Source organism: Haliotis cracherodii, unplaced genomic scaffold (assembly GCF_022045235.1).
Source record: "Haliotis cracherodii isolate W230 unplaced genomic scaffold, xgHalCrac1.p SCAF_9, whole genome shotgun sequence".
NCBI classification, from domain to species: Eukaryota; Metazoa; Mollusca; class Gastropoda; order Lepetellida; family Haliotidae; genus Haliotis; species Haliotis cracherodii.
Window position 1 is genome coordinate 49,326,964 of NW_027266343.1, and position 130,456 is coordinate 49,457,419.

A 130,456-nucleotide genomic window follows, 5' to 3' on the forward strand; every position below is an offset into this window, starting at 1 on the left:
GTACACCATATTCTAATGGCTTCTGCAACAGAGGAAATCAACTCGTTTACATGGTAGAAACACGCATTCCTCGAGGAGAGAGACAGGCAGACGCTACTCAGTTCTGCATGGATTCCCTACTCACGGGTGGCGCCCAACAAGGGGTTCAATTAGCTGCAGCCTCAACAATCGTAATGAACAGTGAATGTAGGCCTTCTCTAAGACTGACGTTAATTTACATTCGTGTCTTGATATGAAAAGAAATCCTCATGTATAAAGTTGCTTATGAATTAATTGGAGCGGCGGGGTAGCCTTGAGGTTTAAGCGTTCGCTCGACACACCGAAGGCCCGGGTTCGATTTCCCACATGGGTACAATGTGTGAAGCCCCTTTATGGTGTCCCCCGTCGTGATATTGCTGGAATATTGCTAAAAGCGGCATAAAACCATACTCACTCACTTATGAATTAATTATTTCTTCTGAACAAAGTAGCGGTTTATGCAGTAATATCCATCAGCAGAGGTAACGAATATACGCTGCCAGCTAAAAAAAACCCTGGGTCAAGCTTAGGTTGCAAACTGTTCAGTCTGCGCACGTCATTATTAATAAAATCGACGGTTGCAGTTCTTTCCCCCGTCAGTATATGTGTGTTTTCGTTCAACAAGCTTATTGTTGCATCACTATCACGGTATACATACCTGAAACAGGCCTGACGTGTATCTGATGTTTGACTTCAAGAACTGACTCGCTGCCAAGCCACAGTTGGCACCCACCACGGGTTATATGTATAGAAGTCCCTCTTTGACATACACCCCGGGCGTGTTCAGACCCAATCAAAGGGAAATAGTTGTGGGGGTTATATTCCTCGTGAATATCAGGGAATACCCAGCAATGGTGAAGCACTGGAACCCAAACCCAAACGTTGGAATACCAGTTACCTTGACAACGTGTATGTTATGTAGTACCGCATTGCCACCTTATAGTTGTTGTATCCCAGATGTTGGAAATTAAGCCAGGTTTTTTGTATAGTGCATATCGTCATCATCATAGTTTAAGGGACTTGTAATACAAAAAATAGCAGCTTCAATATATATGGTCAGACCCAGTGTCAGTATACTTTTATACAGTACTGGTCTAGACTAACGCTTAGTCTCTGAAAATATTTAATTTTGATAGAATCAAAAACACACTCCATTAAAATTGAAAAGGAGACCCAGTAAGATGGGAGATTCAGAGCCTGAGGAAAATCTAGACTTGCTTCATTTAGGGCTTTTGCATTACAGCTTGGTGGGAGAGAAACTGATACGGTTCAGGGACCGTGAGACAGGCTAAGAATGGTGAATGGTTCATACAGCAGTAGAAGAGATGAGTTGAGGTTAGGTGAGGTGAAATGGGGTTTAAGCGTATTGCACTTATATACAGCGAAGTGCAATCGCCCGCGAATGTGTGTCTGTGTGGCTGCTTGTACTAGTCCGGACCAATAGCCGATAATAAAGTGCTAGCCCACTGAGATACCATGTCGCAGTTTAATATGAATACCCACTCAGACTCAGTATTCTGACTACGAGTCGACCAGTCCTTGTTTCAGTCCCTGAATGCCGAGCGCCAGGCAGGGTAACAACAAGTACCATCTTTTAACGTCTTTTGGTATGACACGGCCGGGGATTGAACCCCCGACCTTCCGCTCTCTGGGCAGACGCTCTAGGCGTGTCCAGTGCTATTGAGGAAAAATGCATGAAAGGCAATAAAGTGTCTGAAGAACAGACATCCTCACAAGATGTTTACTTTATTTCAGACTGGTGAATAAATAACTGGCTGTGAATAGGGGACCAAACTTACACGTTCATCGTGATGGTCATGGCGCTATCAAGGGTGCCACCCCTACCTGAACCCCAAATACTCTCTAACTTTCCACTTTGGGTCTCATTCTCTCAGTCATGCCGAGTCTCATTTGGTGATCCCTGAATCACGAATACTACTTTATACAAATCTCAAAGACTCGTGTCATAATTCACTAAAACAAAGTCAGAATGTCACACGGTCATAAAAAGAAGCAATTTAAAGTTAACAGAAAATATAGAAAGGATATAGTATGTTATTTATGTCCCGCGCACCACACTGATGATTCCCGAATACCTTCTTAATAGACCCCGAAATCTAAACGAGGATTGGCAGCCTCACAATCGACATGCCACCAGTGAAGATCCGGGTTGGAACAGGTCTTCAGCAACCCATGCTTGCTGAGTACGGCGTTAAACAACAAACAAACAAACACTATCGACATGCAGTAGGTCTTAGGTTGTATCTGCGTCAAATTGATGTCACAGTACACCGCGATATACACCATGTTTTACTTGACATACTGCAGTTACAATTCAATGATAATACATGCAGAAGTTACAGTGACAGGGCAAAAATGACACCATATCAGTGCTCATCCCATCTTCACGGGGCAAGCGTGTGCGGCGACCAGAAGTGGGATACGACCATATATACCTGGAATAAAACAGCGCGCCCATGTCCACTCGCCTATATAGGTCGGTGCCTATATTAATGTCCAGGTACCACCGTCCATCCAAAGTGTCATCTTCTTGGAGCTTTGTGGTTTCAGATGAAATGTAGAAAAGTAAGATAGTGACAACGCTCCACGAAATAAGCTCACTTGTCTAAAATTGGTATTAAAATATAAACAATCTCATCAAAATCAAATCTTCACGGAGAGAGGTATGGAGTGAGTTCGTGTTTGGGTTCGTTTGTGCAAACATCTAAATGGACAGGCATGAAACATTTGAATTAAGTATATGAAGGTAAAAATGTAAGTTTAATGATTAAATATATGATTTGAGACTGATTGCTACCACCCCCTACACACACACACACACACGCACGCGCGCGCGCACACACACACACACACACACACAGGGTTTAAAATGCTATATATAGTATATATTCTGCTATAGCTTCAAAAACAGATCAACCTTGATCAAGGTTCAGACATGTGTCGGTGATTATGACGTAAATGTTTTGTTGTTGATTCCGCACAACCCACGTGCACACCCACGCGATAATACAAAAGGTATTTCTCGTTTCTTCCAACAGTGTTGTCGGTCTGCAGCAGGATGAGGGTGCCAACCCCGCTCCCCTGAATCCCGAATACTATCTAATTTTTCACTCTGAAACATATATTACTATAAAGTATATTAACATATAGTCTATAAATTTTTTTATTACAAAATACATTTCACTTTATAATTAAAACAAATCATTTTCCTGATGATCATTTGTGGAATAGATCAGGTTGTAGCTGGTTTTAGCTGGCTAGACTTGCTTTTGTATGTAGGTCTGGATTAGTTTTGTTTTCATGAATAGAAATACATTCCACAGTCATAGTGCAGACTATGCTCACGACGGAATCCTCAATACTACTTAACACAAATCTCAAAATATATTGAGAAAAGGGCACGATTTGAAGTTAAATTACTGACAAAATATCGGAAAAATAAATAAAATGAACGAATTTTTATATATATTATTTTTGTTCAAATGTTGAATCTGCCTACCAAATACGATTTTATATTCGTCCCGCGTATCACACTGCTGTATCCACAGAATACCGTCCAAATAGACCCGGGGGGGGGGGGGGGGGGGGGGGGGGGTAGCCTTGTGGTTAAAGCGTTAAAGCGAAGACCCGGGTTCGTATCCCGACTTGGGTACAATGTGTAAAACCTATTTCTGGTGTCCCCCGCCGTGATATTGCTGGAATATTGCTAAAAGCGGCGTAAAACCAAACACACTCACTCACTCCAAATAGACCCCGACTCTCGGGTCCACAAAAGGGGGTTGAAATATAAGTAAATGGATGTGAAGTAAATCTATCTGTATTTTATTATGGATTGTTGCATTGTTATGTGTTATTCCCCTCCAAACAAATAAGAAAAATATTTCATAGGCCTATACATTTGTTTTTAAATTAAAATGGGATAATAAACACTATGTTAAATTCATTATCTACAAACGTGTAGGGCAGATGTACTTGATAATACTGTACAATGGTATTCTGTGTGTATATAAATGCATGATGCAAAGACGTATATATAGATATATCTTACGTCTTTGCATGATGTTAATGAGTACCTCCTTATTGCTGTTGTAAACATCACATTCTTGAGATAATACGACTAATATTCAGCCTGTATAAGAAAAAACGAACTGATCAATTGACTCATTATTGCGTCATTGGGATATTTTTGGGACGTTTCTCATTTTCTATTACATAAGACAGTGATCCATTATAACATTGGGCCAAACAGGCGTGCAGTAATTATATGTGTATTTGGCACTTGTCCAGAAAATAATCCCTTGTTTATAATTAGTCATAAGCTAATCGTGTGCTTGTGAATCTGAGTTGTGTGCCGACATCCACGTATTTCTCGGGAAATCTGGAAGAAAATTTGACTTTGACCTTGGTTTGTAGAAGGTCACGGCGACTGAGTAAACAATATTGAAAGGAGTCGTCCGAATGGTAGTATCTCCTCAATGACCGACTGACCTTGACAAAACGAAGGCGGCAAAAAGAATGTCTGAGTCGCGACCCGATAGACGTTCATCTCGAAGGAGAGATCCATTTATTGAACCTGTAGACAAATCGGCTGTAAGTAAACTATTCTTTATTATCAATATCTGGCACGATTTCACTCACTGTCAGTCACGAGCCGCCAATGTTTTCATGTTTCACGCAAATATTTGCACCCTGCGACCTCGCACATGCAGCGGAAGTGGGTTTATTTTGACTGTTGGTTGGAATCGGTGTGATAATCTAACTTCTATCAGACAATATCTGTATCAGATATCAAGATTAAATAACATATAGCCAGTGTGTTTCGATACATTACTATACATCTCGTCACTGTCGGGTCTAATTTCTTCCTGTTGATTGCTCCTCATAAATTTTAGATGCAACCGGTCATAGTGTATTCAGTAAAACTGATTATACAATTTATAGTTTAAGTGATGTCTATCATGTCTATTGGTTTGAAGAGTAAAATTTAAGAATTTTTAACATTTTAACAGTAAACATCTCTTGTAATTGAAGTTTCATGACATAGTATTTTAATGAGAAAACACCACTGAGCTTGTTTTCAGTTTTTATTGCAAGAAAGATGAATATAGCATCCATTGAGGCCTCTATGGAGTATTGTCAGTCTCTGTACATTGAGTATTAGAGCTTAGTATCGCCTAATATCTTGCGATACGGTTCGTTTCATTAAACGGACCGACAATACCACTTGTATCACGCTACACCAGGGTTAGAAACTAACAGTTTTTGTCCACTAGTCCTCATAATGATAGCATATAGCAAAACCCTAAAATGGGCCAATTTCTACTAGTCCTTAGGGTACCTTTACTATTGGGCAATTTGGTAAGGACTATAAGACAAGTGCCAATTTCTAACGCACATCAAATAGTAAGTAATGATGAGATCACCGAAACACAGCACTAAAACCTCTTTCTTCATACATTTATTTAGTGTTATCTCAGGCAAAAGGAACCATTAGAACAAAACATGAAGGGATGGTTATTAAATGTAACAGTTAGTAATCAGCTACCACATCCCTGTGTTCTTCCATGCCTACAGGTGGCGCTGTGCCACTTCTGCCATTATGGGAGGTAACTCTTAGTTCCTGTTCTATTAATAGCATATCGTGATCTCACAAACTGACGGTTCAAGTATCGTGTGTACCTTAGTATCCATGATATAGTAGGTATTGCTGAATGGTTACAGCCCTGTTGTGTGTACACTGTATTGTGAAATTTTTATACCACTGACCCACAGAAACATTGTATTGCCTCAGAACAAATCTGATCTCACAAATGACAAATTGTGCTTGGAAGTATAATTGATCATGGTTATATAACATGTTCAATAAATGCTGATTCTTGTGTTTTTCTGTATGCCATTTTCCCTGTCAAGCCTAAGGGTGCTATAAAATATGGACATATTCTTTCTATTTTGTCCCAAAAAAATATCAAAGCTAAGCATGAAGGTCAGTGTGGATCTCTAGCCAGATCCCAATTTGCCAAAATTATTATTAAGATTTAGGGGGTCTATTTAAGCATTTACCCCACCCACCCAAAAATGGGTTGTAGAAAGAACTTATATCATATGACGTCGCCTTCCAGAGAAAACATTTGTACCAGTTTTTTATGCAGTTTAAAAAAAATATATATTGTGTCCCCAACAAAACTTATTTGTATTCATGATGTAAATATTCAATTAAAATTTGTATGGATACCTCCATGATATTCTCCACATGATTAGATGCCATCATGAGATATACACGTGCCGACAATGGACACATGAGACACTGTGTAATCAACTGATGTCATTCCATGTCCAGCTGACATGCTGTCATGTCCTGATTTGCTTACTCATTCATTAAATTATTCATGTCAGATGTTGATGCCATATTACATGCTGAAACCACCTGTTTCCCTTGTGTATAAAATCTGGTTTGTAATCATAAAATATATACATGATCTGGTTTGTCAGGGACATATCTTGATATTCGGCCCCAAGTCTGCAGCAAATGTCAGTAATAACTCCCAATTTAGAATTAAACATTTCTCAATTCATGTTTAAACTATGTATAATTGTATTAATATCTATAACTACAGGGATAATTCTAGGGTAGGGCCCCTTAATTTGAAAAGGCCCACATTTTCGAAAACAATGGGGCAATTTAACATTTTGCAGTGTTGACAAGTGTAGGTGTACCTCTGGAATATTGGAAATTTTCACAAAAAGGGCCCATGTCAGAAAATTCCTAGAGTGAACCCTATAACTAATTTTATGCAGAGCTCCAGATAAGCTTTTGGTGTTGTGGGTATTTTAAAATCATATCAGTAATTCTATCTGGGTATTCAAATTTCTGTTAGAGTCTACCCACTAGTTTTTACACATGTGGGTATTTAAGTTAAATATTTAAGAACACTATTCATCTAGTCCCTGCAAACTGGTGTCGTGTGGGTTCGAGAGCTTTATAGGACTCAAAAATACCACGATACTTCCACAAGAAAGTGTGATGGCAAGTGATCATGATGTAACTGTCATTGTGGAGCTTGGCAAGGTTGACGGAATGCCCGTTTATAATTTCAAAATAAGTTGCTGATTTGCTAATCGAATACGCAGGGTAACTTCACAATATTTTGATGATACACACAAGTTTTATTTTTGTAGCGTATCTGTAATGTTCGTTGCTTATTTGATACACTTGGATTTTATTTGACTGCGTATTTCTGCATTTCTGATGCGTATTTTACGCAGATACGCAGCTAATCTGGAGCTCTGTTTATGGCTTCATAGAAACCTGTATTCATTTATAACAACCAATAAATAGAAACAGGTTTTAATGCTTTGTTATATAATTACATTGAACACAATCTCAAAATACTCCTGAATTTAAGAAAATGTGAACTTTTAAAAATTCCCAATTTCAAACATATTAACAATTTTTCCCAATTTGCCTGCCAGGGACTCTTGGTAAGGAATCTCAGATAAATCCTTGTTTGTATTAATTGTAATCATAAATGTCTAAATGTCATAAACGGAGATAGTAAATATTAGGGCCTTTACGATTAACTCATGTATTCAGTGAATCGAACCGTATCCCTTCATGCATTAAACTCGTTATTCAAGGACACACAAATCGAATATTTGCAAAAGATATACAGTGAGATTTTTACCTAAAAATATCTATGAGAACTAATTATATGCATATGTAGATTTCTTAAAAGGCCGCCTTCTTATATATTTAATTTGACAGTTATGTGGTCACTGGTCATTGTCGTATTTTAGCAGATACCGGTACCTGGATAAGTGCAGTATATTGATGTATAATATTATACTAATCATTAACACTGTCAATGTCGACATGGTCAAACCATGTTCAAAAAATTATTTTGTTATTGTTTCACTGAATATAATAGATAATACATCTACTGATGACCTGTTACTGTATTCATGAATAAATATTCATATTCATTTCCATATATTAGTGATAAGTATCTTATTCGCCTCTATCGCATATTTGTTGCAGCCCTAGTAAATATCACTTTGGTTTTGTTAGTTTTCCATGTATACAAAAGCTTCCGTGCTTGAATATTATCCTGATATCAAACAGCACGTTCTCAGTCCACATAAATCTGAAGACAAAGTCTGGTTTCCTCCAAAGGTCGAGATGACAAATTCGGTCAGTGCTTTAAAGATATCCTGCAGATATTTCTGCATTTGTTTGGACATGCTTTGTTGTCATTTTTTAAGCAGCATTTCTGCGACCTGTCAAATGTTTGCGTAAGATTCACGTCACTTTTGGGTAATCCTGTCAAATCCTTTCCGCTCATGTCTGTCAATGTGGCACGTCTGGTAGCATGGTTTTGTTAGAGCTATCTAAAAAAACACCTCGTCTAGGTCAGTGTTATGACAGAAGCTAGCTGTGTGTCAGTTTTAGATGAATGAGGTCGCCCCTAGCTTCATTGTGAAGGGTTGATGAGAAATTGTTTTCAGTTACCAAGGTCAGCAGAGACATTTGGGGAATCAGGTTTGAATTATGACACATCCAGTTAGCAAGCTTTCGCTTATCAGATACCAGAACTAATCACTCGTTTCATAAAATCGGTATTACATGGGAGGTCGTTTAGTATTCTATATGAAGCATCATAATCAAGAGTTCCTTTTAGTGCAATAATCTGGACGTTAAACCCCATTTCACCTCCCCTGTGATCATGGTAATGTAGACTCTGATAGCAGATTTGTTTTAACATGGTTGTCTAAAGCTTGTCTTGTTCTGTCCTGTTTGCCTCCACCTTGTGACAGAAATTCAAGAAGAGAGAATAGCACTGTTTCCGTGATTTTTGTGAGTTCAAACATGATTTTGATCTGGCCCTGCTCAGACAGTTGGTTGGTTGGCTTGTTGTTTACGCCGCACTCAGCAATATTCCAGCTATATGACGGCAGTCTGTAAATAATCAAGTCTGGACCAGACAACCCAGTGATTAATATCATGAGCATCGATCCACGCAATTGGGATCGATGACATGCATCAACCAAGTCAGCGGCGAGCCTGACCACCTGATCCCGTTAGTGGCCTTTTACGACAACCATAGTCACCCTTTACTGCAAGCATGGATTGCTGAAGACCTATTCTACCCCGGAATCTTCACGGGTCTGCTCATACAGCCTGTAGTCTGTAGCAAATGACAGTAAAAACTTTTTACAGAAATTTTACAGAATTTATTTTTGTGTTAAATTATCTTAAAACGTGATAAAAAAGGACCCACAGACTGTCTTGATTTTCTGAAAATGCAGTAATCTAGACTTGCCCACTATTATAGATTTGCATAGGCTGTGTTGGATATATTTGTTTCAGGGTCTGTATGACAGACTTACACTTAGTTTGGAATCCTAGATAAATTCCTGTCTAACAAGAAATATTTGGTCCACCCATTCAAAGATTTTCTATTCTATTCATCAACATAGTTTTAATCCAATGCTGAACACCCACAGGGGTTGAAAAATCAAGCAAGAGTTACCTGACCCTGGATCAAAAGCTGAGAAACTCCACTGGTCCCCTATGTTTTCAGTAGTGTACAATTATTGTAACTTCATCAAGTTTACGTTTTCCTTCTCCCAAACCAAAAGAAAACCATGTGCTAGCCATATTTGTCTGCTTTTGGTTTTCTGTGATGTGGTGATCGGGTACAGTACTTTTGATGGTGTTGATATTTTCATTCATATGACCTTGTGGACATTATTTGAACCTCTTGATAACAAACTCTGAGTGTTTGTAATGATGGTTTTCATTGGATGTTCTATTCCTAACCATCATCTCTGTGCAGCGTTGCGTACCTTGGGCACGCCAGAAGCGTATGATTGTGGGTTCGAATCCCGCTTCGCCCCGATCTAGGTTTGTCAGCACCATACCTGTGCTCGTGGGTTTCAATGAAGTAAACGTCTGAAACCTGCATCACTTCTGGCTTTCCCCCCACATTAAGCTGACACGCCGTGATATAACTGGAATACTGTTAAGAGGGCGTTAAACCCAACTCACTCACTCACTCCCTCCTAACCATCAATTTGTGAATCAAGGAGGGAAGATGTTAGTAAACAGGTAAGGTCGATTAATATCTTCATATGATTATGTTAAATATTTCAGATGAAAATATATATAAATCAATGATTGTTTTGTAAATAATTTGAATTGACTTAAAATGCATTGGTCCAACTGACATAAATCTTTGACCCACATAAAATGCATCTGACCTCGAATCTGCCAAGTTTGCAATACCTGAATCATAGTGAGGGGTTATGACCTGAATTGCAATGAAGTTATTGCAATAATGTTGTATGTACTGCGATATGTACCACAATACATGTGTGTTGCCTGTGTTCTTTCATCTGTAATTGGTTCTGAGCCTAATGAAAAAACCTTTTCTCTCACACACACATTATTGACAACTTCGTATTTTGTTGGATGTTGCTTTGGTCACAATGGATAAAGTAATAGATATGTTATCAGGGCTTTTTCTGGAATTTTTGACGAGAGAAAATCTGGTTTCTTGGTCCGATAACAATAAGATTTTTTGGTGTGTGATGAGATTTTGCTATTCACGGAGATATTTTGTCTTCAAACAGTGGAAACTATTTGATTTTCGGTATTTGTGACTCGAACTATGTTGCAATTAATGTTACTAAATTATAAAGATATATCCTCGCATATCCTATTTTTTCAAACATGAATTATTCCATTGAGAATATTTCAAAATATGTGTATATTACTGGATTATGTGCATTGTCTACTGAAATAAAATACCAATTACATTATAATTTATGTATTTCTGTTCATTGCTGACTTTAGGAGGAATTATGCACGAGTACAATTATAGATCTTTTGACAGACAATTTCACATGTTTACCACGATCAGCTGTTCCTTTCATTGGCATGCGGGAGATAACAAATCTGCAGTTATCAAATTTCTAGGTCTTCCACAAAGTGTGTTCCGATCGTAATTTAATGTATTAGCGATTATATTATAACAGATATATTATTTACATTCCATGATGGCGTTACCTCCCTCCAGTTTCATTTCATGCTCATGGTTTGTTTGTAGTATCCTTAAGTTTGTTACATTCCGTGTTGTGTACATGTATAGATTCTTTGATTTATGATACAATTGTGTGAAGTAGTGGGGCAGTTAGTTTTGGGTGGTGATGGAGAGAAAGATGTGATGGCGTGTTTAGGAAGGGTGAACCGATCGTGTGTCTGTGTTCTAGTGTCAGCTGGGTTCGTTGATTGCACTGCAGACCTATAGCTGTCAGAATGTACACATTGTTTCATCCTGTGTTCCTGCTGTAATTTCTACAATACGTATGATTTTGAAAAACGCAATATACCGGTATTTTTCAAACATATTGTGATGAAGATACGTATTCATTAGTGTTTCAAATTGTGGTATACCAGTAATACTGCCCACCTGTACTGTCCTGCCTTCAGGTATTGATGGGTGCAACTGAACGTGATCTCACTGGCTTGTCTAGCATGGACTGGGGAGTTGCGGGACTGAGTTGCAGCATTGTTACAGAAACATGATAGACTTGTTGGGAGTGTTGCTGAAAAATTGTACAGTATTCGGGAAGGTCTTTGGACTATTTTATGTCATCTGAACATTGTTAGTCTCACAACATTCTTTTAAAAAACAAAGGAATGAGGGCCATGACTTTGAACAACATGTCACCTTGTGGGAAGGAACTGAATGTGAATCAGATTGCTTGTCAGTTTAGTTAATCCAACAAGCAATGTTATGGTGATAAACCAAGGTTCTTAATTGGAAAGAATCTAGCTTCTGATCCTATCACATCAAAGGGGCACTACTCAGCATTGTAAATTGCAGGTCCGTAGATCACTGCATGAGGAAAATGGAAACATTGGTGAGGGTCATCCTGAAGAAATTATGGATCATATTAATATTTTTGTCCTCCTTGGAGGATTCTGGACAGAGCAGGTGGTTACAATGTGTACCCTGACTGATTGTGTGTGGATGTACATTTATGGCATGGCATGACTCGTTTCTCGTGCCATCAGTCACTGGGGGTTGCCAAGCCTAGCCTTTGTTGATGGTGAAGTAAAATAACTTTCATTCTCTAACCTTTCAAACTTAAAGGTTGTTAAACCTATTTCTACAGGACACTGGTTAGAAAAGCGTTGCATCGATGCATATTTTGTTACAATACCAGTAACACCAGAAACAATACTTGATGATGTGGGCTTATGGTTTGATGGTATGTCCGCGCAGACTGTATTAAGGTGATAGTTCTGGCACCATGTTCATGCCATGCTACTTACGAATCATGCTGATCTAACTAGGGCTGGCTAAAATAATCTCTAATCAGAATTATTATCAACATGATCAAAGGGAAGAAATATTAACGCTTATCGAAATGAAAATTGTGTCATTGATAATATGTTACATTAACTATTGCGATGAAATTAATAGATTATTTACCGAAGTGAGATTTGCTATATTGTCCGTTGCTGAAGACGGAAAGCAATGTTTTGTTTGTTATGTCTTTAATGTCCACAAAGTGATCCATGCATAGCTGTCACCACTCACCAGTGACGTGAACTACAGGTGTGTTGTTTTCTTTCAGAGCTTTTGGTATATTTGCTCAAATTGATCAAAGTTATTTCTCCAATATTTATTGGGCCCGTGAAGATTCCGGGGTAGAATAGGTCTTCAGCAACCCATGCTTGCCGTAAAAGGCAACTGGATCGGGTGTTCAGGGTTGCTGACTTGGTTAATGCATGTCATCGATCCCAATTGCGTAGATCGATGCTCATGATATTAATCACTGGATTGTCTGGTCCAGACTTGATTATATTAGCTGGAATATTGCTGAGTGCGGCATTAAACAACAAACCAACCAATCAATATTTATTGATAATTGATCGATATTTAGTTACTGATTATCGGTCTCTACGATCAATATCGATATCCAGCACTAGATCTAACACGTGTGCATCATGAAGAGGAAACTAAATTAAGTTGTTTCAAAATGCGATCTAATTAGCAGAGAGGGTTGACATTCATGGAATATATACCAGTCAAAATGTCAGTAAACAGTAGAATCTACCAGCCAAATTTGAAGACCACTCCTCCAATGGGTGAAGCGTTACATGCAATTTACAATCATTAGCTTGCCTAGTGGATAGAGCGTCTGTTCAGAGAGCGGAAGATCGGTTGTTCTATCCTCTGGTCGTGTTATACCAAAAGATGTAAAAGATGGTACTTGTAGTTACCATGGCTGACACTCGGCTTGAAGGGGCTAAAACAAGGACTAGTTGGCTCAGAGTCAGTACACTGTGTTAAACTGTGGCATGGTGTCTCAATGGGCTGGCACTATGAAACTGGCATTAGTTGAGACTAGTACAAGTACATGCATGTACATCTCTGTGTAAGTGCAATAATCTTGAACGCGACATTGAAGCCTAATTTCAATTCACCCGTTCTTTCACCGCCTCCGTGGTCTAGTGGTAGAGCATCCACCCGTAGAGCGGAAGGTCTGGGGTTTGATACCCGGCCGCGTCATACCAAAAGACATTAAAAGATGGTACTTGTTGTTACCCTGTCTGGCGCTCAGCATTAAGGGGCTAAAACAAGGACTGGGCGGCTCGGAGTGAGTATACTGTGTCTGAGTGGGATATTCATGTAAACTGAGGCATGGTATCTCAGTGAGCTAGCACTATAAATCGGCATCAGTCCGGACTAGTGCACGCACGCACGCACACACACACACACACACGTGCATGCACATCACTATATAAGTGCAATAATCTTGGACGCGACGTTAAACCCCATTTCACCTCACCTCATCCATTCTTAATGTATTTATCAAGTTAATCATCAGTCATACATAGATATGTTTAACAGAACATATTTCAATTTTGAAAAGAAATGAAAGTCACTAGTCTACATTATATATAACACTCAACTGTTGTCACTCATGAGTAGTAATTGACTGGTTGACAATTTTTTTCAGCCCATAATCTTGCTAAAATATTTATAAAGGTAGTTTCCAGGTCAGATGATCGTCCCCATTGACCACTCATCTTGGCCAGCAGAAATAGGATGGTAGTGGTCAAGTTGACTGGTGTATTTGTCGAGCCGTAACAGATTATTTTTTTGTTCCATTCATTACATCCAAAGTATTGGATGTGATTACCAGAATATATATATTCCATCCCTAGTCAGTATGGGATGTGACTCCCCACATGGGTATGGTGTGTGAAGCTCACTACCGGTGTCCAAGCAGTCGGGTAGCCCAGTGGTTAAAGCGTTTGCTCATCACGCCGATGATCCGGGTTTGATTCCAAACATACAAGCCCATTTCTGGTGTTCCCCGCCGTGATATTGCTGGAATATTACTAAAAGCGGCATAAAACCATACTCACTACTGGTGTCCCTGCTGTAATATTTCTGTAATGTTGCCAAAATCGGTGTCGAACCAAACTCACTCACTGTCACTACTCTTAAAAGTACAAGTTGTTTATTTTCATATATCTGAATAAACACAACCTTGCTGTGACACTTCTGTGTCATGTTTACTGTATGTTCCATACACACAACAGCTGTCAACATCTTGACAATGGTATTGTTGGACATACATACACATTAATGTATTGAATTTCTACCGTTTGTAGGATGTAGGACATTTCAGATGGTTCTGTTTGTCAGACTAGCCCTTCACATGATTTTGCCCATATATCAAAACATGGTTTTAACATACGGGTAAAAAACTGTCAATATTTTTAGTTCTGCTTGTCTAGTTCAGAACAAACAGACCCTGTGTTAACCCCCACTGTTAGGTGACAGGGATGTGTAGAAAATATACATCAATCCTCCTGTGTCACATGGTAGTGTCCCTGCCTCCAGTTGGTGTAGAGACTACTCTTTGATCCTAAACCCGCCCCCTATTGGAGATACACTCTCCACGCTCCATCTCCCCAACTCTCTTCTCTCTGGCTCTCACATTGTTAACTTGACAGTCTGCAGTTTCTATTTTTTTATCAATTTAACTACTATTCAAAAGCTTTTTGTTGGTTGAAATACATGTGTTTTTGATGAATCATCAACTTTATTGATCACTGTGATCTTATTTGACTGGAGTTAAGGTCCATGAGATTTGTCAGTGTTGGACCACCTGTGACAGCTGTGTATAAACTGACGTCTGTCAACCCTCTGACGTCTGTCTACCTTGCATAACTGGTGCCCACTTTGTAGACCGTGCTGGTAGGTTAGAGTCATGGTGGTTCTCTCTGCACGGAAACAACTGTCGAAGACGAGACTTGTCGTTGATGAGTTGGTGAAGCCAGCGGTCAGTGTCATTGTCCAGTATGTGGCTCGCATTGTCCCGGAGCCGGTGTTCGCTGTCCTAGTGCAGCTGGTGGAGTTCCTGGCCCTTCTTCTCTGGCCGATCCTGGCACTCATGCCTCAGACTCAAGACGAGAAGGTAGGACTGTTGTCAGAACTTGGGCTGGGAGGGGTAGGATTTATCAGCGTTAGAAATTATATATTTTTAAAGACTAATCCGAAGGACTAGGGGATACTGAATTTCACAAGTCCTCTGAGTTTGTAACATGTCCTGTTTAACCAAGACAACACTGTTTACTATGTTTACATTTTCTGTTAGTTTTATTCAGTTCCAATTTGTAGCATGATTGAAACATTAACTGGTTCAGAGTTGTAGCTCTCAAAAAGTACTATTTAATGAGGACGACTTGTTCTCAGGCTTAGGGACAAGCAGTTTGGAAAGCTGTACTTGTCAGTGTTAGCAGAATTCACAATTCCTTGTATTAAAGTGCTAGTGGTTAAATTCATTATGGCACAGTTAAATTTAGTACCTGGTGCCTTTAAGGGACACTTAGAAACCTTGTGACGATTGATATTATGTGAAACCAGGGATAAATGTAAGTTGCACAAGTAAAGTGGACAACCTGAGGGTTAATAAACATACTTATGAACAGAATTTCAAATAAACTATTTTGTTTATTGTGAAAGTATTCTGGTTGGCACGCTAGAAGAGCACACTTAGTCATCTTCATCAGGCTCTGTACAGGGTTGTGTTCCCTAGTGGAACCAGAATTACATGGTCCTGAGTTCAAATCTAAGATTCTTGGTTTGTCAGCTTGACCTTACTTTACTTGCCTGTGAAGATCCGGGGTAGAATTGGTCTTCAGCAACCCATGCTTGCCGTAAAAGGTGACTATGCTTGTCGTAAAAGGCGACTAACGGGATCGTGTGGTCAGGCTCGCTGACTTGGTTGATGCATGTCATCGATCCCAATTGCGTGGATCGATGCTCATGATATCAATCATTGGATTGTCTGGTCCAGGCTTGATTATTTGAAAGTGAGAGTCAGAATGTGATTTCTAATCATGCAACCTCGAAAACTTTAACATGGGGTATTCCGAATGATAGTTACGAGTTCAACGACTGAATCCATACAATGTAGACCATCTATTACCGTATATCGCTGTGTATAAGGCGAGTTTTTCGTACCTAAAATGAGGGGGCTAAGAAGGGGAGTCGTCTTATACACGGAGTCGAAGATCTCACATTTTTTTCCACTGGCGATGTCAACCGGCGTCCGATAGCCAGCCCAGCATTTGACAATAAAACTTCGCATTTCGTCCTAAATAACTGTTCTAATAACTATTTCCATACATAAACATGATTTGTATCTCTTTTCCTACACGGAGTATAGGATTTTGGGTTGATTTTTAAGGCGTGTACAGGGGGGTCGTCTTATACGTGGGGTCGCCTTATACACAGCGATATACGGTAGTCTTCCAGGGTGTTCTTTTGTTCAGGTTTCAAATTTGTAATCGAGAATTTGTCAAAATATGTTTCGAAGCGTAGTCGTCAATTTGAAATTAGTGCCATAAAGCACAAGAAAGCTGTCTTCTGATTGGTCATTCCATTGGTCGCTCAAAGTTCGCAAGGTCAGTCTGACGTGACCTGTAATGGGATGTCCACTAAGAAGTGTATATGTATATGAGGACATTTTAGAATTCTGAAATGTTCCGACTTTTACACATGATTTATCTATGAAGTCAGAGTTTCAGATGGCCGTCTGTCATAAACCGATAAAATTTCAATTTGACAGATGGTTTGTGTGATTAAAAAGTAAATAGTAAGGATTAATCCGTCTTGCAGTATTGATTTTATATAACAATGCACAGCCATCAATTCTGAGCAGCTTGTGTCTTTCTATGTCAGGGAAACGCTGCCAGGAGCTATAGTGACATAGAACAGAGCTTTTCTTGTTGTGACATTCACTGGCCAGATCGTATATATTCATCGAATCACAAATGGTATTGCATTGATTTTTTTATGGTTTGTCTGCCATTTTCTTGTGATTTGACTTATTGACTTTAGCCCCTGACTTATTACACTTCTTGGGTTGAAGTCCTTGACCTATATACAGCTTTTTGTGTCAAAATCACTGCTGACAGATGTCACAACTTAAAAAACAATTTTAGCCCATGAAATGTGACTTCTACTATGACTTTCTGTATCAGTGATGGTATAGAGAGGATTCTGTTTGACAAGGGGCTGTGGGGTAGCCTAGTGGTTTAAGCGTTCGCTTGTCACGCCGAAGACCCGGGTTCGATTCCCCACATGGGTACAATGTGTGAAGCCCATTTCTGGTGTCGCCCGCCGTGATATTGCTGGAATATTGCTAAAAGCTGCGTAAAACCAAACTCACTCACTCACTTACTCACTGTTTGACAGGCATTTAGGGTAGCCCAGTTGTTTTATGGTGCAATTTACTGTGCAGAGTTATGCCCCTTAGTCATGCCAGGATTGTGTAGTCAACAGCCAACTTTGTGGGTTTCATCAAGGTGGCAAACATCTTTGTCACCCTTTTCTTTGTACCTGCCTAACTTTGAGATATCCTCCCACATCAAGCTGACATGTCAGTGTTAACTGAAATTGTGTTTAGAGCTTTGTAAAACTCCACTTTTTGTCATCTCCACCAAACTGCATCCACTTACGTATGTGTTCATGACAATTTAAGTAGCTGTCTTGTACTTGTTTGTCCTGAAGCTTGTCGCTATATCAAAATGATGTGTGTGGAAAATGTACCCTGTGCACCAATCCTTTTCAAAGGGGAGTTTTCCAGCTGGTGATATGCTTGAAAACACCCTTGGCATATTCAATATGTTGAATGCTTTTAGTAGGCAAGTAGAGTCCTTTGAGCACAGTAAATGCCTAGAGTCCTATGTTGGATATATTTTGAGGTTAGTAACCTCCGCCTAAACACTACAGGTTCACCTCGTACCTGTGTGTCCTTGTCCACCCCAACACCCTAGGTTGATTCACAATGTGTCGAGGGAGGTGGGTTTGGGTTACGTCCCCTGTCCAATGATGACATGTTACATATATTAATAACAGTTTATAAAATTAAGCATCCAAACATCAAAGGGTTTTGACCTAAATCTTAATGTTTTGAAGATTTAGGGCATCCCTAGATTCAAATATCCCTGCTTAAGAAACATTCAGAGTTTTCTCTCTAATCACATGAACAACCGTAAAACATCTCATTTACTTTTAAAAGACAACTTTCTCTAAGACAAGATATCATCTGAGTATTTATAATGTCTGTGTGATGCTACACCCCGTGTTATTGCACCAGTTATTGTGACAAACATGGCCACCTGTAAACGTATGATGTCCGAAAACCTCATCTTCCCGAAGCAAGGGCGTTAACTGACTATAAAAGTACAGTATCCATCCTTGACCATGTTGACAAACTAGGCTGGAATTTCCTGTCTCGATTGCAGAGCCACCAGTGTCTGTTATGAGTTATGTCCCTTCCATGTCCCTCCTATTGACGTTAAACCCCATTTCACCTCAACTCACCTGAGCACCAATCTCATTAATATCAGATCTTAGTTCTCGCTACCGCTAAACAAAGATCTGAGGACATCCCATTACGTGTCACGTCAGACTGACATTTCGTGAACTTTGAGCGACCAATGGAATGACTGACAAGAAGTCGACATTAGCCAATCAGAAGGCAGCTTTCTCGTGCTTTACGGCACTAATTTCTAATTGGTGACTACGCTTCGAAACATATTTTTACAAATTTTCGATTACGAATTTGAAATCTGAACAAAACATTCTGGAATGGCTAATATATGGTCTAGATTGTATGGATTCAGTCGTTGAGCCCGTAACTATCTTTCGGAATACCCCATGTTAAAGTTTTCGAGGTTGCATGATTAGCATTCCGGCAGTCACTTTCATGATCTGGTAAGTGATGCTCTGATTGGTTGGATGAAAGGTCGTTCTGAAGTGAGCCCTTATGGGATGTCCTAAGATCTTTGTTTAGTGGTAGCGAGAACTAAGATCTGATTTTAATGAGATTGCCTGTGCATAGATAATTTAAGATCTGTAAAGCGTCTGTTTTTATGTGTGTATTTCTTAAAACTCAAAATCATAATCTTCATTCAGTCATTTTCATTTATCAATATTTATTCATACAGATATCATCAGATATGAAACATTAATTTTTTATAATTATCTTAATAATCATCCTTGCATCACAATTCTTAAAAGTTGAACAATAACATATATAGTTTCTCTTGTCACGCTTGTCGCTGGGCATTTCGGATGTGAGAGAGACGTGAAACAAAACAACAATAATTTATGCATGAACTGAAGTAAGCATTATTTAATTTGAAATAGAATTTCTAACATGTCTCAGGGACAAAGCAGAAAACATCACCCTTCAGTATTTTTGTTCCAGTGTTTATTTCCATGATTATAATATCCTATATTGATCCTGTAATAAAGACTAGAATGCAGTTGGAAAGGTATTGAAGACAACAACCAATAGCCATCATTATGTCTATATGTTCCCTTTTTTATCAGTATACATACATGGTATGTATCATGTATATTGACAAAGCATAAGAAACCCCAACACTTCAATATATCTTTGTATATATATTTCCATGATTATAATATCCTATATTGACCCAGTAATAAAGGCTAGAACTCATATTGTCCAATGAGGATGTACGTTGTTGGTGACAGCTGCAGGTCCCGATGACGTTTGTCTGATATTCTATGAGCACTGTGCTTGCACCTGTTGTTGAAATAACAAAACCACATGTTGTGAAGTGCTTCCTCAAAGTGGCCTACTTTCCCCCGATGTTCCCAAAACATATCTGTTTTCCCTGCTCCGTTCATTACCGTAGTTATTTTGTGCCCTATGGAATGTGAGGTCGTCAAAATAGAGCTCCAAGGTCATGTTGTACTGTGTAGTTCATATGTGATTGACAGTTTATGCCTTGTGAAATAATTAGGCTTGTTAAAAGCTTTATTATTTTGCTTATCAAAAATATATTAAGGGCATTGTTGAAAATGTCTATCAATACCTAGTGGGAATGGGAAAGTTTCAATATGTTTGATAGGTTTGTTGGTTTGTTGTTTAATGCTGCGCTCAGCAATATTCCAGCTATATAACAGCGGTCTGTCAATTATCGCGTCTGGACCAGACAATCCAGTGATTGATATCATGAGCATCGATCCACGCAATTGGGATCGATGACATGCATCAACCAAGTCAGCGAGTCTGATGACCCTATCTCATTAGTTGCCTCTTGCGACAAGCATAATCGCCTTTTACAGCAAGCATGGGTTGCTGAAGACCTATTCTACCCCAGATCTTCACGGGTCATGTTGTTTGATAGAATAGTATCTACATGGAGCGGTTATTTCTTTTCGTACCATAATGATTTTATCATGGTAAGAAGATTGAACAATGTCTTTTAATGGTAGCATGGACTTTTCCTACTCACTTGTTATGAATTTGTGAGCAGATAACATGTTTAGATCCATGTAAAGAGCATTGCTAGTCCGCCACACTGACCCTGAAACAATATATATCAAAAACAGCCCATGCAAGTCTATATTATTTGGCAAGTCAACATTACAGCAGTATCTGAAATTTAAGAAAGTCTCCCGGCTCTTTTTTGTTTGTTATCTTTTATGTTTTAGTTCATTTCAGAGACTAGATGCTAGTCTAGAACATTGCCAGTGCAACTTATTCCTTTTTATGGTGTCTCTTGTACATGTATTTGTGTAGATATTTTCAAAGATGTAAATATAACACCAGATTGAGCTTATAGAGGTCATACGCAGTACAAATCCCATTGATTTGAAATTACAATTGGCCTTTGTATTGGGTGGTGAGTGTGGCTTTCATAATGAACAATTTCAAGTTTCTGGATTGGTTTGATAAGCTCATAGCTGGACGTGTTACTGCCATGATGTTTAACTTTAATTACTGCATGTCAAACGCAGTTGATTAATACATGTAGGTAATAAGTGTTCTTTGTATAATTTTGTTTTCAATGTGTATTTCATAAGACAGATGGTTTTACTTGTTATTGTATATAAACTTAATTATTCACAGAAAAACTAGTGTGGCGTTAAACAACAAGCAAACAAACAAACAAACACAAAACTTTTAGATTGATATTTTCTGTTGAAATGGGTTGATAGCTTCAAATTATATTTGTTATTGACATCCAATTTGTCATGTTTATCACCGTTTTGTTTTGTGTTTTTCATTAAAACTTTGAATATATGATGGGGAAAGAAATTTATTTCAACACTGTTCAAGGAAAGTCAGACAACATTTTATTGTATAATATATTCTACCTCCGGCCTCGTGATATTGACTGAAAATATGTAACAGGAGAAAATATATTGGCCTAGCCTAATTAATATGTCTATCAATTTATTTATTATTACAAACCACGATGTATAAATAACAGTCAGAGAACATATACAAAAATTCGAACCATGACGTGAAGGACATGAATATTCACTTTGGGACATGAAGTGTATCAGTGTGATCAGTTGGCTGTGGTGGTAATGAATGCTGATTCACGGTATGACCTCTGCTTGTCCTACACTTACAAACACATGCCGACATTGTGCTGTACAACTGGATTGTCTTGTTTTTCACTGAACAAACATGACATCATGACTGCCAGCCATTATTTGCTTTACGAAACAAACCAGCTATCATTTACCCCATAACATTGATGACCAGGAATCGAGAGGTGTCCACATTACAACAGCAGGTTAGCTATTGAGCTAAAAATAGCAGGCTGAATGAATGAATGACGACAACTCATTGAGTGTAAGACGCTACCTTGTTTATAAGTAGCTCTTCAGTGTTGCCCGACTGATCCGGTGAAAGGGTTTGGAATATTTCCTCTATCGAGGTCGACATATCATTGTGTTCTGTGGAGTTTATCAAGGAATATTTACAAGTGATTAGTGATACCAATGGAGAAGAACAAGCACCGCCATGTTCAACGTAACCATGCTGTTCAAAGAAGTGCTAAATACGATGCTAAGACCAGAATTAAAATGGTATGTAGTACTATGTACCCATATTCAATGTGTTTCGTTCAACTCAGGAAGGGAAATTGATGGGGATATTGACTCAAATCAAATTATGCCTTCCATGTGTGTCATCTTTATTAGACATGTATCGATGTGAGGTGGGAAAGGAAGATCGGACAGCATGATTGGTGATATGAAGTCTGTGTGTCTCACAAGCATGGCTTCTTGACTGGCTTGATTTGATCAATGGGTTGTCGTGTTGTGTTACGTCGTGTCACAGACTCATTTGGCTTTCCAAAGCAAATAGTTAAACGTGAATTAATTATAACATTTTCATGTGCTATTCACATATATTTAGACTTTACCTTTTAAAATGATGTTTTTTCTCCTAATTAAATGTTATCTAGTGGATAATGTTGATTTTAATTCAGAACTTTGTATGAAGATATATATAATGCGAGCAGGAATCCTGTAATGGCTTTCACAGGAATTAATCAGTATTTCTTGATGGTGAGTCAAAAAGGGAGAGTATGATATTATGTATTCTGACATTTGTAAAATAATAATCATCAGCTTTAACTAAAGACGTCCATGACCTTTGAGGTTGATCATGGTGATAGAAACATTTGGATTATGCCATTGCTCTCTCGACTGCTGTTGACATCTCAGCATTAGAAATTGGCACTAGCCCTAATAGTCCGTGCCAAACTGACAAATAGTTAAGGCATCAAAAGGACTACTAGAAATGTGTCACTTTTAAGGGGTTTGCTATAGATTATCATGATAAGGACTAGTAGACTGAAACTGTTTCTATTGCTGCATTTTGAATTCCGGACTCTATTCATGATAACAAATGACAACAAAATCACAAGGTGGCTATCAGTAGACAGTTTGACTGGTGAATGGGGGCGTCAGACATCTATGGTAGAAGGGGAAGTGTGTGGCAATATTCTTGTGATGATTTTCCTGCTATGTGTGTGGTTATGTTGGTCATCTATACTTAATGTAAGACATATTGATCAGTAGAACATCAGTACATTTCATCAGAGATTGTGCCAGGAGTCTCTTTCTCCACCTTGTTAATACACCCTCCCTGTCTCCCCTCTTTCCTCCCACTCTCTCCCCCACCCCCCACACGCACACTTTCACCTCCCCCTCCCCTAGGGTAAGGTGTGCCAACACAGCCGCTCCCTCTGCAGCTGTTGAATAGAGAACCATATCCAGGTCAAGCACATGTCCTCCATGACATCCCCACTGAGCTTGCATCATTCATCAGGGACCAGGCAGTGTTCAGGTTAATCCGACCTCTCTATGTTTACCAGTAATACCTCTCTATGTTTACCAGTAATACCTCTCTATGTTTACCAGTAATACCACTCTATGTTTACCAGTAATACCTCTCTATGTTTACCAGTAATACCTCTCTATGTTTACCTGTTATACCTCTATGTTTACCAGTAATACCTCTCTATGTTTACCAGTAATACCTCTCTATGTTTACCAGTAATACCTCTCTATGTTTACCAGTAATACCTCTCTATGTTTACCAGTAATACCTCTCTATGTTTACCAGTAATACCTGTTTACCAGTAATACCTCTCTATGTTTACCAGTAATACCTCTCTATGTTTACCAGTTATACCTCTATGTTTACCAGTAATACCTCTATGTTTACCAGTAATACCACTCTATGTTTACCAGTAATACCACTCTATGTTTACCAGTAATACCTCTCTATGTTTACCAGTAATACCTCTCTATGTTTACCAGTAGTACAACTCTATGTTTACCAGTAATACCACTCTTTGTTTACCAGTAATACCTCTCTATGTTTACCAGTAATGTCTCTCTATGTTTACCAGTAATACCTCTCTATGTTTACCAGTAATACCACTCTATGTTTACCAGTAATACCTCTCTATGTTTACAAGTAATACCAAGGCACGGAATAGTGGCTTGGTTATTCCTGTCACATGACAGTCTTAGTTAACAGAGTACGTGAGATGGAAAAGCAATATATGTGCCTTTTTAGCATAAACTTGGTCAGAAGAATAACGATGAGAATAAATAAATAGCATCTGAATATGTTGTTAGCAGTGTTCAGAATTAAGCAAGAGAATGGTCATTTGTTATCGGAGTGTCTGAAATAGCTGCCTGCTACCCACTATTCCGTGGCTGGCAACGTTTCTGTCGGGAGAGGTGAAATTTATTCCCACCAGCCCAACGTCTAGTGGAAAATTTCAATGCTAACCTGACAGTGACAATTTTCTACGAGACATCAGTATTTGACTCACTAACGTTGGATCAAGAGCTGCCTTTGTGATTATGAAGCTGTAAGCATGGTAAGAATTGAAGAAGTATACATTATTTGAGAAAAATAATAATGGTTACCTACACTAGCATATAGTTATATATGGGGCCCTGTTACTTACCAGGCAGGATGTAACACTAATGATTCATCTGTCCGCCCTGCTTGTTGGGAGTAAACATTATTTTGGGATGCCTGTCACTGCCCTCATGATCAAAGTTACCGTATTCGACATAATAAGTGCCCCTCTCTAATAAGCGCCCACGGCTATATTGCTAATATATTGGCTAGTGAACAATCCCAATTAACACCCCTTCCGATTGATCAATGTACAAAAGACTTATTTATTACGCACTCGTGTGTTATATGCACCCTTAATTATGGGCAATTAAATTCTGGAAAAATATATCCGTCGTATATAAACATTTCAGGCTGTCAGCATAAACCACGAAACTTATCTTTCAACTCTTTTTTTTCACCAAAATAATATTCTAATAAAATCCCCCTTTTTCTAATTTTGAAAGCGCCCTGGGCGCTTATTACGTCGAATACGGTAACCATTTAGAGATTCCCTATATTTAAATTCTACAGAGCAAACCACAAGGACCCCTTAATTTCGAACAATGCTTATTAATTCAACAGTTCTCTCTTATTTTGTAAGACTTGATTCTTCTGGGCCCAGTACAGCAATACAAGCTACTCAACAGAGGGGTTCGGAGGATTGCAGAAGAGCTTTGAACTGACTGGCTAATGTTATAGGTATTCTGTGGTGGCATTTCGCAAGCAGCAACACCTGTAAATCTGACGTAAGGACTAGCCTTTGCACAGCTCTAGGCCCGAGTTGTGTGCCATGGTGTTGGTTAATGTTGTTGATGTACACCAAAAATGTAGTACTTTTTAAGTCACGGGTCTATGGGTAGACTTGCACAAGTCGCTAAGGCAATGATTATTTCTAGATTATGTAAATAATATGATCAAGTTGTCCCTATAAGAGCCTGGAAGCCTTAGACTGTCCACATATCTACACTTGCCTTTTAGGAGGATAGAATTACTTAACATCCATGGACTTTTCTCTTAGTACAGCTTTGGAGCAAGGCTTGTCTTTTGTGATGGTTTATTTGACTCCTGTCTGTGGAATGACTTTGTGGAATTTGACTCTTGTCGCTTGGCTGCTGTATTGTGTGTGGGGAGTGTAATGAAAGTCCTTTCTGTAGCAGTTCAGGGATCACAGTGCTGGTACACGATCTCACCTGACTTTAGCAATACACAAATATGTGAATTATTTTAGTCATTTCTTGTGATTATGTGTAAAAGGTAACATGTTCTTTAATCCCAATCACTAATATTTTAATGGAGTATCTCGGATTGCCTTTTAAATACCGATATCCGGGGTAGAATAGCTCTTCAGCAACCCATGCTTGCCGTAAAAGCCGAATATGCTTGTCGTAAGAGGCAAAGAACACGATCAGGTGGTCAAGGCTTGCTGACTTGGTTGAAGCACGTCATCGATCCCAATTGCGTGGATCGATGCTCATGATATTATTTACAGACCCCGTCATACAATATTGCTGAGTGCGGCGTAAAACAACAAACAATCAATCAACTATTTCATGATAAACATTGTTCTTTCATGATGTCATTTCTGGACATTCGAACATGCACTTGTGACTTGATGGAGTCGGAAATCGGACGTTACTTTTGAGAGGGAACTGTACAGTGCCCCTCATGGTTTATTCTCCCTGCAGTGGTTTTTTTAGTACGTTAAACAACTCTCTCTTGTCTTTATTTCTCAAATATGTACGAAAATGTTAGAGCATGATTTAGGACAGTTTGTAAAGTCATTAGAATGCAATATCCCTGTCGGTTATTCTTTCATAATTCTATAGTTAATCTGTCATGGCATGACAATCACAACATCACAATCTTTGTATCTAGTGTGTGTGTGCGTGTGTGTTGCGCTAAGAGATAGGCAACAGTTAGGTAGATAGGCAACAGTTAGGCAGATAGGCAACAGTTAGGCAGATAGGCAACAGTTAGGCAGATAGGCAACAGTAGGCAGTTAGGCAGATAGGCAACAGTTAGGCAGATAGGCAACAGTTAGGCAGATAGGCAACAGTTAGGCAGTAAGGCAGATAGGCAACAGTTAGGCAGATAGGCAACAGTTAGGCCACTACTGTCAGTGTTATAGTGTGTTCAGACTGGCATGTGGCTCTTCAATACATGTCCATGTGCTATCTTGATCAAAGTTGGATAAGATGCCATGCATGACTGATCCTGTTCAGCTACAAAGGGGATGGCTTTGTGTGTGCAAGAGCCTAGCTTGTGCACTGTCCTACTGATTGTGTAACAAAGTGTGACTGAACAAGGAGTAACCAGGATTGAGTTATAAAGTATTTGAGTTTCAACAAACTGGTTACAATATATTGAGCACTTATATTCCTGTATGTCACATGTACTTTGTCAAGTTTAGTGACTCAGTGATTTTACACAGCTTTTAATAGTCTGTCTAACAGACCCTAGAGAATAAATTGAAAAATAAATTCAACCTAGGTCTAGAATGATTTGGCAAGTCTGTATTGCCCAAAGATAAATAACAAAGTCCTAAACAAAGATCAAATATATAATTGTTTGAACAAATAAAACTATAATTTTTTCATGGCCACTCCTTTATTGTTGTGATTAATTTTGGCAACCCCACCTCTTTTGCTGTGTTTTTTCATGACCCATGAAAATCCGGGGTAGAATAGGTCTTCAGCAACCTATGCTGGGTGTAAAAGGCGACTATGCTTGTCGTAAGAGGCGACTAACGGGATCGGGAGGTCAGGCTCACTGACTTGGTTGATGCATGTCATCGTATCCCAATTGCGTGGTTGGAAGCTCATGTTATTAATCACTGGATTGTCTGGTCCCGACGTAATTATTTACAGATCGCTATCATACAGCTTCTCTGATTGGACTATCGATATATGCACATTTTTATTGGGTATCCACAAGTTTAAGAGGGTATTCACATTTTGTTTACCCACCTGTTTCTTGACATTTGGGTATTTATCTTAAAACCTGCTTCGTACCTATCCCTGTAAATCATTTCAAACTATGTGAATAGTAGTCTGGGGGAAGCCATTTTTGGTTTGCAAAACCTAGCATTGTAAGAAAGGCTCTATCATCATAATTACAATGTACTAATCAGCAACTAACTAAGGTACCAAATGTACATTAACTAGGCTCGATGTGCTTTTCAATTGGCATCTATCAGTATGTTTGTCACAGAAGCTTTTTCGAATGTTACTGTTGGTAAGGGACCTTGGCGATCGGCTGATACCCAATCGTTTTATCTAATAGTTATAATATATGCATTAATTATATTTCAATAACATATTTTTGTTTACATAAGTTTTGTTTCGTATTTGATTCGCTAGGATTTGATGCTCCATCTCTGAAAACACAAATCCATCTTGTGTATGGTTTTAATAAACACACCTTTGTCTATTTTCACAGTGCCCAGGGTGCATATTTTACAGCAAATATGGTATATCAACCTGTTTTGATCACACTTTGCTGCAAGGGCGTGATTATCAAGGACCACATTGATCATGTACAAGGTGACGCCATGCATGATACCATCTTGCACTGGGCTTTGTTGGGAGTGGGAGGTTTGTTTTTTAACCCAAATTCGATCAATTTTCATGATGTCAATCATTCAAGCTGTCATCGGAGGTTACATGCAAATAATTCTTGCGAATACCTTACCTCTATTACATCATAGCCTTAAATTCCTGTTTATACTGAGAACCACACCACACAATTTTTATACATTTTCAACTGAAGTGCTCTTCACTGCCAACATATCTAATAGTTGTGAGGGAAACACTATCCCTCGCAGAAAACACAACTGCGCATGCACAGGGCGGGAACACCTCACATCATATCCCATCGGTCTTCAGCAACCAATGCTTGCTGTAAAAGGCGACTAGGCTTTTGGTAAGAGGTGACTTACGAGATTCGGGGGTCAGGCTTGCTGACTTGGTTGATGCATGTCATCAATCGCAATTGCGTGGATTGATGCTCATGATATCAATCACTGGTTTGTCTGGTCCTTAATTGTTTATTTAGAGACCGCCGTCATATGGCTGGAATATTGCTGAGTGCGGCGTTAAACAAAAGACAAACAAACAACAACATTGCTGCCATAATATGGACAGTACCTATGAAAGGACACCAATATGCCCACATCCATTCATCTGGTGCCTGTTAACATGAAAACATCAAACAAAGAAGTTTTTGAGCCTTTTTTTTATAGTTAAGTTTATTATCATTATATTATTCTTTGGTATCAGCAGATTTTTGTGCTGGGTTAAATTCGTACCATGAACTTGACAATGACAAATAAAAACTTCCAGAGAATCTGTCAGTTTGGTGTTAGACAATGCCTGGAATGTAGGGGTGGGGGGGGGGGCCATGGTGTGAGCAAGTACCAGGACCAGGACAGACTCACTGTAGTCCTCAGCCAATCAAAAGTAAGGACAGTGACACACCTTTGATATTATCCCCATTGAGGCTGTAATTCTGGCTGCTTGCCAGCAGAGTCTGGCAGTTTGCCCAAACCACATATCGATTATCAGGTTGGCTGTGTGAGGGATTGCATCAGCCAATGAGACTTGATGTTCCTGACCACACCTCCAGGTCAGTGTGACTGTCTGGACTGTGGTGGCCGGATTATGTCAAATGACGCGTCACTGCAAGAAATGTGTAGATCTGAAGACCCCACGGATGAAATTTGTTGTATTTAGATTCACTATTGTGTTTGGATTCAATGTCAACAATTACTGAAATAAACGTACACAAATTATGATTAGGACATTTTAAATTTCATTTTTGTTCTTTAAGATGTTATTCGATTAGGTTACCATGCGTGCAGTGTTTATAAAATCAATTGCTCTTGGGAACGTGACAGTTTGAAATATCACGAACTGATTACTAGGTACTTGTCTTGCTGAAACTAATTAACTGTTTTCATGATTTCAAAATAATTTTGCACAGATTTTAACCGGATGTCTGAGTAAATGTGATGTTCCATGTTGTCACACTGCACCACATCAAATAGGAAGAAATGATGAAATTGCTGAAATACAGCTCTAAAACCTCTTTCTTCATACATTATTAATTATGATTGTAGGTATCAGTGAATACTTTCAGACCTATTTATATAGCGTTATATGGTTTGACAGGAAATATTTGTAATTGTTATCATGACTGATATTTTGGGTACACAAAAGTCAAATCAATTTGTAATAATGTAACTGATTTCTTGGTCAATATGCTATCAGGCAGGAAAATTGAAATAAAGGGGAGTTAATATCATAAACACGCCAAACACATGCTCAAAAGACTAAAAAAAAGTCTATTTTGATTGTTATTTTCAATTTATTTTATAAATTTGTTCTTTTTGTAAAAGAAGAAAGCCAATGTGTCTAGCCTTCTGATAGAAGTCTTCCTGTGTCAGGTTGACATGGAGTCTTAGGCCGGGACAGACTGCTAGTGAGCCGTGTGAAACTGAAATTACGTGAATATATTTCTGACTTAACTGTCTGTGACAGATATGCAGTTGGTGAGATGAGTTGAAGCATGAGATAGAAAATCCTTTAAGACATATTATGTAAGATTAAGAATTAGCACGAATATTTCATGTGATTTATGACATATTTATTGTAAGGTTGACAGTACAAAGTGGAGTTGGCCAATGAGTCACTGTCAGGTGACCACACCTCCATGTCAGGGTGACTGTGTCAACCGCCTCATGTCAATGAGAGTCAATGAAATACAGGGAATGTGTAGAATAGCAGGTCCTCAAGCTTAGTGTTTGGGGGGCAGTCGGGTAGCCTAGTGGTTGAAGCGTTTGCTCCTCACTCTGAATACCTGGGTTCAATTCCGACATGGGTACAATGTGTGAAGCCCATTTCTGGTGTACCCCCACCTTGATATTGCTGGAATATTGCTAAAAGCGGCGTAAAACCAAACTCACTCACTTACTCAGTGTTTTGGCCTAGTTGGGGCTTGTTATCAATTATCTTGTGCTTATGTGTGTGACAAGGCCCTTGGTAGATGCTGAGGAGACTGTGCCATTAGGTGAAGCACTTACTGACTTAGGCTGTCAAAGGTTCAGTGGTGACAATCTGGCATGAATATATTTTAATCAAACTATTTTTCTGTATGTTTACTATTACAGAGAATGGTTTATCTGTTATGATTACCGTAAATAACTTTTGTAAGTCAAGGTAAAACCCTGTTTATGAGTGAACTGATTGACAGTCCTTACAAGGTATGGACTACCGTATTCGACGTAATGAGCGCTCAGGGTGCTCTCAAAATTAGAAATAGGGGGCTCTTTTGGAATAGTATTTTGGTGGAAAAAAACTGAATTGAAAGATCGTAAATTTCATAGTTAATGCTGACAGCCTGAAATGTTTATATATGACAGATATTTTTTTCCAGAATTTAATTGCCCATAATTAAGGGTGCATATAACACACGAGTGCGTATTATAAGCGAATAAATAAGTCTTGTGTACATTGATCAATCCGGAAGGGGTGCTAATTAGGATTGTTCACTAGCCAATATATTAGCAAATTAGAGTGGCGTGCTAATTACGTCGAATACGGTATAATTTTTTTTATGTCTGATTTACCCAGGCAATTGGAATTTGATATAATCTGTATAAATATACCATTTATACCATCCCTAGAAATTAACTTTTTGTGGAGAGAAGCAACATTGTTGCCTAGTGTTTTTTTATATGAAGTCGATTTTTTATTTTATCTTCATGGCAGCATGACCCAAACATGCGTATGTGACATTCATATATTGAATTACTTGACACGTTGCAGTCATATGTCATAGTCTATTATTTCACAGCAGGAAAAGTTAGCCCAAATATTTGACAAGCCCAAATAGTGAAATCCACACCCTAATGCATGCTCAAAGTACAACATTATTACCCCGGTCAGTGAATTAGTGTGCATTTCATTCTCAGCTCCCTGGGTAGTATACGAAAAACATGTACTTCTAATAGTCCCCAGGAAATAATAGGTTGACAGCAAATTCTAATGAATAAAACAATCTGCAGCAGATGCTTCCTTATATTTATTAGCTAACAAAACAGATTTGTATGTGACACATATTACCAGCTGTACTTATGTAATACGACTCAATCAGTTTCTGTACATTCAGTAGCTCGGGTGTAAAAGGGGCTCCAAAATATCTGTACATAAAATCAACCATGCTATTAACATGACAATTAGACATATGAAATTAAATGAGCAATATTAAATGTCGAGTTCATACTACATGTACGTGCATTGTTAATGTTCTAATAGACACCGAGCATCTGCTCCTCATGACACTCCAAGGCCTCTCTTGAATCAATATGTCCCACCTGTGAATGAAACCTCTTTGTGCTTTTCTCTACATCCTATTTCCGTTATATATGATTCTTATGTGGACAACATCCTAATAGAGCGGGATATGTGTTGATACATCAGCCGTCTGTGGTATACGTGTCGCATCCCCCCACCCCCACCCCCACCCCTGAGATCCTGTATGACATCATTGAGTCAGGTTACCACACAGGTAAGGTTAACAAGGACACCAGTCAGGCAAAGCATCATGGGAAACTGATGTCAAATAAAACAAGAGTTTCGTCAAAGCTGTATTGATTTTTGGTTTGACAAGCGCATTCAGCAGACGTGAACATCCATAGCAGACGTGAAGACGTGGAACTCGTGTGTGGGAAGGAAAGTGTAATATCTCCAGATTTTCTGGCCTACTATACGATATATTAGCTGACTTGAATTCTGTGTAAGGGTCTGTGGATTGTAAGAAAATCTAACCAATGGGAGGATGTCAGAGTACCGATTCATTAAAGCTTCGAGCCAAGAAATGGAAATACACTGTGTCGGACAAAGCTGGTGTGAAGAAGGCAAGTATTGGAATTTCCACAGAATACTATTACATGTAACATGCTTGCGTTGCTAGAAATAGACGAGATCAATACTGTCCATTTTACGTGACTAACCATCTGTTGCTGGACGGCTTTGTCTTGCTTCAGTTTCTAATGAATTAGAAAAACACCTTTTAGCTGTGTTGCCTGTGTTTGGTGATGCAATCAGCTATTGATGTACTAGACTGATATTATGTCCCAGAAATACATGTCTTATCTTAAAATACATATCTACACAATACGAAAAATAAAATCCAAATGGAGCCCAGAACAATCCTGAATATCAGGAGCCGTATTCAGTCTAGACTTGCCAAATCAGAGTTAGATATTGGCACTAGTCCTGTAGTCCTTGCCAAACTGCCCAATAGTTAAGGTATCCTAAGGACTAGTAGAAATGTGCTCCTTTTAAGGGGGTTTGCTATATGTTATCATTATAAGAACTAGTGTGCTAAGGCTGTTAGTTTCTATCCCTGGTAATTTATTTAACCCTTTCTAATACTGTAATGCTGGAACAAGGTTGCATGGTTTTGGATTTTGTTTCCATGACAATAGCACCTATTACAGTATTGAGCAAGAAAATTGAGGGGTCCTGGTCATAACAAGTGAAAAGTTAACAATTTATGGGGTCCCTGGATTCAAGACCTCAGGGACCCCAGAACCTCTTAATTTCAAACACTAATAATCATATTTGAATCTAATAAATACTGATAATTCCCAGTTTAAGGGATGAATGGACTCTATTATAAAAAGCTGGGAATGCCAGTGAACAGTGTTACAATGTTCATGATGATGATCATGATGATAGTTGAATACAAGATGTGTACTGTTGTGCAACCAATGATATGTACTGATCCACTGGTTACCGAGTCAACAGCACATTTTGCTGCATGTATGAATCCGCTGTGGATTGTTTTATCAGTGAATGCTGGGACAGGGGTCACCCGGTGGCCTTAGCTACACAAAGAGCCACAATTGTGTCCCTTTGAGGGTGTCAGGATCCTAGATTTATGGGTTTTAATCTCACCTTGATTATGATCCTTGGAATGTCAGTGTCGTACTCATATTTCGGCTTGTGGCCTAGTGGTTAAAATGTTCGCTCATCATGCCAAAGGCCCTGGTTCGATTCCCAACATGGGTACAATGTGTGAATGGGTGTCACACCGCTGTGATATTGCTGGAATATTGCTTAAGGCAGCGTAAAAGCATACTCACTCACTCACTCACTCACTCACTCACTCAACACCAAAGAGATAAATTTGCATCTGTTGCCTCCCACATTAAGCTAACATGTCGTGATAAAATCTTCAAAAGCAGCATTAAACTGACTCCATACAAGTAAATGCATTCTGATGTAATTAACATTGTGGAATTCAAGGGTAATATTTCCAGACTTCAGCTCTGTAATATGATGCAAGAGCGTTTCCTGCTGTTTGACACTGTTACCAAATCTAGCTATTTCATTTCTGTTCAGATTATTTCTGACAAGTGGTTTATGTGAAATAGCTAGATTGTATTAGAAAACAACAAGTCTTACTGGATTTTCATTCTTCTTGGGTTTACAGACAGTTGACCGAGTCTATCCCTGGAATCTCCTCACACAATTTTGTGTTGACGTTTCTGTTGAAGCAATTACAATATTTTTTAGAAAAGATGGTTCTAGCAAACAACAAGCAGAAAGGTCTTTTTTCATAGTTTACAAGGATCACATAGGCTTGGCAGTCTGGCTATGAATAGGCCTTTAATCATGTTAATTTGATGTGACTTGAAAAGGCCTAAACTTCAATAAAAGGCATTGAAAAGGTCCTAAATTTAGCAAACATAGCGAACACTAAAAATATTACAATTACATATTCTCAAATAATGTATGATGATGTGTAGCAAAAGATTGGTAATTAATTTGATCAATTAATAAATAAGTGATTCCATGGCATTTGGCAAGAAAAGGCTCCAAGATGTGTGCCTTTGTTACTTTACAGATCTTCTAGACTAACCAGAAAATATAGTTATCTTATTTAAAAATATAAATCTACAAAATATAAAATCCAATCCAAACAAAGCCCAGAAAAATGGTTAATTTCAGGCTAGAGCTGAGGCAATCTAGACTTGCTAAATAGTTCCAGACTTGATTTGGATTCCTTAAGTTCATTCTCTGGGGTCTGGGAGATGTACTAATCTTCATCAGGCATCAGATGTGTATGAATTCTGCTGCAGTGAATAATGCACAATTTCTCACTGCAAACAGCTTTTTTAGCAAAATGATTTCCCAAAATGGTTATTATTGTTTAAAATACCCTGACTGGATAAAAGTGAGCAAAGATATATTGAATACCCACAGAAAACTATCAACACCCATTGTGAAGGATAACATGAGAGTAAATACTCAATGTAAAATTATCTGGCACCCTGACACGAAACATACCGAGAACACTGTTGAAGGCTAAAATTAACATTTATTTCAGTCAAAACACTGCTTGCTGTCATGTGTCCATGACCTCCTCTTGACAAGAGGAGATAATCATTTGAGACTGAGACTCAGGTTTCCATTTTATTATGTCGACACACAATATAATAGAGCAGGCACATTGTCGAATGACGAAGTAGACAAAAGTTTATCGATAACGACTTCTTTATACTGTCAACTTCTAAGAAATGTGGCAATCAACACCACCAACGCCAACCTTCAGTATAAGAAGAAGTTCTTACCCATAAACTTCTACTTTGTCATCCGTCAGCTTTAAAGAAATACCTACCAAACAATTCGCCTTGTCAAATATTTATCACTGGAAGGCAAACTGTTTCAGTTACCGTATATCGCTGTGTATAAGGCGACCCCACGTATAAGACGACCCCCCTGTACACGCCTTAAAAATCAACCCAAAATCCTATACTCCGTGTATAAGGCGACCTGGAATGAAACACATGACAAGTCTGACTGATATACCGGTAGAAGATTTAACGTGCTCTTGCCGACTGTAGCGTATTTCGCACACGGACATCACAAATTAGTTAGTTAGTTACTTTGGAGATTTAATGTGCGCTTTCCGACTGATGCGTATTTCGCACACATCACAAGTGCGCACACAAACCTTATATATGCAATAAAAATATGTTTATCTTGCGTTGTTGTTTTTCTACAATGATAGGTCGCGTGTGTAACTCCGGCACACGTCGCCATTTTGTGTTTACACGGTACGACACCAAATTGGTGCCCGTAAAATAAAATTCATTTATGAAGTAACAACATATAAGAGACAATAGTGAGTAATTTAATCGCCAATTAACTATGTTGTAACTAACTAGGCTTATGTTTGCTTCACATTCAGCGTGTTTATTCCACAATCACTTGTACACACCGTCTCCAACACTTGTTAATACAACTGTAAAAACAGCGGGAATTGATTTCAGCTTCACCGGTTATCACATGTTAGGTCACATGTGCAATATGCAAATGATTACCGGTACTTCCGGCTCTCTACTCACGGATGTTGATTGTTTTACCGCGTCAGCTGGTTTGACAATCTGCATCGAGGAGAGGGTCATTTCAACTTTATTTGCAGAAATTATTAAACTTTATTCAAGGAAAAGAGATACAAATCATGTTTATGTATGGAAATAGTTATTTGAACAGTTATTTAGGACGAAATGCGAAGTTTTATTGTCAAATGCTGGGCTGGCTATCGGACGCCGGTTGACATCGCCATTGGAAAAAAATGTGAGATCTTCGACTCCGTGTATAAGACGACCCCCCTTCTTAGCCCCCTCATTTTAGGTACGAAAAACTCGCCTTATACACAGCGATATACGGTATTTGAACTTAAAAAATACAGTTTGCATGTGTCAGTAATTGGCAATATTTCCAGGGCTGCATTTGTGTTTTCTGTATTGATATTGAAATTTCTCCACTTTCGACCTTGAATGCAATCATCAGAACCGTTCAATATGTCGCCTGCTGTTTACAAGGACAGTCAGTGCTATACCTGCACAGTAGTTACTGTACTGTACTAGGACAATCAGTGCTATACATGCACAATAGCTACTGTACTAGGACAATCAGTGCTATACATGCACAATAGTTACTGTACTAGGACAATCAGTGCTATACATGCACAATAGTTACTGTACTAGGACAATCAGTGCTATACATGCACAATAGTTACTGTACTAGGACAATCAGTGCTATACATGCACAATAGCTACTGTACTAGGACAATCAGTGTTATACATGCACAATAGCTACTGTACTGTACTAGGACAATCAGTGTTATACATGCACAATAGCTACTGTACTGTACTAGGACAATCAGTGCTATACATGCACAATAGCTACTGTACTAGGACAATCAGTGCTATACATGCACAATAGCTACTGTACTAGGACAATCAGTGCTATACATGCACAATAGCTACTATACTAGGACAATCAGTGTTATACATGCACAATAGCTACTGTACTAGGACAATCAGTGCTATACATGCACAATAGCTACTGTACTGTACTAGGACAATCAGTGCTATACATGCACAATAGCTACTGTACTAGGACAATCAGTGCTATACATGCACAATAGCTACTGTACTAGGACAATCAGTGTTATACATGCACAATAGCTACTGTACTGTACTAGGACAATCAGTGCTATACATGCACAATAGCTACTGTACTCGGACAATCAGTGCTATACATGCACAATAGCTACTGTACTAGGACAATCAGTGCTATACATGCACAATAGCTACTATACTAGGACAATCAGTGCTATACCTGCACAATAGTTACTGTACTAGGACAATCAGTGCTATACATGCACAATAGCTACTGTACTAGGACAATCAGTGCTATACATGCACAATAGCTACTGTACTAGGACAATCAGTGCTATACATGCACAATAGCTACTGTACTAGGACAATCAGTGCTATACATGCACAATAGCTACTGTACTAGGACAATCAGTGCTATACATGCACAATAGCTACTGTACTAGGACAATCAGTGCTATACATGCACAATAGCTACTGTACTAGGACAATCAGTGCTATACATGCACAATAGCTACTGTACTAGGACAATCAGTGCTATACATGCACAATAGCTACTGTACTAGGACAATCAGTGCTATACATGCACAATAGTTACTGTACTAGGACAATCAGTGCTATACATGCACAATAGTTACTGTACTAGGACAATCAGTGCTATACATGCACAATAGCTACTGTACTAGGACAATCAGTGCTATACATGCACAATAGCTACTGTACTAGGACAATCAGTGCTATACATGCACAATAGCTACTGTACTAGGACAATCAGTGCTATACCTGCACAATAGTTACTGTACTAGGACAATCAGTGCTATACATGCACAATAGCTACTGTACTAGGACAATCAGTGCTATACATGCACAATAGCTACTGTACTAGGACAATCAGTGCTATACATGCACAATAGCTACTGTACTAGGACAATCAGTGCTATACATGCACAATAGCTACTGTACTAGGACAATCAGTGCTATACATGCACAATAGCTACTGTACTAGGACAATCAGTGCTATACATGCACAATAGCTACTGTACTAGGACAATCAGTGCTATACATGCACAATAGCTACTGTACTAGGACAATCAGTGCTATACATGCACAATAGTTACTGTACTAGGACAATCAGTGCTATACATGCACAATAGTTACTGTACTAGGACAATCAGTGCTATACATGCACAATAGCTACTGTACTAGGACAATCAGTGTTATACATGCACAATAGTTACTGTACTGTACTAGGACAATCAGTGTTATACATGCACAATAGCTACTGTACTGTACTAGGACAATCAGTGTTATACATGCACAATAGCTACTGTACTGTACTAGGACAATCAGTGCTATACATGCACAATAGCTACTGTACTAGGACAATCAGTGTTATACATGCACAATAGCTACTGTACTGTACTAGGACAATCAGTGCTATACATGCACAATAGCTACTGTACTGTACTAGGACAATCAGTGCTATACATGCACAATAGCTACTGTTGCTGGGATGCAACAACCTGAAGAGTGATGACATATAAGGGCACCCCTAAAAACTCTTTTAGTTCTGGGATACCCTTAACATTAGACAGGTAACCAAAGACTCAAGTTTGCAGGCTAGTGCCAATTAGCACCCAGGATTTTAGCAAACTGTCAGTATGTCTTGGTAATGATTTTCTATGGTAGAATGTAATCTGACTGCTGAAAAGACTAGGGATAACATCTTGAGGAAGGGGTAATGGTCAGATGACCAATACAACTTTGCATTTCTTGGCAGTTAGTTCTTCTGGTTTATATTTCTATGGTTGAAAATAACCTGAAAAATTTACTACCCTGAATACTGAAGGGTACACAATTGTGTCCCTTTGAGTGTGTCAGGATCCTAGATTTATGGGTTTGAATCTCACCCTGATTATGATCCTTGGAATGTCAGTGTCGTACTCATATTTCGACTTGTGGCCTAGTGGTTAAAATGGCCCTGGTTCGATTCCCCACATGGGTACAATGTGTGAATGGCTGTCACACTGCTGTGATATTGCTGGAATATTGCTTAAGGCAGCGTAAAAGCATACTCACTCACTCACTCACTCACACACTCACTCGCTGACTCAACACCAAGAGATAAATGTGCATCTGTTGCCTCCCACATTAAGCTAACATGTCGTGATAAAATCTTCAAAAGCAGCATTAAACTGACTCCATACAAGTAAATGCATTCTGATGTAATTAACATTGTGAAATTCAAGGGTAATATTTCCAGACTTCAGCTCTGTAATATGATGCAAGAGCGTTTCCTGCTGTTTGACACTGTTGGCCAAATCTAGCTATTTCATTTCTGTTCAGATTATTTCTGACAAGTGGTTTCTGTGAAATAGCTAGATTGTATTAGAAAACAACAAGTCTTACTGGATTTTCATTATTCTTGGGTTTACAGACAGTTGACCAAGTCTATCCCTGGAATCTCCTCACACAATTTTGTGTTGACGTTTCTGTTGAAGCAATTACAATATTTTTTAGAAAAGATGGTTCTAGCAAACAACAAGCAGAAAGGTCTTTTTTCATAGTTTACAAGGATCACATAGGCTTGGCAGTCTGGCTATGAATAGGCCTTTAATCATGTTAATTTGATATGACTTGAAAAGGCCTAAACTTCAATAAAAGGCATTGAAAAGGTCCTAAATTTAGCAAACATAGCGAACACTAAAAATATTACAATTACATATTCTCAAATAATGTATGATGATGTGTAGCAAAAGATTGGTAATTAATTTGATCAATAAATAAATAAGTGATTCCATGGCATTTGGCAAGAAAAGGCTCCAAGATGTGTGCCTTTGTTACTTTACAGATCTTCTAGACTAACCAGAAAATATAGTTATCTTATTTAAAAATATAAATCTACAAAATATAAAATCCAATCCAAACAAAGCCCAGAACAATGGTTAATTTCAGGCTAGAGCTGAGGCAATCTAGACTTGCTAAATAGTTCCAGACTTGATTTGGATTCCTTAAGTTCATTCTCTGGGGTCTGGGAGATGGACTAATCTTCATCAGGCATCAGATGTGTATGAATTCGGCTGCAGTGAATAATGCACAATTTCTCACTGGAAACAGCTTTTTAAGCAAAATGATTTCCCAAATTGGTTATTATTGGTTTAAAATACCCTGACTGGATAAAAGTGAGCAAAGATATATTGAATACCCACAGAAAACTATCAACACCCTTTGTGAAGGATAACATGAGAGTAAATACTCAATGTAAAATTATCTGGCACCCTGACACGAAACATACTGTGAACACTGTTGAAGGCTTTTAACATTTATTTCAGTCAAAACACTGCTTGCTGTCATGTGTCCATGACCTCCTCTTGACAAGAGGAGATAATCATTGGAGACTGAGACTGAGGTTTCCATTTTATTATGTCGGCACACAATATAATAGAGCAGGCACATTGTCGAATGACGAAGTAGACAAAAGTTTATCGATAACGACTTCTTTATACTGTCAACTTCTAAGAAATGTGGCAATCAACACCACCAACGCCAACCTTTACAGTATAAAAAGAAGTTCTTACCCATAAACTTCTACTTTGTTATCTGTCAGCTTTAAAGAAATACCTACCAAACAATTCGCCTTGTCAAATATTTATCACTAGAAGGCAAACTGTTTCAGTTATTTTAACTTAAAAAATACAGGTTGCATGTGTCAGTAATTGGCAATATTTCCAGGGCTGCGTTTGTGTTTTCTGTATTGATATTGAAATTTCTCCACTTTCGACCTTGAATGCAATCATCAGAACCGTTCAATATGTCGCCTGCTGTTTACAAGGACAGTCAGTGCTATACCTGCACAGTAGTTACTGTACTGTACTAGGATATCAGTACTATACATGCACAATAGTTACTGTAATAGGACAATCAGTGCTATACATGCACAATAGCTACTGTACTAGGACAATCAGTGCTATACATGCACAATAGCTACTATACTAGGACAATCAGTGCTATACATGCACAATAGTTACTGTACTAGGACAATCAGTGCTATACATGCACAATAGCTACTATACTAGGACAATCAGTACTATACATGCACAATAGCTACTGTACTAGGACAATCAGTGCTATACATGCACAATAGCTACTGTACTAGGACAATCAGTACTATACATGCACAATAGCTACTATACTAGGACAATCAGTGCTATACATGCACAATAGCTACTATACTAGGACAATCAGTGCTATACATGCACAATAGTTACTGTACTAGGACAATCAGTGCTATACATGCACAATAGCTACTGTACTAGGACAATCAGTGCTATACATGCACAATAGCTACTGTACTAGGACAATCAGTGCTATACATGCACAATAGTTACTGTACTTGGACAATCAGTGTTATACATGCACAATAGCTACTGTACTAGGACAATCAGTACTATACATGCACAATAGCTACTGTACTAGGACAATCAGTATTATACATGCACAATAGCTACTATACTAGGACAATCAGTGCTATACATGCACAATAGTTACTATACTAGGACAATCAGTACTATACATGCACAATAGCTACTGTACTAGGACAATTAGTGTTATACATGCACAATAGCTACTGTACTAGGACAATCAGTGTTATACATGCACAATAGCTACTATACTAGGACAATCAGTGTTATACATGCACAATAGCTACTGTACTAGGACAATCAATGTTATACATGCACAATAGCTACTGTACTAGGACAATCAGTGCTATACATGCACAATAGCTACTATACTAGGACAATCAGTGTTATACATGCACAATAGCTACTATACTAGGACAATCAGTGTTATACATGCACAATAGCTACTGTACTAGGACAATCAATGTTATACATGCACAATAGCTACTGTACTAGGACAATCAGTGCTATACATGCACAATAGCTACTATACTAGGACAATCAGTGTTATACATGCACAATAGTTACTGTACTAGGACAATCAGTGCTATACATGCACAATAGCTACTATACTAGGACAGTCAGTGCTATACATGCACAATAGCTACTGTACTAGGACAATCAGTACTATACATGCACAATAGCTACTGTACTAGGACAATCAGTGTTATACATGCACAATAGTTACTGTACTAGGACAATCAGTACTATACATGCACAATAGCTACTGTACTAGGACAATCAGTGCTATACATGCACAATAGCTACTATACTAGGACAATCAGTGCTATACATGCACAATAGTTACTGTACTAGGACAATCAGTACTATACATGCACAATAGCTACTGTACTAGGACAATCAGTGCTATACATGCACAATAGCTACTATACTAGGACAATCAGTGTTATACATGCACAATAGTTACTGTACTAGGACAATCAGTACTATACATGCACAATAGCTACTATACTAGGACAATCAGTGTTATACATGCACAATAGTTACTGTACTAGGACAATCAGTACTATACATGCACAATAGCTACTGTACTAGGACAATCAGTGCTATACATGCACAATAGCTACTGTACTAGGACAATCAGTACTATACATGCACAATAGCTACTATACTAGGACAATCAGTGTTATACATGCACAATAGTTACTGTACTAGGACAATCAGTACTATACATGCACAATAGCTACTATACTAGGACAATCAGTGTTATACATGCACAATAGTTACTGTACTAGGACAATCAGTACTATACATGCACAATAGCTACTATACTAGGACAATCAGTGCTATACATGCACAATAGTTACTGTACTAGGACAATCAGTGTTATACATGCACAATAGCTACTGTACTAAAGTACTCACGGAAATGAAAAAAAACTTTTTCTCAATTTAAAAATCGACACAAAGTGTTACGTAGCTGTAAATACGAAATAACAAAACAACTCGAAAAGTACTAGTCTGGATTTGCTAGTTTGATCTCAGTGAACAATACAAAATGTACTTTACAGGAGGCAATTTGTCGGCACTTTCAACATTCAAAAATAAAACTGTACTGTACTAGGATAATTAGTGCTATACATGCACAGTAGTTACTGTACTGTACTAGGACAATCAGTGCTATACATGCACAATAGCTACTGTACTAGGACAATTAGTGCTATACATGCACAATAGCTACTGTACTGTACTAGGACAATCAGTGCTATACATGCACAATAGCTACTGTACTGTACTAGGACAAGCAGTGCTATACATGCACAGTAGTTACTTACTGTACTAGGACAAGCAGTGCTATACATGCACAATAGCTACTGTACTGTACTAGGACAATTAGTGCTATACATGCACAGTAGTTACTGTACTGTACTAGGACAATTAGTGCTATACATGCACAATAGTTACTGTACAGTACTAGGACAAGCAGTGCTATACATGCACAATAGCTACTGTTGCTGGGATGCAACAACCTGAAGAGTGATGACATATAAGGGCACCCCTAAAAACTCTTTTAGTTCTGGGATACCCTTAACATTAGACAGGTAACCAAAGACTCAAGTTTGCGGGCTAGTGCCAATTAGCACCCAGGATTTTAGCAAACTGTCAGTATGTCTTGGTAATGATTTTCTATGGTAGAATGTAATCTGACTGCTGAAAAGACTAGGGATAACATCTTGAGGAAGGGGTAATGGTCAGATGACCGATAAAACTTTGCATTTCTTGGCAGTTAGTTCTTCTGGTTTATATTTCTATGGTTGAAAATAACCTGAAAAATTTACTACCCTGAATACTGAATCTTCTAGCCATCAGCATACCTTTAAGACTTAGACAAACTGACTGAGATTAATGAAATGTGAATTCTTGTCAAAATGGTAATTTACTGTAATGTGTGTCATGCTGTCATTCGGATTTCTAGTTTGACACTGGTGACAGAAACCTGTTTGATACTGACACAGATGGAAGTTCAAACATTTTTAAGTCTTGAAATAGTCTGTCTTACAGACCCTGATACAAATATATATCAAATACAGCCCATGCAAGTCTATAATGTTTGGCAAGTCTAGATCACTGCAGTATCTGAAAATGAAGAGAGTCACTGGGCTCCTTTTTATTATATTTTTATTAAGATAACTGAACAACTGTTTTTTTATGTACGATATGTTCATTTCAGAGACTATATGTTAGTCTAGCCTTGAAATAATCTTTCTTTTTCTGCTACTAGATTTCACCTTATATTTGGTAGTGGACCAGTGAAGTTCCAAGGTGGAATAGATCTTCAGCAACCCATACTTGCCATAAGAGGCGACTGACGGCATCGGGTGGTCTGGCTCTCTGACTTGGTTGCTGCATGTCATCATATCCCAATTGCGTTGATCGATACTCTTGATGTCAGTCACTAGACTCGATTATTTACACACCGCTGTCATAAACAACAACAAATAAGCAATACAAACAAAATTTGGTACTGAAAGTATAGTGCTTGCTCAAATCTAAATTTGGCTAGTAAAATATTATCTAGCTAGCCAGCTGGCTTGTAATGTGAAATCATTGTTGCACACACTGCTTCTGTGGTATTTGAATCTTGGCACTCCTAATCATGAACCCATAAAATCATGAACCCTTGACTTTCATGGTGATGAACTTCGAACCCTGAGGCTGATGGGCATATCTCTGTATGTTTAGAATTGCTACTGATGTTGGCCTATTTCAAGTCACTTAAATTTGATGATACATCACCATGTAATAAAATAATGACAGACTATTTTTAATTATATATAAGACACTCCAAGGCTATTGATCAGTTGACTGATATATAGTGCTGACATTGTTCGCGCAGTATCACATGGTTCATAACAGGATAGGTAAATATCTCTGAACGCTTGCTCGCTCACATGTTGATGGGGGACGGTAACTCTTTATTAATACAAGAAAGGTTGCTGTGCCTTTGATGTTGTGCTAGATTGATATCTGGCTTTGGGTTGAAGCCAATGGTGGAAATAATGACAACTCCCTTTGTGGTATTTAACACTTCATGTCAGCAGTTATATCAGAACTGTGGGACTTTTGTAAAATGTAAGTCAGTGAAACAAGATGTCTGCTGCCCTACCATTTCACAAGGTATGTTACTGTAGCTGCCATAGACTTGCACAAGTCTCTAAGGCAATAATTATTAGTTTAAATCATAATTTCCAGATTATGAAAATTATAAGAACAAGTTGTCCCTATTAGAGACTGGAGTCCTTAGGAGTACTGTCCACATATCTAGACTTGCCTATTAGGAGGATAGAATTACTACACATCCATGGACTTTTCTTGCAGTACAGCCTTGGAGCAAGGCTTTAGCTTCTACTGTCAGTTGTGTAGAGGAATATTCTAGTAGTGACAGTTTACATCTATGGAGACAAAGACACTATGCAGCAGTAGAAATCAACCCCAAATACTATGTTCTGAATAGTGATCCCCTGAAAACCTGCAAGTCTACTAGCCCTCAGAATGCCCTTTAATATCGTAAAACTAGTCAACTGGTCCACGTCCCATTGTCCCGGACTCAGGGTTACAATTGGTTCCCAGCATCCTATGTTGGTCGTAAGGGCTGACCAGATGGATCGGCGGCCAGGATTGTTGATACACATGTCCTCGTACACGATGACGTGATCGTTGCTCACAAAATCACCGGACTCGATTAATTACAGGCCGTCACCTATAGCTGGAATATTGCTGAGAACAAACAAAACACACACCACACCACACATTGTTCAGTGTTCCTTTTGGATTTACACCCGTGAAGATCTGGCTTTAAATAGGTCCTCAGCAACCCATGTTTGCCGTAAAAGGCGACTATGCTTGTCTTGAGGCGACTAACGGGATTGTGTGGTCAGGCTCGCTGACTTGGTTGATGCATGTCATGGTATCCCAATTACATAGATCGATGCTTATGATGTCAATCACTGGATTGTCTGGTCCAGACTCTATTATTTACAGACCGCCATTATATCACGTGAATATTGCTGAGTGTGACGTTAAAAAACAAACATAAAACATCCATTTGGATTTATTCTTGGGCCATTACAAGGTTGTAATCAGTCATTATGGATGAATTAACCTACCTAAGTTTTTTTCAGACATATATATAAATATATGAAATTACAGTACTTTAACAAGATTTTTGTTTGTGTCAGCATATTTTCACTTTTACCAAGACCTCAGTTCTGTGGTGTTGATTGCTATTATATGTCTTTCACATATCCATAAAACACATGTTAACATTATAGTTTTCAAAATCATGACACTAATCGGTTGATATGAGAGTGTGAAAACATAGTGCATTAACACACAGTGGTTAATATTTTCACTTAACACACAGTGGTTAATATTTTCACCTAACACACAGTGGTTAATATTTTCACTTAACACACGGTGGTTAATATTTTCACTCATAAACTGGCATTAAAAGCAGGAATATGTAAGGTTAAAATCTCTGAGATCATTATAGATTCTTTTTTACATTGATAAACACAAGCTATTAATATGATTCATAGGCAACTTGGTTTATGAGTGAAGCTGACATATTTCATTTTAGTTAGTTTGTTTGTCTGTATTTTGGCCTTGGGAACATTTTTTCCCCAACCTTTTGCTGAATTTGCTGTGTGATTCTAGACCAATCCGGAGGACTAGGGTAAACTTTCTTTCACTGGTTTTTAGCTAGTCCTTCTTGAACAAGACAAAAATGTTTACTATTTTTAAGTTTTGTTTAATGGACGTAAACAGTTGGTTTCTACCATTCATGTCTGTCAAAGACGATATTTTGTCCTGCAGGTTTTTGAGGTAGCATGTTACGAGTCAGCAGTCTTCTGTTATCATCTGAATTAGGAGTATTCCCGTGTGTTACTACGGCAACTGGACCCAGTGAGTACATGCCATGTCGCAGGTCAGTGGATCAGGCCCACTTCCTGTATGGCAGATTGTGTGCGTGGTGCAATAGCTGACAACCAGGAAGTAGATGGGTGGGACAGGCATTGTGGTCAGATGAAATATTTTAGCTGTATGTCATAATAACATTGCAGTGTTGGAAATACATGACAACATGAGGAAATATATGGTTTCCTGGGTCTCAAGTCAAGAGGCCATTTTAGCCGTCCAATACTGTCATAGCCACTCAAAACAGAGACTGTTTATAGCACGAAGTGTTCTAAAGTGTCAGTAGCCAAATTGCCTTACCAGATTTGATGTAATAAGCGCCCCTCTCTAAAAAGCGCCCACAGCTATATTTGCTAATATATTGGCAAGTGAACATTCTCAATTTGCACCCCTTTCAATTGATCCATGTACACAAGACTTATTTATTCGCATATATAATGCGCACTCGTGTGTTATGCTGACATGCCGTGATATAACTGGAGTACTGTTAAAAGCCACGTAAAACCCAACTCACTCACTCACCCTAATGTTATTGATATGTTCACTGAAAGTCACTGGTGTTCGTTCGTTCAACGGGGTCCTGCCATATTCTCGAAGTATTTTTGTGTTTTTACATTAAGGGCCAGATGTGTTTTTGTTGATTCATTCTTATATCCAGTTTTTGGTATTGACATGGCAATTTTGTTTCTTTAAACTCATAACCTGATCAATGAAACATAATGGAACAGCTGCGAAGTCTCTTTATGTAAGCATTAGCGCCATGTTTGCATGAAGTGCGCATGTAGATATTGACAGTATCGATGTTTTACTGCCAGGGGAGTTAGTGGTATATATATATAAAGTGGTATATCTGCAGGGTTAGAAATTGAACCTAGTCCCATTGTCCTTGCCACACTGCCCAATAGTTAAGGTATCCTAAGGTCTAGTAGCCCTTTTTTGCAATATGTTATTATAAAGACATGGGGGCTATAACTGTTAGTTTCTACCGCTGATATATACACTTCGCAACTTTTACGTGCTGAGATATTTCATACCTGATCTCTTGGAGTTAGTAGTATAGATACTTTAACATTTGATAGAGTTGGAAAGAGTTTTTTATTTTCTAGGGTCTAGAAGACAGACCACTGTCATCCCTGCAGTCTTGCCCCTATGGGAATTCTGGGTTAGAATAGGTCACCAACAACCTATGCAGGTTGTAAGAGTCGTGAATAAGTGGATCGGGTGGTCAGGCTTTGTGACTTGGGTGATGGCGTGTAAACAAGTGGTAGAAACTAACACTTTTAGTCTACTAGTCCTTATAATGATAACATATGGTAAGACCCTTAAAAAGGGCAAATTTCTACTAGTCCTTATGATACCTTAACTATTGGGCAGTTTGCAAGGACTACAGGACTAGTGCCAATTTCTAACGCTGGAAACTGACCTGATGGTGTGAATCGTTGCCTATAACTTCCTGCCGTGTCATGTTAAGTCTTGTCTTATTGTCAGCATGTCTCATTAGCATGAGTACATTTATACAGGATTGAAAATGGCCACTGTCTCATATTTCCCTCAGACTGAAAATCTTTAGATTCAGATGTTACATTTGGAGATATGTTTACAAGTTATTTCCAGTTATTTCTGATCAAATATCTTTACTTTAATCATTACAAAAGCCACTGGTACGTCATCTGAAGGCTAGTAATCTCGCCTGCAGGGTAGTACAGTGCTACAAGCAAGCCTGATCAGGTTATTCCCATATTAGTGAATAGTTATAATTGTCAAACTCAATTCAGGTAGGTCTAGATTTTAGAATATCTTGAATTTTGCAAATTAGAGTACTGAGTAACAGTAGTATGTTTTTGTATATCCTTCCCAGGGAGCTGAGAATGAGAATGAGTGCACACTGATCCATTGACCTCGGTAATAATAATCACGTAGTACCATGAAGATTCACTAGGTGAATGGAATTTGGTGCATTATAAATGGACATTATTGTTATTATTATTATTATTATTATTATTATTGTTATTATTATTATTATTATTATTATTATTATTATTATTACCGTATTCGACGTAATAAGCGCCCTGCTCTAGTAAGCGCCCATGGCGATATTTGCCAATATATTGGCTCGTGAACAAGCCCAATTAGCACCCTTTCCAATTGTACACAATGCTTATTTATTCGCGTATAATACGCATTCGTGTGTTATATGCACCCTTAATTATGGGCAATTAGATTCTGGAAAAATATATCTGTCGTACATAAACATTTCAGGCTGTCAGTTTAAACCACGGAAACTCTGGGGTTTTTTTTCGACAAAATAATATTCTAATAAGAGCCCCCTATTTCAAATTCTGAGAGCGCCCTGGGCGCTTATTACGTCGAATACGGAATTATTGGCACATCAAGTGGTTGAAGTTTTATTTAGTAAACTTTCAGCAGTGTTAGTAATTAAGAGAAGTCCTAAAAGGTTGATGCTTTGGTTGTTGAATCTATGTAGCCCCTAAGTTCACGAGACTCTCACCTCACCTCACAAGATCACATTTCACCCCGGTAAGGACAAGAACTTCATGACTTTAGTAATTTATTGAAATATTGTTTGGTAGCTCTGAATCTGACCTGCTGAGTCATGATGATACCATGAGACTTCTATGACTGTTTACGGTTTTTGTCAGCAGACGCAGTGTTTGTCATGTGGTGTGGGTGTGAGTTGTGAATGAACATAGCCTATCTAGACAAGTGTTTACACGGACCACGTCACTGGGGACAATCTCACAGTGTTTATGTCCATTTCCTATGTGTAGGCCACTATAAAATATCTATTTATTTCAACTCGTGCCTCCCGGGGGGGGACAGTGTCATGTTGTTTTTGTTCATATCCATTTGACAGACATGTTTGCAAATACTCATAAGGACTAGCAGACATTTGCCGTTTATAAGGGGTTTGCTATATGTTATCATCATAAGGACCAGTGGACTGAAACTGTTAGTTTCTACTGCTGGCAAATGTTTTGTGGTCGAGCTCAGTCCTCTGTGGAACCAGAATTTGCTCTGAAGAGTTGCATCCCTTGGTTGTGCCAGAATCCTAAGATCATGACTTTGAATCCCATTTTCTCGCTGGTTATGATTGTTAGTTGATCCACTGTGTTACCATGGTTACCGAAGTGGTTATCATCACTGATTCACTTTCAGACCACTGAGTTACATCTGAAATACTGTTGGAAGTGGTCTTAAAACCAACTCATTATTGCAAGGAGCAGTGATAGAAATAAGCACCAGTCCTATAGTTCTTGCCAAACATAAGGACTTGCAGAAATTTGCTCTTTAAAAGGTTTTTGTTATATGTTATAAGGACTAGTAGATTGAAACTGTTAGTTTCTATCACTGAAGGAGTTGCATACTTATCCTTAAGACTATAGAAAAATTTAATTTTAACAAAATTAACTTTTCTATTTCTTGATTCACTAAAATGTCAGCTTACAAATTTTATTTTGGAAGTGGAAAAATACTAAATATACTTACAAGATTTTTGTTGCAAGTTGTGATACTTCCCCCATCATAGCCCCATTGCTAATCTCACTCTCTGTAAGTGGGGCAATCAAGTATGACAACCTCTGACCCCTGATAACCCTGTAAAGTCGGACAGAAAGAAGGAAGGTGGAGGGATGGTAGTACCTGGTAGTAACAATAACAGGACGCGCTACTCTTCACGCATACGCACTGGGTCAAAGGTCATGACGACACTGCGACTTGTGCGCTGCTCGCAAGAATGTTATTTGTCTGTGATGTAGGGTGCGGGAGCTCCGCGAGTGTTTGAATTACCCAGGTAAAACTCACTTCATGCTGTTTGCCGGGAAGCGTTTGAACATGCCTGTTGAAAGTATCAGAGAGAAGGTTACTTATGAAAGAATGTTTGTAAACACGAAGGTAGTGTGTGTTTGTGATGAAAGATTCATGAGATTTCCATTAATTCCATCATTAATCAGCATGAAAAACATCAATGTTTAATATCGTTGTGTGAAAACCAGCTATGTGTCAGACATTGTGGCAGTTGTTGTTATTTGTAATAGTTTATATTTCTTGTAGAAACTATTCATGGTATAAAGAAACGTTTCACAAAAAACCCTTGAAATTTAGTTTTTGTCTGTCATGTGACCCAGGAAATTAAGTTGATCTGAGTATAAGTTAAAATACATTAATATTAAGTAATAACATTTAATCTGATAAGAAATATGAATATGCTTAATGTAATCTCACACTTGCAGTGAGGTTATTGTTGATGGTTAGAATGGTATATATGATATAATTACTATTTAGAATGTTATATATGGTATAATTACAGGTTAGAATGTTAAATACATGATAATGATCACTGGTTAGAATGTTAAATATGATATATGATATAATTACAGGTTAGAATGTTATATATGATATAATCACTTGTTAGAATGTTAAATAAGATATATGGTATAATTACAGGTTAGAATGTTATAATTTCTGTTTAGAATGTTATATATGATATATGGTATAATTATAGGTCAGAATGTTATATATGATATAATTTCTGTTTAGAATGTTGTATATGATATAATTACTATTTAGAATGTTATATAGTTTAAGAGACATCACTATGTATCCATGATTCATTAGTCTGGATATTTCATAGTCGGGATAATCTCACAGGAAACTTTATTAAGCAAAAACAGTAAAAATGATGAACCACAATTAGACACGATTGTTTCGGTGTAGGTTTTAACACCGTTGACAAGGCAAGTGTGACATGTTCATCCATATATCTTATCCTTATTGTACTCCAACTTCTAAATGCCTCTTAAAGAAGGACCAGTGAAGATCCGGGGTGGAATAGGTCTTCAGCAACGAATTCTTTCCGTAAAAAGTGACAATGCTTGTCGTAAGAAGCGACTAACGGGATCGGGTGGTCAGGCTCGCTGACTTGGTTAATGCATGTCATCGTATCCAAACTGCATGGATTAATGCTTATGATGTCATTCACTGGATTGTCTGGTCCAGACTCGATTATTTACAGACCGCCATCATATAGCTGGATTATTGCTGAGTGTGGCATTAAACAACAAACAAACAAACAAACAAACAAACAAACAAACCCTCAAAGAAGGAAGCTTTATTGTCAGGATTAGGAAGGTTTTAGTGTATTCTATTTATTACAGATGGGATTATTTCAATTTTGTTGACCATTATAATCATCCTTTAGAATTCCAAGTTAAAAGACAGCAGTAAAAGTTTGTTTTACACATTCCACAATCCAGTAACCATGGTAACAGGTATTTCCATAAGCATATTTAACACAAAATTCTAATTTCTGGGTAATTCAAATGAATCATGATACAGGATCTGTACCAAGAAAAGTGGAGATTCAGGACACAGGGGAAGGTTAGAGGATCTACCAGTCATCCCTAGTCCGGGACGTGCACAAATACAGCTCATGTTTAGGAACAGGCAAATATAGATCTGAGTAGTCATATAAGTAGGCTTTCACCTTGCTGAGTTTATTACTGACGTGACAGATTAACCTGGGGTACTGTTCATGACACAAGGAATGTTTCTGGGACCCTTCTCTGAGGTTTGAGTTTATGGGAGTGACAGAAAAATTGGGTCTTAAACCTGGAGTTTTTCTGCTATGCCCATAATAGTATGCTTATCTAGGATATACTTCATCTTTTTTTAACATAAAATTATGTGAACAAAACTTGATTATTCCCTATTTTCGTCTTGAAAATGATTTATTGGAAACATGAATTTTTCATTGCTAAAGAAATCTACTAAGTAGTTCTTTCCATGTTTGATTATTTTGAAAATGTTATTTACAGAACAATGTTGACATTTAAAAGTTGATTTCTCACATCGGATGTACCGGTATTCTGTTCAATTGTAGAACTGTGTGCTGTTGATGTTGATGTTGATACAGGTTCAATCCTTACAGGTATTCTCAGAGCTAGTGGCACTTCAGTCACTTTTTCTGGGATTTGTAATATGTTCTAAAGTGGTACATGTAGACTTTCCACCTCCATCTTGTATCCATGATAATGATGTTCTAATGTAGCAGGGGGCACGGGTGGCCCAGTCTAAGGCGCCGTGATTCGCTGTGCAGAGTTGCATCCCTTGGGTACGCCAGAAACCTATGATTGTGGGTTCGCCCCGATTATGTTTCTAGGTTTGTCAGCACCATACCCGTGCTCGTGGGTTTCACCTAAGTGGTAAACATCTGAGACCTGTATCACTTTGGGCTTTCCTCCACATTAAGCTGACACGCCGTGATATAACTGGAATACTGTTAAAAGCGGCGTTAAACCCAACTCACTCACTCACTCTAATGTAGCGGGTTACACCATACGCCTGCTGTTGCTGTTGCTGCTGCTGTTGCTGCTGCTTCTGTCTGATGTCTGTTACTGTCAGTCATCAGTTTGAATCCCTCGTCTGTTCTCACACTGTCTTGTGTTGCAGGTTGAGGCTCTGTCAGTCATCAGTTTGAATCCCTCGTCTGTTATCACACTGTCTTGTGTTGCAGGTTGAGGCTCTGTCAGTCATCAGTTTGAATCCCTCGTCTGTTATCACAGTGTCTTGTGTTGCAGGTTGAGGCTCTGTCAGTCATCAGTTTGAATCCCTGGTCTGTTCTCACACTGTCTTGTGTTGCAGGTTGAGGCTCTGTCAGTCATCAGTTTGAATCCCTCGTCTGTTCTCACAGTGTCTTGTGTTGCAGGTTGAGGCTCTGTCAGTCATCAGTTTGAATCCCTCGTCTGTTATCACAGTGTCTTGTGTTGCAGGTTGAGGCTCTGTCAGTCATCAGTTTGAATCCCTCGTCTGTTCTCACACTGTCTTGTGTTGCAGGTTGAGGCTCTGTCAGTCATCAGTTTGAATCCCTGGTCTGTTCTCACACTGTCTTGTGTTGCAGGTTGAGGCTCTGTCAGTCATCAGTTTGAATCCCTCGTCTGTTATCACAGTGTCTTGTGTTGCAGGTTGAGGCTCTGTCAGTCATCAGTTTGAATCCCTCGTCTGTTATCACAGTGTCTTGTGTTGCAGGTTGAGGCTCTGTCAGTCATCAGTTTGAATCCCTCGTCTGTTCTCACACTGTCTTGTGTTGCAGGTTGAGGCTCTGTCAGTCATCAGTTTGAATCCCTCGTCTGTTATCACAGTGTCTTGTGTTGCAGGTTGAGGCTCTGTCAGTCTTCAGTTTGAATCCCTCGTCTGTTATCACAGTGTCTTGTGTTGCAGGTTGAGGCTCTGTCAGTCATCAGTTTGAATCCCTCGTCTGTTATCACAGTGTCTTGTGTTGCAGGTTGAGGCTCTGTCAGTCTTCAGTTTGAATCCCTCGTCTGTTATCACAGTGTCTTGTGTTGCAGGTTGAGGCTCTGTCAGTCATCAGTTTGAATCCCTCGTCTGTTCTCACGGTTTCTGAATCCCTGGTCTGTTATCACAGTGTCTTGTGTTGCAGGTTGAGGCTGTTGTGCGCCCACTGATCCTGAAAGATGAAGACTACGAGACAGTCATGGACAAAATGTTGCACAGCTTCAACCAAGGCCTGGGCAAGGACACCAATGCTGATGCCAAGGTCAAGATGTTCCAGACCTATGTTCGATCAGTGCCTGACGGAACAGGTCAGTTGAATTATGCAGAGGCAGTAAGATAGAGCAAGACTTTTTTGGGGAAATTGGTTTATGAATTCCATCTGCCCTGAAAGAAATTATAAGTGGAAAATAATGTGAAAACACTTATTATTTTGAATCCTTTAATAATTAAAACTTCATTCAAGAAATATATTCAAATAGATCAATAATTACATATATAAGTATTCGAAATTGGAGGTATCATTAAATGTTATAACAATATATCAACATGTCACATTAATAATAGAATTGATTACTCTATGTGTGTATATATATAAATGACCTGCATTTAATCTATTTAATGACAAATATATACAAGAATGATCCTTTAAATGATTAAGATTGAAATTTCTGCCTTCTCATCGTCCAAAGTACCGTTATTCATAAATTTGCATTGATACAACTCCACCAGTAATATTTGTTATCGCCACATCGATATCACGATATATGAAGATGACCCCATCTAAAATGTTTTTTCTTTTCTTTTCATTTTTACATATCTACTGACCCAAATTTTTCTGATAAAAGTCAGTAAAACCAATAGTAAAACACCTAGAGAGTGTAATAAACACCCACAGCTGTAGAATATGACAGTGATTGATTCATGATGTGATTATGTATTATATAATGCAAAGATTTCCACCATATTCATTGACTGAGAAGTGGTCACATGTCATTGACTGAAACGCATATTGCCTCTACGTCAGAGCAGGCATTGACCTGAGTAACTGACAGTGGTGTTCTCCAAACTTGAGCCAGTCAAGTGTCTCTGTTTGAACTTTTGTGTCTATGTTATATAATAAAACAGTTATTGACTTGATATGGGACCTGTCTTTATGGAACCGAAAAAACCAAGAGCGTCCTCTTGCAATAGTATTGCGATAGTATAAAACCCTAATAATTATGTTAATCATTGTAATAGAAATGATTAAGTATTGCTGACAATGTCAAAGTTGCCCATTTTCCTCCCTGCTGCTACTCAAAACAAGGGGAAGTAACTCTAATCTGAAGTTGTCGCAGTCGTTATACTCAAAACCCAGCAGGTTTGAAATTTGTAAAAACGTAAAAAAAAGAAGTTTTCTGACACATAAAAATTATGTTTCATTTATAATTAATTATGTCTACTGAAACTATCAATTGTTATACATAGTATTGACAAGACCGTCGGTGATTTTAAATTCCTGTCGGAATAGTACAATCATAGGGCAAACATTTGGAGCAAATCGACATTTGGATGTATGATTACACGCCTAATAATAATGTTGTCTACAGAGCAGGGTGAGTTCCTGGCACTGGACCTGGGAGGCACCAACTTCCGGGTGCTGCTCATCTCCCTGAAGGGGCAGGAAGTGAACATGGAGAGCAAGATCTACCTGATCCCCCAGCAGATCATGCTCGGGACTGGCACACAGGTGGGTCACACGCTCCAGGCGTACTGCAGATATATACTCAGCGCCACAAGAAGTGTGAACAATAGAAACATACATAGAAGTACAGTAAACTATGTTTATAATGAACACGCTTATAACAAACTGGAGGCAGTCAGGTAGCCCAGTCGTTAAAGCGTTCGCTTGTCACGTCGAAGACCCGGGTTCGATTACCGACATGGGTGCAATGTGTGAAGCCCATTTCTGGTGTTCCCGCCGTGATATTGCTGGAATAATATCACCCTGTGTATCCTATACCCCTTCAGTGGTCAGCACTGTAAGTTGATATACCTTGTACAATCCCCCAGAAGCACTGTACGAGTGTATATTAATATACCTGGTATCACCCTGTATCACCCTGTGTATCCTATACCCCTTCTGTTTCAGCTGTTTGACCATATAGCTGACTGCATCTTCAAGTTCATGAAGGAGCACCAGCTCCTGAACAAGCCCCTCCCCCTGGGGTTCACCTTCTCCTTCCCCTGCCGCCAGGTGGGCCTGGCCCACGCCATTCTCACCACCTGGACCAAGGGCTTCAAGTGTGAGGGGGTGGAGGGCAACGATATAGTCAAGCTGCTCCATGAAGCCATCAAGAGACGTGGGGTATGTACCATGCTGTATCCACACCTGCCATCTTTCACAAATTACAATTTGTAATTTAGGACAATTATCTGATCTGGACACCAAAGCCTGATGATAAGAATAGTCTACAGTACAATACAGCCATGTGATTCTGACACTCAGATGATAATCTCATTGCCTAGTTTCTATTTTGACTGTAGCAATTTGCGATAATATACTCCAGCGAGTGGAGTGTTTTGTTTGGACAGATGGAACACTATTTATATACAAGTTGATAAACAAGAAACATTTTTGTAGACTGTGTAAGGCTAACTAACTAATGACCCTCTCTTTACTGGTGTCTATGAACATTTTGTCCTTGTGAGTCCCTGATGGCACAACCAGATCATCCCAAGTAAGTCTAGGTATCTGTCCAGATGGTTTAAACAGACTTCATTTCACCATGCTTATCCTTTTACGTTAAATCAAATTGAAAGTTGCGAAAATGGTCGGGTGCATCACGCTCAAGGGACGCGCTCGATCGGCGGTCGTACATTGTAAATCGATTTATAGATCTAGCTCCATTATACGTCTGTAGGAGCTCTATGCATAACTTATATTGAATGCAAACCGAATTTGATGCGTGTGACTATCTTGTTTGGTTTAATAAAGTGTTTGTAAATATCTCTCGTTCTCATGAATTTCTTCAGTTCTGCCTTGTAATCGCAAGTCCCGGTGTGACAGAGGTCACGGTTATCCAATCAAAACGAATAAAACAAGGTCAACCTTGTACGACACACGTGTGACGTACGGATTTAGTATCTTACCACCTGTATCTTCACCACGTGGGTAATAATATGAATTATGGCATGGCATTGAGGGGTAAGAGGATATAACAAGGACTGATCGGCTCGGAATCGGTGTACTGTGTCTGTGTGGGGTATCCATGTTAAACCGAGGCATGGTGTCTCATTAGGCTAGCACTATAAAACCGGCTTTAGTCCAGACGGGTTTAAAAACACGCCCACACGCAAATCGTCATATAAGTGCAATAATCTTGATCATGATATTATACCCCATTTCACGTCATCTCCCATCAGCTCACCTTACTGATAGTACCTTATGTTGTGATGCAGGATATAGATGTGGAATGTCTAGCTGTGATAAACGACACTGTGGGAGCCCTGATGTCCTGTGCCCATAGTGAGCGGTCTTGTGCAATTGGTCTTATTCTTGGTGAGTAGCCTGGAACTTGTCAGCAGGGTCAGTGTTGTACCAGGGGGATGGTCTCATGTCTGGATGTTGTCTAACGGGGCACTTCAGAGATCCTTTGTCTGTTTCCAGTGTTGGTCTTGACAGAACATTTACACGACAGTCTGTATTTTCTCCGATTGGCTTATTAGTTGTATGTATTTAGGAAGAAGTCTTGTCTGTTTTTCATCGCTTGGAACCTGCTTCTTGTTTCTGTAAAGTTATTAAACAGCCTACCTGATAGATTTTGTATTTATGCTCCTGCTAAACAGAGAAGCCCACTCTGTGTTATATGCAAAAACGTTAACGATAGTCAGATTAAATTATTTCATTTCAATCTACCACGACTAAGTCCTTATTAAAAACCTAAACATGTGTTGTCTTATAAAAAACCTGTCAAATAGAAATTCTTGCTTTTTTAGTATATTATTGTTGCTATTTTTTTTACTGATCAGTATAATTGATTATGAGAGCATGAGACTCAGCAGTAAATAATAGATTACCATTAATTCAACACTGTGGTCCTTTTTAACTTACTTCATCATTGTATGTTAATATTGTAAACATGTTTTAAATTGATTTGTTGCTGGTTAGCTTACAATTACAAATGTGAAAAATACTGGAGGTAAGCAAGGGCAAATTGATCTCCATCAGCTGTTGCCTTGTGGGATGTGTGGGTGAACGAGGCTGTGACTTCGCTGTGTATATACAATAAGCAATACTTCTGATTGGGCGTGGGTGTTAGTGTCACAGATGGACAATATGTATTGCATAGGTGGTCAGTGTTCGTGATATTGACACCATTCGGTGTTGATAATACTGATATACTCACTGGCTGTGCTATTGATTAAAATTAATGGTGATGTTTTGTTTGTGTATGGTCAATACATAAATTACTTTTCAGTGTCTTGCTTTGCTATCACTATGTTTGAGATCCTGTAACATTCAGAATGTCAAATACATTCGATATATAAAACATGATCCAAAATACATCCTGAGAATGTTGATGGTTAACCAATTATATTCTACTATGAAATTTGGAAATGACTCAAGACTGATTTTCAGAGGTTTCAAATTACAGTAACCACCTCTGATAGAGGTTTCAAATCACAGTAATCACCTCTCATAGGAACAGCTGATTTGATGACCACATCACCGCAGAAGATTATATTTGTAGATCCAGTCATTACTTACTATATTTACCATTTGAAACCTCATGCTGCGCTTACCAAGGGTAACCTAGCAGTACATTGAAAACACAGTATGTTTATCTCCTGATTGTCCTGCCTCTCAACCGAGGCAAGGCTGTTAACTGACTACAAAAGTCCAGTTTCCAACCTTGCCGAACGACCCTGGAATTTCATGGAGCCAATAGTGGATTTTACGAGTTACGTCCCTCCTATTGACCAATCAGATTCCACCTCTCATATTACTTGATTTGCTTCAGACAAAATGCCAGCACCCAGGCAAGACGGTCTGATCAATGAACGGTCTCTATATTGTAATGAAACGGGTCTCCACTCGTGAAGTGCAGGAAGTCATTTGAGCACCTTCATTAAAAACATTAAAAGATTTTGAAAATATCTGTTGATGCCAAGTTGATGGTACAGATGCTTTGCGAATCCTGCAGTCGATTGAAATCTGCACATTGAAATCGCTGTTGTTTATGAAAGGGATGTCTAGTTCGTTATACAATTTTGATTGGACTTTGTATAGACGCATTAGTCCAGCCAAAATGCAACTCTGGAATTCCAGCCAAGTTCGGCAAGGGCGGAAACTTGACTTTTACAGTCAGTTAACTCCCTTTCCTCAGGAAGATGGCCTCATTGGTCTAGTCGATAGAGGGTCTGCCCAGAGTAGGAAGGTTGGTTTGATCCCCGTATGACTGTATGTGAGTGAATGTATGTGAGTGAATGTGAGTGAATGTGACTGTATGTGACTGTATGTGAGTGAATGTATGTGACTGTATGTGAGTGAATGTGACTGTATGTGACTGTATGTGAGTGAATGTATGTGACTCTATGTGAGTGAATGTGACTGTATGTGACTGTATGTTTCAGGCACTGGAACCAATGCGTGCTACATAGAAAAGCTGGAGAACTGTGGACTCTGGGATTCCGACTACGACGACCCTAAGGAAGTTATCGTTAACACGGAATGGGGAGCATTTGGAGATGACGGTGCACTGGATTTCCTGATGACTGATTATGACCGTCTGGTGGACAAGCATTCCATCAATAGTGGCAAACAGATGTAAGCAGTAGTAGTAGTAGTAGTAGTAGTAGTAGTAGTAGTAGTAGTAACAATAATAATAGTATTAGTAATAATAGTCCATTTGTGTGGCACTGTACTCCATGCATAAGCATGCTGTAAGCGCAGAGACGTTTATTACCCATGTGTGAAAGAGCTGTGATCCTGATGGCCTGTGGCTAGCAATATTTTTGTTGGGCTAAAGATAATGAAATGTCCCCAGCCCCACTGGCTGCTAATATGTTTATGGTGATATTTGTATGCTCTCCCGTTTCAATACGACCATAAAATAAAATAAATGAATTGATATGTGTAACAAAATTGAGGTTGCAAGATCAGAGTTATCCCCCTTTATATTGTTTGAGTGACTGGTCAATGTAAGACTGAGCATAATAAACACATTTTGATTGGTTGAAATTTGAACCAGTCACAAGCTGTGTTACAAGTTTGAAAACCCATGTTAGATGAAAATAAACTGGCACATATTTAAGCTAGTGGAATTTGGACTGGCCAATAACGTTTCAGGCAAGCTAGCCCATATGGCCAGCAATATCTTTGGACTTGATCACACACTGACGAAGGAAATGTTGTTATTGAAAATTAAGCATCACTCCCACCAAACGACATAATAAAGCAGCACTACTCCAGATTAATAATTAGAAATCCAGAGGAACTCGTCATAGTACTTACTTTAAACAAGTCTAGATTTCTGCAGTATCTGAAAATGAAGAGAGTCTAAGGGCTCCTGTTTATTATATTTTAATTAAGATAATTTAACACACACAGAAAAAAGATTTCTGTAAGATATGTTCATTTCAGAGACTAGATGTTGGTCTCCATTTTCAGTAGAATTTAGTGTTATTATGAGCTTACAAGACTGAACAGAATTTTACTAGACTCGGGTGTCTGACTGGTGACTAAAGTCGCAGACTGATATGATCCTTTGGTATTACCAGTGTACATTTCAAACGGTGTGTATTGGAATATAGTTTCTGGTGTATAGGTTAAAAATATATAATAGATTTCGTCATTATTTGTATCGTTTAACCTAGACTTTAATCAGAAATTCATTCACAAATTATGTTTTCCGAAATTGATTGGCAAAACTGCTGAAACTTGGAAGTGCTTTCTCTTATGTGGTTGTTTCCTGTATCCCGGACAACAAAGTGGAAGCGTCTGACTTTGACGTTGTAATATTTACTTTGGAAGGTCGAAAATAGGATCTGCAGATACAGTGTCAATCATTGTCAAACACTTTACCCCCCAATATATCGCAGTGCGTATCTCAATACAGATCCCTATATAGCAGTATATTACAACACAAATCTTTTGCCAATACAAAGTGATGTAAATGATGTTAGTAGTATGCTATTCCCACTTACCCCCAAACCGTGTGTTGCAGATACGAGAAGATGATCTCGGGGATGTACATGGGGGAGATAGCTCGGCTGGTCCTCGAGCGACTTCGCAAAAATGGATTACTGTTCAGAGGTCGCGGCTCGGAGGAACTCTCCACAAGGGGGCGCTTCTACACAAAATATGTGTCTGAAATTGAGAGGTGAGAAAGGATAGGGTTTTTGAATATTTTTAAATGAATCGTTTTTATTATGACATTTGATGATAACAATAATAATAATAAGGACAATAATAATAAATGTAAGAATTCTGCTTGTATAGTGCTAAACCTAAACAATAAATCATTCTCAGAGCTTTCCATTTTCTGGTCAGTTCCAGTCTATAACACTATGTTGATGTTGTATTTAAATTTCAGTGATGTAGATGACGGCTTCAAGAACACGAAGCAGGTGTTTGATGAGCTGAACATTGAAGAATTCACGGAAGATGACTGTCGCATAGCCCAGTATGTCTGCCAGGCAGTGTCTACTAGAGCCGCATACCTAGCCTCCGCTGGTACGTATCTGAATCTCTCCAGACTTTATCTTTGTGTGTAACACGTGAGGATTCTGGGGCCAAAACTCAATGCTTGCCATAAGCTGTCTGGGGGCACGGGTGCTCAGTCATTTAAGGCGCCACGATTCGCTGTGGGCACGCCAGAAACCTACGATTGTGGGTTCAAATCCCGGTTCCCTCGATTATGTTTCTAGGTTTGTCAGCATCATACCCGTGCTCATGGGTTTCACCGAAGTGGTAAACGTCTAAGACCTGCATCACTTCCGGCTTTCCTCCCACATTAAGCTGACACGCCGTGATATAACTGGAATACTGTTTACTGGAATACTAATTGTGTGTTGCTGGATGGATCGTTGCTCAAGCTGTCTAACACTAGTTTGCCATTGTGGACTAATTGTGTTCTGGTTGCTATTACTTGTCAGGTACACATGAAGATCCGGGGTAGAATAGGTCTTCAGCAACCCATGCTTGCCATAACAGGTGACTATGCTTGTAAGAGGCGACTAACTCAGGCTCGCTTACTTGGTTGATGCATGTCATAGTACATCTTCCCAAGGCAAGAGAGTTAATTGACTATAAAAGTCCAGTTTCAACCCTTGCCGAACTAGGCTGGAATTCCTGGGCTCGATCGTAGTGCCACCAATGGTTATTATGAGTTATGTCCCTTCTGAGCCTCTCCTATGGACCAATCCGATTCCATCACTTGCATTCAATTCAAACAAAATGGCGGCACCTAGTCAAGACGATCTGATAGATAATCAAGATCTATATTGTGATAAAACGGGTCTTACATCGCGGGGTGCATTAAATCACGTTAGCACCTTGATTAAAAACATGAAAAGGTTTGGAAAATATCTGTTGACAACGAGTTGGCGGTGTGCATGCTTTGCAAATCCTGCAATCGACCGAAATCTGCACGACAGTTTACGAACCGGATTTCGATTTCGTTGCCCGATTTTGATTGGACTATGCATAGACTCGTTAGTCCAGCCAAAATGTAACTCCATAATACCAGCCTAGTTCGGCAAGGGTGGAAGCTGGACTTTTAAAGTCAGTTAACTCTCTTGCCTCGGGAAGATGGTCATAGTATCCCAATTGCGTGGATCGATGTTCATGATGTCAGTGACTGGATTGTCTAGTGCAGACTCGATTATTTACAGATCGCTGTCGTAAAGCTTGAATATTGCTGAGTGCGGCATTAAACAACAAACAAACAGAACATGTCAGGTATATTGCTGACACACTCACTCACTCACTACCTGGAACTGCCTCCTTGTCTGGTGGATTTACTAATTGGTCAGTGGATCGATCCCGGGGGCGCGACATACCAAAAGAGGGTAAAAGATAGAACTTTTTGGTATCCTGTCTGGCCCTCCTCATTAAGGGGAGTAAATACAGACTGGTCGGCTTGGAGTCTGTATACTGTGTCTGAGAGGGATATCCACGTTTGAGTGTGGCATGGTATCTCAATGGGATAGCACTATAAAACTGGCCTAAGGGCGGACTGGTACAAGCGGTCAGCCCCTTGCCCTCACACTTGCCATAATCTTTCACCTGTTGCAACATTCAACCCCATTTCACATCCCCACTCACTTCCTTGTCTATTGCTACAGTTCTTGTTTTCCTTGTTTTTTCATCTCTTGGTCGTTCTTTTAAAGGTATCGCATGTCTTCTGAACAAGATGGGACGTCCTGAGGTTGTTGTGGGAGTGGACGGGTCACTCTACCGCTTCCACCCACACTTCCATGATCTTATGATGGAAAAAGTACAGACGCTGGCTCCAGATGTCAGAGTGAGTTGTCTCCCTTAGACCAGAAATTGGCTAGTGTACACACTACACTCTTAGAAATATCCATGGGTAGTTATAGCTATTTCTGTTTAAGAACTCAAGAAAAATAGGGGAATTATTTAATAAATAAAAACAACATCTGACTGCTGAGTTGTCAGCCAATACCAATCAATATTCTGCACTGAAATAACCTGAAGACATTTATGTTCTTTTTATTGTTAACTTGTTTTGCAACAGGTGATTTACATGATGGACTTGGGGCTAGAGTTTCGGACTGATGCTAAAACTATAAAGTTACGTGTTATAAATGTTATATTTGGGATACCGTATTCGACGTAATAAGCGCCCCGCTCTAATAAGCGCCCACGGTGACATTTGCTAAGATATTGGCGAGTGAACAATCCCAATTAGCACCCCTTCCGATTGATCAATGCACACAATACTAATTTATTCATATATAATAAGCACTCATGGGTTATATGCACCCTTAATTATGGGTTATTGAATTATGGAAAAATATATCTGTCGTACATAAATATTTCAGCATAAATAACGATATTTATCTTTCAACTCATTTTTTTTCACCAAAATAATATTCTAGTAAGAGCTCCCTATTTCTAATTTTGAGAGCGCTCTGGGCGCTTATTACGTCGAATACGGTAATAATTTCTTTGTAGAGTACAAATTCGAGTTCTTTTTTGAAGAGTACAGATTCGAGTCCAGGACTCATTTGCACTGAGTAGGTTAGATCGCTGACTTTGTGTGCTGGCGTATAGGTGCCTCACTCTGGCAGTTTGGGTTTGAATCCTGGACGGGACTTAACCCTAAGAAGTACGAGAATCTGTACTTTATGAAGAAAGTGTTATCCAGAAAATAACATCTGTTACATTTGACCACTTTCTAAATGGCATTGGGTGTTCTTGTAAAGTTACACTTTAAGAATAATTATTCTATTTTAGTATCGACTGTTTGATCACATGAAATCTTCAATGTTACTGTGTTTCAGTTCAAGCTTATGTTGTCCCATGACGGAAGCGGGAAGGGTGCAGCCTTGGTTGCCGCGGTAGCCAACAGACTTCGCGATGAGAAGGCGAAACGGATTGCTGATGGTGTGACAGGCCTCACGCTACAGGATTAATGTTATGGGAACTTAGGACTTAATTTGTCATGTTGTTCCAGACTGTGATTGCTGGATGTACCGCTTCTAACGGACCATCTGTATATTCACTAAACCTAGGAGGCACTGATACTGACACTTGGCTTTCCAACTGTGTGGAGTGTAGAGAACGACACTATTTCTTCACAAGAAGTGACAGACTACACTGCAAGAACAACGTCAGGATACATGTAGTGTCCGCTGTCAATCGATGTCACATCTTTATGGACGACCAGCACTAGCCTTCAACTGTTTAGTTGGGCTGTGAAAGGGTAGTTTTGATAGAATCATTCACGGGTGATCGTTTAAATGATGTTGGCTACACATCTGGTTTGATGGTTCCTAGTTGTAGCCTTGAGGGTTATGTTCGCCTCTGCGGTGTGTGCATGTGTGCTTGGCCAATATAGATGGGGTGGTAAAACTAGTGCCAATGAGAGAACTCTGTTTGAATGGCTTGAACATGTACTTGGGATATAATATGTTGAAAGGGATCATATTGTGATTATCAGTTATAAGACAGTCGCTTTGACAGGGGCTGTATCGCAAGCAGTGGCTTTGAGTGTTGACATGAAAGCCAACCTTTGTTTATGACTGAGCATTGAAACACATAATTTATGGTGTAAATTTAGGTTGTATTCTGCGATGCCACTCTTGTACGTTGGTACTGTTTTATGCTGTATCCTCCAACTGGGGCCACCTCTCGATGGCATCGGGTGAACTCAGTCACTTGATGGATATACAGACAGGTGGTTGGTACGGCGTTGTTGTTGTTGTTTGTTGTTACTGTTGCCACCAGTTGTTGTGTTTTTGTTTAGGGTGTACTTGCACAGCTCAACCAATGTGCTGCTTTCCTTTCACAGAGTAGAATGTTCTTCTTCACTGGGTAGAGCGTACTTTTTCTCTGAATAGAGCGTTCTTCTGCAGTGGCTAGAGCATTCTGTTTCACTGAATAGAGTATTCTGTCTCACTGATTAGAGCGTTCTCGCTCACTGAATAGAGTGTTCTTCTGCAGTGGCTAAAGGCGTTCTCCCTCACTGAATAGAGTGTTCTTCTGCAGTGGCTAGAGCGTTCTCCCTCACTGAATAGAGTGTTCTTCTGCAGTGGCTAGAGCGTTCTCCCTCACTGAATAGAGTATTCTTCTGCAGTGGCTAGAGCATTCTGTCTCACTGAATAGAGAGCTCTCCCTCACTGAATAGAGTGTTCTGCAGTGGGTAGAGCATTCTGTCTCACTGAATAGAGCGTTCTCGCTCACTGAATAGAGTGTTCTTCTGCAGTGGCTAGAGTGTTCTCCCTCACTGAATAGAGTGTTCTTCTGCAGTGGCTAGAGCATTCTGTCTCACTGAATAGAGAGCTCTCCCTCACTGAATAGAGAGCTCTCCCTCACTGAATAGAGCGTTCTCCCTCACTGAATAGAGTGCTCTTCCGCAGTGGGTAGATGTTCTTCCTCACTGGGTAGTAATTCCACCAGATCTTGTACATATCAAAAGTGATAGCCAAGTGGGGTCTAGTTACCATGGTTACACATGCAGAGGGAGATGTCTGTTTGGCTGAAAATGGTTTTACTATTTGTAGGTGAAGTCAGAATGAGGCATACTAAGCAAGATATATCTCCATGGGACACTGTTGGCTTCTTCGTCACTTGTTTTAGTTGAGACTTGTCATACAGTTATCGAGTCTTGTGTATCATGATAAATGCATTCAATGGATCTGAGAAGTTGACCCAAATAATTCTCCACTGTCATTTCAAGATACATTTCATATGTTGGAGTTGTCTCCCTTTAACTTCTCTGATAAGAACTTACCGTGCATTTTATGCTTACAGGGCAAAATGTGACTTGTTTTGTTTGCAGTAGATGAGGGAGTTAGTGGATGGTGTTAAATGAGGTGCTTTCTGACTGATCACATGGACAAACAAAAGAAACCATTATGGAAAATTGGTGGATTGAAAGTTACCTCCCTTGCCCCCAATGGCGGAATTGTCCTTGGTTTTTATTTCCACAAAGTGTCATGTTTATGTGTTCCGCATCATGGAAAGCTATTGATTGATGTATCTTGCTTGGTACACTGTTAGTAAGTGTTGATACCTGTACAGTCAGTGGAGGTCCAGAGAATATACTTGTATTGTAGAGTAGTAGCTGGGGAAATAGTATCTGACAGAATGTCAGGGACGCTTCTGTCACTCATCACCTGTAACATTCAACCACATCTCGGATCTTTCACAGGTTTTATCAAGACATCCTAGCAGCTCATTAGCTTCAGAATCTCATGACAATTGTCATTCCAAGAGAACAACTAGACTAGATGGTGTCAGAAACATGGATACATCTCATCATGATTATTTGTGTATTGTTAGGCCGCGAAAACCGAAGCTAGTCATCGTGAGCATTATGAATCAGATTAATGAATAAGGAGAATTGTTGAATTTTAAATACTCATGGAAACTTTCAAGTTTGAAGATCTTGTGGTTGAAGTAGTAGAGACCTGTTTGTATTGATCTCATTCTTCAGGCTGTGATCTGAGATTGTTAAACTCTCTAGATCCTGAACTTCATATTGTCAATGTACATGGCACTAGCTTACTATCAAAAAGCCTTGCTCCAAGGCTCAACTGCAAGAAAAGTCCATGGATGTGTAGCAATCTTCCTAACAGGCAAGTCTAGATATGTGGACAGTACAAGGACTCCAGACTCTTATAGGGACAACTTGTTCTTATTATTTACATAAGCTAGAAATTATGATTTAAACTAATAGTTATTGCCTTAGAGGCTTGCGCAAGTCTAACGATCAAACATCTGATGCAGATTAGGGCGGTCGGGTAGCCTAGTGGTTAAAGCGTTCGCTCGTCACACCGAAGATCTGGGTTCGATTCCCGACATGGGTACAATGTGTGAAGCCCATTTCTGGTGTCCCCGGCTGTGATATTGCTGGAATATTGCTAAAAGCGGCGTAAAACCATACTCACTCACTCACTCTGATGCAGATTCAAAATACAAGCAGGCTCACTGTTATTTATAAGCTCCCTGACCCCTGTTTTGCTTATTGGACATATGAGACTCAAGAGGTGTTAAAAAATAAGCTTCAAATGACCCCTACAACCAATGAAAACACAGTTCCTTGCCTTGGTGTGATTGGACTGCTGGTAATATTTCCCTAAAACCCAACTCCCTCACTGACTTACATCCCTGACTCGTTCAGGGTTTCACAGGACACAAAATATTGCGTCTTTACAAATTACACTTTTAAATCGAGACTGAACACAACTAATTTACATTGCAAATCATTGGGGACAGAATTAGTATTTGTTTATATAATTGTATATAGAAAGATTAAAGCATTCATGTCACATATTGCTGCTATTTCTATCCTAGTGAGAAACACACTCAGTCTTGTGAATTTCAGTGGTGGAATTTTGTCAATCGAACATTGATCTCTCCATCTATGATAGGCTAAAGCAGTCTTCTTGGAAATCAGTGGATGTGAGCCAGGTGTCAGAAGTCTTGGACCTCCAAGTTGTTCCCTTGGACTTGAAAATATATGGACCCAGATAATTCCTTGCTTTTTCATAGCAATTTGTGTTTCTAATCTCCTATGCTTTACCAGAGTCTTATGATAGTCATACCCCGGGATAGCTGTGCAGAATAACCCAGTGACCTTTGTAACCTTTTGTATATGTGCTAAGACTCTGTAAGTAACAAACATACACAAGCCATTTAAAAAGGATATGGACACTTAGGTGCTAGCAGAGTTGTATCCCTTAGCTGTTACAGGATCTAATTCATTCTCATTATGACCCTTGGTTCGTTAGCTCCATGCCAGGGTTCGTGGATTTATAGTGACTTTCCTCCCTCTTGAAGCCGACAGGACTTAATGTTACTGAAATAAAGTGCGGCCTTTACCCACCTCACTTACAGTCACTAGATCAAAGATAACTTGTTGATAGGGGGCCAGGCAATTCTCTGATGTAAAATACTCGATGTGAGAAGACTTTGGTTCATGAGCACAATGTAATGATTTGAATTAAGTAAATTTGACATGTCAAATTCACTGAGGCCAGTATCTCAAATATTTTTTGTTTTTGATACTTTTTGAGAATTTTTACCAAAGAATTTACCTGTTTAATCTTACACTTGAATATCATCTATAAATAATTTCTAAAATTATTTTACTGTTCTGTAGAACTTTGGTTTTCAATCAGTGTAGGGTAATTGACACTACCTGTGTTAATTTATGGTCATATCAAGCCTCATGGTGTCTGCACTGGTACATATTACCAGGCAATGTTTTGGTAAGATAAGCCGCATATTTCTATTAGGGCTGGGACAATACACCAACTGTGCGATCCGATGCGTATCGCGATACCTTGCTCTTGATACAATACGTATCACGATACTTTCATGTGCTCTTATCTGTAATGCGTACGCCATCTTTTTCATAGACAGGATGGCCAAATATCTGACACACTAATGATTTACAGTTGGCAGTGTCAAGTATCGCGCAATGGATAAAAATATTTACATTTTCACTTGTTTTCCCTTGTAATTAGTGTTTGGTGTAACATTATTAAAGGTAAAAATTTATACTTTTTACATAATGTGCGACGGTGATCAATACTTCCATTAAGAAGTAAAAAATCGCGATGCACCAATGCATCAGTGTATCGTCCCGCTACTAATTTCTATTTTGTACACTTATTTTAGGGTGACCACGACACAGTAGTCCATGTATATATGAAATGCCGGCCGCTGTGTTACAGCTGTTTCCCAGTGATTTGTATAATGTTATTGTTTCAGTATGCAGTTGTTATACAGTCTGAACAACAGGGGTGATGTGATGCTGGGACTGTCTCATAAGATATTGACAAGTCTTGGAAACGCATTTAGAAGTGATACACATAAGGAAGAGAATTTATGGAAGTCAACTTCTTACGAGGAACACAAGGTTTCCTTCACCAGATGAAGGAGTCAGCATATACTCCGAAACGTTGTTCCTCATATTAAAGAAGTTGACATCCATAAATTCTATGCCTTAAGACATTAACATATATCATGTTTGAAAGGATATTTCCATATGGCTAGAATTTCTGTTCATGTTTTGTGGAGGGCTTTCTCTACATTTTGTTATAGCAAGAAAAAGTAAAAAAGTATTTTGTTCATTCCCATTTTCAAATAATTGTATTATTACATTTATTTTTACTTAATGTATGAACAACACTGACATTGTTTAGTATTTCTGATAATAACTTACATTATTTTCTTAGATACTGTGTAGAACAAATACTTTTGGTTACGACCCTGTTCAACAAAGCTGTCTTAGCGCAAAGTAGATCGTAACTCCCGTTCTTTAACACTGACTTACGACAGTCGTAGCTCTAAGATTGATTTGGGAAACAGGACTGTTGTCTTTGAACAATACTATTGTTCAAGTATGTTTATTTTGAATTGAATCTGATCCAATATGAAAAATGTCATACCCATGACCTTTTGAGACGGTCCCTCTCCTTGCCTTGTTTACTATGCACACTCAACACTTAGGGTGCACCATTAGTGATCTCTGAATGTGATACATGGGGAACATAGTATGTGAGGGTACATATGTGTGTGTGTAGGCATGTGTGTGAGGTGTGAATACAAGATAATTGTGTATGTTATCCTGTCCATACTGATGTGTACGGCAATAGTTACCGGTATCTCAGCTTGTTTGTCTCCTCAGAACTATTTGCTTTTTGACACACTACCATCCTGACCAATATTATTGTGTTTAAGATAATTATATTGTATTGTGATGGCTATTATGTTAAGAGACTGACAATTTCTCTGAATGTTGTTATAATTGTTTTGTTGGCACACAAGGTATGGTTATAGTCTCTCGGGAGGAGGTCATCATGAAAGTGTTAGGAAAGTAGCAGTAATGAGTCAGATTTGCTGTGTATCGTTTAGAGAAGAGATAAAACCAAAATTTCAATTTCCAATACAGATGAAATATATATGTATGAAGATTATGTACCATTAGTTTGTTTAAGGGTGCAAGGTCAAATTTACAAGGTTTCATGAGCTGAATATATTAGGCATAAAAGGAAAATCCCAGTATGATTGTCAACTATTAAATTGCAAACGATTTCCTTTGTATTTAATGCCATGGATTGATGTAAATGCTTGTCGTAAGAGACGATTAATGGGATTGGGTGGTCAGACTTGGTTGATGCATGTCATCGTATCTCAATTGCGTAGATCGATGCTCTTGATTCCCCACATGGGTACAATGTGTGAAGACTATTTCTGGAGTCCCCCGCCATGATATTGCTGGAATACCCCAAAAAAACATACTCACTCACTCACTCTGCAGTGAACAAAGAATAATGGTTGAGTGCGTATTGTTTACTAAAACACACTTTGCTGGCAAAGAAAAACAGATTTGTAGGTGAAATATTCATCTTTTCTGAAAACGAAAATGTAAATATGATCATGCACCTTTAATGATCAGGGTTAAATTCAGCCATTCCAGTCCTGACGTGAACCCCTTGCCCTTACGTTAAATGTACACAGTGACATTGTACCCTATTGTTTACAGTTTTATTTTTACACACAGCTTTTTAGTGCTAACTAAGGGTCTATTATGTGTTATCACCCATGGTAAGTTATTTTTGTTTTTTTATTCATTTTTTTGTATCATTTATTAACAACATTTATTTACCATCTATATTTATTGAGGCTGGAATACTGCCATTAAGATCATAGAAATAACAATAAGACACTAAAACACATGTGCATTGTAAATATTATGTTAAAAATAAGTTTTATTTACCAATATACTTTCATTATTTTGTACCAAGCATTTGTATTGTTATTTTGAAACATGTAATTATTTTGTTCATTATTTTGAGTTGATGTTGCTAAGTCTGGTTATTTGTGAAAAATAAAGTCTGGTTTTAGGGAAGGGAAGGGTCTGGTCAACTAGACTCATTCTTAGATCAGGATCAATAGATTGTCATACAGAGATTGTTACTGTTATTTGCTGAGGTGTGATACAACTATTGTGCATGTATTATATAGAAAGAATGGTGTTAATCTTCCAGATTTGTTGTAAATATAATTGTATAGATAAGTGAGTTTTATTTACTGACATTGGTTCATTCACTTTATTTCAGAATTGTACATAAAATGTCATGGTCTTTGTGTATAGATGGTGCATTTCCAGTGTGCAAGAACATCAGATTTGTAGTAGGAAGTAAATTATTTGGTGTTTTTGTAACATAAATAAACTGTTTCAGAGAAATAGATGTTTGTAATGAAAACTACATGTTATTTTAGGGGTGATGGGTTACCTTTGTGGTTAAAGCATTGCTTGTCAGACCCGGGTTCGATTTCCCACATGGGTATAGTGTGAGAAGCCCATATCTTGTAATGCTGTGGTATATCAGCGGTAGAAATTGGCACTAGTCCTGTAATCCTTACCCAATAGTTAAGGTATCAGAAGGGCTAGTAGAAATTTGCCGTTTTTAAGGGTTTTGCTATGTTATCATTATAAGGACTAGTGGACTAAAACTGTTAGTTTCTACCGCTGGGTATTGCAGGAATATTGCTAAAAATGGCATTAAACCACCACATTCACTCACTCACTCACTCACATTTGTCGTACAGACAGCCCCTTAAGCACAAAGAACAAAACTAGCAGTTTAAGGAATGTGATAGTGGTTTACAAGTTGTACTTTGAAAGCAGGAACAAATATTCATGTTAGCACCCACAAGTCCTTTCTATCAGGACATCCAGTAAACAAGTTCTTTCAACAAAAAGGAAAAAAAAATGTTGTTTTTTCTTCATATTTTCAATTAATTGTTTTTAATATCTCAGACCCTGCTGAATAAAATATCTAGATCTCCACCAAAGATGAAATAGATTTTCCCTCAGCACTTGACAGCAGGATAATCTTGTTCTTGATTTATTTATCTCACAGACCATGCAGTAATGACATGAAGATCCTTCTCCATAGAATCAGCTATTTGACACTGTTTTTGTCATAATGTGTTGCTGGTTTCAGTATGGTTCAGTTTCTCTGGGATATTCAACAGCTGTGGCTGTACAAGGAAGTGATAGGCTGTACAAGAAAGTGATAGGTTGAACAAGAAAGTGATAGGTTGTACACAGCTCTAATGATACAGGTGGTTGCCATGTTTGTAAGTTACTCCGGACCCATCAAACAGAAACCCACCAGACACCTACACTGGAAACAGAGACACTTACCTGTATACAAAACGAAGTTGCTGTGAACAATAATTTGTTAATCTGGGCCCACTTGCACAAAGCGATCTTAGCGCTGAGACGATCGTAACTCCCATACTTGAACATAGGCTTACTATAGTCTTAGCGCTAAGATCGTTTTTGTGCAAGTGGGCCCTGGACTATTGGGAATGCTATGATACTCATTAAGGGTTTCACTGTATTTGATATTAGTTTTGTACATTGGCACACTATGATATAGAAGGGGGCATGGGTGGCCCAGTCGTCTAAGGCGCTGCGATTCGCTGTGCAGAGTTGCTTCCCTTGGGTATGCCAGAAACCTATGATTGCGGGTTCGAATCCCGCTTCCCTCGATTATGTTTCTAGGTTTGTCAGCACCATACCTGTGCTTGTGGGTTTCACCAAAGTGGTAAATGTCTGAGATCTGTATCACTTCGGGCTTTCCTCCAATATTAAGCTGACATGCCAAGATATAACTGAAATTCTGTTAAAAGCGATGTTAAACCCAACTCACTCACTCACTCACTCACTTTGATGTAGAAGAATTATAACAAGTGCTATCAAGCCATATTTCATCATCAGGTGTTTTTTTTAGCTGGTTTAGGGTTGTGCCAACCCAAAGTGCTGAGAAAAAGGGGTAAATAGCAACTACTAAAATCATTTTCACAGATATTTTGTCACCCCTGACCTGAATAAAGAAACACGAGAATACAAAATATTTGTAAACGATCTTGCAACCCAGTAACAAAACGACTTTGCCATCAATCAAATCAAGCATTTCTCACACCTTGTATTTTAAAATGTGTTGTATTTTTTTTATTTAGTCACGATTTAAAAGAACAAGTTCCATAGTCATAGTTTTAAGGGGCAAAGTCCAAAATCACACAAATTTCATGTCAGAGAAATATAGATTAAATGTGAGATGTTCTTACATTTTTTATTGAAGGATTTGATTTCACAAATTTTGTGTTCTATGTCGCAAAGAACAGGATTTATGTCCTTACATCCTTACATATATATTTTGATGTTTTGTTTATTTGAGTGGGATTACATGATGAATAGATACATAAATATTTTTATTTAACATTTTCATATTTTATCAGGTCTTATTTATAGGGACTGGGCATTTATTTTAGGTATGTGTGAGAGAAATTAAGGGGGAAGGGTCATAGAAAAATGACAGCGAAAGAGGGGACCCGCCAATATTAATGATATATATTATGAAATATATGACCGGTCCCTTACAATCAAAGGGGCACAGTGACATGGTAATTGTCTCTTGTTTATGACGATCATAGTGAGGTGAATTCTCCACGTTTAGGACATATTGATATTGAAATGATAACATGAACAGAATGGTATATGAGTGGTTATTGCACATGTAGATAACAGGTGTATTTAGCAGGACAGAGTGACTCATTTGTATCGAATGTGCCAACAGCACTATTCTGATAATAGCTACTTGCCAATCGAAATAGATATTGTTAGCTTTGGCTATTTATTTATATGCATATCAGTTATGTTTGCAACATGCTTGGCATAATCACAAACTGCTACATTTGTTTGAAGGTTGCTGGAATTGTCATGTGATGGAGATGAAATAAACATTCAACAGCCATAGATGCTGCACTTGTCTTGTTTAAGTCTTGCAACGCTGTAGCCATTGGAGAAGGAAAGGAAACAGTGTCACGATGAACATGTGGATATAGCACATAGAAACCAACGACAGGGAAATGATGTCCTACAGCCACAAGGGAGAAGTAACATATGGATACAATGTCTTAGTTTTATGAGGAAGAAAACAACACCTTTCCTCAAAACAAACTTATGACAATGCATGTCTTGTTTATATTATTATGTCCCCAGTGCCATACTGCCACATGGAAATAATTCCCTATGTTGAAGTATAACTTACAAGGAAGCAATGTCACAAAGAAATAAGGAAACAATGTCCTACTGTCATAAGGAAACAATGTCCAACTGTCGTCATAAGGAAACAATATCCAACTGTCATTAGGAAACAATGTCCATTTTGGTCTTAAAACAATGTCCAACTGTCGTCATAAGGAAACAATATACAACTGTCATAAGGAAACAATGTCCAACTGTTGTCTTAAGGAAACAATGTCCAACTGTCATAAAGGAAACAATGGCCAACTGTCATGAGGAAACAATGTCCAACTGTCAAGGAAAAATGTCCATTTTGGTCATAAAACAATGTCCAACTGTCATAAGGAAACAATGTCCAACTGTCGTCATAAGGAAACAATATCCAACTGTGATAAGGAAACAATGTTCAACTGTCAAAAGAAAACAATGTCCATTTTGGTCTTAAAACAATGTCCAACTGTCGTCATAAGGAAACAATATACAACTGTCATAAGGAAACAATGTCCAACTGTTGTCTTAAGGAAACAATGTCCAACTGTCATAAAGGAAACAATGGCCAACTGTCATGAGGAAACAATGTCCAACTGTCAAGGAAAAATGTCCATTTTGGTCATAAAACAATGTCCAACTGTCATAAGGAAACAATATCCAACTGTCATGAGGAAACTGTCCGTCTGTCGTCATAAGTAAACAGTGTCCAACTATCATAAAGGAAACATTGTCCAACTCTCATAAGGAAACAATGTCCAACTGTCACAAGGAAACAATGTCCAACTGTCATAAGAAAACAACGTCCATCTGTCGTCATAAGGAAACAATGTCCAACTGTCATAAGGAAACAATATCCAACTGTCATAAAGAAACAATGTCAATCTGTCGTCATAAGTAAACAATGTCCAACTGTCATAAGGAAACAATATCCAACTGTCGTAAGGAAACTGTCCATCTGTCGTCATAAGGAAACAATGTCCAACTGTCGTCATAAGTAAACAATGTCCAACTGTCATAAAAAGAACCTTGTCCAACTGGGAGGAAAGCCGAAGTGATGCAGGTCTCAGACGTTTACCACTTCGGCGAAACCCACGAGCACGGGTAAGGTGCTGACAAACCTAGAAACATAATTCGGGCGAACCGGGATTCGAATTCACAATCATAGGTTTCTGGCGTGCCCAAGGGACGCAACTCTGCACAGCGAATCGCGGCGCCTTAGACGACTGGGCCACCCGTGCCCCCAGTGAGAGTTAGACTTACCAGGCAAAGAATTCATGTACGTTCTGAAATATCGTTAATTCATTTAAATATGAATTATCAAATTTACGCGGCATATTCGATATGTATGTACATATTGACCTTGGCTGAACCACAGCTGAGTGAACCGGGTTTTAGTCTTCCTGTGTTTAGGTGCAGTCGTCTCAGTACAAGCTTACAGTTTCTCTAACATTGTTTCTCTAACACAAATATTTGAAAACCTATCTCAGGCAACGATGGAGTTGTTACGAAACAACACAGGCTGCTATTCCAGGGTCAAGTTAAGCGTTTCCTGGCTTCTGGACCTGTTGTATAAGTATGTGTCGTACATCCCCGTGTCCAACCCATCCTCACACAACAATGTTCTATAATCACGACCTCCTAAACCAGTCCCCCCCTCCCCCATAGCCTCTTCAACGACCCACATAGCTGGTGTCGTATATCGTAGTGGCCTACTTACACTGGTCAAGGTGCGGTTTTATTATAAGGGTGTATCAACGTTAAGTGTCAGTACTTAACAATGTACTTTGAAAATCATGCACAGGCCTTCCTCTCTGTGCGTGATAACGTTTAAGAGTTATTTACAGATTGCCACCACGTAGCTGAATATTTCTGAGTGCGGCGTTAAACAACAAACCAAACCCAAACCAACGTCTGAGATAAATACTGTTCCAAGCGGCGTTAAACCGAACTCAGATACTCATGCTTGTGCATGGCTGTAGTAAAGTTTTACAGTGTACCTCTCTGTCGAACTCTTCGTGCACGGTCTATAGTAAAGCTAGACTGTGTACCCCTCCGTGTACTGGGTATAGTAAAGCTAGACGGTGTAACCCTCCGTGTACAGGCTATAGTAAAGCTAAACGGTGTACCCCTCCGTGTACTGGCTATAGTAAAGCTAGACGGTGTAACCGTCCGTGTACTGGCTGTAGTAAAGCTAGACGGTGTTACCCTCCGTGTACTGGCTATAGTAAAGCTAGACGGTGTACCCCTCCGTGTACTGGCTATAGTAAAGCTAGACTGTGTAACCGTCCGTGTACTGGCTATAGTAAAGGTAGACGGTGTAACCCTTCGTGTACAGGCTATAGTAAAGCTAGACGGTGTAACCCCCCGTGTACAGGCTATAGTAAAGCTAGACGGTGTAACCCTCCGTGTACTGGCTATAGTAAAGCTAGACGGTGTAACCCCCCGTGTACTGGCTATAGTAAAGCTAGACGGTGTAACCCTCCGTGTACAAGCTATAGTAAAGCTAGACTGTGTAACCCCCCGTGTACGGGCTATAGTAAAGCTAAACGGTGTACCCCTCCGTGTACAGGCTATAGTAAAGCTAGACGGTGTAACCCTCCGTGTACTGGGTATAGTAAAGGTAGAAGGTGTAACCCTCGGTGTACTGGCTATAGTAAAGCTAGATGGTGTTACCCTCCATGTACTGGCTATAGTAAAGCTAGACGGTGTAACCCTCCGTGTACTGGCTATAGTAAAGCTAGACGGTGTAACCCCCCGTGTACAGGCTATAGTAAAGCTAGACGGTGTAACCCTCCGTGTACTGGGTATAGTAAAGGTAGATGGTGTAACCCTCGGTGTACTGGCTATAGTAAAGCTAGATGGTGTAACCCTCCGTGTACAGGCTATAGTAAAGCTAGACCGTGTAACCCCCCGTGTACAGGCTATAGTAAAGCTAGATGGTGTTACCCGCCATGTGCTGGCTATAGTAAAGCTAGACGGTGTTACCCTCCATGTACTGGCTATAGTAAAGCTAGACGGTGTAACCCTCCGTGTACAGGCTATAGTAAAGCTAGACGGTGTAACCCTCCGTGTACTGGCTATAGTAAAGCTAGACCGTGTAACCCTCCGTGTACAGGCTTAATAAAGCTAGATGGTGTTACCCTCCATGTACTGGCTATAGTAAAGCTAGACGGCGTAACCCTCCGTGTACTGGCTATAGTAAAGCTAGACGGTGTACCCCTCCGTGTACTGGCTATAGTAAAGCTAGACGGTGTAACCCCCCGTGTACAGGCTATAGTAAAGCTAGACGGTGTAACCCTCCGTGTACTGGCTATAGTAAAGCTAGACGGTGTAACCCCCCGTGTACTGGCTATAGTAAAGCTAGACGGTGTAACCCTCCGTGTACAAGCTATAGTAAAGCTAGACTGTGTAACCCCCCGTGTACGGGCTATAGTAAAGCTAAACGGTGTACCCCTCCGTGTACAGGCTATAGTAAAGCTAGACGGTGTAACCCTCCGTGTACTGGGTATAGTAAAGGTAGATGGTGTACCCCTCCGTGTACTGGCTATAGTAAAGCTAGACTGTGTACCCCCCCGTGTACTGGCTATAGTAAAGCTAGACTGTGTAACCCCCCGTGTACAGGCTATAGTAAAGGTAGATGGTGTACCCCTCCGTGTACTGGCTATAGTAAAGGTAGATGGTGTACCCCTCCGTGTACAAGCTATAGTAAAGGTAGACGGCGTAACCCTCCGTGTACAGGCTATAGTAAAGCTAGACGGTGTAACCCTCCGTGTACTGGCTATAGTAAAGCTAGACCGTGTAACCCTCCGTGTACAGGCTTAATAAAGCTAGATGGTGTTACCCTCCATGTACTGGCTATAGTAAAGCTAGACGGCGTAACCCTCCGTGTACTGGCTATAGTAAAGCTAGACGGTGTACCCCTCCGTGTACTGGCTATAGTAAAGCTAGACGGTGTAACCCCCCGTGTACAGGCTATAGTAAAGCTAGACGGTGTAACCCTCCGTGTACTGGCTATAGTAAAGCTAGACGGTGTAACCCCCCGTGTACTGGCTATAGTAAAGCTAGACGGTGTAACCCTCCGTGTACAAGCTATAGTAAAGCTAGACTGTGTAACCCCCCGTGTACGGGCTATAGTAAAGCTAAACGGTGTACCCCTCCGTGTACAGGCTATAGTAAAGCTAGACGGTGTAACCCTCCGTGTACTGGGTATAGTAAAGGTAGAAGGTGTAACCCTCGGTGTACTGGCTATAGTAAAGCTAGATGGTGTTACCCTCCATGTACTGGCTATAGTAAAGCTAGACGGTGTAACCCTCCGTGTACTGGCTATAGTAAAGCTAGACGGTGTAACCCCCCGTGTACAGGCTTAATAAAGTTAGACGGTGTAACCCTCCGTGTACTGGCTATAGTAAAGCAACATGGGGTGTAACCCTCCGTGTACTGGGTATAGTAAAGGTAGATGGTGTAACCCTTCGTGTACAGGCTATAGTAAAGCTAGACTGTGTACCCCTCCGTGTACTGGCTATAGTAAAGCTAGACGGTGTAACCCTCCGTGTACTGGGTATAGTAAAGGTAGATGGTGTAACCCTCCGTGTACAGGCTATAGTAAAGCTAGACGGTGTAACCCCCCATGTACAGGCTATAGTAAAGCTAGACGGTGTAACCCTCCGTGTACTGGGTATAGTACAGGTAGATGGTGTAACCCTCGGTGTACTGGCTATAGTAGAGCTAGATGGTGTTACCCGCCATGTGCTGGCTATAGTAAAGCTAGACGGTGTAACCCTCCATGTACTGGCTATAGTAAAGCTAGACTGTGTACCCCTCCGTGTACAGGCTATAGTAAAGCTAGACTGTGTACCCCTCCGTGTACTGGCTATAGTAAAGCTAGACTGTGTAACCCTCCGTGTACAGGCTATAGTGAAGCTAGACGGTGTACCCCTCCGTGTACAGGCTATAGTAAAGCTAGACGGTGTAACCCTCTGTGTACTGGGTATAGTAAAGCTAGACGGTGTACCCCTCCGTGTACAGGCTATAGTAAAGCTAGACGGTGTAACCCTCTGTGTACTGGGTATAGTAAAGCTAGACTGTGTACCCCTCCGTGTACAGGCTATAGTAAAGGTAGACGGCGTAACCCTCTGTGTACTGGGTATAGTAAAGCTAGACTGTGTACCCCTCCGTGTACAGGCTATAGTAAAGCTAGACGGTGTAACCCTCTGTGTACTGGGTATAGTAAAGCTAGACTGTGTACCCCTCCGTGTACAGGCTATAGTAAAGCTAGACGGTGTAACCCTCTGTGTACTGGCTATAGTAAAGCTAGACTGTGTAACCCCCCGTGTACAGGCTATAGTAAAGGTAGATGGTGTACCCCTCCGTGTACTGGCTATAGTAAAGGTAGATGGTGTACCCCTCCGTGTACAAGCTATAGTAAAGGTAGACGGCGTAACCCTCCGTGTACAGGCTATAGTAAAGGTAGATGGTGTACCCCTCCGTGTACTGGCTATAGTAAAGCTAGACTGTGTACCCCCCCGTGTACTGGCTATAGTAAAGCTAGACTGTGTAACCCCCCGTGTACAGGCTATAGTAAAGGTAGATGGTGTACCCCTCCGTGTACTGGCTATAGTAAAGGTAGATGGTGTACCCCTCCGTGTACAAGCTATAGTAAAGGTAGACGGCGTAACCCTCCGTGTACAGGCTATAGTAAAGGTAGATGGTGTACCCCTCCGTGTACTGGCTATAGTAAAGCTAGACTGTGTACCCCTCCGTGTACAAGCTATAGTAAAGCTATACTGTGTAACCTTCTGTGTACTGGGTATAGTAAAGCTAGACTGTGTAACCCTCCGTCTACAGGCTATAGTAAAGCTAGACGGTGTACCCCTCCGTGTACTGGGTTTAGTAAAGCTAGACGGTGTAACCCTCCGTGTACTGGCTATAGTAAAGCTAGACGGTGTACCCCTCCGTGTACAAGCTATAGTAAAGGTAGATGGTGTAACCCTACGTGTACTGGCTATAGTAAAGCTAGACTGTGTAACCCTCCGTGTACAGGCTATAGTAAAGCTAGACTGTGTACCCCTCCGTGTACAAGCTATAGTAAAGGTAGACGGCGTAACCCTCCGTGTACAGGCTATAGTAAAGCTAGACGGTGTACCCCTCCGTGTACAGGCTATAGTAAAGCTAGACGGTGTAACCCTTCGTGTACAGGCTATAGTAAAGCTAGACGGTGTAACCCTCCGTGTACAGGCTATAGTAAAGCTAGACGGTGTAACCCTTCGTGTACAGGCTATAGTAAAGCTAGACGGTGTAACCCTCCGTGTACGGGCTATAGTAAAGCTAGACGGTGTAACCCTCCGTGTACAGGCTATAGTAAAGCTAGACGGTGTACCCCTCCGTGTACTGGCTATAGTAAAGCTAGACTGTGTAACCGTCCGTGTACTGGCTGTAGTAAAGCTAGACGGTGTAACCCTCCGTGTACTGGCTATAGTAAAGCTAGACTGTGTAACCGTCCGTGTACTGGCTGTAGTAAAGCTAGACTGTGTAACCCTCCGTGTACAGGCTATAGTGAAGCTAGACGGTGTAACCCTCCGTGTACAGGCTATAGTAAAGCTAGACGGCGTAACCCTCCGTGTACAAGCTGGATTGTCGTTGAAAACATTTGGATACGTGCATATTAGGTTTCTCCAAGAATTACGGGTCAAAGTTGCGTTTATTTAAGTTGTTTTATTGTGTGAAATGTATCTGCAGACATGTCACACGATAACGCAGCGTTTATGAATCAACATTGCCGAGGAAATGTAAGGCAAGGTCGTGATATTTCGTTATCTGTGACTTGAAATGCTGTGTCATGAACGAGAGCTATTTGGATAAATGTTACCTTCACCTTGCTTCATGTTGGTAAATACAAGCGTTATACGGCCTACAGAATCGCATATGGTATACAAATATTCATTGTAATACTCACGAAGGTGTCTACCGTTTAATGTTTTTGCAATTATTATTACATCTTCCCGAGGCAAGGGAGTTAATTGACTATGAAAGTCGGATTTTTTATGATGGAAACAACAGAAACCACCATTGACAATATAAACACCACTTTATCCAGAAACCATCCTTGACACTATAAACACCACTTTATCCAGAAACCATCCTTGACAATATAAACACCACTTTATCCAGAAACCATCCTTGACAATATGAACACCACTTTATCCAGAAACCACCCTTGACAATATAAACACTACTTTATCCAGAAACCATCCTTGACAATATAAACACCACTTTATCCAGAAACCATCCTTGACACTATAAACACCACTTTATCCAGAAACCACCCTTGACAATATAAACACCACTTTATCCAGAAACCATCCTTGACAATATAAACACCACTTTATCCAGAAACCATCCTTGACACTATAAACACCACTTTATCCAGAAACCATCCTTGACAATATGAACACCACTTTATCCAGAAACCATCATTGACACTATAAACACCAATTTATCCAGAAACCATCCTTGACACTATAAACACCAATTTATCCAGAAACCATCATTGACAATATAAACACCACTTTATCCAGAAACCATCCTTGACACTATAAACACCACTTTATCCAGAAACCATCCTTGACACTATAAACAGCACATTATCCAGAAACCACCCTTCACAATATAAACACCACTTTATCCAGAAACCATCCTTGAAAATATAAACACTACTTTATCCAGAAACCACCCTTGACACTATAAACACCACTTTATCCAGAAACCATCCTTGACACTATAAACACTACTTTATCCAGAAACCATCCTTGACAATATAAACACCACTTTATCCAGAAACCATCCTTGACACTATAAACACCACTTTATCCAGAAACCACCCTTGACAATATAAACACCACTTTATCCAGAAACCATCCTTGACAATATAAACACCACTTTATCCAGAAACCATCCTTGACACTATAAACACCACTTTATCCAGAAACCATCCTTGACACTATAAACACCACTTTATCCAGAAACCACCCTTCACAATATAAACACCACTTTATCCAGAAACCATCCTTGAAAATATAAACACTACTTTATCCAGAAACCATCATTGACAATATAAACACCACTTTATCCAGAAACCATCTTTGACACTATAAACACCACTTTATCCAGAAACCATCCTTGACACTATAAACACCACTTTATCCAGAAACCATCCTTGACACTATAAACACCACTTTATCCAGAAACAATCATTGACACTATAAACACCTGTTTATCCAGAAACCATCCTTGACACTATAAACACCACTTTATCCAGAAACCATCCTTGACACTATAAACACCTGTTTATCCAGAAACCATCCTTGACACTATAAACACCACTTTATCCAGAAACCATCCTTGACACTATAAACACCTGTTTATCCAGAAACCATCCTTGACACTATAAACACCACTTTATCCAGAAACCATCCTTGACAATATAAACACCACTTTATCCAGAAACCATCCTTGACAATATAAACACCACTTTATCCAGAAACCATCCTTGACACTTTAAACACCACTTTATCCAGAAACAATCATTGACACTATAACACCACTTTATCCAGAAACCATCCTTGACACTATAAACACTACTTTATCCAGAAACCATCCTTGACAATATAAACACCACTTTATCCAGAAACCATCCTTGACACTATAAACACCACTTTATCCAGAAACCACCCTTGACAATATAAACACCACTTTATCCAGAAACCATCCTTGACAATATAAACACCACTTTATCCAGAAACCATCCTTGACACTATAAACACCACTTTATCCAGAAACCATCCTTGACACTATAAACACCACTTTATCCAGAAACCATCCTTGACAATATAAACACCAATTTATCCAGAAACCATCATTGACACTATAAACACCAATTTATCCAGAAACCATCATTGACACCTTGACAATATAAACACCACTTTATCCAGGGATCCACGCAATTGAGCGGTATTTGTTCTTACATTGTATATTGACCCTAATGGAAGCCCCCATCCCAACCTCCACCCATACTCACTCACTCACTCTTGATGTTGGAGATTGACCCGTGAAGATCCGGGTAGAATAGTCTTCAGCAACCCATGCTTGCCGTTTAAAGACGATTTTGCTTGTCGTAAGAGGCGACTAACGGGATCGGGTGGTCAGGATCGCTGACTTGGTTGACACATGACATCGATCCCATCTGCACGGATCGATGCTCATGATATTAATCACTGGATTGTCTGGTCCAGACTTTATTATTTACAGACCGCCGTCATATAGCTGGAACATTGCTGAGTGCGGCGTTAATCACCAAAACAACCAACCAACCAACCAATATCTGGCGGCATTACTTTCCACATACGAAAACGTTTTATCATTTCACGTCGAAAAGAGAAAATTCAGGGCGGGTGGGAACTAGGAAAGTAAGGGAAAATACGGACAGCCTCATGGGCTACTTTAGATTTTTGTGAAAAGACCAGCGGTTGGCGAACAGAAATAATAGGACATGATGAAGCCGGGAGAAAAACTGCAGAACATTCCTGGCAGAAGGCTCCCTTTTAAAAAATCTTTTGCGTCGAGCACATGCATGTATGTCGCGGCCTTGCACATGATGCAAGACAACTCGCATGAAAAACATCAAGTGTGGAACGTCTCATGCTGAAATACACGAGCATGGCACGCACCAACAATGGAACCCCCATGCCGTCACCTGGCTCACACTGTGTCGAGGTCGCGTGTTGTACTCAGGAAGCGGGCAAAAACCGCCCTGCACCAGATGGCCAGATGGCGCTCACTTGTCAAGGACGCCCAACATCAATTCACTTTTTCTCAACAAATTCCCCAATTCGCAAAAAATACAGTCCTTGAAATACAGCCATTCAAAATAAAGTGACTGTACTGGTATTTGGGCGATCTGTAGTTAGTACACACCACAAAATAATAATTATCAGCAGAAGGAATGTTTCTTCCTGTTGGTGCATTTTCTTCTATTTCTTTTGATTATAAAATGTATAGTTTATAGACATTCTGGTGACGTATTACGGGAATAAAGGCTATAACTATTATTTTAGTTTTGTGGTGTGTTGATAACGTAGGTTTCAGTAAACCCTAAATTGTACGAATCTGTTTTCATGTGATTGATTAACGCTCGAAACTGTCAGATATTTTGTCATTTATTCGTCAAGAAGGCAAACTTGCTGGCTTTCCCTCTGTCACCATGGAAACAGACAATTAATACCTGTCTTAGATGGCCCCTTCCAATGATATATGGCTTAACGGTTTTGTATCGCAAATGTTGGCCATTCAAGCTGTGTAGACCTAGTCCTCTACTTTAAACCATGTTTAGTATGTTTACTTCAATTTAAACCACTTTAGACCATGTTTACTTCACTTTACACCATGTTGTTAAAGGTCATGTACTCAACACACATTCTTCATTGCCATTGTGCAGACATTGTCACTTTCAAAGACTTCAGTGACATAATGTACCATACAGTCATTTTACATTCTCTAAAAATTTGGAAAAGAGCCCGCAAAAAAGAAAAGTTCAAAACAAAGGAATGAACGTTAAAATTGGAATTCGGACAGACTTACATGAAAAGGCAATCACCATATCTGCAGCGAAATGAAAACATTTAACTTTATCTCAGCAAATACATAATGTTAGTAGCTCACCACGGAAGAAAACAATTCAGGATGACGATCCATTAGAACTAACTTCTCAAAACGAGGCAGGATACAGGTAAGGGGACCTTGATTGTTTATTTGTTGTTTTTTGTTGTTGTTTAACGCCGCACTCACCAATATTTCAGGTATATGACGGCGGTCTGTAAATAATGGAGTCTGAACCAGACAATCCAGTGATTGACATTATCAAAATGTCGCATTGTTGCGTCGTGTCGCATTTTAACGCCTTTTTTACACATTTTGGATGGGGCGACAATGCGACATTGACCTTGAAAAATGTCGCGTTGTCGCATGGCCGCTCTTTGGTAAAATAAAAAAAAATATTATTCAAAGTGCGATAATGCGACAACGCGACATTGTGACAAATTGCCAAAATGTCGCGTTGACCCATTGTTGCATTGCCGCGCTTTGGTTAATTTTGACACATTTTTCTTGTTTTTGTAAGGGCGACAATGCGACAACGCGACAATGACCCCTCTAGGAAGGGGCATTGCATTGGACATTTCGTCTAGCGACACTAGACGAAATTAAACAAGACAGTGAAAGAATTGCCCGTTTTAATTTGTCAAACCAAATACAACCATACATTGGAATTCTCTTAAATGATTAGCAATAACGACGAAATTAATATTTTTTCTATCTCCAAAATGAAAAGCTATTGTTATCTCATTCGGCGTGAAGCTTAGTTTCAGGTTCAGAATGGCTGATGAATAATTTTACATAATTTAAATATTCGTTTGTTGTTTAACGCCACACTCAGAAATATGCCAGCTATATGACTTAAGCAAACATTGTCGTGAAAAATCGACCTTGGTGGGACTCGAACCCACAATCTTCGGCTCCGGACGCCTTATCCATTAGGCCACAAGGCCGCCTGATAGCCGAGGTATTTGTTCTTACATTGGATGTTGACCATAATGCAAATGTTTGTTTGTTGTTTAACTCTGCACTCAGCAATATTCCAGCTATATGACGGCGGTCTGTAAATAATCGAGTCTGGACCAGACAATCCCGTGATTGATATCATGAGCATCGATCCACGCAACTGGGATCGATGACATGCATCAACCAACTCAGCAAACCTGACTACCCGATCCCGTTAGTCGCATCCTACGACAAGCATGGTTTGCTATTCTAGACCTATTCTACCCCGGATCTTCACGGGTTTCCCCAAGGGACGCATATTAGTGATGCTTACCACTTCATCAGGGCGAATATACAGAGACCATCTACCCAGTATAACCTATCGTAAGTACATCCGGGTAACAACCAGCGGTGGCGGTAAAATATGTTACAATCTTAAGAACAATCTTAAGACCATGAGTTGAAAAGTTTGAGAGTGAGTTTTACGTCGCTTCTAGCAATGTTCCTGTAATCCGACAATGGATGAGATATGCGCGCCACTCCACGAGGGCGCCCGTTTGACGAGTGAGTGAGTGTGTGAGTGTACTGACACTGTTTCAGTAACACCAGGGCGTGTCCAGGAGAGCAACCCACAGATATTAACAACAGTGATCTTGTGGACGTTTAAGTAATAGTTTTTTTAACAATATATACTGCGGTGACCTTGTTGAAGTTAGGTAATCGTTGTTTAAACAAATACTGCGGTGCTCTTGTAAACGTTAGGTAATCGTTGTTTAAACAGTACTGCGGTGACTTTGTAGAAGCTAAGTAATCGTTGTTTGACAATACTGCATTGACCCTGTAGAAGTTAGGTAATCTTTGTTTGACAGTAATGCGGCGACCTTGTAGAAGTTAGGTAATCGTTGTTTGACAGCACTGCGGTGATCTTGTAGAAGTTAGGTAATCGATGTTTAACAATACTGCAGTGACCTTGAAGAAGTTAGGTAATCGTTGAACAATACTGCGGTGACCTTGTAGAAGTTAGGTAAACGTTGAACAATACTGCAGTGACCTTGAAGAAGTTAGGTAATAGTTGTTTTAACAATACTGCGGTGACCTTTTTGAATTTAAGTAATCGTTGTTTGACAGTACTGCAGTGACCTTGTAGAAGTTAGGTAATCGTTGTTTGACAATACTGCAGTGACCTTGAAGAAGTTAGGTAATCGTTGAACAATACTGCGGTGACCTTGTAGAAGTTAGGTAATAGTTGTTTGACAATACTGCAGTGACCTTGTGCTTTACTAATTACTTGCATGAACGTTAACATGATTCTGCACAATGTTGAAACGCACCAGAATAATAATATTGACTTCACTGCAGCGACTCGGCAAGAACAATGTCTTCAAGCCAGTCAGGGCAATAGCCTTCTTCAACTCTAACAATCGTATTCAATCCAGCACTTATTGGGTATATTCGTATAGATCTGATGTCCTCGCTGATGACATAACCTAGTCGTCAGTGGGACCCTTGTTTTTCTATATGCCACGATCAAATACTACATGTGGAATGAAAACATTGCGCCATTATGTCTAATCAATGTGGGACACGCGTAAATGTGTCATTACAGTGCGGACCACGGAGCAACAATCTAGTACAACCAGGCCGCCAGGTCACTGAGCGTTCTTGACCCAGTAACAGTGATGGCGCTGGGTCTATATTTGTTGCACAGGTCCGGCTTAAGACCGTGAACGGTGGAAAAAGTTTCCCAGGGAAACCAACTGGCAGGCACACTGCCAACTAGACTAACATCTAGTCTCTGAAAGGAACTTATCGTACAGAAAAAAACAGTTGTTCAGTTATCTTAATAAAATATAATAAAAAGGAGTTCAGTGACTCTCTTCCTGATACTGCAGTGATCTAGACTTGCCAAACATTATAGACTTGCATGGGCTGTATTTGATATATATTTGTATCAGGGTCTGTAAGACAGAATAACTACCCCTGTCAGGACTTTCATCTGATAAAGTCTCAGTAGAGGCGACTAATGCATATGGGATCGAGGGGTCAGGCTCGCTGACTTGGCACCGTGCCAGGGAGGTTCTTGACCGTGAGCAATAACAACTCTGAAACATGTTAGATAACATATCACTACTTGGAGATGATAACATGCATGGCGTGATCGACTGTAAACTCAAGTAATGTTTATTACTAGTCAGGTGTGACAGTGCATGCTCTGTGTGTCTGCGGACGTACAGTGCGAGCAAGAGCTGGTCATTGTACAAGTCTTATCAGATTAGGCATTGTCTTGTTCGCTGTTGTTGTGACACAGACATCAATTCATACAACTTTGAATGACTCGAATTTTTTTTTATCAGATTTCACATGACCTGACTTCCTTGGATCCCATTACGCAATACCCGCTTTCATTTATTCATTTTTTAAATAAAGATTTCATTTAAGTTTGCTATACATGTATCTGACAATGTCCTCCAACTTTCTTATACATGACTACGTATAACCCACTGCGCAATGTACCCGTACACATCCGGTTTAGAATAGGTCTTCAGCAACCCATGCTTGCCGTAAAAGGCGACTAACGGGATCGGGTGGTCAGGCTCGCTAACGTGCTTTTGCATGTCATTGTATCCCAATTGCATGGACAGATGCTCATGACATCAGTCTGTCTGGTCCAGACACGAATATTTAAAGACCGCCGTCACAAAGCCTGAATATTGCGGCGTTAAACAACAAACAAAGATTGCGCAATAAAAGAGTTCATTACAGAAACTTTGTAATAGTAGGTTCATTTATATCCTACCACAAAACCCACATTCCCAGTATCCGCCATCGTGGTGGTGATCCGGAATGGACTACACGTTCTATACCGATGGTGGGAATTGAAAACAGACTTCGACAGCTGAGTCAGCGCTTTAACAACAAAGATACCCATCTCTCCCAATACAGGGCGTGGGAATCGGGACTAACAGGTGGGTCAGTAGTTAAACCTAACTCCCGGGTTCGTTTCCTTACATTTAGGGGATACGATAGTGTAAATTCTTTAACTGATATCATTATTTATTAATTTATATCTTTATTTCTTTACATAAGCGTATTTATTTAATCCTTAAATAATGACAACCTTAATTCTTTTCCTGATATGGATATATATATATATATATTCTGAACCTGCGGAACATTTCGACTTGATTCATTTGGAGTGAGTTAGGTTTTACGCCGCTTTTAACAGTTTTCCAGTAATATCGCGACGTGTCAGCTTAATGTGGGAGGAAAGCACGAAGTGATGCAGGTCTCAGACGTTTACCACTTCGGTGAAACCCACGAGCATGGGTATGGTGCTAACAAGCCTAGAAACATAATCGGGGCGAACCCACAATCGTAGGTTTCTAGCGTGCCCAAGGGACGCAACTCTGCACAGCGAATCGCGGCGCCTTAGACGACTGGGCCACCCGTGCCCCTGATTCATTTGGAGCTATAGCAATACAGTTAGGGAAAATAATATGGTTCAGAAATTTTGAGACAGACTAATCCATTGGTAACAACGCGGTCTATAAGGGACTCTTATCTCTGGCAATGTTCCGAGACTGGACGTTATCTTTGTTTTTTGCCTTTACCCCGTCGATAACCCGGATGAAATCCCAGAAATCTCGACCAGTTCGCTACCTATGCTGCGCTACCTGTAAGCGCATTTTTCGCATTTATTGATAGTATGAAGGCGTGTCGTCACATTGATCAACAAAATAATACGAAATACAGTTATCTTGGAATTGATAGGGAGATGAAAGCACCTTCGGGGTCGCATCGGTAATGGTGACGAAGTTTTGATAAGTCACTTGCTTGATATTCTGCGATTTTCGTTTACACTATTTTGACATGTAAAATAAACTGATTTTACATGAGCATTGCCTACCATCCTACGAAAACATGTGACAGTCAACGTGTAAAATAAAAAGCAATTTATATTAAGCATAAGTAATTCAGTTATTTTAAAACTTGACTGAAAAATATTCATATTGTATACAATGAGGCATATACCTTGTTTGATTTATGCACATATTTTGGAAATTGATGACTTTAGCTTCTTGTTCATCCGCTAGTCGATAGTATACAATAACCATATGCAGTGGCAAATGGGGTTTCATATACGGCCTCTCATAAATCATATGTTCATTTTTAATATCACGGGTCTATTGGCATGACATAGTTACATGACATGATTAAATATCAAGCTATGTAACACAGGAAGCGGATCCAAATCATTCTCAATCATCCCGGTAAGAATATTCTTCAGCAACCCATGCTTGATGTAAAGGGCGACTATGCTTGTCTTAAGACTAACTAGATCGGGAAATCAGGCTTGCTGACTTGCATGTCAGCTTATCTCAATTGCGTGGGTCGATGTTCATGATGTCAATCACTGGATTGTCTGGTCCAGACTCGATTATTTACAGACCGCCGTCATATAGCTGGAATATTGCTGAGTGCGGCGTTTAACAACAAACAAACAAATTTTTTTTGTTTTCATAATGTTTTTTTTTTATACTTTTATATTATATATAAAAAAAATATTTTAACTGAAATATGCCATATTCTCATGCCTGAGTCTGAAGTCGCCTCTTACGACAAGCAAGGGTTACTGAAGACCTATTCTACCCCGGATCTTCACGGGTCGTATACCACTATGATTGTGTCAACGTTACATTTGTATTTAAACTGAAATGTGCCATATTCTCATTCCTGATTCTGAAGATCCTACATACAAATTACAATTTGTTTTACCTTTTGTGTGCGCTTTATAACAGTATAGGTACTTGCTGCAATAGGCAGGTATGCTACAAACTTTCCATGCGTCATCGCATCATCCACGCAATCTGATATCCAAAAATGCTTTCACGGCGGGGATACTATAACCATGAGTATGGTATTACGCTGCTTTTAGCAATATTCCAACAATATCACGGCGGGGGTGACCGGAAATGGGCTTCACACATTGTACCCATGTCGGGAATCGAACCCGGATCTTCGGCGTGACGAGCAAAGTGATAAGACAGCCGGGTAGAAGCCAGAGATTAGTGCCTCTTTTAGGTACAGCCATTGAGGTGGATGTCATCATGTACCCTAGTCAGTCCTTGACACCACGTGGACAAGACGTGTCAACTCACTGCAGACACCAGACACAACAACAGGTTCCTTGGAGGACAACGCTCAATCTGCACCTAGGTGCACCCCACGTGTCACAATGCATTCGTATCACGTGATAGATCGTGCAGGTGATTGATTTGAAGTGTTATTCTAGATGCATTTGTCTGTGCACATGTAGACGATCACGAAGGACAAACGAGATCGAATTCTTCAAGATTCTGCTACGAGATTGTTTACGTGTTAAGGAACTATTTTAACCGTTGGGGAAATGGCATCATCGGGTAATTATGGGCATGGCGAATGCAGTGAGCTGCCTTCATGACAGAATACGCTAAAAAATGAATAGCAGGTGGTTTGACACTCTCATCATGAAATACTGTTTCCTTTTGTTGTATAAAAAATTCTCTGATAAACATCTTAGTCAAGGCCGTGTGATGTCAGGGTCTCTCAGACCTTCGCACAGACATATGCACGTTCTAGTCATTGGTGCCGAGCTAGATTCAGTCATATACGACCATGAAATTGTAAGGAGACTTTGCGGATTCCCAGGCTACCAGACTCACATCTCGCCTGCATCACAGACGCACATGCCGGTCACAGATTCACGACTCACAGAGTGACACGGCTTACATGCTCCGAGATAACAGACTCACACAGCCTCCAAACTCAAAGGTCACTGACTCACACAGCTTACAAACTCAAAGGTCACTGACTCACACAGCTGCCACACTCAAATGTCACTGACTCACACAGCTGCCACACTCAAAGGTCACAGAATCACACAGCTTACAAACTCAAAGGTCACTGACTCACACAGCTGCCAAACTCAAAGGTCACAGAATCACACAGCTTACAAACTCAAAGGTCACTGACTCACACAGCTGCCAAACTCAAAGGTCACTGACTCACATAGCATACAAACTCAAAGGTCACTGACTCACACAGCTGCCACACTCAAATGTCACTGACTCACACAGCTGCCACACTCAAAGGTCACAGAACCACACAGCTGCCAAACTCAAATGTCACTGACTCACACAGCTGCCACGCTCAAAGGTCACTGACTCACACAGCTGCCAAACTCAAAGGTCACTGACTCACACAGCTGCCAAACTCAAATGTCACTGACTCACACAGCTGCCAAACTCAAATGTCACTGACTCACACAGCGGCCACGCTCAAAGGTCACAGAATCACACAGCTGCCAAACTCAAAGGTCACTGACTCACACAGCTGCCACGCTCAAAGGTCATAGAATCACACAGCTGCCAAACTCAAAGGTCACAGAATCACACAGCTGCCAAACTCAAATGTCACTGACTCACACAGCTGCCAAACTCAAAGGTCACTGACACACACAGCTGCCACGCTCAAAGGTCACAGAATCACACAGCTGCCAAACTCAAAGGTCACAGAATCACACAGCTGCCACACTCAAAGGTCACAGAATCACACAGCTGCCAAACTCAAATGTCACTGACTCACACAGCTGCCAAACTCAAATGTCACTGACTCACACAGCTGCCACGCTCAAAGGTCACAGAATCACACAGCTGCCAAACTCAAATGTCACTGACTCACACAGCTGCCACGCTCAAAGGTCACAGAATCACACAGCTGCCAAACTCAAAGGTCACAGAATCACACAGCTGCCAAACTCAAATGTCACTGACTCACACAGCTGCCACGCTCAAAGGTCACAGAATCACACAGCTGCCAAACTCAAAGGTCACAGAATCACACAGCTGCCAAACTCAAATGTCACTGACTCACACAGCTGCCACACTCAAATGTCACTGACTCACACAGCGGCCACACTCAAATGTCACTGACTCACACAGCTGCCACGCTCAAAGGTCACAGAATCACACAGCTGCCAAACTCAAAGGTCACAGAATCACACAGCTTACAAACTCAAAGGTCACTGACTCACACAGCTTACAAACTCAAAGGTCACTGACTCACACAGCTTACAAACTCAAAGGTCACTGACTCACACAGCTTACAAACTCAAAGGTAAAAAACTCAGAGGTCACACGCATACTCACGAATCACGAACTCACTCTCACAGTCTTACAGACTCGCCGACTCACAGAGACTCAGCACGCAAGGCCTACAAGTCTTACAGGCAGCTGTTGATGAAGCTGTAACCAAACCAATTCGTAGCCATGGAGAATTCGTATCATAAAAATGATATCCGTTGGGGTCATATGCGGACAGAGATGCAAATATTAAAGGTCAAGTTGGGACTACTTTCAGTGTTTACAAACAAACATGGCGTCGCCCTTGCCATTCGGCGATCGAGTCAGAATTAGCCATCGGGAATCTGGAGAAAGGTATGGCCGAGTTGTAAACTGGTTTCGTTTTGACGCTGTCTGTACATGTGACTGCACTTCTTAACGTTATGACAGGACAGGCAGACTCTAAACAAATATGACGTCTCATTTACAAGGGTTAGATTAGCTACCCTTTGATAAAGGGCAGTTACTCTAGCGGACAGACCGGTGGAAGTGGAAACAATTTCTGTAAGCAATTTGTTCTTTTGCCTACATATAGTTACGCAACTGTATAAGAAACAGGTTTTAGTTGGAACTATGTTGACTGTTGTTAATATTCGACGGACACTTACCTTCTGACACGCACAAGTAGATTTTTAGTAAATTTATTGTTCCTAATAAAATCGTTCTATTTAATATAATATCATAGATACCAATATGAAATTTTGGAGCTCGATAGTCACATGTTGTCGTTGTACAAATGCATTGAAAAGTGTTCATTGTCATGTCACATAAGGCCACAAGGTTGCGCTGAACTCTGGGCAGCAATCACGGCTCTGCATCTCCTCGGCACTGACTGGATAAGTGAACGAATTCTGTCCGGCGGAATTTTGCGCCATTCTGCTTGTAACGCGTTGGCCAGTTGTGGGAGTGTCCGCGGCGTGTTCTGACGTTGACGTACACGTCGATCGAGTTAATCCCAGAGGTGTTCGATTGGGTTGAGATCTGGAGATCTCGACGGCCAGGGCAAGACGTTGATATTGGCATTATGAAGGTAGTCTACCGTGACACGAGCTGTGTGCGGTGGAGCGTTGTCCTGTTGAAACAGCTCCCTCTGGCGGTAAATGCTTGGAAGAATGTGAGGTTGAATTTTTTTATTCATGTAGCGATTTGCTGTCAAATATCCCTGAACCACAACCAGGTCAGATCTCGTGGTGTAGGATATGGCGTTATTAGCAATATTCCAGCAATATCACGGCGGGAAACACCAGAAATGGACTTCAAACATTGTACCCATGTCGGGAATCGAACACGGGTCTGCGGCGTGACGAGCGAACGCTTTAACCACAAGGCTACCCGACCGCCCCCTGGTTCGCAGAAAGGTATTTTACCTACCCCTGAAAATATGTTCTGCATCCAGATCCATAACTACGGAATGTCTGCAGTTATGTGTTCACCCGTGACCTATATTCACATATGCATATACGTTTATTTTTTTAACGCCGCACTCAGCAATATTCCAGCTATATGACGTATAACATCGTATTCCAATCAAGTGCATGCTCATGATATCAATCACTGGATAGTCCTGTCCAGACTCGATTATTTACAGACCGCCGTCATACAGCTGGACTATTGCTGAGTCCCTCGATTGTAAAAGTCCACCTCAAAACAAAGTCCTACCTGTGAAGAGCCGGGGTATAATAAGTCTACAGCAACCCATGCTTGTCGTGAGAGGCGACTAACGGGATCGGGTGGTCAGGATCGCTGACTTGGTTGATAAAAGTCATCGTGTCCCATTTGCGTAGATCAATCCTCATGATGTTAATCACTGGATTGTCTGGCGGCGTTAAACCACAAACACAACCAATCCAAAGGATCGAAGAGGCAGCGAGATCAGTGAAGCGAGACCTACAGCTGGTCGCCTGAACCAATTAGTGCCACCCGCTGCGCCCGGTTCTGTATTTATATGTAACATTTGCTTCTATTGTGTCCGACACGCGGAGAGTCACACATTTACGTAACGTCCACCAGAATACAATCAGTGCTTGAGTCATTAACAGAATATTGTATAGCGGCCTTGTGGCCTAATGGATAAGGCGTCGGCCTCCGGAGCCGAAGATTGTGGGTTCGAGTCCCATCAAGGTCGTTTGAATTTTTAAAGAAAACTTCTTCATGACATTCAGTAACATTGTACATACAATAAAACTATTCTAACAAGACATTTCATTTCCATTGTACATACAATAAAACTATTCTAACAAGACATTTTATTTCCATGTGCAGATGCCTTTTCAGTTCGTTCCCTTCAGCAAGCCTGCTAGTTTTAAAGGTTTGTCGACTCATATTGATATATTTGATATCAAAAGAAATTGGATGGGATGGCCATATACCTATATTTAATATTACTCGCTAAAGAATGTAGCTGTCTGTTCAGCCTATACAGACCTCATGACGTCACAATGTTAATGCTACGTCACTTCGACGTCACTTCGAGTTACCATACTGAGTCCGAGGGTAGTCCCAAGGTGTACTAAATATTGTATTGTGACATACATATTACAGAAAATATGTATTTTTAACTTGTGTCCTTGTAATGATAAATTCGTCACATGTGTCAGTAGCGATGTGTAGGGACCGATTATGTTTTTAGGTTTGTCAGCACCATACCCGTGCTCGTGGGTTTCACCAAAGTGGTAAACGTCTGAGACCTGCATCTTTTCGGGCTTCGTCCCACGCCTGGTAGTCGCATCCTCCATCTGCGGAATCATATTGTCACGATGACGTCATTATCATTATATGGAACGTGGCGGCATTATGGTACCGGGTGGCATCTGTAGCCATGTCAAGACAGATCTGGTGTTTTTGGAATGAAAAAAATCACAGGACAGCGTTAAATTGATCAATCTCACCGCACTGCTGTACTACCGTTCTTGAAAACATCCACGGACCCGGACAAGATAATACGAGGCTCCATACAGCCAGCACAATTACCAGACTTATCACCTATGGAACACTTGTGGGACTACCGTGGCCGTCAAATTAGAGCACGACCAGGTCGCCCTCACAACAATGATCAGTAAGCGCAGGCCCTCCGAGAAGAATTGTGTCGAATCCCATTTCGTGTGCACATCTTCTGTTCGTTGTCGAGTTTGGGCGTGCATTGTCGCCCGTGGTAGACAAATACGATATTGACTGACGGACAAGTGAAGGATTAAATGGAGTTCCATGTGCTGATATCAGTCTTGATGGTTGAACAAATACTGAACAACTGACCCCATCCTCAATTGAGAGTGAGTGAGTGAGTTGGGTTTTAACGCCGCTTTTAACAGTATTACAGTTACATCACGGCGTGTCAGCTTAATGTGGGGGGAAAGCCCGAAGTGATGCAGGTCTCAGACGTTTACCACATCGGTGAAACCCACGAGCACGGGTATGGTGCTGATAAACCTAGAAACATAATCGGGGCGTGCCCAAGGGACGCAACTCTGCACAGCGAATCGCGGCGCCTTAGACGACTAGGCCACCCGTGGTTAGGTTATTGCAATAAACCATTTTTATTTTTGTTTATATTTACATAGAGCGGGTGGGGCAGTACTCGGACACTTAACGTTCCTAACGGCATGCAAGTTGAACCAAAGTACCTATTGACTTTCTTTCATCGTATATGTGAAGGAAGGTAACTGCTGTGGTGATTATACTCGGTAGTGGTTGTGTTCGTGCGCTTGTTTCAGCAAATTCTTATGATATTTACTCGACGACTACTTCGGTAGTAATCGGACGCCTGCGGTTGAAGTCGGACACCCTTGCGGCAGTACCCGGACACTTTAAGAATTTTAAAAAAATGTCTTAACCGAATATAACATAATTACAATTGTGTTTTTTTTTTACTGTGTCAATGAGAACATCAAAATAATAGCAACATAAATACAACTTCATTGGCTTATCTTCTCATTTTGGCATCACTGTACACAGATACATGTGTTGTTTTTATACTGACATTAGGTTTCTTCTCAGTCACTAAACCCAAACGCTGTCACCATCGAATCCTGTTTCATTCAGTCTTTCTATTATTTTGAATAAAGTACGACGTTGTGGCTTGATACGCAATAAATAAAAACAGTCTAGTTTTGGGCCCCCACCCCTAACAGGCCCGCTGTGAGTAATTCTACCAGTAAAGAACGGTGTCACATTTAAAACGCAATCTTCCATCATCAGAGGAGTGAGTACTCCTGACAACTGTAAGGGAACTCTGCCGACGACGCGGCCAGCTATGTCCCGTAAAACCTGTCTATTGGGTGGGGGCCGGACTTCCAGATCTAAACTACGAAAATGTATGTCAGCTTCATCGGGAATACTAATTTTGAGAGCGTTTACGTCATATATGTTTTCTGGTTCCTGATTCATCTTCAGTGCCATAAATGGTAACGGCTTCACATGATACACATGGTACCTATGAAGAAAGAAAATATAATATGAGAAGTGGCAACATTCGCTAAATAATCTTCCGTTGTTAATTAGGTGCAAAGTCTATCATTAACCTGGTACTTCATAGTTGTCATATATTTCCCAAAAACTTATACTCATAGAAATAAACCAGTACATCAAATGAATATAGTTTCAGGTTTAATATTACCCAGTTATTGACGAAAATATTGCGATGGGTTTCGTGCTATGGTGATAGCTGACAGCATTGGTGTCTATACCCCACCCTGGTGGTCCAGAGTATGCATGAATCTCGTGGAAAAGGGCGTCAAAGGGATATTCCATTTTTCTGTTAAAATATGAAAAATATGTTCATTTTTTGTACATTTTAATGTGAAATGAACACTGATTTCACTTCTTTCAAAAAAGCAAACTGTGCCAACAATAACATTCACATTGCAGGGAAACGGGTTTTTTCCCTCTCAGCTACAAGTGTCACACGTGAAGGGAAGGTCGGCGAGTTGTTGATGTGTTAATGTCTGGTATCCCAGGCAATTCTTGTGGAACCATTTGGTACAATTAAGACACCCCACCCAGTCATCATTTGCCGCCAAATCCCGACCCAAACAAAGGTGACAAAAATCCCGGAGGGAATCATCGGAAAAATCGATGTCGTCGTCGTATTCGTCGTCATCCATGTAGGGAATCTCGGATTCAGAGAGATCTTCGTCACTGTCTAGTGTTGCTTTGCTTTTCTTTTCTATTTGTTTTAAGAGTTTGTATGCCTTTTTCTCGTCTTCTTGCTTTCTCTTTTGCACACGCTTCTCTTCCCGTTCTTTTTCCCTTAGGGCTTTCCGGGCTGCTTTCTCTTCTTCTCGTTTAAGCTTTATTTCCTCTCTCATTCGCTTTCTGCTTTCTTTCATCTGTTTCTCTTCCTCTGCCTTTCTCTTCTTTTCAAGGAGAAGTTCCCTGATGTCTTCTCCTGAGGCAGATTTGGGTAACACTGTAGGTTTATACTTTTGGGTACGGCTCCGTACTTTAGGGAGAACTTAATATTTGTCAAATGCGTCACTGGAAGATGTGTGGGCTGTGGCTGATGTAGAATGTAAGACGAGGTGTGAAGTGTCTGTTTGGGGTGTTGTGCTATGTGCAGTTTGTGATTGTACTGGTGCATGAGGGTCTGTATGGGGTGATGGCAGAGTTGTTTGTACGGCTGGTGAGGATGCATATTCTGGTGATGTTAGTGTAGCGGAAGGTTGGGATGGGGTGTCTGCTGGGGGTGCAAATGTGAATGTTCTGACTGTGGATGGGGTTACAGGGGTTGACTGAAGGACTGGTTTGCATGGTTCAAAGATGGTGCTGGGTTTTAATTTCTGATTATCGGTAACCTTACCAGGATTGAGCGGAAACAGCCCTGATTCGAGGAAACCCCTCTTCGCATTTTCTGTTGTAGCTGCCCTTACCCAAGCAGTTTTAAATACACTGGCAAAGGTACATTTCCTAACACATTCGCCGATGTTTGAAATCTGAAAATCTCGGACAGATTGGCGCCATGCATGTTTGAGTGGACTGAACAAGCTCAGGTCCAATGGCTGTATAACATGTGATGCGTGTGATGGGAGACAGTACAGGACGATGTTGTTCTCCACACAAACAGTGCACGCTTCAAGGGTAAGGTGCGTTGAATGACCGTCCAGAAACAGAATTATTGGTTTCTTGATTGCCTGTTTATCGACATGGGGAATGAAACAAGTTTTAAGCCAAGAAACAAATAGTTCTGCGTCCATCCAGCCATTCTCGGTTCGCCCTAGAACCGCCTCCTCAAAACCATCTAGGGGGTTGTATTTGAACCTGCTGCCGGGAAAGACGATCATGGGGGGAGTGTAGTCACCTGAAGCACTTGCACAAGCAAGAACTGTTATCTGGCTCTTGTCTGAGGCCGAGAAGTTATAAACTGTCTGGGATCCTCGTTCGGCCAGAACCCTACCACTCTTTGGACACATGGGGAAACCCGACTCATCAGCATTATACAGCCTTGATGGGTCATGCAAGATGTCTGAATCAGTTTTGTCAGCGATGTAGGTTGTGAAGGTATCAAACCAATCAGCAATTTTTTGTTGTGATACCATAGCACGTTCTTTTGAAAGTTGTGTTGGTGTTCTTACTGATATTGTAGGGTTTCGTTTTAAGAAAGCCCTAAACCAATCCCTACCAGGTCTGTCATCAGTAAAAGGATTCTCCCTACCATCTAATTTGATTATTTTCTGGACCGTGTCTAACAGTTCGTCCCTTGTCCGGCCGTACCCTATACTCGACATGTGTATAGCCCAATCTGAAAGATGTCTTTCCTCGTCTTTTGATAAGATGGGTGAAGGACCTTTGCGGTAAACAAGAGGTACTTTATTTGAGAGTTTGTCATGCAGAGTACTTTTTGGTATACCAAAAGCGACGGCAGCTTTGCGTGCAGACATCTGCTTGGCGTTAACAGCATCCATAGCCCGCTTTAAGTTTTCAATTGAATAGGCAGGCTTTCCTCCTCGAACGCTCATTTTAGCAAATCTACACAGACGGTCCTACAATATAATTAGAACTAGTCAATGGAACTATCATATCCATATACTGAAGAATAACGGGAATGTTACTGATACGTAATAACTTCTGTTATCAGATTAGAATGAATGAGGGTACTGATGGGTGACACGTAAAAAACGTTCAGTTTCATCGCAAAAGTAAAATATGACTGATAAACGACACTGAGATAACGTCTTTTTATGAGATTGACAGTTACAGAATGTTTACACTAAAAGCATGCAACTGACATACTGTACGTATTAACCCCCTGAATAACACCCCCAAAGACAAAGTCACGTGCACCACCCCACCCCATCCCCAATCAGAACCCTCTTAAAGTATGTCACTGGCGATCGAAAAAAACCTATTTTTTCATTTTGCATTTTCTTAATAGCTTTTTTTCAATTATTTTTATTTAAAAAAATTCTGATATGTATTTCCAAATTTTATTTGTCGACTGTCCGAGTACTGCCTTCCCACGTAATTTCTCCGAGGTAGTAGTCGGACACAGCTTAATTAGGTTATTTTTAGAATTTTCGCGCCAAACGTTTCCATGTTGGCACGGTCGATTCACAAGAAGTCGCCAAAAACAGAAAAAGCAGACCAGAAACTAGTCGTGAGGAATCTATAACCTTATGATCAGAAACTACAATGCATTGCCAAAACGCAACAAAATGCGTGGGCGACATGGTCACGTGGGAAAACATGCACACGAGCTTTTATCGTGAGTGTTACCAGTAGCAGACAAATCTTTTCTGACGTCAGGGAGGAAGAGGAAGAAGCCTGCGTGAAAATTATGCCCATCAGTACTTTTGTTTATTGTGTACACGTGTTAATTTGCTGGGTTTCCGGGTACTGCCACTGTCCGAGTATTGCCCCACCCGCTCTATATATATATGTTAATGTTGTATTCTTTTTTCAAATAAAGGTACATAATGTTTAATGCTCATGGGGGAGAAGTGGAGTTTTGTTTGTTGTTTAAGGCCGCACTCAGCAATATTCCAGCTGTATGACGGTGGTCTGTAAATAATCGAGTCTAGACCAGACAATCCAGTGATTGGCATCATGAGCATCGAGCCACGCAATTGGGATCAATCAAGTCAGCCAGTCTGACCACACGATCCCGTTAGTCGCCTTTTACGGCAAAAATGGGTTGCTGAAGACCTATTCTAACCCGGAATTTTACGGGTGTGGACAAGTGGAGTGAATAACCCTGTCCAATGATACGACACAGTGACTTGCATTATACGGCATCTTGAAATAGAAGACTTGAAAAGATTATTATCAAATAAGGGTTACAGGCATTCTGTCTCTCATGCCTCTATTTAAGATTATGGCTTTGCTCATCAAATCAAATACTCTGTATTTATGAGAATGGACACATTGCGGTCGAGACTTATTATCAAATTTTATTTTTTATCCCTCTAGCTACAAAAAATATCCCCTTAGAACAGAGTTGGGGGTAAGCTGCCTTGACCCTTACACAACTGACCCTAAGGATTGAAGAAGCAGCGAGATCAGTGAAGCGAGACCTACAGCCGGAAGCCGGAGCCAATTAGCGCCACAAGCTGCGCTCGGTAAACTGTAGTGGCACCCTTGATTCTATTGTATCCGGCGTCTGAGCTAATCAGGCGACCTTGTGGCCTAATGGATAAGGCGTCGGCCTCCGGAGCCGAAGATTGTGGGTTCGAGTCCCATCAAGGTCGGATGAATTTTGAAGAAAACTTATTTAAATTATTGAGCCATATCAAAGAGATTTAATATTCACAGTACATAACAATAAAAAGTACTACCAGAGCATTTGATTTCAATTCGTTATCTCTAGAAAGCCTTTGTTTTTTAAACTTACACCGACTCCTGTTGATATAGTTCATATCAAAATCAACGAGGGTGGGACAGTATCATATTGTCTCCCACCCACCTCCCACCCTCATTTAGGTGACATGTTTTCATGTCTCCTTTCCGTCGCTCCCTCTGTATTTAATGACCAGTCCCTATATAAAGTTCACATGTATATATAAAAAAACAAACAATCGTGTCATTGATTCATGCCCCTCCAATACAGTTGCGGTCAATGTTGGGAGAACCCCACTCCTACTCTCACATTGTGTCCTTCTTCCATGATCCCCATCACACACCCAATCTCACCGGCCCATCCCCCACCCCCCACCCCCCACCCCCCCCCCCCCCCCCACCCCCTATGGTAAATGACCACTTCCTTATACAGGTGGAATGTTGCAACATTACATCACTCTGATTCACATGTACTGCTGGTGCTGTAAATGCTGTAATTGTCTCATCGATATTACAGCATGTCTCCCGCCATGAGCTGTCTGGCGCATCTATTTCTGAATGGTGTGGTGAAAGAGTCTGCACTGACGAGCACGGAGCACCAGACAGAATTATGATGGAATGCCTTATTCAGGTCGTAATCCCTGCTTCATTAACCGACATTTCTCGCACCGGAAGTGCCGCTGGCTCTCGGTGCTTCTCGCAGATGAAGTAACAGAATTAATTAAGTCTCTGCCCACGGAAATCACTGTTCGAATTATTTATTTTTTTCTGTCACGCCCTCGAGACTCAAAAGATGTTATTGCAGGAACGAGACCCCCGACCGACATTTGACTAATCCCAATAAGAGACATAAACAGGTTCAGAGACGTTGGTAACATGTTCTTTATCTGAATTTGTCTTGGATGTAATACCAAAACTGAAACCGATGACCTGTCAACACATCATTTTACCCTGTCAACACATCATTATACTCTTTACTGTCGAATCATTCGCTTGTTCTTATATACTAGCGGTAAAATATAACTGTGCTTCATATAAAGTGGTATAAATGTGTTATTGAAATAGCAAGATAATATTTGGTCATTCGTCTGATCAATGTTTTATCGTAACAAATTAATGACAAAACCAATATCTGGTAACAGGAGACAGACCGACACGCCCTAAAGGATGGGTGGTGTAACAACTCAATTAACAATGTCAAAATCGGAAGTGGCCATCATTTGGTATCGCTTCCGTAGATGCACCAACCGAACATGGTTGCCTTGTTGACGTGACGTCACACGTTGACGACAAGCCCTTGGCAAGCCACGAATGTTGCCCTGCTGTAGATAACGCATGCCAACGGCGCGTAGACGTTGCATTTGATTTTCAACAAGCCGTGTTATTGCGTAAGGGCTAGTTACGGTTAAACAAAAGTGTGTTTATGAGCGCCTGACAGGTAAACAATCACTGTGTACAGTCCAGATGCAAAACCCACGTGTGTGAGTTTCACGGGTTTCAGATTCAAACTGTGCGCTGTGCATTAACATGCATGTGCAAACCGTGAATAACGTCGGGGGATATCTTCATGCATATGTAGTTTTATTAAACTTTATATGAAGCACAGTTTCTTTTGTCCGTTAGTATATATGGCGGCGTGGTAGCCTAGTGTTTCAGGTGTTTATGACACCATGCTGAAGAATAGCTGTAAAACCAGATATATTTTTTTTAATTTGAACTGCGAGACTAAATATTTTTAAAAATTCCATCTTGCAACAATTTATGTTTTGTGGCAGAAATCTTTTTGTCAATAGTCTGAAAAGCATAACTTTTGTTTTCAAGCATTTATTTTTCCAGAAATACACATGCACGCACGCACACACACGGACACGCACATACACACACACACGCGCGCATGCACGCACGCACACACGTTAATCCATTTGCACGTGGCTGCATCTCATTATTCACGGGCTAGCATATCGTGGGTTCTATTCTCAGATTCGCCCGAATTACAATCCCTGGTTTGCCGGCACCAAACCTGCACTCGTGAGTTTCTGGCGTAAACGTCACCGCCCCGCATCACGTCGTGCTGCCCTCTCACTTCAAGATGGTACACTGGGATGTGATTGAAAATTATTTTTCAGGGCGCTGTTAAACCACAGGTGCACTCCCTCACGTAATCACACACATTAATTCAAACACAGTGTGTGTGTACATTTCTCGGGATTTAAAATCGTTGAGTCAGTGAGTATACTGTTTCTCAAGTTTAGACTTCTTTTTTAATAACGAGCTTGTTTTGATAGCGTGTTTAGAATGTATAATGATAATTAAGCCACATTTCCTCCTTTCGGCGTTCTCAGTAACTCGCAGTTCTGGAAGCCATCCAAACTATGTAGATCGAAACAAGCGTGTCGATAGTGGTGTTCGACTTAACGAGGTATTACTATTCATAGTTTGTACTTATTTCCATTCTTATCGGGGGGCGGTCGGGTAGCCTAGTGGTTAAAGCGTTCGCTCGTCACTCCGAAGACCCGGGTTCGATTCCCCACATGGGTACAATGTGTGAAGCCCATTTCTGGTGTCCCCCGCCATGATGTTGCTTGAATATTGCTAAAAGCGGCGTAAAACCATACTCACTCACTCACTTATTTCCATTCTTATCGGGGGACGGTGGGGTAGCCTAGTGAAAGCGTTCGCTCGTCACGCCGAAATGCTCGGGTTCTATTCCCCACATGGATACAATGAGTAAAGCCCATTCCTGGTGTCCCCCGCCGTGCTGGAATATTGCTAAAAGCAGCGTTAAACCATACTCACTCACTCACTCAATTCGATATGGCTATTTTCCTCAAAACGAAGCAGTGGTAGTGAATAGGCCCAAGCTATTTATAGCTAAGGTGAGGTGAGCTGAAATCGGGTTAAACATCGCGTCCAAGATTATTGCACTTATATAGCGATGTGCATGCACGTGTGTGTGTCTGCTTGTACTAGTCCGGACTGATGCAGATTTGTAGTGCTAGTCCACTGAGATATCATGCCGCAGTTTAACATGAATACCCCACTCAGAAACAGTATACTGACTCCCAGCCGACCAGTCCTTGTTTTAGCCCCTTTATGCCGAGCGCCAGACATGGTAACAACAAATACCATCTTTTGGGGTCTTTTGGTATGACACGGCCGGGAATCGAACACCGGACCCTCCGCTCTCCGGACGGAGATCCACCACTGAACAACGGAGGCGGTCTATTTATAGCAAAACAATCATACACTTGGTACTGACGGATGACTAAGATTACGAGTATGTGTGTATGTGTTTTCAAGCTGCAGGAGCAGTTATGCCAATCATCATGTAGAAATAACAGCACTGCATTTTCCTCTTCCTTATCCAGCAATTCTCAACCAGGACAACTGATGACTGAATATTTGTGGAAGATAAGCTGGTGTATTTTATTAATTCCGTTGTCACATTTCTTGAGAAAATGAAGCCATGAAATAGCTGCGCAGTAAACAGGTCCTGTTGCTATGGTAACCTGACGTACTGACCGATTTCTTAAATTTAGTTCCTGCACCAAACTCACTGCATGTCTGTTTCGCCCCACCGTTCTCCCGACTGTCATGTCTGACTCCCTGTCTTATCACGTGAAATCGATACATCTCAATATTCTAAAGTCATATGTTTTGATTTCTGATCAAAGTGCAGCCCAATTTCCCTGCAATGAAATTTAATATGCCTCTCCCCCTGCATGTTTACGTGCGCTCACGGACTGAGATAACCTGATATATGAAGTATTTTGAAACACAGATTAACCGTATTTCTATACAATATTGGGCTATAAATAATGTTTCATAACCGCTGCAGCGCCCTCTGTGCGGGGCTCGGATCAGATGATATTGCTAGAAGTTGGCAGACGTACAAGAAAACCGGTCCGTGAACATTTATGTGTGGTTATTTCAAGTTTCACTTTGCTGAATATTATCGCAAAAAGGAACCTTTGACGATGAATTTTTATATGTGCTGTTACATGGGTCTGTTGTTTTACTAGGGGCACGAGTGGCCAAGTCGTCTAAGGCGCCGCGATTCGCTGTGCAGAGTAGCGTCCCTTGAACATGCCAGAACCCTATAATTGTGGGTTCGAATCCTGGTTCGCCCCGATTATGATTCTAGGTTTGTCAGCAACATACCTTTGCTCGTGGGTTTTACCGAAGTGGTAAACGTCTGAGACGTGCATCACTTCGGGCTTTCCTCCCACATTAAGCTGACACGCCGTGATATAACTGGAATATTGTTAAAAGCGGCGTTAAACCCAACTCACTCACTCACTCACTGTTGTTTCACTCAGTGTGATGAAGCCGCTCCGGGATCCGCTGATCCTATGTTCGAATCTACGATTACGATCCTTGGTCCCGGGTTTTATAAAGTTATATGCCAAGCTGAAGTAAATTTAGTATAAAATATATATGAGTTAGGGAGTATGGTTTTACGCCGCTTTTAGCAATATTCCAGCAGTACCACGACAGTGACACCAGAAATGGGCTTCACACATTGTACCCATGTGGGGAATCGAACCCGTGTCTTCGACGTGACGAGCGAACGCTTTAACCACTAGGCTACCTCAGGACCCCTATAATATAAATGGCATAGGAGCTTCCGTTGGACAACGTGGCTTTGGACAGCACTTCTATAAAGGAAGGCAGCTTAATGTGAAGCAATGCCAAACTGGCGCAGGTCTCAGATGACACCAACATTCATGGATATTGTGCTGACAAACCAAGGATGATAATCAGTGCGAGTTCGGGATTCAAACCCACGATCATTAAATTTTGAAACTCACCCTAGGCCGGTATTGGAAGGAATCCAAGCGGGAAATGAATGCACACGTTTCAATAGTTCACGTGACTATAACATTACACGCTTGAATTGGTATCCAGTACCCGCACTGTGTTCCACGGAGGAAGATAAATCAGGATTGCACGGCCAAGTGACTGACATCATGAGTATCCATTTACGCATGGGATTGATGACATGCGTCACCCGATTCCGTCAGTCGCCACATAAGGCAAGCAAAGTCGCCTTTTACGGCAAGCATGGTTTGCTGAAGACCTATTCTACCCCGGATATTCACGAGTTAATAAAACATCACCCGCGGCTGTGTTACAGTAAACACCCACCACTTGTAGTACAGTCTGGCGAGTTTGAACACCCACCAGCTGTAGTACACTTGGCGGGTTTAAACACCCACTAGCTGTAGTACAGTCTGGCGGGTTTAAATACCCACCAGCTGTAGTACAGTCTGGCGGGTTTAAATACCCACTAGCTGTAGTACAGTCTGGGGAGTTTAAATACCCACCAGCTGTAGTACAGTCTGGCGGGTTTAAATACCCACCAGCTGTAGTACAATGTGGCAAGTTTAAACACCCACCAGCTGTAGTACAGTCCGGCGAGTTTAAATACCCACCAGTTGTAGTACAGTGTTGCGAGTTTAAATACCCACCAGCCGTAGTACAGTCTGGCGAGTTTAAACACCCACAAGCTGTAGTACAGACTGGCGAGTTTAAAGGCCCACCAGTTGTAGTACAGTGTGGCGAGTTTAAACACCCAGTAGCTGTAGTACAGTCTGGCGAGTTTAAACACCCACCAGCTGTAGTACAGTTTGGCGAGTTTAAACACCCACTAGCTGTAGTACAGTCTGGCGAGTTTAAACACCCACCAGCTGTAGTACAGTCTGGCGAGTTTAAACACCCACTAGCTGTAGTACAGTGTGGCGAGTTTAAACACCCACTAGCTGAAGTACAGTGTGGCGAGTTTAAACACCCACTAGCTGTAGTACAGTCTGGCGAGTTTAAACACCCACTAGCTGTAGTAGAGTGTGGAGGGTTTAAACACCGACCAGCTGTAGTACAGTCTGGCGTGTTTAAGCATCAACAAGCTGTAGAGAGGGCGGTCGGGTAGCCCAGTGGTTAAAGCGTTCGCTCGTCACGCCGAAGACCCGGGTTCGAATCCCGACATGGGTACAATGTGTGAAGCCCATTTCTGGTGTCCCCCGCCGTGATATTGCTGGAATATTTCTAAAAGCGGCGTAAAACCAAACTCACTCACTCACTCACAAGCTGTAGAAAAGTCTGGCGTGTTTAAACATCCACGAACTATAGTACAGAGTGGCAAGTTTAAACACCCACTAGCTGTAGTACAGTCTTGCGAGTTTAAACATCCACCAGCAGTAGTAGTCTGGCGAGTTTAAACATCCACCAGCTGTAGTACAGTCTGGCGAGTTTAAACACCCACAAGCTGTAGTACAGTGTGACGGGTTTAAACACCCACTAGCTGTAGTACAGTCTGGCGTGTTTAAACATCCACCAGCTATAGTACAGTCTGGCAAGTTTAAACACCCACTAGCTGTAGTACAGTTTGGCGAGTTTAAACACCCACTACCTGTAGTACAGTTTGGCGAGTTTAAACACCCACTAGCTGTAGTACAGTTTGGCGAGTTTAAACACCCACTAGCTGTAGTACAGTTTGGCGAGTTTAAACACCCACTACCTGTAGTACAGTCTGGCTAGTTTAAACACCCACTAGCTGTAGTACAGTCTGGGGAGTTTAAATACCCACCAGCTGTAGTACAGTCTGGCGAGTTTAAACATCCACTAGCTGTAGTACAGTCTGGCGAGTTTAAACACCCACTAGCTGTAGTACAGTCTGGCGAGTTTAAACACCTACCAGCTGTAGTACAGTCTGGCGAGTTTAAACGTTTAAACATCCACTAGCTGTAGTACAGTCTGGCGAGTTTAAACACCCACCAGCTGTAGTACAGTCTGGCGTGGTTAAACATCCACCAGCTGTAGTACAGTCTGGCGAGTTTAAACACCCACCAGCTGTAGTACAGTCTGGCGAGTTTAAACACCCACCAGCTGTAGTACAGTCTGGCGAGTTTAAACACCCACTAGCTGTAGTACAGTGTGGCGAGTTTAAACACCCACTAGCTGAAGTACAGTGTGGCGAGTTTAAACACCCACTAGCTGTAGTACAGTCTGGCGAGTTTAAACACCCACTAGCTGTAGTAGAGTGTGGAGGGTTTAAACACCGACCAGCTGTAGTACAGTCTGGCGTGTTTAAGCATCCACAAGCTGTAGAGAGGGCGGTCGGGTAGCCTAGTGGTTAAAGCGTTCGCTCGTCACGCCGAAGACCCGGGTTCGAATCCCGACATGGGTACAATGTGTGAAGCCCATTTCTGGTGTCCCCCGCCGTGATATTGCTGGAATATTTCTAAACGCGGCGTAAAACCAAACTCACTCACTCACTCACAAGCTGTAGAAAAGTCTGGCGTGTTTAAACATCCACGAACTATAGTACAGAGTGGCGAGTTTAAACACCCACTAGCTGTAGTACAGTCTTGCGAGTTTAAACATCCACCAGCAGTAGTAGTCTGGCGAGTTTAAACATCCACCAGCTGTAGTACAGTCTGGCGAGTTTAAACACCCACAAGCTGTAGTACAGTGTGACGGGTTTAAAACCCACTAGCTGTAGTACAGTCTGGCGTGTTTAAACATCCACCAGCTATAGTACAGTCTGGCAAGTTTAAACACCCACTAGCTGTAGTACAGTTTGGCGAGTTTAAACACCCACTACCTGTAGTACAGTTTGGCGAGTTTAAACACCCACTAGCTGTAGTACAGTCTGGGGAGTTTAAATACCCACCAGCTGTAGTACAGTCTGGCGTGGTTAAACATCCACTAGCTGTAGTACAGTCTGGCGTGGTTAAACATCCACTAGCTGTAGTACAGTCTGGCGTGGTTAAACATCCACAAGCTGTAGTATAGTCTGGCGTGGTTAAACATCCACAAGCTGTAGTACAGTCTGGCGTGGTTAAACATCCACAAGCTGTAGTACAGTTTGGCGTGGTTAAACATCCACTAGCTGTAGTACAGTTTGGCGAGTTTAAACATCGACCAGCTGTAGTACAGTCTGCCGTGGTTAAACACCAAATCGCTGTAGTACAGTTTGGCGAGTTTAAACATCCACTAGCTGTAGTACAGTCTGGCGTGTTTAAACACCAAATTGCTGTAGTACAGTTTGGCGAGTTTAAACACCCACCAGCTGTAGTACAGTGTGGCGAGTTTAAACACCCACCAGCTGTAGTACAGTCTGGCGAGTTTAAACACCCACTAGCTGTAGTACAGTGTGGCGAGTTTAAACACCCACCAGCTGTAGTACAGTGTGGCGAGTTTAAACACCCACTAGCTGTAGTACAGTCTGGCGTGGTTAAACATCCACTAGCTGTAGTACAGTCTGGCGAGTTTAAACATCCACCAGCTGTAGTACAGTTTGGCGTGGTTAAACACCCACTAGCTGTAGTACAGTCTGGCGTGGTTAAACATCCACTAGCTGTAGTACAGTTTGGCGAGTTTAAACATCCACAAGCTGTAGTACAGTTTGGCGAGTTTAAACATCCACTAGCTGTAGTACAGTCTGGCGTGGTTAAACATCCACTAGCTGTAGTACAGTTTGGCGACTTTAAACATCCACCAGCTGTAGTACAGTTTGGCGTGGTTAAACACCCACTAGCTGTAGTACAGTTTGGCGTGGTTAAACACCAACTAGCTGTAGTACAGTTTGGCGAGTTTAAACATCCACCAGCTGTAGTACAGTCTGGCGGGTTTAAACATCCACCAGCTGTAGTACAGTTTGGCGAGTTTAAACATCCACCAGCTGTAGTACAGTCTGGCGTGGTTAAACATCCACTAGCTGTAGTACAGTTTGGCGACTTTAAACATCCACCAGCTGTAGTACAGTTTGGCGTGGTTAAACACCCACTAGCTGTAGTACAGTTTGGCGTGGTTAAACACCAACTAGCTGTAGTACAGTTTGGCGAGTTTAAACACCCACTAGCTGTAGTACAGTCTGGCGGGTTTAAACATCCACCAGCTGTAGTACAGTTTGGCGAGTTTAAACATCCACCAGCTGTAGTACAGTGTGACGGGTTTAAACACCCACTAGCTGTAGTAAAGTGTGACGGGTTTAAACATCCACCAGCTGTAGTACAGTTTGGCGAGTTTAAACATCCACCAGCTGTAGTTCAGTCTGGCGGGTTTAAACACCCACTAGCTGTAGTACAGTGTGACGGGTTTAAACATCCACAAGCTGTAGTACAGTGTGACGGGTTTAAACACCCACTAGCTGTAGTACAGTTTGGTGTGTTTAAATACATACACATCTGCTATATATACTCCTGCTTGACGTTTGAGCCACTCAGTATGGATTCGTGCCGTTATCACCAAGTCTCTTGCACACTATGTCCAGGAACACCAACAACGTCACACTCATTGGCCTTGGTGATTCTTGATGTCAAACATAACGACACCCGGATGCACACATTTAGCCAAACATTCGCCCAACCCTTGTTGTTAATGGACTCTTCCGTATACACGTTCCTTGTGCACCACGTGCAATGAGTATCAAGGAACTCGATGCCTAGATTAAACTGCTCCGAGCAATCTTGATACAAGTCGTGATTGTGCATTGGCGTCTATCCATCCTTGTCAGTGTTTAGAAAAAGAGATTATTTCAAATCAACGGGCAAACCCTTTAAAACACATTTTGTGTTATTTTTCTCACCGACTTGCTTATCAGTTGAATGATAACCCCACGCGCATCTTCACGCCAACCTATCTCCAACCGGGGTGAACGTGGACAAACATCTGGAGAAATGTCTTTATCAGGTGGAATTTGCCCAATCAGAAGCCTGACCTAATTCTTCGAGAACCAGACAAGAAAATTATTAGTTTTACGACACGTTTTAAAACCAGAGCAGGTATTCCACCCTTAGAATCCAATATCACCCTGAACAAAGACGCTATTTCTAGCAGCTGTTTACAGCGTCTCGGTGGGGAGGAATTCAGTCAAGCGATTGAACACACCTCCAAGTCATTAAACTGTGGTAGGCTGTAATTTTATGAAAGCTGGCGCTCTTTCTGTTATCCAGCAACTGGGACGAAGCTTTTAATGCACATGGACATGAGTGAGTGAGTATGGTTTTACGCCGATTTTAGCAATATTCCAGCAATATCACGGTGGGGAACACCAGAAATGGGCTTCACACATTGTACCCATGTCGGGAATCGAACCCGGGTCTTCGGCGTGACGAGCGAACGCTTTAACCACTAGGCTACCCGACCGACCGCACATGAACGTGATACGTCAACCTAACTGCAACGACCCGCGAAGATCCGGGGTAGAATAGGTCTTCAGCAACCCATGCTTGTCGTAAAAGGCGACTAACGGGATGGGGTGATCAGACTCGCGGACTTGGTTGATGCATGTCATCGTAAGCCAATTGTGTGGATCGATGGTCATGATATTAATCACTGGATTGTCTTATCCAGACTCGATTATTTACATACCGCCGTCACATAGCTGGAATATTGCTGAGTGCAGCGTTAAGCAACAAACCAAACCAAAAACCTAACTGCACCATCCCCAGGGGTCAACTGCATGTCACGAATAAAACGTATGTCATTGTAGAATACATGTGTAAATCTATCTCAGGAATGTGCAATTCAATATACATAATGGGTGTATCTTCCATAAGATACACTACTGCCTAAAAGTGCATTCCCTTGCAAAAAAGTGCATTTGAGAACGCAAGTAACACGCATGTGACACGGGTTGCACACGGGTTGAGCACCGGTTGAACACGCGTGTGCAACCCGTTGAGCACGCGTGGGTCACTCGTTGCTAACGCGTGTGCCATACGTGTAACACGGAACCGGGTTCCAGTTGAAGTTGGCAAATATATCAAATGAATAGTGAGATAAATCGAAACAGTGAGATGTGAATCTTGAGTAAATGAGCGGCCATTTACCTGTGTTTACCAGACCATAAACACAAGGTCGGCCCGTCTTAATTAGTGCTCGGTTGCTGGACTTTTATGGCATGAACCATTCCACGAGGGTCCAATCTAGACATTGTGGCTACCCGAAAGTAGAACAGTATGTACAATGTATGTTGTTTAGCACTATCCATCACTTGCTTGATAAAGGTGTTAGGATCTACACCGAAACGTCGCACTAATTGTAATAAAGAAGTTGTTCATCCATAGAACTTGTCTTACTTCAGTAGAACAGTAGTTAATTTAGAAGCGAGTTTATTGCTAGGGGAACCCCCGAGTTGACACGATTGTCGCAGGTTGGTAAATGTTCGCCATTAGTGAAGTGATTGTCTGTGGATTGCGGACATATTCGTTTTAAGTTTTGGTCACGTGAGTCATTCCAGGTGACAGCAAATCAAACGTTTTTCGTTCGCCAAATATATTCTTTAGATAGTACAATTTATGACAGAACAGTCACCACTAATTATGTCTTATTATTTCAGAAGGAATATGTCACATTTCCCCACACCCCACTTTCTGTTTGGTACTTACTAAGAATTATTAAGAAAAAGTTTTGTGTGGGACTCTAACATTTATCATTAACTCTAAGAGGATATTGGAAATGAATATAAACAGCCACGTTGTCTCACTGTTGATAGAATTTGAGATCTTCACAATCACCGGGTGTGACCATTGAGACAGAATCTCGTCAGTGTTTGTGATTTTTACATTTGCCCAATGACCATGGTGAGTATTGCTGGGGAAAACAAAGGTGAAAGTTTACTATGAGAGGAAATTGGTGGTGAGTACTTATACCGTGTTGATAGGATATCTTTAGGAGTTTAATCCTTTCTTTCTCTGTTGGGTAATCCTTTCAAGTTGATGGAAGAAAGTCACACAATCAGGTCATGACAATGGTTATGCGCAAGGCTCAAAGATCACTATAGGTGTTGATGGAGGCTGGACATGCAGCATACAGCATTTCCAGTGTGGGCTGGCACCTCGTCTTTGTTTTACTCAGTATTACACACCTTGATGTACAAGGCTACGGCCACCACGCCATTCGCAGGTGCATTTGTCTATTTACAATGAAGTTGTTTAGCGTTCCCAGTATTTATAGACTATCTCACTGATTACTTGTTAACTGGTCCCTGCAAGTGCCTTAATTATTAAATTTCAGTGAACTGAGATTATTCACATGTTAGCTTTCATAGGTTGTGATGGATACTTGTACAATCCTCAATTGAGTGTACTCACTAACCACTGTGAGCGTTTTTGGCATGACTTATGTGATTGTATAAACACAATAACTGCTAAAAGCGGCGTAAAACTATGCTCACTCACTCACAGTAACTGTTAATCCTCTGCAGTGTGCTGGCAAATTGGGGATAAACCTGTGACGATCAAACTTAGTTAGAATCCTTTTTTATCTGTGACATCTTCCAACTGGTGACATTTTAGTAAACTTGAAAAGTGATGATGAATTTTAATATTCATATTATTATAGTTTATCATCCAAAACTGGCTCCCACAGGAGATATCGCTTGGGTGAGATCAAGCGATATCTATATATAGAATACTAAACGAGCTCCCGTGTAATACCAATTTTATGAAACGAGTGAATAGTTGTGGTATTTGACGAGCGAAAGCGAGTCAGATACCACACCTATTCACGAGTTTCATAAAATTGGTTTTACACGGTAGTGAGTTTAGTATTTTATTTATTACTTGCCATTTAAAACGTTTTTAGAATTATACTGTCGAGTGTGAATAGGCTGACACCTACACGATCCACGGCATAATACAATTGAGTTTAAATGTTTATTAATATAGCAAATCGGATTTTAGATATCAATAACTGAATTTATTATCAAATAATGTACTTTATCATCTAAAAAATCGAATATCCTATTGTATCTCCAGCCTTCGTCTCCGTGAACTTTATTCCCATTTTTTGATAATTCGTGAAGATAGTTACAGTATCGTAACATTTACATATATAGTCATATTCAGATGATGTTTGTATATATAAGTAAGGGCAAGCTTCTTCCCTTTGTTTATCAGTTTTTCCCCTGGCTATGAATGTGGAACACAGGCTTTAGGGTTGCATGTGTATCTTGTTATTGTATTTTAATGCGATTTGAATATTATTATTTACCATCGTATTATTTAATGTTTTAAATGAGACTTCATGTTTTAATGAGACATGTCACCACAAATTGCAATTAATGCTTGTAAGCTCAACACAATTGACAAATACTCTAAAAGTTATGACAAGTAAACCATTAATGTACGTTGAAAAAAACTATATTGTAAATGCCAAAATGATGTATCAAAAAGAGGATATATTGACAGTAGCGCTGGGAATTTATTCAACAAGACCGAGAAAACAACACTGCTTTAGCTCAATGTTTACCTACCCTGGCGGCCATTATGCAACGGTCATCTTACACACAACCCCGAACAGAACTGAACTATTGCCGTCAGACCTGCGTACACTGAAGTGTGCCGATACCGGGTGCCTTGGCAAATGTACGACTGTTGGGGAATTTGTCCGAAACAGTACGCCCCACAACCATCCCCCCGAAGATGAGGCCAACACCAGATTCCTTAGCAGTCTCCGAGGACGAGTCCAGGAAGAGACAACGCCTGTTCAGGCCATCTACAATGAGGAGCTGCAAACCCTGAACAGAGAAGAAGCTGCTACCTTTCAGTCCTACAACACGTTGAAGAGTGGATTGTACCGTCCACGAAGAAAGACAACAGCTGCCCCACCACGGTCCTTGACTCAGGTTGACCTGCCCGACACATGGAAGACAACAACAGATGGTCAGCGCTTCCTCTGCATTGATGATGGACAAGATGACAGTATCCTCTGCTTTGCAACAGATTTAAATTTGCAACAGCTGACATCACTGTATATGGATGGCACGTTCTACTCGTGTCCAGCCCTCTGGGATCAGCTGTATGTAATCCATGGACTCATTGGTATCAAGATGACCTAGTTACACGGTGATCATATGGGTGGTTGACGACACCCGGTTCAAGTCATCCATTTGGAACCACAGTGACAACACAGCTCCAAGGACAAACAATCATCTAGGAGGATGGCACAGTCACCTCAACAAGACGTCCCAGCGTGCCCATCCTAACATCTTCGCCTTGATCCGAGTGTTGCAGCAACTGGAGAAGACCGAGAGAAACAAACTGGTACAGTTCCAGCATGGTGCGCGCCCCCCTCCTCGCAAACGAATCTATGTTGAACTTGACCAGAGACTGCAGAGACTGAAAAATCAGCTATCAAATGGACAGAAAAGCCCCCTTGGATTCGAGCGTGCAACGAACTGTCCACTGGGGGACACTGGTCACGTGACGAGGCGGAATTACACATCAACTACTTGGAGTTATTAGCGGCTTTCCTCACTCTGCGTACTTACTGTACAAAGATGTCTAATTGCCACATCAAACTGTTGATTGATAATACAACAGCAGTTGCGTACGTGAACAACATGGGTGGAAAGAAACCAACTTTGAACAAATTAGCCAGGGACTTATGGGAGTGGTGTTTGTATAAGGACATTTGGCTCAGCGCTGCACATCTTCCTGGTAAACAAAATACTGTTGCCGACCGAGCATCACGGTGATCAAGGACAACACTGAATGGTTTATCGTGTCCCGTGTTTTCAACAAAATTTGCCAAATTCTCGGTAAAACCTGACATAGACTTATTTGCGTCTAGGCTGAACTATAGACTTAAGAAGTATGTTTCTTGGCGACCGGATCCGGATGCATATGCAGTTGCCGCATTTTCTATATCATGGACATCATATTTCATCTATGCATTTCCACCTTTCAGTCTGTTGAACACTGTACTGAAGAAGATAGAAGAAGGCAAGAGCAGCGGTATACTGATTGCCCCAGTGTGGTCTACCCAGCCGTGGTTCCCTCGTCTGATCCGGCTGATCAAGCATCTTCCAGTGATTCTACCTCCAGTACGACAGGTTCTCCTCTTACCACACAACGAAGGCACAACTCATCCCCTAACAAAAATGACAATGGCAGCATTTCTCTTGTCCGGAGATCTCCCCAGAGGAGAAATGTATCGCAACGAGCTACCGAAATCATTCTCCAGTCCTGGCGCAAATCCACAAGAAGACAGTATGACTCGTACATCAAACGCTGGCTTCTCTTTTGTGGTAAAAGGCAAGTTGATTCACTGTGTCCATCTGTGACGGAAGTGTTAGATTTCCTGTGGGAACTATACGACGACAACTTAGGGTATAGCGCTCTGAACTCAGCTAGATCAGCGTTATCATCTGTGATTATCTTAGACACTGGTACCCTGGGTTCTCATCCGCTCATAAACAGATTTATGAGAGGTGTGTTTCAGTCACGTCCAGCTCTTCCTAGAAATACTGTTACCTGGGACACTGACACTGTTCTGACATATCTGAAAACAAAGTCACCTGTGAAGAAACTGTGCTTGAAAGACTTGACATTGAAAGCTGCTACTCTTTTAGCTCTATTGTCAGGCCAGAAACTGCAATCTATACATGCTTTAGATATTAGAAATATGACTGTTTCCTCTGCTTGTTGTAAGTTTAGAACAGGTAGTTTAGTTAAGCAGTCTAGACCTGGTACTCATCTAAGGGAAATAACAATTCCGGCCTATGCGCCTGATCGGCGCCTGTGTATTGTGACAGTGATGCGTGAATACCTGGACAGAACAGCGCCCTTGCGCGTTGATGAAACCCAGTTGTTAATTGGCTACACTAAACCCCACAGGCGTGTAGCAAAGGACAGGGTGTCAAGATGGGTAAAACGTGTACTCGAGCTGAGTGGCGTGGACATAAGTATATTCAAACCACACAGCACCAGAATGGCCCCTACAAGTGCTGCTACGAGACAGAATGTGCCTTTGTAAACCATTCTGACTACAGCCGGGTGGAGTGGATCCTCCACATTTACTAAGTATTACAACAAACCTGTAAATAATGACTCTGCGTTTGCTTTGTCAATTCTCGATAAAAGTTCTTGTTAATGAAAATTGCTCAGTCACATCATTGGAAGTTGTAAATTATACCTGAAATAAACTCAATTTTGTTTATCAGTGACTGTTTTGTGGTTTGTTTGAAACCCTGAACGCTTTAAACATCTCACGTGATCACGTACTACGACGTGATTGGTTGAAATATAATTGAAAATTAAACGAGACTTACGAGTAAGTTGAAGTTTGATTAAGATTATATGAAACTAATCACAAGTATAGGGATCACGTGCCCACCCTACTACTGCAGTAGCTGTCACCCAACCTTTGTGGTTACGGGTTTCAAACACTTTAAAGTCTGACTCTGACCTCGCTTTCGCTATCTCACGTGATCCCTATACTTGTGATTAGTTTCATATAATCTTAATCAAACTTCAACTTACTTGTAAGTCTCGTTTAATTTTCAATTAAACTTGACTGAGTGAAAGACATGATCAATGCAGAGTGACAAATTGTGAATGTGCTATTGTAATGAGTGAGATATGATGTAGGGAAAAGAGAGGACATTTAATCAATATTTATTATTTTCTGACGCAGTGATGTGCTATGTTAATGAGTGAGACATGGTCATATCAAGTGATGACTTGTTGTCATGATTTGTAATGTTTTTCTTGTTGCAAAGTATAAATAAAATTGTTATCACTTATCAAAGTTTTTCTCTCAGTCTCTCATAGTGGGAGAGTCCATTCATACTGAAGGTAATGGGAGCGCATTAGTGACAGTCACTGGTGCATAAGATTGTTTTGATAATACTGTAGGCAAAGTGCACTGTAGGCGATAGTAAACCTAACCGTCTCTTCCTGTTGGTACAGTAATTAGTAGAACCCCCTCCCCAAAGTGTATCCACCATGATATAACCTACTCTCATTAATTAAATGCGTCCCTTTCCCGGCGTCACGGCTATGGCGCTGAGACAAAGAGACCCAACCATCATAAAGTATTAAGGTCCAATAAAAACAACGCCAAACATAAACATGATCACTGAAAGTCGTACCACAGACGTTTAATGTCAAATCACAAAAAATCATTTGAATAGCAATAAGGTTTAACAAGATCATGTATTCTCTTAACACCATCGCAAAACATCATGTAGAAGCCACAACAGTACTCATATTTTCCAACAAAATCACATCTACGGCGGACGGGTTCCACACGAGTGACAAACGGGGTGCACACGGGTTGCGTAACGCGTTGCCCATGCGTGTAAGGGGAATGAACTTCCAGGCAATAGTGTACGTCATGACATGTAGTACTTTCAAGTTAATTGGTATACTGTTGCCCCTGTACGTCATGACATTCAGTATCTTCAAGTTAATTGGTATACTGTTGCCCCTGCACGTCACGACATACAGTATATATTCAAGTTAATTGGTATACTGTTGCCCCTGTACGTCATGACATGCAGTATCTTCAAGTTAATTGGTATACTGTTGCCCCTGTACGTCATGACATACAGTATCTTCAAGTTAATTGGTATACTGTTGCCCCTGTACGTCATGACATGCAGTATGTTCAAGTTAATTGGTATACTGTTGCCCCTGTACGTCATGACATGCAGTATGTTCAAGTTAATTGGTATACTGTTGCCCCTCTACGTCATGACATGCAGTATCTTCAAGTTCATTGGTAGACTGTTGCCCCTGTACGTCATGACATGCAGTATGTTCAAGTTAATTGGTATACTGTTGCCCCTCTACGTCATGACATGCAGTATCTTCAAGTTAATTGGTTTACTGTTGCCCCTGTACGTCATGACATGCAGTATCTTCAAGTTAATTGGTAGACTGTTGCCCCTGTACGTCATGACATGCAGTATCTTCAAGTTAATTGGTAGACTGTTGCCCTTGTACGTCATGACATGCAGTATCTTCAAGTTAATTGGTAGACTGTTGCCCCTGTACGTCATCCACTGGCTGTAACAGGCGACTATGCTTGTCGTAAAAGGCGACTAATGGGATCGGATGGTCAGGCTCCCTAATTTGGTTGATGCACGTCATCGTATCCCAATTGCGTGGATCGATGCTTATGGTGTCAATCACTTGATTGTCTTGTCTAGACTCGATTATTTACAGACAGCCGTTGTATAGCTAGACTATTGCTCAGTGCAGCGTAAAACAACAAATAAGCATCCACAGGCAACATCTTCAACCGAAATTCTGCATTGCTGCCCTGTACGTCATCCATTGACAACAACTTCAACCAAACTGCTACATTGTTGCCCTGTACGTCATCCATTGGCAACATATTCGACCAAGTTGCTACATTGTTGCCCCTGTACGTCATCCATTGGCAACATCTCCAACCAAACTGCTACATTGTTGCCCAGTACGTCATCCATTGGCAACATCTCCAACCAAACTGCTACATTGTTGCCCCTGTACGTCATCCATTGGCAACATATTCAACCAAACTGCTACATTGTCGCCCTGTACGTCATCCATTGGCAACATCTCCAACCAAACTGCTACATTGTTGCCCTGTACGTCGTCCATTGGTAACATCTCCAACCAAACTGCTACATTGTTGCCCCTGTACGTCATTCATTGGCAACATATTCAACCAAACTGCTACATTGTCGCCCTGTACGTCATCCATTGGCAATATCTTCAACCAAACTGCTACATTGTCGCCCTGTACGTCATCCATTGGCAACATCTTCAACCAAACTGCTACATTGTCGCCCTGTACGTCATCCATTGGCAACATCTTCAATCAAACTGCTACATTGTTTCCCCTGTACGTCATCCATTGGCAACATATTCGACCAAGCTGCTACATTGTCGCCCTGTACGTCATCCATTGGTAACATCTCCAATCAAACCAACAACCAAATACTGTTGCACTGTACGTAACCTCTTCAATCAATGCTACGCCGTTGCCCGAGTACGACACTGATAGCAACAGTGAAGCAAAAGGCCTAACGGAGGTACGAAAATCATGAGAGTGACCTTTATCTTCATTCACGTGGCAACTCACTCGTCTTCTGATTCGTCGGTTTGATTTATTACGGAAAATTATTTGTTTCAACGCGAAGTAAGGGAAATTTTCAAATAGAGTGGTGAGCCCTTACGCGCTGGATGTGGACGAATTCTACACAAGGGTTACATAGGTCATTAACCGATCATCCGTCTATGTAACTGCATAATTTGATCAATGGCCGCGTTTGTCAAGTTAGCTCACCTTTAAAGTACTGATTATCATAATAAACTGAATATGGAATATGATTTAAAATAAAAAAATCGTGGCGTAATACGAGGTCACATTTTTCTTATTTGAACATTCGTTACCACTCGCCCCTTTCCGTAACCTGTCATGTCCGGCTTGTCCCGGAATTACACGAGTGGGTCACGAATGGTACGTGAGATCATGTCAGATGGTGGTACATCTCACCATAAGCCCCGAGGGATCTGAAGACAACTAATTTATCTCACCGACATTCATTCACACAGACCCGGACTATATGTCCGAAGTTTCCGAGTGAAAAAGCCATTTTTACAGCGAGCACACGATGCAAGCGAACCGACTTATTTCCCTTTACCCAACGGATTCGGATAAACATCGGTTCGTTACAACTCAACGATACGTATGTTAGATAAACAAGTTACCTTAGGTGTGTTACGATTGATTTCATAGCAGGGTACATGAGCGGTCTACACGAGCGGGCAACATGGAAAATAATTGCTCGCTCCTCAACCAACCAGAAGTATTTTAATTAAGGTGAGATAACTGCACATGTCTGAACATTTTCATTGAGGGACATTGGAGTTCAGGTGGCCCAGGCATCTAAAGAGCGCAATTCGCTCTGCAGAGTTGCGTCCCTTGGGCACGCCAGAAACCTCGCTGGGTTCGGACCCTGTTTCGCTCTGATTATGTTTCTGGGTTTGTCAGCACCATACCCGTGCTTGTGGGTTTCACCAAAACGGTAAACGTGTGAGACCTGCATCACTTGGGACTTTCCTCCCACATTAATACTGTTCAAGGCGGCGTTATACCAAACTCACTCAATCACTCCCCATAACAATGGAGAATCCGAACATGAGATTGTGTGGATGCTGGCATCATTTGTCAGTGTGACGAAAGAGGATTGACATGTTTACTAAACTCTCATAAATACACCTAACGACACAGCCATGACCTTAGTACGCACTATGTGTACTTTAAACACCAGCCCAGATAATATTAGAAAAATTCTCTAACTGTTTTGTATGGAATCCTGGGAGGGACATTGTCGCGTTGTCGCATTGTCACAGTTTCGCAATTACCAAAAAAAACAAGAAAAAAGTGTCAAATTTAACCAAAGCGCGACAATGCGACATTATCAATATGTTGCATTGTCGCGCATTTTAGCGCCTTTTTCGCACATTTTGGATTAGGCGACAAATCCACAATGTGACATTCTTTGACCTTGAAAATGTCGCGTTGTCGAATTGAGCATTGGAAAATTTAAAAAATGTCGCGTTGTCGCGCTTTGGTGAATGTTGACACTTTTCGCTTGTTTTTGTTAGGGCGACAATGCGACATATTGATAATGTCGCATTGCCCCTTCTAGGGTTCCGTAGTTTTGCTTACAACGAAATTTGCCACAAGACACAGCAAGAATTGTCCGTTTTGATTTCAAATTGTCAACCCCCCAAAAAAACATCCACTGTAACTGTCTAAAATGATTAACAATATTGACGAAATAAATATTTTTCTATTCCCAAAATGAAAAGCTATTATTATCTGTTTCGGCCTGAAGCTTAGTTTCAGGTATGGGGTCGAGTAGGTAATGAATGTCAGCCGGGATGCTGATGAGGGATCTAAATGGCATGGGGATGTTATGGAGGAGGCACCAGCTCCGTTCACACACAGGCTACTTGAAGTTTTCCATTGTTCAATGACGAGACACGTCATAGTGGATAATCTAACGATGTAACCAGTAAGCGTCATGAGTCGGAAATCCCAGCTTGGCTGATGAAACATTTTACATAATTTATATACTAAGTATTCTAACGACAACAAACAATCTAGTGATTAACATCTTGAGAATCGGTCCACGCAATTGGGATACGATGACACGCGTCAACCAAGTCAGCGAGCCTGACCACACGATCCCGTTAGTCGCCTCTTACGACAAGCGTAGTCGCCCGACAGACAATCACACCACGAACCAATCAGCACACGATATATATGTAGAAGACAATCACACCACGAACCAATCAGCACACGATATATATCTATATATTGTGAATATAATGAGATATATATCACCTGGACGGAGACAGTAACGTGTAGCTTTGGTCAGGCTCGCGACAGCTGTCACTTTATCTCTGCTGGCCGGACGACTGTTACTTAATAAACGCCATTAGCATATAGACGTAACATGAATCTCTAGCCATAGTGGTACGCCTGGTTATAATAGATCGGTTGAGTACTTGTCTGAACCGCCCCTTCCTGTAACTGACCATGAAGCCAGGGTCACGCTGACATGTAGATTTGTTATATAATAGGTTGGAGTACATCTCTCTTTGTAAACCTAAATCAACCTGTAAAATTAACTATACGCTGTCTTTCCCATGACGTCCTCGTGTGACATTAATATGTTAACGTGTCATCTGTTAACGTGTTTTAAATACTTCAGACAGGTCCAGATTCCTGTTCAGCGGAAATTAGACGTCGAGCTTGGTATTGCACGGCGCAATGTGTATGAGTAATACATGCAGCTGGAAAGATGCAAACAAAATTTTATAAGAAACCTAATCTTAATCTCGCACATGTGTAATAAATGGTATGTGTACATACGAAATACATAAATAATTATTTTTTTAAACATTCGTAACTGTAAATAATTCCACAAAACAAGTTTTTAGTTAGTCGGGCTCAGTGATCAGAGGCAGTCAAAATATATGATATGAGTAACTGTTAGAGAGATGAAAACAATTTTAGATGGAACCCTGTGACCAAAAAGAGTCGAGCTCTGTCATGGGACAGGCGGAAACGTTGAGCCAGATTCCGTGTAGCGAGATATGAGCACTTTTGTACAGCGTGAATGATTGACGTTTCAGGCTACCGGAGTAAGTATGCGGTACGCTAAGCATTATGGAAGAAACTATGAAGTATGATTCACGTTATATAAAGACTACGCACTCACAACGTCGTGGATTTCAAATTTAAAAAACCAAACCAATATATCTCCATGTCTGCACTGATCTAGTTCACCGTTCGTCTTTATCCCATTCCGTCCAGCCGTTCAAATATAGAAAATGAAACACATATTGCTCACATCTGATGTACCAACAAATGTGTTTTTATGCCATTCCATTCAGTTAAAGTTTGAAACATTTATCATGTATACCGCTATGATTGTGTCAACTTAATACCCCTTGTTCTTTGAAAATAATAACTAATGTTTCTGGAAGTCATTGATATGAAAACATATTGATATTTTTTTTTTTTTCATAATATGTTTGATTTCTGTTTTAATAATTACCTAATTATGCATTTAAACTGAAATGTTTCATGTTCTCATTCCTGATTCTGAAAGTACCTCATGAAAATTACTATTTGTTTCACCTTCTGGGTTACATAGGTACTTGCATCATCATCATCATCATGAGAATATTTGACAGCCAAGACTATTCCTACATTCCCTTATTCTGAGCATACCAAAGACATAGAGCGTAAGAGAGCGGCCTTGTATGAAACTATATATGCCGTAGTCTCCGGGTGGCCTTCAACAGCTATTTTGAAACTGAGGACAGGGGCAAATGTAACTAAATTTATACCACCTTTCACAGTTACAACTTCATTTACACCACACTAATGACGTCACAATGACGTAGGCGAGAAGCTGTCTGACCCTGAGCATTGCTGTTATCACCCTCCAGGCATCTGGCCTACCGTAGGCGACTTGCCACACCCACCCTGTTGGGAAGGACACTCTCTGCCAAAGCTCGACTTTTACCTAATGAGGTTCAGCCCTAGGGTCAGGTTATTTTGTATAATGTTCTGTAATTCTAACGCTATCTTTAGCTATATCCTGAATTTAATGTTGTGTCGTTTGGTTTTGCAACACTATGCCATCGTACCATTCTCGTTACAAAGGAATAGGTCTACAACAGGTTTTGCCTAATCATGAAACATTCAGGACGATCTATTGCAATTATACCAGACAGAGAATTGAACACAGAGCCGCGAATGTATGTAAAATTGCTAATTCGACGCTAAACATCGAATTAGCTCACTCACTCACTCACTCTCTCACTCACTCACTATAATTATATTCAAGGTTGGTAGAAATAATGCATGTGTTAATATTTTCTAATTCGTTTCAGTGTTCATTTTTAATCTCCTCAACACTATCGGTCTATAGTATAAGCATTGCAATATCACCGCGATCCCGTTTTATGTGTGGCTACTGGTCGTGGTATAATTCATGCGCGTGGAAACTCGCAGCGACACACGTCATAGACGTTTGGTAAAACAAGGAGCGCCGGTATCGTGCTGAGGATTGTGAGATTCGAACCCACGTTCATCCCCAGTAATAACAGTGTAATCCCAGGGCTTTCATATCTGGATTAGCCGAGTCGTCCCTGAGGAATGAAAAGCTATTTCTGATGTCATTTACTATAACGGGACAGATGTGACTAACAGATCAGGTACAATTTTTTTCGCCGATTAAATCCACTTAGTCGGGAATACCAAGCTTGGGAAACTCCAGATAGCTGCTCACCCAACTGTTTTTTGTTCTTTTTATCTGGTCCAGAAACAGCTACAAGTCAAATCAGGAATGCGGTGTATAACAATATTCATTCAGACAGTCTACTGGCTCCACCCACTGGTGGCAGTGTGGTGCTGACTGTATTACAGTATGTCAGATAGAACCTCCTGACTGCAGCGCACGGTATAAACATTCTGCCGCCATCATGCGGTATTGCCGCCTATGTTAAAACCTGCCTTTATTCAGCGAGTGAGTTTATAAATTTACTCACAAACTATCATTCCTCACTTCAATTTAAATAGCTTATGACTATATACTAGTATGTGAAGAGGCACAGAACACCCGTCTGAGGCCTGTATGGATTAACATAGTCACTGGAATGGACGTTTACTAGGCTAACATTTGTATTTAACATAATATTTAAAGATGTTTAGACTTACCAAACCATATATAGATGTGAATAATAGAGGTCTGGCCTGTTGATACTTTATATTTACCTAAACGGTACAAGAGAGAGAGAGAGAGAGAGAGAGAGAGAGAGAGAGAGAGAGAGAGAGAGAGAGAGAGACCCTGTTGTGTCACCCCTGCATTACCCTGAGAGTAAAGTGGTATTTCTGAGCTTGTATCATCTAATAAAGGGGAATAACTGCACTAGGTGGCGTTTATATGAACGTCGGGAAGGAGACCGGTGAGTGCAACATTGTTATCACAAACCAAGTACATACGGCGTGACGTCATCCGTGACAGTGTAGGTTGTTATTGCGCTCTACTCTGCGAACTTAATTTATTATATACTAGTATTCAGTGTGAAGGACTGAGTTTTCTGAAGTTGAGAAAAGTGATATTTTCATTGCAGTGAACATAACATTAATTTGGCAAAGAAGTTTAACTTAAGGCTCAGGCATATCGATGATCTGATATCGTTCGGAAACAATGACATTCCCTTCCTCTGATTTACTAGAAATACAGGACCAGTGAGACCGCTATATCTGTTCAATATTTAGATCTATGCATAAAGATTCAGAGTGACAATGACTTCAACTTTCCGAGTAATATTCCTGCAGCTCCAGCCTTTGGTGTTTTACTATTTAGGTACAATCGAGCATGCTCTTTCAACCAAGATTTCAAATAGCGTCATACGAATCTTGTTCAGAAGTTGTTTGATCAAAGTTACAACATTCAAGGCCTCAGTAAAACTTTCAATACGTTTAATAGTAGACATGTGGAGGACATTTCCAAATTTGTCGCATCAGTGACAAAGACGATGTCCTATGCACTTCCAAATTATGGTACCGTGATTTTTCAGATGCACAGATGACCTGCCTTTGCATGTGTTTGTGACGGGTGCCACAGGAGGGGAACCTGGCACCATTCCTATTTAATAGTAATCCATAAACACATGCTTATGATATAGTCGGAATCGTACAATCGACTCTGCCTTTTGACAGAGGTTTCTTATGAATATTGAAAGGGTTTTGTCCCTTTTATTTTATTTTATAAGAGTTAACTCCCCGCAAATTGTCTCCCCTTTTTCGTAAGTGTTTAGCCCGAACACAAACTGATGACTTCCCTTTTACTTTAGTTCCACATTGACAACTCAAAATAATGACAGATGGTCATTTTTGGAGTTAATATCGCTTCTTGCCGTTTTCTATTCTCTTGAAAATGTTATGTAATAAACGGTAAATTTCTCATTTAACTCGTTTTAATCGTTTCGCAAAGAGCCATTTTTGTTATTTGACCAGCGTGTATTCTTTCGCTTTCAGCAGCGTACATTTCAAAAAGTTTTTTTTGCTGAAGTTGATTTTGTATATTATCATATCTATATGTATGATAAAGAATTGACCTCACATATTTTCTGTTACTTTTGTATATATTTTTCAAGATTTCACACACACGGAACTGCTTTTGTAAGTAGTAATTACAAGGAGTGGTGAAACGTCCCGTCGTGAAGGGTAGGAAGAATTTACGTTTCAAGGTTTTACATTTGTAATGAAATAAGTTAATTTACGATAGACAACTACACAGAGAGTATATAATAAATAGGATACTAGTATACCATGTTTCGAGTGAAATATCGCGTTTCTCTCATTTCGTGATTTGGGAAAGGAGATATTTTCACTCGTGGCAAAATGTGTCCACTGAAATATCATGTTTCTCTCATCTCGTGACTAGGGAAAGGAGATATTTTCACTCGTGGCTTCGTATATTCTCTATATAGTACCCACTACGGACATACATAAGGGTGTGACAGTGTTGGTTGTTCTACTCAAGGATAAGATATCTCACCCGACAGTTTCCCTTTATGTACAAGCCGAACACTTGCATCATGGGACCAACAGGTATCAGCCACCACATAGTGTCAACTCGTACATCACATCAGAAGAAGGAGGAGAAGAAGAAGAAGGAGGAGGAAAAGAAGGAAGGGAAGAAGGAGAGAAAGAGGAGGGTAGAAGAAGAGGAGGAGAAGAGAGGATAAGGAAGGGAAGAAGGAGCAGAGAAGGAGGAGGAGGAGAGAAGAAGGAGGATGAGAAGGAGAAGGGGAGAAAAGGAGGAGATAAGGAGAAGAAGGAGGAGGAGGAGGAAAAGAAGGAAGGGAAGAAGGAGAGAAAGGGGAGGGTAGAAGAGGAGGAGGAGAAGAGAGAAGAAGGAAGGGAAGAAGGAGGAGAGAAGAAGGAGGAGAGAAGGGAACAAGAAGAGGAAGGAGGAGGAGGAAAGAAGAAGAAGGAGGGTGGGAATGAGAAGGGAGAAGAAGGAGGAGAAGAAGAAGGAGAAGGAGAAGTTTATTCGGTATCAAAGGCCACATGGCCAAGAGTACAATACACGAGATAAAACTTCGGCACATGGACAGGTGGGACAACTGTCATACTATCTCAAAACAATATTTATGTTACATTACACAGGCAAATTGCTTTTTAAATATATAGCAATATGTTTATTTAGCTCAACATATTTTGTTGCTACCAGTTGATTGAACATTGCTCGTGGTGGATACATGTGGTAGTTTGGGATGCATAGCTTTCTGTTTTCCATATAAAATAGACAGACTTAAAGGAAGTGGTAGTCATCTTCAATTATATTGTGATGACATTTATTTTTAACCAGTATTGACTTTGTCGTGGTAACGAAACTGTTGAATACCCTACTTATGGATCAGATATCGGAATTTACATAATATGCAGATAAGATCCTTATGTGGACATAACTCCATAATATTTTTCTCTGGTTCAGGTACAGACTTGCCAAATCTGACGTCTCAACTTTACATCTTTGCTTAAAACATTGAATGTTTTAGTTGACTTGACTAATAAAGAAAGAAATTAAGGGTCTACATTAATTCATTGAAGGCAATGTTTAAATTATATGCATTCTTTGAAAAGAAAACATTTAAACTAAAACTCAATTTTGGACAAAATATATGTTTTCTTAATTAACCTGGCAAGGGCATTTAGTTTGAAGTAATTGAAAAAAGCCATGATAGATTGTCATATACAGTGAAAGCGGGTGGTATAGCTCCCAGAGATTACGTCAAGATTAACGTAAAACGAGAATGGACAATGTCACGTTGTATCCATAGCACTGTTCACAACAGTAATCTTCCCTCTCCGAATTCACAGGTTCAGGCTGGCGAGGTTTTAATGTAGCATCAACTATCATACGTTATCAGTTACCATGTATCTTTATAACTATCATATATTATGAAATATTAATAAACATAAGATACGAATAAAAAGTTGGTATAAACTATTATAAAATACTCGCAATATTACCTTTCTTGGTTTGTTTAACGCTGCACTAGGCAATATTCCAGCTATATGACGCCGATCTGTAAATAACCGAGTCTGTACCATATGTTCCAGTGACTGACATCATGAGCATCTACGCAATTGCGCATCATCTACGCAATTGCGCATTTGGGATACGTCACCGGGTACAGACCGCCGTCATATAGCTGGAATATTGCTGAGTGGGGCGTTAAACAACAAGCCAACCAACATACATTTAAAAAACAACAAAATTTACAATTTGAACCTAAATTGTATTTTTTGTTGAAAATATGTC

General features: G+C 40.4%; 1 protein-coding gene and 2 non-coding genes across 9 annotated transcripts; all 3 read left to right on the forward strand.

Moving 5' to 3' along the window:
* The first annotated feature begins 4,384 nt into the window (after positions 1–4,384).
* On the forward strand, positions 4,385–75,025 carry LOC139453293 (hexokinase type 2-like). Of its 7 annotated transcripts, none has more exons than XM_071234936.1 (10): positions 4,385–4,629; positions 54,661–54,823; positions 56,105–56,244; positions 56,647–56,862; positions 57,957–58,056; positions 60,132–60,324; positions 61,724–61,879; positions 62,093–62,232; positions 63,891–64,024; positions 65,028–75,025. In XM_071234936.1, the coding sequence occupies exons 1-10, from the start codon at positions 4,555–4,557 to the stop codon at positions 65,157–65,159; spliced, it is 1,449 nt and encodes a 482-aa protein (XP_071091037.1). In that variant the 5' UTR covers positions 4,385–4,554; the 3' UTR covers positions 65,160–75,025. The 7 variants fall into 7 exon arrangements, with proteins under 7 accessions (XP_071091037.1, XP_071091033.1, XP_071091034.1 ...); XM_071234932.1 differs by lacking the exon at positions 4,385–4,629 and adding an exon at positions 15,055–15,540; XM_071234933.1 differs by lacking the exon at positions 4,385–4,629 and adding an exon at positions 22,012–22,490.
* Positions 75,026–96,093: 21,068 nt separating this feature from the next.
* Positions 96,094–96,166, forward strand: Trnar-ccg (transfer RNA arginine (anticodon CCG)). Its single transcript has one exon. It is a non-coding gene; the product is annotated as a tRNA-Arg (tRNA).
* A 6,480-nt stretch (positions 96,167–102,646) lies between these two features.
* Positions 102,647–102,719, forward strand: Trnar-ccg (transfer RNA arginine (anticodon CCG)). The gene has a single exon. It is a non-coding gene; the product is annotated as a tRNA-Arg (tRNA).
* The last annotated feature ends 27,737 nt before the right edge of the window (positions 102,720–130,456 follow it).

Coding starts and splice junctions, on each gene's coding strand:
- LOC139453293 (XM_071234932.1), top strand. CDS start 15,334: ATGGTGGTTCTCTCTGCACGGAAACAACTGTCGAAGACGAGACTTGTC. Junction 15,541..54,660: donor CTCAGACTCAAGACGAGAAG/GTAGGACTGTTG, acceptor CTTGTGTTGCAG/GTTGAGGCTGTTGTGCGCCC. Junction 61,880..62,092: donor TATGTGTCTGAAATTGAGAG/GTGAGAAAGGAT, acceptor TTTAAATTTCAG/TGATGTAGATGACGGCTTCA.